Source organism: Mobula birostris, chromosome 1 (assembly GCF_030028105.1).
Source record: "Mobula birostris isolate sMobBir1 chromosome 1, sMobBir1.hap1, whole genome shotgun sequence".
In the NCBI taxonomy this organism is placed as follows: domain Eukaryota; kingdom Metazoa; phylum Chordata; class Chondrichthyes; order Myliobatiformes; family Myliobatidae; genus Mobula; species Mobula birostris.
This window is the reverse complement of record NC_092370.1, coordinates 105,018,792-105,154,297: the sequence shown is the minus strand read 5'-3', so window position 1 is coordinate 105,154,297 and position 135,506 is coordinate 105,018,792. Positions and strand designations below refer to the sequence as shown.

The following is a 135,506-nucleotide window of genomic DNA, read 5'->3' as shown; positions in this document are numbered from 1 at the left end:
AGTCATTGAGGCAGATCACCACGCTCTTCTTGGGCACCAGTAAAATTGAAACCTGCTTGTGTAACTCAGACTGCTGCAGCAAGAGGTTAAAGATCTCAGTGAACGCTCCAGCCAGTTGATCAGCACGTCTTTAGTACTTGGCCAGCTATCCCGACTCAGCCGGATGCTTTTCATGGGATCACCCTGGTGAAAGCTGCTCACACATTGGCCTCAGAGACTGAAGTGACAGGATCATCAGGGACTGTGTGAGCTTGTGATGGTTCCTCCATGCTTTGACAGTCAAAGCAAGCATAGAAAGCATCGAGCTCATCTGGAAGCAAAGCCCGGTTGTTGCCTATGTTGCTTGATTTAACCTTATAAGAGGAGATAGCATTTAAGCCCCGCCACAACTGTCGAGCATCTTTTGTAGATTCTAATGTAGTCCAGAATTGCCCCTTTGCCCATGCGATGGCTTTCCAGAGATCGTGCCTGGAACTCTTGTAACTTTCCTGGTTACCAGACTTGATTGCCTCTGATCTGGGTCTCAGCAGATTGCAGATCTCATGGTTCATTCATTGCTTCTGGTTGGGGAAAACTCTGAATGATTTTGTGGGGACTCACTGATACAAGTGCCAGTGAAGTCACACCTGGATGTTGACAGCATAGGTTTGAGAGAAATGGGTTATTAGAACTTAATTGTTCTTTGAATACATATGGTCTGTTTTGCAGATCAGAATTATTCTGCATTCTGTTATTGTTTTTCCTTTTGTTCTACATTACAGTATTTATATTTGGAATGATGTCAGGATGGAATGCAAAATAAAGCTTATCATTGTCACCAGGTTTGGATATGGCCCAAGTGCGGAGTGAGAGATACTGAAGCAGGTCGATAGATCACAGACTTTAATGCGAATAGTGTTAAAGGGAAAAGAAAACAATAAATGCTAGGTCAAACAGGGCCGTTAACTAAAACACTCAAATGGAAAATGAAGCCTACACTGCGGCTGAAAAGAACAACTAAGAATTAAACGAATACCGCCAGTCTCCAGAGTCAGTTGACTCAACAGTCCAATTTCTCAGGCAAGGCGGAATGCAGGCAGCAAAGTGTTGCTGTGTCCAAGTCTCGACAAGCACCACGACAGAATGAATGGAGTTAATACTATCACAACGAAGTAGTAATTGCTGACATGTGCACTTGCTGAATCTGATGCGCTGCCGAATCCGTGGTTGTGACAATCGCTGTCCATGTGAATCAGAAGCCACTCACCAATTTCACATAAAGTACTGTTGCTGATGTCATACTCGGCAGTTTTACGACAGAATGAAAATGCTAAACTGAAAGAAAATCCTGTGAAAAAGTTGGGAGTTGGATTTCTTAAGACACCTGGAAATGCTTGCAAAGTTGCTCCGCTTTGCGGTAAATGAATTCCCAAATGCAAAGGACTTTTTCTGGACATTTCTAGGCCCAGCTCTGCACCAACTGTTACCCAACTCCATTCTCTTTTCCTATGATTCTCTGCTAGAAGCTTTCTTTCCTTACTTTTGTCTGGCCCACAAGAAGCACCATTGATCAAAATCACCGCTCATATTGTTGTTACTTTGGAATTGATCTGCACCAACCAGGAAATCCACAGCTCAGTGTCTGGTTTGCTCTGAGTTACTTCATACAGCTGGATTCCTTATCCCAGTAAGTGTAAGTGCTACACCGGTCCCTACACCTCCTCTCTTGCCACCATTCAGGGCCCCAAACAGTCCTTCCAAGTAAGGCAACACTTCACTTGTGAGTCTGTTGGGGTCATCTATTGCATCCGGTGCTCCCAGTGCAGCCTCCTCTGCATCGGTGAGACCCGACGCAGATTGGGGGACTGCTTCGTCGAGCACCTCCACTCCATCCGCCAAAACAGACAGGATCTCCTAGTAGCCACCCACTTCAACTCTGCTTCCCACTCCCATTCAGATGTGTCCATACACGGCCTCCTCTACTGCCATGATGAGGCTAAACTCAGGTTGGAGGAGCAACACCTCATATACCGTCTAGGTAGTCTCCAGCCCCTTGGTGTGAACATAGAGTTCTCCAATTTCCGGTAATTCTCTTCCCCTCCCTTCCCCTATCCTCATGTCACTCTGCCCCCTCCCCCAGCTGCCTATCACCTCTCTCATGGTTCCACCTCCTTCTACTACCCATTGTGTTCTCCCCGATTCCTGCTTCACCTTTCCTGCCTATCACCTCCCTGCTTCCTCTCTCCCACCCCTTTATCTTTCCCCTTACTGGTTTTTCACCTGGAACCTACCAGCCTTCTCCTTCCCGCCCTCCCCCCACCTTCTTTATAGGGCCTCTGGCCCTTCCCTCTACAGTCCTGACGAAGGGTTCCGGCCCGAAACGTCGACCAATCTTTTCCACGGATGCTGCCCGACCTGCTGAGTTCCTCCAGCATGTTGTGAGTGTTGCTTTGACCCCAGCATCTGCAGATTATTTTGTGTTTTGGATTTCTTCTTCTTTTCCTCAGTCAGTCCCATGGGACAGTGGAGGACTTCCTTCCAGTCATTTCTATGGGTTGTGAAGCAACGGAAGAGGCCAGTGTGGGATCTGTACATTCTGCCACAGAAGATGTCTGCTAGGGGGACTGAATGGTTCGTGAGGTAATAAACTCTTCGATTGTTTTCACTGGCCTGCTGTATGGTCTTGATGTAGAGATTCGACATTACCTGCTGCATTGCAGCTGCTTGAACACACAAACATATCAGCTATATCATGAAGGATCCCAACCACCCTGTTCATGGACTGTTTGTCCCACCCTGATCAGGGAAGAGACTGTGCAGCATTCACACCAGGACCATGGGACTCCAAAACAGTTACTTCCCCTAAACCATCAGGCTGATCAACACCGCCCCCCCAACTAATCATCCCACTGCTACATATACATCATCTAGCATCACTTTATGTGCATACAATCAGTCTATGTATATAACAGTAATGTGTATATTTTATAGGATTTTTTAAAATATTTATGTGTTATTTTTTGTTTTTTAATTGTGTTCTTTATGCTTGTTGTTTTTTTTTTGTTATGCTGCATTGGACCCAGAGTAACATCCTTTTGTTCCCCCTTTACACTCACGTACAGAAGAATGACAATAAATAAACTTGTATCTGGAATCTAGGATCAAGAGTAGGCCTCATGTTAGCTCCTCAATTCAATAGGATCATGGCTAATCTCAGCCTCTGTATCCCCATCACCTTTGATCAGTTTTAATGTTCTTCTTTTTAAAAATCTATCCACCACTGGTGGTGGCATCCATTAGTCTTGCGAGACCATGGATCTACGCCTGGAAAGTCTTGCTTCAGTCTGTGTTAGAGCAGCGTCTGTTGTGGCTGTAGAGACCCACACGGGAGTGACAGTCTCGGCTGCAGTGACTACACTTGAAGGCACTGTCCTCCAGTGTTGTCTTGGTGCTGTTTTTCCGACGAGTGCGCTTTTCGTCAGCAGCAAGCCTCAGCTTCTCTTCTCCTCTTTTTAGACCTCTGCGTAGTTCCAGCCTCCAGTGAGAGCGATCACTTGCGATGTCCTCCCACCTCTCGACGTTCATTTTCAGTGACTTCATGTCTCTCTTGCAAACATCTTTGAAACGAAAATGGGGCTGCCCTTGTGCTCTCTTGCCAGAGGCCAGTTCCCTGTACAGCAGGTCTTTCGGGATCCTCCCGTCTGACATGCGGTGTACGTGGCCCAGCCAGTGGAGATGGCGTTGTTGGAACAGGGTGAAGAGGCTGGGTATCTGGACGTGGGCCAGGACCTCATTGTTGGTGACTCGGTCAGTCAACGTGATGTCCAGGATGTGTCTCAGGCTGCAAAGGTGGAAGGCGTTGAGACGCCGCTCTTGACTGTAGTAGAGGCTCCAGGTCTCACTGCCATAAAGCAGTGTGCTGAGGACGCAGGCCCTGTAGACTGCAACTTTGGTGTGCGTCGTCAGCTTTCTGTTCTCCCAGACTCTCTTTGTCAACCTGGCGAATGTTGAGGCTGCTCGTCCAATCCATCTGTTAATCTCGGGGTCTAGGGAGAGGCTGTCCGTGATGGTGGAGCCAAGGTACCTCCAGCTTGTAGTTGTTGATGGTATTGGCAGGGAGGTGCTCAACGCCTTGGCCCAACATATTGGTTTTCTTCAGGCTGATGGTCAAGCTGACATCCTGGCAGGCTCTTGAGAAGCTGTCCATGAGGCGTTGCAGTTGCTCTTCAGAGTGTGTTGCCAGTGCCGCATCGTCTGCGAAAACGTGTCCCTAATGAGTACTTCACGAACCTTGGTTTTTGCCCTCAGCCGGGACAGACTGAACAGCCTCCCGTCCGATCTGGTGTGGAGGTAGACACCATCAGTTGATGTTCCAAAGGCGTGCTTCAGCATGACTGCGAAGAAGATGCCAAACAGGATGGGGGCAAGCACACAGCCCTGCTTCACACTGCTGCGGATGTTGAAGGCCTCTGAAGAAGAGCCGTCTCAACTGAACGACGCCCTTCATGTCTGTGTGGAATGACTGAACTATCCTGAGGAGCCTCGGGGGACAACCATTTCTGGCGAGGATTTTGAACAGGCCGTCTCTGCTCACAAGGTCGAAGGCCTTCGTAAGGTCAATGAAAGCGACGTAGAGTGGTTGTCTTTGCTCTCTGCATTTTTCTTGTAGCTGTCGAAGGGAGAAGATCATGTTGATTGTGGAGCGTTCTGACGTGAAACCGCACTGAGACTCGGTATATACCCTTTTGGCTATTTTCTGCAGTCTGTTCAGGACCACGTGGGTGAAGACCTTCCCAACGATGCTCAGCAAGGAGATTCCCCTGTAGGTGTTACAGTCCCTTCTGTCCCCTTTGTTCTTATATATGGTGATAATGTTGCAGTCTTTCATGTCTTGCGGCACTGCTCCCTCTGTCCAGTACTGGCACAGTAGTTCGTGCAGGTGGTTTAGCAGGACGGCTTTTGCGCATTTGATGGCCTCTAGCAGAATGCCATCCAATCCTGGTGCCTTCCCAGTGGGCAGGCTGTCGATGGCTTTACTCAGCTCTTCAGCAGTTGACAATGCATCAAGTTCCTCCATGACAGGCAGGCATTCCACAGCGTCTAGCGCGCTGTCCAAGATGCTGTTTTCTCTGGAGAAGCGTTCAGAGTAATACTCCACCCATCTCTCCATCTGCTTGCCTTTGTCATTGATGGTCTCGCCTGTTATGGTTTTCAATGGTGCTGTCTTGCTCTGGGTTGGCCTGTGCCTTTCTTGATCCCCTTGTACACTCCACGGATGTTGCCTGTGTCAAATGGTGACTGAATGCTTTCGCATAGTTGTAGCCAGTAGTCAATTGCACAGTGTCTGGCTGTTTCCTGGGCCTTGCTTCTTGCTGTCCTTAGCGCTTGCTGTGTTGCCTGGGTGGGGTCTCATTTGTGCTCTAGTAGTGCAACACGCTTCACCTCGATGACAGCAGTGAGCTTACTTGAGCTCGCTTCAAACCAGTCCTGTGTCTTGCCCCGTTTCTTCCCGAAGGCCTTAAGTGCAGTGCTGTGGATAGTGTCCCTGAGAGAGTCCCATCTCTGCTGAGCATCTCCTTCTGGTGGCTCTGCAAGGAGAGCATCCTCCAGTGACTTGGTGAACTCTGCAGCTTTGTCTGGGTGTTGTGTCTTACTGGCACCGATGCGCTGCTTGCCTGGAGGCTTGTCGCAGCGCATCTTCTTCGGCCGAGGTCTGATCTTGCAGCAAACCAGAGAGTGATCCGTGTCGCAGTCAGCACTCTGAAAGGAGCGAGTCATGAGCACGTTTCTCAGGTGACGTGCTCACCACTGGCTTAAAATTATTCAAAGAATTGTTTTTACTTACTTTGATGAAGAATGTTTCAAAGACAGACAACCCCGTGAAAGGAAAAGATTCACTTTATCTCTGCCTCCACTTAACCCAGTCAAAGCCTCTCAGGATCTTAGGTCTCAGTCAGGCTACCTTTCACTCTTCTAAACTCACCTAGAAACAAGCCTAGCCTGTTCATTCTTATCTCCTGAGTCAACCTGCCCATTCCAGATACAAGTCAAGTAATTCTCTGCAATTTTTCCAGTCCATTTATACCTTTCCTTAAATAAGTGCTCCAGCTGTAGTCTCATCAATGCCATATACAACTGAAGTATAAACTTCCTGCTCCTGTATTTAATTCCCTCTCAATAAATTATGAATAAAAATTAATATTTTCTTTTTACTTGCTGGACCTGTGATCTACCCTTTTTAAGACATGAAGATCATCACCTAGATCAGGGGTTCCCAACTTTTTTATGCCAAGGGCCCCTATCATTAACTGAGGGCTCTCTGGACCCCAAGCTGGGAACCCCGGATAGATTCCTCTCCATCTCAAATCTCTATTTCCTACCATCTAAATAATAGGTTCCCTTTTTATCATTTCTATCAAAATAGACAACTGCACTTCACGCTCCATTTGCCAGATCTTTGCTTTCTCATTTAACCCATCTCTATCCCACATTACAAGTATTTTTCCACCTACCTTTATCATCAATAAATTCAAATACTCTGGTTTCAGACTCTTCATCCAAGTTATTTACATAGATAGTAAAATGTTGAGGTACCTATCTGATTGTGCTGACCTTCACTTGTTCTATCTTGCCAACAAGAAAAAGTCCAGCTTTTGCTTCCAGCAAAACCTGCTAACCTTCTATTCATGCCAATATGTTTCTTCCTAAGCATAATCTTTTATGTTCTGCGATAGCCTTTGATGTTGCAAATTATCATATACCTTCTGGAAATCTAAGTATATATTTATCTTACAGCACATGTTAATTCTTCAAAGAACTACATTAGATTGTTCAAACATGATCTCCTTTCACAGAAACATATTGACTTTTCTTGGTTACCTTGAATTTTTCTAAGTACTCTGGCTTAACATCTCTAGTAATAATTTCTAACAATTTTACTATGACAGATATTAAATTAACTGGTTTATTGCTTTCTGTTTTATGTCATCATCTCTTTTTGAATAAAGGAGTTACATTTGATATTTTTCAATCAAATTAAATTTTCCCCATTTCTAGGGAATTTTAGAAAATTGAAACTAATGCAACAACTATCTCACCAGCCACCGCTTATAAGACACTTGGATGAAGTACGTCAGAGACTGAGGATTCGTCAACCTGCCGCTCCAGCAATTTTCTCCGTTTCACCTCCCTGCTGTTTGTAATTTTCCTGAGCTCTCTCCATCTTCCAGTTCCAGATAAACAACTACTGTTTGGGAATTTGCTTGCATCCCTGATAGTGAAGATGTAGGCACTAATCTACTTATCATTCTCTTGTTTTTTTCCATTATGAAATATCCCCATTCCACTTTATATAGGACCACTGGGGGCACAAGAGACTGCAGATGCTGGAATGTGGAGCAGAAGATAAACTGCTGAGGGAGCAGTGTCTGGGGATGGATAACATTTCAAGATGAGACTCTGCATCAGTACTGAGTGTAGAGGGAGATATTCACCTGGTAGAAGTGAGACAGAGTGTGATAGGTGGAAACATAAGGAAAAAAATTGGAAAGTTGTGGCAGGCTTGGGGGGGAAAGGGGCAAGGAATAGAAAGTGGCCGGTAGGTTATAGCCAAAACCAAATAAAAGAAGGGTGATGGGCAGAAGGAACCAAATTTGGAGGGGAAGGAGTTTTAGTAACAACCATATGCTGTCATCTGCAGAAATTATATGCTGGTTCTTTTTAGGTGTTACTACTTTTAACATTTTTAGTTAAGCTGTTATAATGGGACCTCTTTTGGGATTTCCCTATTGGAATGTAGCTCTTCTATGTATTTTGAAGTATCCCCATGAATATCAGCCACTGCATTTCAGCTCTTCATCTTGTTCTTAGTTAATACGTAATCTTTAATTTCAATTGCTGGTCTTCGAACCATTCTTCTCTCCCTTCAACTGAATATAAAAATTCAGTCATATTATGTGTCCAATCACAAACAAAGAAAATCTGCAGATGCTGTAAATCCAAGCAAAACACACAAAATGCTGGAGGAACTCAGCAGGCCAGGCAGCATCTATAGAAAAGAGTAAACAGTTGGCGTTTCGGGTCCAAGACCCTTCGATAGATGTCGCCTGGCCTACAGAGTTCCTCCAGCATTTTGTGCGTGCTGTCATGTTATGCGTGTTGCTTTTTGATTTCCAGCATCTGCAGAATTTCGCGTGTTTTTATTATGATCGCTGTTGCTTAACATGGTTAATACCAGACTGCTTGCTGTTGCCTTCAGAACATGCCACTCTAAAAAAAATTCCCAAAACTGACATAAAGTCAGATTATACATAGTAGAAGGTGCTGCAGTCCAACATCGCCGTGGCAACCAGTTTGCCAAACTGAGCCAGTCTATTTGCCTGCATATGTCATAACCCTTCAAATCATTCCCATCCGATGTAGAGTCCAGTGCAAAAGTCTTAGGCACCCTAGATTTTTTATATGGTTTCAGATGGCATAGCCTTCAGAGAGCCTGATCTCAACATCATCGAGGCTCTCTGGGATTACCCGGAGAGACAGAAGCAAGTGAGGTGCCCAAAGTCTGCAGAAGAGCTGTGGCAAGATGCCCAAGATGCTTGGAACAACTTACCAGCTATTTTTCTTATAAAACTGCACAACAGTGTATCTAAGAGAACTGATGCAGTGTTAAGTGCAAAGGGTGGTCACACCAAATATTGATTTATTTACCTTGTACTGTTTACTGTTCATTATAGTAATCTTTTTATCCTTAGAAACTTTTTGTTACTTTTGAATGCATCTTTGCTTTACAGAATTATTTTACATGTGCACAGTACTGTATCTGTCGAAATGCCTTTTATATTTCATAATTATACCCACCTCTCCTGCTTCCACTGTCACCTCATTCCATAAACCCACCACCCTCTGTGTGAAAAACTTACCCCTCAGTTCCCCTTTCAGTCCTTCCCCTCTCACCTTAAACCTACCATCTATATGAGTGGTTTTTCATACATTTGTGGATTCACTCCAACCTGATGGGAATTTTTTTATTTGTAAGGTGGAATATTGCAGTGGTAAAACTTGAGAAGGGAGTTCAGGCAACAACATGGTCCTGTTTGATCCTTGTTTGACCTAGGGTTATATCTGAGGTGAACCCATTGTTTAGAATCACACTCTGCATGCTTTCATGCAATTGTGTGGCTGCGGGTGTAGACTTTAATGGCTGTGGTTTAAGAAGACATAAAATCAATATGTAAGTTTAATGATTAACTTGCGAACACGAAAAATACAGGACCATTAAAAGTGCAGAGTTTTCTATTTAATGAAGGGTCAAAGACACACTGATCTTTGCCACAGATAACACACACAAAATGCTGACGGAACTGAACCAGCATCTATGGAAAAAAGTACCGTTGATGTTTTAGGCAGAGACCCTTCAGCAGGACTGGAGAAAAAAAAGATGAGAAGTAGATTTAAAAGGTGGGGGCATGGGAGAGTGAAACACAAGGTGATAGGTGAAAACTGGAGGGGGGGAGTAAAGGATTGGGAAGTTGATTAGTGGAAGAGATACAGGGCTGGAGAAGGGGGAATCTGATAGGAGAGGACAGAAGGCCTTGGAAGAAAGAAAATGGGGAGGAGCACCAGAGGGCGACGATGGGCAGGCAAGGAGAAAAGGTGAGAGAGGGAAAAGGGGAAGGGGAATGGTGAAGGGGAAGGGGGTTTTACTGGAAGTTTGAGAAATCGGTGTTAATGCCATCAGGTTGGAGGCTACCCAGGTGGAATTTTAAGGTGTTGCTCCTCCAACCTGAGCGTGGCCTCATCGCGACAGTAGAGGAGGACATGGATCGACATATCGGAATGGGAATGGGAAGTGGAATTAAAATGCGTGGCCACTGGGAAATCCAGCTTCTTCTGGTAGACAGAGCGTAGGTGCTGCCCGACTGAAGAGTTTTTTCCAGCATTTTATGTTTCTGTTTTAGATGTCTACCATCAGAAGGTTTTTTTGATCCTCTATCGTTGAATATATAGATTGTAACAAGATATTTTTAGATTGTTAAGCTTTAAAGAAGAGTATATATAACTTTTGCAATCTCTATTTCTGCCTTTTTCATTATTTCTCTTATTGTGCCTGTTAGCAATTTAATTCACTCACTCTTCTGTGAGTCGTCCCCCTCTTTATTTCTTAGTCCGCCTTATTCAATGCTGAGGGAGTTAACTCTCAGATCTTTTTTAAATCTCTTCCTGCATGCCTTGTACCTGTGCCCTCTGCAGCCTGGAAAAAAGACCAACCACTATACCCCTCATGATTTCATGATTTTAGTAATTTCTAAGCAGTCACCCCTCATTCTCCTGCCCTCCAGGGAGTAAAGAACTAGTGTCCCACTATAACTCAGGCCAGGTAGTCCAGGCAGTATCTCAATAAATGTCTTCTGCACCCTGGCTACCTTGACAATGCCTTTCCAATAACAGTGTGATCAAACCTGTGTACAATACTCCCATGCAGCCTTGTCAGTGACTTATATATCTGAAACATAATGTCTCTACCCTGAAGCTCCATGTCCTAACTGGTGAAGGCCAACATGCTAAACGCCTTCTTCATCACTCTCTCCATTGACTCAGCTTCTTTCAGTGAACTATGCACTTATACTCCCAGGTCCCTCTGTTTCACATCACATGTCAGTGCCCTGCCATTCATAAATCCCACCCTGGTTTGACTGTCCAAAGTGCATCATATCACACTTATCTAGAATGAAATTTGTTTGCCATTTCTCAGTGCATCTCCCTAACTGATCCAAATCTATGGAGGGGAATAAACAATCAATATTTTGGGTGAGACCCTTCATCAGGACAGGAAAGGAATGGGGAAGAAGCCAGAATAAGAAAGGGATTAAACAGAACGATAAGAGATAGATGGTGGTTAGGGGACCCGGAATGAAGTAAGAAGCTAGGATTTGACACCCTCCGCCCCACCCACCTACCTTTCACCTCATCTGGTTTCACCTATCCCCTGTCAGCTTGTACTCCTCCCCCTCCCCCCACCTTCTTATCAGGCATAGCACTGCAGAGTGCAGTAGAGTAGAGAAGTCTGGGAATACAGGCCCACAGTCCCTTGAAAATGGCCTCACAGGTAAATAGAATCATAAAGACAGCTTCAGGCCCATTGCCAAAATGTCAAAGTATTGAATACAGGGGTTGGAATGTTATGCTAAAGTTGTGTAAGATGTTGATGAGGCCTAATTCGGAGTACTGTGTGCAGTTTTGGTCACCTGCCTATAGGAAAGATATGAATAAGATTGAGAGAGCGGGGAAAATTTCCAAGGATGTTGCCAGGACTTGAGGACCTGGGTTGCAGGGAAAGGCTGAATAGGTTAGGATGCTATTCACTAGAGTGTAGGAGAACGAGCGGAGATCTGATAGATCAAGAGGCATAGAAAGGGAAAGTGCAAGCAGGCGTTTTCCAGTCGCGCTTAACTAGAGGTTGAGGGTTAAGGGCGAAAAGTGAAATGATTAAGGGGAACAAGAGGGGAAACTCCTTCATTCAGAGGGTGTGGAAGTGGTGGATGTGGGTTTGATTTCAACATTTAAGGGAAGTTTGGATAGGTACATGGATGGGGGGGTATGGAGGGGTATGGTCTGGGTGATGGTCGATGGGACTAGGCAGAATAATAGTTCCACATGGACTAGTTGTGATGAAGAACCTGTACCTGTGCTGTAGTATTCTATGACTCTATGACTCTATTTCTGGTATCTGCAGAATCTCCTGTATATGATCAAAATCCATTTTCAATTTATTATAAAAACTGCTTCACTATCAACAAGACACCTTAATTTATTATCTTCAGCAAACCTACTGATCGTGCTATGTATCCTATCCAGTAACTGACATAATTAATGAAAAGCAGAAGGCCCAACCCTGACCCTGGATCATGTCATTAGTCACAGGCCTCCAGAGAATCAATCCTTGCCCTCTGCTTCCTAGCATCAAACCAATTGTGAATTGACATTGCTATCTCCCACAGAATCTACAGCAGGGTAAACTTCCAGATGTGGCTGCCATGCAGGACCTTATCAAAGACCTTACTAAAGTCCAAACAGACAACATCCACTGTCCTAAACTCCAAAAGATTTATCAGACATGACTCCCAGCACAAGTCATGCTGACTATTGCTGTTCAGGCCTTGATTATCTCAGTGATGGTAGTTTTCTACCTCAGATATCATATTTCCCTACAATACAAGTCATCATCTCACATTTTCAGTTACTAAGTATCCAGAAGTTAAATTGGTCCCCATCTTCCAGTCAAGGTGGCACCAGTGAACGATTCCTCGGGCGACGCCTTTTAGATAGTCCATGAAACTGTTTATTTAACTTCTTGCACATATTCTTCTTATTTTGAACTATGTTTCTGGAACTTCTAGAGCCTGCGATGTACAATTTGGAGATCGACTGAGTGACCTAGCGCTCTGCTCTCTCCGAGAACATACCAGGAGACAAGCACGAGTGCCCTGGAGGCACAGCTTGGAGATGGGGTGTGAGCCCATGATTCACTCCATTTCACCGATTAAAACGTCCATTAATTGGTGACTAAAGCGTCGGGGAAGATTGAAAGATCGAGGCGAATACAAGAGGTGAAGAAGTGTTCAGTGCCGCTTGTTGCTGCTCGATAAGGCGTCTGTGAGTGACAACCGATTGCTCGATGTTGCCGGATAAGATGTCTGTGTGTGTCGACCTATCTCCCTCACTGTTCTGCTTCTGTGTTTGACCGGTCGCCCTCTGCCTCGTGACTGTCAGAGGATGCTACTGAAGTTCTGCAACTTGTGGATTGGACTGGACGCTCTTCAGTTTTATGTCTTATATTCTGTGTTTTCGCTGTTCTTTCTTGTTGTCGTTTGCATGATTTCATTTGGCACGATTTTGTGCAGGGGGGCTGGGGTTTGGTGTTCTCACAGTTCACCTGATTTGCTTGTCTGCATGGTGGTGGTGGTGGTGGGGGTGGGGGGGTGTGATTTGAAGCTGTCGTTGCTGTTGCAGGATTTAATTTGCTGCATCTAGCCAGCAATGTGGAAAATTACCCAGGTATGTCCTGTGCACAAGAAACAGGACAAATCCAACCCAGCCAATTACCGCCTTATCAGCCTACTCTTAATCACCAGCAAAGTGATGGAAGGGGTCAGCAACAGTGCTATCTTGCAGCACCTACTCGGCAATTACCTGCTTACGGATGCCCAGTTCGGGTTCCATCAAGGCCACTCAGCTCCTGAGCTCATCACCTCCTTGGTCCAAACATGGACCAAAGAGTTAAATTCCAGAGATGAGGTGAGAGTGATAGCCCTCGACATCAAGGAAGAATTTGTCTGAGTATGGCATCAAGGAGCCCCAGATAAAATGAAGTCAATGGGAATTAGGGGAAAACCCTCTGTTGGTTGGAATCATACCTGGCACAAAGGAAGATGTTTGTGGTGGTTGGAGGTTCATCATCTCATCCTCAGGACATTACAGCAGGAGTTCCTCAGGGAAGTGTCCTAGGACCAACCATCTTCAACTGCTTCATCAATGATCTTCCTTCTATCCCAAGGTCAGAAGTGGGGATGTCCGCAGATGACTGCACAATGTTCTGCACCATTCGTGACTCCTCAGATAGTGAAGCAGATCATACCTAAATGCAGCTGGACCTGGACAATATCCAGGCTTGCGCTGACGAGTGGCAAGTAACATTTGAGCCATGCAAGTGCCAGGCAATGACTATCTCCAACGAGAGAGGCTCTAACTATTGTCCCTTGACATTTAGTGGGATCACCATCATTGAATGCCCTACTATCAACATCATGGGAGTTACCATTGACAGGAAATTGAACTGGTCTAGCCATATAAACACCATAGCTACCAGAGAAGGTCAAAGGCTAGGAGTCCTGTGGCATTTAACTCACCTCCTGACTCTCCAAAACCTGTCCACCATCTACAAGGCACAAGTCAGGAGTGTAATGGAATACTCGCCACTCGCCTGAATGAGTACAGCTCCATCAACACTCAAGAAGCTTAACTCTGTCGAGTGCAAGGCAGCTCACTCGATTGGTACCCCTTCCACAAGCGTCCAATCCCTCCACCATCGACGAATAATTGAGGCAGTGTGTACTATCTACAAGATACACTACATCAACACAGCAAAGGTCCTAAGGCAGCACCTTCCAGACCCACAACCACTACCATCTAGGTGGACAAGAACAGCAGATACCTGGGAACACCACCACTTGGAAATCCCTCTCCAAGTCAATCATCATCCTGACTTGGAAACATATCACCATTCCTTCATTGTCGCTGGGTCAGAGTCATGGAATTCCCTCCCTATCAGCACTGTGGGTGTACCTACACCTCAGGGACTGCAGTAGTTCATCACCACCTTCTCAAGGGCAACTAGGGATGGGCAATAAATGCTGGCTTAGCTGGGGACGCCCACATCCCCTAAATGAATAAACACAAAAAAATGTAAGTTTGTTTGGTCTGGGGGATTGGAGGGGTTTGATGTTTCTCTTTGAATTACTTTCATGGTTTGCTTTGTTTCATGGCTATCCACAGAAGACAAATCTTAGAGCTGTACACTGCATACATACCTTTATAATAAAAGAACCTTTGAACCTGTGAACTTTTTGAACCTTTGAACAAAATGCAAAAGATCTCTGATGTTCCGGTTGCCTACAGATTTTGACACAATGGAAGGAGCCTTACCCCCTCTTGTGGCCCTTTGCTGCAAGTGGAACAAATGAATTAAATTGGCAGTGAGGCCAAAAAAACTAACTCTGCAAATAACTAACTAAAGGAAATGCAAACAGAAAACACTGGGGGAAATCTCAGCAAACCAGACAGCATCTGTGAGGAGAAAATGCCAAACTTTTGGGTTTCCGATCCTTCATCACAATCGAAAGAGTTGATGAGTTGTCTTTCCCCAGATGTCACCTGACCTGTTTTTTTTTGTGTTATTTCAGATTTACAACAGATATAGTTTATTTTTATTTCCTTGTGACTAAAGCAAAAGCTTCTTCAAAGAGTCAGCACCAACCTGGCATCTCTCTGTGGTTTAATGTTATCAAAAGGTACCCTTTACTTCTCAGTACAGATGATATGGATGCATTAAGAATTCAAAAAATGGAAATCAACAGAACCTGCAAAATATGTCAGCACTGATGTTGCTGCCTGCAGAAGTATAGAGCCCAGAAGTAGCATTTACCCAGTTTTCATTTTCTACTGACTCACCTCAGTCCTCTTTTTCCCTCCTTGCTCAACTCTATGAAACTCTGGTTAGGCCACACTTGGAGAACTGTGTCCAGTTCTGGTCACCTCACTATAGGAAAGATGTGGAAACATTGGAAAGGGTACAGAGGAGATTTACCAGGACGCTGCCTGGTTTAGAAAGTATGCTTTATGATCAGAGATTAAGGGAGCTAGGGCTTTACTCTTTGGAGAGAAGGAGGATGAGAGGAGACATGATAGACGTGTACAGGATAATAAGAGGAATAGATAAAGTGGATAGTCGGCGCCTCTTCCCCAGGGCATCACAGCTCAGTACAAGAGGACATGGCTTTAAGGTAAGGGGTGGGAAGTTCAAGGGGGATATTAGAGGAAGGTTTTTTACTCAGAGAGTGGTTGGTGCATGGAATGCACTGCCTGAGTCAGTGGTGGAGGCAGATACACTAGTGAAATTTAAGAGACTACTAGACAGGTATATGGAGGAATTTAAGGTGGGGGTTATATGGGAGGCAGGGTTTGAGGGTCGGCACAACATTGTGGGCCGAAGGGCCTGTACTGTGCTGTACTATTTTATGTTCTATGTTCAATGTTCTTCTGCCTCTATCTTAGGGGACAGGTGAGTGGCCATTATCATAGTTCAACGTTCAAAGTAAATTTACTATCAACATAAGCATATGTTACCATATCCTACCTTGAGATTCATTTTTGTACGGGAAAATGAATACAGTAGAATTTATGAAAAACTATACGTAACAAAGATTGACAAACATCCAATGTGCAAAAGACAAAGTGTGCAAATAATAAATACATAAATGGGGGGGTGTCACGTGATGACGTGGGATTGAGACGTGTAAATCCAGCTCTCCCATAAAAAATCAGCAAAGTACCGTTTAAACAAAGTAAAGTTAATAAATACTTTCCGAAAACTACTTATAAACTTCGTAAGACTACTCGACGATATGCCTCGTAAACCGTAACAGAAGAAGTCTGTTGTTGTGAAGTCGCCACGAGATGGGAAGAAAAATGGGCCTACTGCAGCGATGGAGCCTCGGATTCAGGTTGGATCTCCTTCAGAGGAGACGCATTTTATCTCTGGCGTAGAAGAACAGGGAGCAATGGCGGCGGTAGCGGTCTCTCAGAAGAAGATGCTGGAATTGCGCATGCGCAAGTCGACACAATTTAAACTACAAGAACCAACGGCCACTGCAACTGAAAGTGACTCAGAGTCAGAATTGGATATCGCAGAGAATACAGATGAAGAAGAGGAGGAAGAACTGGAAGAGACTGGAAGTAAAGGAGACGACGGAGACATAAAAGAGGCTTTATTGCAATCAACGGCTGAACTAAGAAAATTAAGAACAGAGTTTAGAGACATGAAGATGTGCTATGATAACGCTATGAAAAGACAGGATAAAATGGATAAGAAACTTCAGAAGATGGATAGAAAAATGGAGCATATTAATGATAGAGTGGAAAAAACAGAAAATGATGTGCTTTTCTGGAACACGGAAAGAAATCAACTCTTGGAGAAAGTGGATGTGTTGGAAAATTTTAGTAGACATAATAACATTAAAAGTGTTGGTCTTAAAGAAGGCATAGAGGGAGATAATTCAATAGAATTTTTACAAAGATGGATCCCGAAAACCTTGCAAATGAAAGAGGAAGACCGATCAATTGAAATTGAGCAGGTACATAGAGCTCTAAGACCAAAACCACAAGATGACCAATATCCACGATCAATTTTAATAAAATTCTTAAGATTTCAAGACAAAGAAAGGATTCTACAGGCGGCTGCCCAAGCTGCCAAGAAGAGAAAAGGGCCACTGATGATAGAAGGGAAGAAAATTTTTTTCTACCCTGACATAAATTATGAACTTTTGAAAAGAAGGAAGAAGTTTAATCCAGTGAAAAAAGCCCTATGGCATCACGGTTATCAATTTATATTGCGTTATCCCGCAACCTTGAAGATTTTTTTGCCTGGTGGAGAAAAAAGATTTTTTGACGATTACCGGAAAGCAGAGCAGTTTGTGCGAGATTCTTTGAATATTCACCAGATACAAGAACAAACTTAGGGGAGCGAGATGGATTGAAGATGAAGACTGGATCAAGGATTAGGCCTGTTGAACTTTTAGGTGGATGAATATATAAATATATTATTAATTATATGAGGGAGGGGAAGAAAGGTTAAAATTTGAGGAATATTAGCTGGGAATAATAACATTAATTTTTTTCTATATATATATAATTTTTTGTTACGTGGGAGCTGGAAGAAACACTGACCAATCGCTACGTTATTCATGTGTGCAAGCGTGGCAATAGCCACGACCCGCGCAATGGAGGGGGGTAGTGTTGTGTATCTTTTCATGCACAACATTAGTGGGGGGATATTTTGTTTTTTTCTTTTTTTGTATCTTATCTATCTTTTTTTTCTTTTTGCCCGGATGATTGGGAGGGAAACACATAGCAACATGGTGAATTTCAAAGAGATTCCCCAGGGAACTATGAGAGTTGAGAAGTTAAGTAATGTTTTAGATTTTAAGAGATAAATATGTAACAGTTTTGAATATTTGGAGCCCTTATTTATAGCTCCGATGATGAAGATCTTGGTTCCTTGGGGGAAAGTAACAAATATATATTAAATTTATTTTTATCCTATGGAGCATGTGCAAATCTTCCAATATTCAGGCGGTTCTTTTTTTTTCTTTTTTTCCTTTCTTTTTAGGTAGGAGTATGTATCGGGAGGGGGAGGGTTAAGGGGAAGGGGGAGGGTAGATAATATTTTCTCATGTATCACTTTGAAAACTCAATAAAAATTATATTTAAAAAAAAACATAAATAAATAAACGAAACAAATATTAAGAACATGAGCTGTAGAGTTCTTGAAAGTGAGTCTTACAGGCCCAGGGATTCCCACAGCTGTCGTGACTACTGCCTCACATCCAGATTGCTGTTTAAAACCTACTCCACTCTTCTATTTTCTCTATCTCCGTTGAAACTTTTCTGATGATGACACCTTCCACCACTGTTCACAAGGCTCTCAGCTATGTCTGTTCAATTTCCTGCACCAGTTCTAAGCCTGAAAAGGGATTGGATTCCATTTTGAATTTTCTATCCACCTATCACCATATTTAATGTTATTCTTCACTACTCCCGGTAGATACAGTCACCATTCAGATCAACCCTTGCTTTCACTTTTTCAGCATTTCAAAGACACTTTTTTTCTTTGTGGTGACCTGGTCCCATCTCCCATTTATCCTTCTCACCACCACGCAGCTTGGTGAGATGAAATAGATGCCCTTTAACCATCTCTCTTCCCACCTGTCAGATGAAGCAGTAATGTAATAATTTTATTTCCTTTCAATTGACAGTTCAGAATGGAGTCTCTTCAACATAGAGGAAAATGGACACAGAGTTGGCATCAATTTTGCAGGATAGCATCATTTAGTTCACAAGGTTAGCTACCTAACTCTTTAATTCTCCAAACTGCCTTTTCTGTCATGTCCTGCAAGATTCCAAGAAATTCAACATGAGCTTAATGTCTCTTCTTCCAAATTTGCACCTGACAGCCTTTGGGATACAATATTGAACTTGATACCTTCTGTTAATTACTCTGAACCTCCCCTTTCCTCCAGTCAGTTATTTTTGTCTCTCGCTCATGTTTCATTTAAACTTCTCCACGTAGATCTTTATCCTTTCTTCTGGCTGATATCACCACTTGTGTCATTTACTCTCTTCTCTCCTAGGAGTGAAGGAGGATGAGGGGGTGACTTGATGGACATGTACAAGAAGATAGAGTGGATAGCCAGGGGAGTTGTTAGACACATACATTTGGAGCTTTAAACAAACTCTTAGATAGGAACATGAATGATAGAAAAATGGAGGATTATATAAAAGGGAAGGGATACCTTGATCTTAGAATAGGTCAAAAGTTGGCTGAGCATCATGGGTAAAAGGGCCTGTACTGTGCTCTTATAATCTAGTCTCCACTCTATAAAAGCCCTTCCCTTTGTTTCTCCCTGCTTCCCCACGTTTTTCCTTTGCAACTTGTTTGATTAACTTTTCTCAGACCTAGCGAAAAGTTCATCAACCAGGAACTTTTAACTCGTATTTCTCATTCTATAGCTGCTGCCTGCCTTGAGGACATACAGATTTCCATTTCTTGAAAGTGAGAAGAATTAAAGGAAATGCAAGAACAAGATCACTCAGACGAAGCAGGGTTGTGATGGAGGGTTAATGATTGGGCCTCTGTTCAGGCCCGAGCCTTTCCTAGTCAACTATGGATGAAGTTATAGCTGTATTGTACGTCCAAGGTGAAAATTAGTCAGATGGACCAGCAAACTGGAACTGTTAAAGGAGCAGAGAGTGTCAAAGCTGTTGTAGCTGTAGATGGGATGAGTAAAAAAGGAATAAATTCTAGGTAAGAAGTAATGCATCCTACAGGCCTAAATGAATGGGTTCCCTAGGAGAGGGTAAACTTTCCCTGTGAGTGAATCATTCAATAAATAATTCCTTCCCCTCACCTTTCTTAAACGGTTTCCAAAATCAGGCCTAATGGCCAATAGATCCACTTAGACAATTATTTGATAATAATTTTGATGCTTTGACAATAGATCCACTCTTATTAATTGACCATAACTCCATCTTCAAGACCATAAATTCCAAAAAAAACTCATCTCCAGACTCCGACCTGGGACTCAGTACTTCTTTGAACAACTGGATGCTGGACTTCCTGACCAACAGACTGGAATCAGTAATGTTAGGCAGCAACACTTCTGCCACAATTATTCTCAACACCCCACAAGATTGTATCCTCAATGTTCCTCCAAAACAAAAGAGCCCATTGAGTCATTGACTTAGAAAGCTGGGTGGAGCATAGTCCCCAGTTTATATCAATGAAGCTGAGATAGAGATGGTTGAGAGCTTCAAGTTCCTATATGTAAACATCACCCCCAGCCTGACCTGCACACCAGCACCTCTGCTTTCTCAAACAGCTAAGGAGATTCAGTACATCCTTGTTGATCCTCGCCAATATTTATTGATGCACCACTTAGATGTGCCACAGCCTGTTATGGCAACTACTTTGCCCAAGTTCGCAAGAAATTGCAGGGTTATCATCCCATCACAAAAACATCCTCCCCTACCCTTCATGGACTTTGTCCACACTTCTCGCTGCCTCAGTAAAGGCAGCCTCCTCCTATTGGCCAAAAGATACAAAGCCTGAAAACATGTACCTCCAGGCTTCAGGACAGCTTCTATCCCACTGTTATAAGGCTCTTGAACAGATCTATTGTATGATAAAGATGAAATCTTGACTTCTCAATCTACCTCATTGTGTCCCTTGCACCCTATTATCTACTTGCGATGCACTCTCTGTAACTGTAACACTATATTCTCTATAGTTACTGATTTCCCCTTTGTACAACACTGAAGTACTTAATTTTCTGAATGTCAGGAGATGTCACAATAATAAACCAGTTACTACTTTCCTCCAGAAGGTAACGGGAAACAATGGACCCTCTCCTGCAAATGCACCATGAAATGGCCGTCTTCCTGTGCTGGGATCTTATGGTCACCTGAACCTCCTCCTCATGATAGAGCTACATACCTTGCACAAAATATTCTGATTACTTATACCATAAACCATAAGAACATAAGCCATTGGAGCAGAATTAGACCAATCGGCCCATTGAGTCTGCTCCGCCATTCCATCATGACTGATTTATTATTCCTCTCTACTCCATTCTCCTACCTTCTCCCCGTAATCTTTGTCCCCCCTTACTAATTAAGAACCTATCAACCTCCACTTTAAATATACCCAATGACTTGGCCTCCACAGCCACCAGTGACAATGAATTCCACATTTTCACTACCATCTGGCTAAAGAAATTCCTCTTCATCTCAGATCTAAAGGTACATGCTTCTATTCTGAGGCTGTGCCCTCTGGTCCTAGACTCCCCCACTATAGGAAACATCCTCACCATATCCACAATATATAGGCCTTTCAATATTCAATAGCTTTCAATGAGATCTCCCACATTCTTCTAAACCCCTGTGAGTATAATCCCAGAGCCATCAAATGCTCTTCTTGCACCAATCCTTTCATTCCCAAGGTAATTCTTGTAAGCCTCCTCTGGATATTCTCTCATGGCAGCTGATGCTATCTTAGTCCATGTTCCAAACCTACACTGGTATCCGTCCCCCACTCTTCCTATGTTATATCAATGACCGCATTGGTGCTGCTTCCTGCATCCATGCCGAGCTTGATGACTTCATCAAATTTCTGACACCTCCCTCCCCTTTCTCGACCTCACCTTTTATTGTCTCTGGAGACAACTTGTCTACTCGTGTCTATTATAAACTCATGGACTCTCGTAGCTACCTGGACCATACCTCTTCTCACCCTGTTACTTGTTAAAAATGCCATCCCCTTCTCTCAGTTCCTCCGTCTCCACCGCATCTGCTCTCAGGACGAGGCTTTTCATTCTAGAATGAAGGAGATGTCCTCCTTTTTCAAAGAAAGGAGCTTCCCTTCCTCCACCATCAACACTGTTCTCAACCGCATCTCTTCCATTTCACACACGTATGCTCTTACCCCAACTTCCTGCCACTCTACCCTCTTGTGCACACCTACCACCCCGCCAGCCTCCGTGTCCAGCACGTAATTCTCCACAAAATCCACCATCTCCAATAGGATCCCACCACCATACACACCTTTCCCTCTCCCCGCCCACTTTCTGCTTTCCGCAGGGATTGCTCCCTATGCGACTCCGTTGTCCGTTCGTCCCTCCCCACTGATCTCCCTCCTGTCACTTATCTTTGCAAGTGGAACAAGTGCTACACCTGCCCCTACACCTCCTCCTCACTACCATACAGAGCCCCAAACAATGCTTCCAGGTGAGGTGACACTTCACTTGTGAGTCATTTGGGGTCATATACTCTATCTAGTGCTCTCAGTGTAGCCTCCTGTATATTGCTGAGACCCGTCGTAGATTGAGAGACTGTTTTGCTGAGTACCTACACTCTGTCCACCAGAAGAAGTGGGATTTCCCAGTGGCCACCCATTTTAATTCTACTTCCCATTCCCATTCTGATATGTCAATTCATGGCCTCCTTTACTGTCGCAATGAGGTCACACTCAGGTTGGAGGAACAACACCTTATATTCCATCTGGGTAGCCTCTAAGCTGATGGCATGAACATTGATTTCCTGAACTTCCGGTAATGGCCCCCACCCCACCCTCATACCTTCACCATTCCCCCATCCCCTTTTCCCTCTCTCACCTTATCTCCTTGCCTGCTCATCACCTCCCTCTGGTGCTCTTACCACCCGCCCCCCCGTTCTTTCTTCCATGGCCTTCTGTCCTCTCCTATCAGACTCCCCCTTCTCCAGCCCTGTATCTCTTTCACCAATCAACTTCCCAGCTATTTACTTCATCCCTCCCACTCCTGGTTTCACCCATCACTTTGTGTTTCTCTCTCCCCCTCCCTCACATTTTTAAATCTACAGCTCATTTTTTTTCTCCAATCCTGCCGAACGGTCCCAGCCTGAAATGTCAACTGTACTCTTTTCCATAGATGCTGCCTGTCCTGCTGAGTTCCTCCAGCATTTTGTGTGTGTTGCTCAAGTTTATTGTCATCTGACTGTGTATATATACTACCAAATAAAACAAAGTTTCTCCGGACTACAGTGCACCCACAAAATATATATCACACATAGCAGATAAAACAAAATATAACCACAAATATGTTAATAAATATAATTCAAAAATGCATCCAGCATGCAGCACAGGCAGTCAATAAATACTCAACAGTACAGTAAATAGTAAACTGCTTGACGGCCGTATAAATACACCTTGGTCTCACAGCCTGAGGGAAGAAGCTCTTACCCAGTCTGACAGTCCTAGTCCTGATGCTATTGTACCTCCTTCCTGATGGTAGTGGGTCAAAGAGATTGTGGGATGGGTGGTAGGGATACTCAACAATGCCTTGGACCCTTCCTCAACACTACCTGCCCCTCCACATATCTTCAAAACATCTGCAAACTTGGCCGCAAAGCCATCAATTGTGTTATCAAATTGATGGACATACAGTATAACATGCAAGGCAGTGGTCCCAACACCGATCCCTATGGAACACCACTAGTCACAGCAGCCAACCAGAGAAGGATCCCACTTCTTACCATTAAATTAAATATGACTTCTGGTATCTATGCACAACATTTATTCTTGCATCAAACCTACAGAAACAGACTGTATATCATTATTGAGAGTTTGCTATTCATAAAATGGCTTCTGTGCTTCCAACCTTACATAGAACATAGAAATCTACAGTACATATTGCCATATAAATCCCGTCTGTGACAGATGTAATTCTGAGGTAGCTTCCTTGACACATATGTTCTGGTCTTGCCCTCTTTTGGAAAAATATTGGAAAGACATTTTTGATATTAGAACATAGAACCTAGAATAGTACAGCACAGTACAGGCCCTTCGGCCCACAATGTTGTGCCGACCCTCGAACCCTGCCTCCCATATAACCCCCCACCTTAAATTCCTCCATATACCTGTCTAGTAGTCTCTTAAATTTCACGAGTGTATCTGCCTCCACTACTGACTCAGACAGTGCATTCCACACACCAACCACTCTCTGAGTAAAAAACCTTCCTCTAATATCCCCCTTGAACTTCCCACCCCTTACCTTAAAGCTATGTCTTCTTGTACTGAGCTGTGCTGCCCTGGGGAAGAGGTGCTGGCTATCCACTTTATCTATTCCTCTTAATATCTTGTACACCTCTATCATGTCCCCTCTCATTCTCCTTCTCTCCAAAGACTAAAGCCCTAGCTCCCTTAATCTCTGATCATAATGCATACTTTCTAAACCAGGCAGCATCCTGGTAAATCTCCTCTGTACCCTTTCCAATGCTTCCACATCCTTCCTATAGTGAGGTGACCAGAACTGGACACAGTACTCCAAGTGTGGCCTAACCAGAGTGTTATAAAGTTGCATCATTACCCCGCGACTCTTAAACTCTGTCCCTTGACTTATGAAAGCTAACACCCCATAAGCTTTCTTAACTACCCTATCTAGCTGTGAGGCAACTTTCAGGGATCTGTGGACATGTACCCCCAGATCCCTCTGCTCCTCCACACTACCAAGTATCCTGCCATTTACTTTGTACTCTACCTTGAAGTTTGTCCTTCCAAAGTGTACCATCTCACACTTCTCCGGGTTGAACTCCATCTGCCACTTCTCAGCCCACTTCTGCATCCTATCAATGTCTCTCTGCAATCTTCGACAATTCTCTACACTATCTACAACACCACCAACCTTTGTGTCGTCTGCAAACTTGCCAACCCACCCTTCTACCCCCACATCCAGGTCGCTAATAAAGATCATGAAAAGCTAAGGTCCCAGAACCGATCCTTGTGGGACACCACTAGTCAAAACCCTCCAATCCGAATGTACTCCCTCCACCACGACCCTCTGCTTTCTGCAAGCAAGCCATTCTGAATCCACCTGGCCAAACTCCCCTGGATCCCATGCCTTCTGACTTTCTGAATAAGCCTACTGTGTGGAACCTTGTCAAATGCCTTACTAAAATCCATGTAGATCACATCCACTGCACTGCCCTCATCTATATGCCTGGTCACCTCCTCAAAGAACTCTATCAGGCTTGTTAGACACGATCTGCCCTTCACAAAGCCATGCTGACTGTCCCTGATCAGACCATGATTCTCTAAATGCCCATAGATCCTATCTCTAAGAATCTTTTCCAACAGCTTTCCCACCACAGACGTAAGGCTCACTGGTTTATAATTACCCGGACTATCCCTACTACCTTTTTTGAACAAGGGGACAACATTCGCCTCCCTCCAATCCTCCGGAACCATTCCCGTGGACAACGAGGACATAAAGCTCCTAGCCAGAGGATCAGCAATCTCTTCCCTCACCTCATGGAGCAGCCTGGGGAATATTCCATCAGGTCCCAGGGACTTATCCATCCTAATGTATTTTAGCAACTCCAACACCTCCTCTGCCTTGATATCAACATGCTCCAGAACATCAACCTCTCTCATATTGTCCTCACCTTCATCAAGTTCCCTCTCATTGGTGAATACCGAAGAGAGGTATTCATTGAGGAACTCGCTCACTTCCACAGCCTTCAGGCTCATCTTCCCACCTTTATCTCTAATTGGTTCTACCTTCACTCCTGTCATCCTTTTTTCTTCACATAATTGAAGAATGCCTTGGGGTTTTCCTTTATCCTACTCGCCAAGGCCTTCTCATGCGCCTCCTTGCTCTCCTCAGCCCCTTCTTAAGCTCCTTTCTTGCTACCCTATATTTCTCAATAGACCCATCTGATCCTTGCTTCTTAAACCTCATGTATGCTGCCTTCTTCCATCTGACTAGATTTTCCACCTCACTAGCCACCCATGGTTCCTTCACCCTACCATTCTTTATATTCCTCACAGGGACAAATTTATCCCTAACATCCAGCAAGAGATCGCTAAACATCGACCACATGTCCATAGTACATTTCCCTGCAAAAACATCATCCCTGTTCACACCCACAAGTTCTACCCATATAGCCTCATAATTTGCCCTTCCCCAATTAAAAATTTTCCTGTCCTCTCTGATTCTATCCTTTTCCATGATAATGCTAAATGCCAGGGAGCAGTGGTCACTGTCCCCCAGATGCTCACCCACTGAGAGATCTGTGACCTGACCCGGTTCATTACCTAGTACTAGATCTAGTATGGCATTCCCCCAGTCGGCCTGTTAACATACTGTGACAGGAATCCGTCCTGGACAAATTTAACAATCTCTGCCCCATCTAAACCATTGGAACTAATCAGGTGCCAATCAGTATTAGGGAAGTTAAAGTCACCCATGATGACAACCCTGTTATTTTTACACCTTTCCCAATCTGTTCCTCAGTATCTCTGCTTCTACCAGTAGTTTTGCGTATTGATTTACAACCTCATCCTATTACTGCAATTTTTGGACTATCAGTGATGGACTCTAGTCATCTATCCCCTTTAGCTTGCCATTTGATTGCTTTTGTTACAGTAATAACCAGAAGATCCATTTTACTTAAATGGAAAGATTCAAATCCCCTTACTACATTTCAATGGTTTTACCAAACCATAACATGTTTAAACTAGGAAAAAATTAGGAGTGGTACTATCGATCCTTCGGTTAAGTTTGAAGAAACTTGGAGGCCATTTATTCAACATTTTCATATGATGTAAGCTGACCTTTTCCGAATCCTTTTCAATCACTTTTTGTTTGTGTATAGAGGAGCGGAGTTCATGATAAATAAAGATTTTAACCGTTGAAACATGGCAGCCCAGCCTTTGTTTTGTTTTGTTTTTTTTTGTTTTTTCTAGTGTAGGGGGACTTTTTCTTTGTATAAAATTTTTGAATCTTTTTCATGTTCAGTTATTAAGAGATTGGGAGCCTTAAATTACATGTTACTGGGAGTCTGTGTCTGTATATGTTAACCATTATTAATGTAATCCCGATTTCTTTGTATCATTATCATTGTCATGTTTATCAATTCGAAACTTGATAAAAAAAGATTGAGACAGAAATCTACAACACATTACAGGCCCTTCAGCCCACAATGTTGTGCCGACCATGTAACCTACTCTAGAAATTGCCTAGAGTTTCCCTACCGCATAGCCCCCTATTTTTCTAAGCTTCATGTACCTATCTAAGAGTCTCTTAAAAGACATTATGTAGCGGTGTGCTACACACAGCGCTAAAATAACCACACCTAGTCGGTGATTTGGAGTTGTGATGTAAGAGATTTATTCAAACTTTGCGGCCTGCTTTAAAGCCTTCCCGTTCCCGCCCTTTCTGGGGTGGGACTACCGTGGGGAATGCATATTCCCAGACCCTTTTCGCGCACAGGATTTTCCCCCTGCTGGTGAAGATGGCCTGGCGCCCTTTTTGGGGCCAGCCCTCTGCCTGCGCGCTGTTGTGAGCCGGTTCGTGGGTGCCAGAAAATGGGTCGCCACAATTACACCACCTGAAAAATAACCAGTGTTCCAAAATGGCTAAAATCTCTGCTGAAGTGCTTTAAAATAACCTCTGGAATTACATTTTAAGATTTGAGAGTTTCTTTTGCAGTGATTGAAGAGAAAGTCACTGCAATTTACCTCCTACTTGTGGCCAACGAGTGCCCCCTAGTGTCAGGATTCCACTCATCGGGAAGCACAAAGTGAAACTGCACAAAGAATCCAAGAAAGACTATGCTGGGACAGGTTAGTGTTGGTTATGTTAAAAGAATGGAAGTTTTATTCAGTACATAAAATTATGAGAGGCCTAAAGAGGAAAGACCTATTTCCAGAAGCAGAAACATGGAGAGGATATTGATGGGCTCACAGAGTGCATCACTGGTTACATCACCTCCTGTGTGGACTGCAATGTTCTGACAAGAACTGTCCTTTGTTATTCAAATAACAATCCATGGGTGACAAAGGACATTAAGGACATCCTGAACGCTAAAAAGAGGGTGTTTAGAGATGGAAATAGGGAGGAGCCGAGGGCAATACAGAGGGACCTGAAAGCCAGGATCAGGGAGGCTAAAGACAGGTACAGGAGGAAGCTTGAGTGGAAACTCCAGCAGAACAACATGAGAGAGGTCTGGAGGGGGATGAGGACCATCACTGGGTTCCGGCAAACTTGCAACAGAGGAGCTGAAGGCAGTGTGGACAGGGCCAACGAATTTAACCTGTTCTTTAACAGATTTGACATTGTGGCCCCTGCCCATCCCCCACATGATTCATCGGTTGTCGGCCGCCAACCAACACATATTTCACTCTCCCCTCCTTCCCCTCCTCACAGTCCCCCACCCTGCTCTCATGACTATACCCCTTCCCCACACGAAACCACCACGGTGAGCTTCACAGCTTAACAGGTGTGGCTAATGTAACTCCACTTTTTAAAAAAGGAGGGAGAGAGAAACCGGGGAATTATAGACCGGTTAGCCTAACGTCGGTGGTGGGGAAACTGCTGGAGTCAGTTATCAAGGATGTGATAACAGCACATTTGGAAAGCGGTGAAATGATCGGACAAAGTCAGCATGGATTTGTGAAAGGAAAATCATGTCTGACGAATCTCATAGAATTTTTTGAGGATGTAACTAGTATAGTGGATAGGGGAGAACCAGTGGATGTGGTATATTTGGATTTTCAAAATGCTTTTGACAAGGTCCCACACAGGAGATTAGTGTGCAAACTTAAAGCACATGGTATTGGGGGTAAGGTATTGGTGTGGGTGGAGAATTGGTTAGCAGACAGGAAGCAAAGAGTGGGAATAAACGGGACCTTTTCAGAATGGCAGGCGGTGACTAGTGGGGTACCGCAAGGCTCAGTGCTGGGACCCCAGTTGTTTACAATATATATTAATGACTTGGATGAGGGAATTAAATGCAGCATCTCCAAGTTTGCGGATGACACGAAGCTGGGTGGCAGTGTTAGCTGTGAGGAGGATGCTAAGAGGATGCAGGGTGACTTGGATAGGTTGGGTGAGTGGGCAAATTCATGGCAGATGCAATTTAATGTGGATAAATGTGAAGTTGTCCACTTTGGTGGCAAAAATAGGAAAACAGATTATTATCTGAATGGTGGCCGATTAGGAAAAGGGGAGGTGCAACGAGACCTGGGTGTCATTATACACCAGTCATTGAAAGTGGGCATGCAGGTACAGCAGGCGGTGAAAAAGGCGAATGGTATGCTGACATTTATAGCGAGAGGATTCGAGTACAGGAGCAGGGAGGTACTACTGCAGTTGTACAAGGCCTTGGTGAGACCACACCTGGAGTATTGTGTGCAGTTTTGGTCCCCTAATCTGAGGAAAGACATCCTTGCCATAGAGGGAGTACAAAGAAGGTTCACCAGATTGATTCCTGGGATGGCAGGACTTTCATATGAAGAAAGACTGGATGAACTGGGCTTGTACTCGTTGGAATTTAGAAGATTGAGGGGGGATCTGATTGAAACGTATAAGATCCTAAAGGGATTGGACAGGCTAGATGCAGGAAGATTGTTCCCGATGTTGGGGAAGTCCAGAACGAGGGGCCACAGTTTGAGGATAGAGGGGAAGGCTTTTAGGACCAAGATAAGGAAAAACTTCTTCACACAGAGAGTGGTGAATCTGTGGAATTCTCTGCCACAGGAAACAGTTGAGGCCAGTTCATTGGCTATATTTAAGAGGGAGTTAGATATGGCCCTTGTGGCTACGGGGGTCAGGGGGTATGGAGGGAAGGCTGGGGCGGGGTTCTGAGTTGGATGATCAGCCATGATCATAATAAATGGCGGTGCAGGCTCGAAGGGCCGAATGGCCTACTCCTGCACCTATTTTCTATGTTTCTATGTTTCTAAGACCGCTGAGATGTCTCAACCCAAGCAAGGCTGCAGGCCCGGATGGTGTCAGCACCAGGGTGTTCAAAGCCTGTGCCCCTCAGCTATGTGGAGTACTTCGCCATGTCTTCAACCTGAGCCTGAGTCTCCAGAGGGTTCCTGTGCTGTGGAAGACGTCCTGCCTCGTCCCTGTGCTGAAGACGCCGCGCCCCAGTGGCCTGAATGACTACAGACCGGTGGCATTGACCTCCCACATCGTGAAGACCCTGGAGAGACTTGTTCTGGAGCTGCTCCGGCCTATGGTCAGGCCACATTTAGATCCCCTCCAGTTCGCCTGCCAGCCCCGACTAGGAGTTGAGGATGCCATCGTCTACCTGCTGAACCGTGTCTATGCCCACCTGGACAAGCCAGCCAGCACTGTGAGGGTCATGTTTTTTGACTTCTCCAGTGCGTTCAGCACCATCTGCCCTGCTCTGCTGGGGGAGAAGCTGACAGCAATGCAGGTGGATGCTTTCCTGGTGTCATGGATTCTTGATTACCTGACTGCAGACCACAGTACGTGTGCTTGCAACACTGTGTGTCCGACAGAGTGATCAGCAGCACTGGGGCTCCACAGGGGACTGGCTTGTCTCCCTTTCTCTTCACCATTTACACCTTGGACTTCCACTACTGCACAGTCTTGTCATCTTCAGAAGTTTTCTGATGACTCTGCCATAGTTGGATGCATCAGCAAGGGAGATGAGGCTGAGTACAGGGCTACAGTAGGAAACTTTGTCACATGGTGTGAGCAGAATTATCTGCAGCTTAACGTGAAAAAGTCTAAGGAGCTGGTGGTAGACCTGAGGAGAGCTAAGGTACCAGTGACCCCTGTTTCCATCCAGGGGGTCAGTGTGGACGTGGTGGAGGATTACAAATACCTGGGGATACAAATTGACAATAAACTGGACTGATCAAAGAACACTGAGGCTGTCTACAAGAAGGGTCAGAGCCGTCTCTATTTCCTGAGGAGACTGAGGTCCTTTAGCATCTACTGGACGATGCTGAGGATGTTCTACGAGTCTGTGGTGGCCAGTGCTATCATGTTTGCTTTTGTGTAGCAGACACTAACAGAATCAACAAACTCATTCGTAAGGCCAGTGATGTTGTGGGGATGGAACTGCACTCTCTGACGGTGGTGTCTGAAAAGAGGATGCTGTCCAAGTTGCATGCCATCTTGGACAATGTCTCCCATCCACTACATAATGTATTGGTTGGGCACAGGAGTACGTTCAGCCAGGGACTAATTCCACCCAGAGGCAACACTGAGCGTCATAGGAAGTCATTCCTGCCTGTGGCCATCAAACTTTACAACTCCTCCCTTGGATGGTCAGACACCCTGAGCCAATAGGCTGGTCCTGGTCTTATTTTATGGCATAATTTACATATTATTATTTAATTATTTATGGTTTTATATTGCTATATTTATACTCTATTCTTGGTTGGTGCAACTGTAATGAAACTCAATTTCCCTCGGGATCAATAAAGTATGACTGTGACTATACAAAGGACATAGAATTATTGGATTTGGAATTGGTTTATTATAGTTACATGTACCAAAGTACAGTGAAAAGATTGCTTATAAGGATCAATTCATACAGACTGCATTGAGTTAGTACAAGGTCTAACAATAACAGGATGCAGAATAAAGTTTACCAGCTACAGAGAAAGTGCAGTGCAGCTGTAAGGTGTAAGATAAATAAGGGAAATTGAGAGGTCACAAGCCCACCTTACCATACGAGGCAACCATTCAATAGTCTAAATCAGTGGTATCAGGATCAGGTTTACTTGTTTGTTTGTTTATTTATTTAATGAGATACAGTGTGGAATAAGCCCTTCCAGCCAGCCACGTCGCCCAGCAATCTCCTGATTTAACCCTATCCTAATCATGGGACAATTTACAATGATCAATTAACCTTCCAAACGATATGTTTTTAAACTGTGGGAGGAAACTATAGCACCTGGGAGAAACCCACGCAGTAACGGGGAGAACCTACTGTACAAGCTCCTTACAGACAATGGCTTGTCAGAAGGCAGTGTTATGATAATTGTGGGGGATTTTAACATGTGAGTAGATTGGGAAAATCAGGTCAGCACTGGATCTCAAGAGAGAGAATTTGTAGAATGTCTGCGAGATGGCTTTTTAGAACAGCTTGTTGTTGAGCCTACTAGGGGATCGGCTGTACTGGATTGGGTATTGTGTAATGAACCGGAGGTGATTAGAGAGATTGAGGTGAAGGAACCCTTAGGAGACAGTCATAATAACATGACTGAGTTCACTGTGTAATTAGAAAAAGAGAAGCCGAAATCTGATGTGTCGGTATTTCAGTGGAGTAAAGGAAATGACAGTGGCATGAGAGAGGAACTGGCCAAAGTTGACTGGAAAGAGACACTGGCGGGAAAGACAGCAGAGCAGCAGTGGTTGGAGTTTATGTGAGAAATGAGGAATGTGCAAGACAGGTATATTCCAAAAAAGAAGAAATTTTCGAGTGGAAAAAGGATGCAACCGTGGTTGACAAGAGAAGTCAAAGCCAAAGTTAAAGCAAAAGACAGGGCATACAAGGAAGCAAAAATTAGTGGGAAGAGAGAGGATTGGGAAGTTTTTAAAACCTTACAAAAGGAAACCAAGAAGGTCATTAAGAGAGAAAAGATTAACTATGAAAGGAAGCTAGCAAATAATATCGAAGAGGATACTAAAAGCTTTTTCAAGTATATAAAGAGTAAAAGACAGGTGAGAGTAGATATACGACCGATAGAAAATGATGCTGGAGAAATTGTAATGGGAGATGAGGAGATGGCAGAGGAACTGAACAAATATTTTGCATCAGTCTTCACTGAGGAAGACAGCAGTATACCGGACACTCAAGGGTGGCAGGGAAGAGAAGTGTGCGCAGTCACAATTACGACAGAGAAAGTACTCAGGAAGCTAAAGGTAGGCTAAAGGTAGATAAATCTCCTGGACCAGAAGGAATACACCCTCGTGTTCTGAAGGAAGTAGCTGTGGAGATTGCGGAGGCATTAGCGATGATCTTTCAAAAGTCGATAGATTCTGGCATGGTTCCGGAGGACTGGAAGATTGCAACTGTCACTCCGCTATTTAAGAAGGGGGCAAGGAAGCAAAAAGGAAATTATAGACCTGTTAGCTTGACATCGGTGGTTGGGAAGTTGTTGGAGTCGATTGTCAAGGATGAGGTTACAGAGTACCTGGAGGCATATGACAAGATAGGCAGAACTCAGCATGGATTCCTTAAAGGAAAATCTTGCCTGACAAACCTATTACAATTTTTTGAGGAAATTACCAGTAGGCTAGACAAGGGAGATGCAGTGGATGTTGTATATTTGGATTTTCAGAAGGCCTTTGACAAGGTGCCACACATGAGGCTACTTAACAAAATAAGAGCCCATAGAATTACAGGAAAGTTACATACGTGGATAGAGCATTGGCTGATTGGCAGGAAACAGAGAGTGGGAATAAAGGGATCCTATTCTGGTTGGCTGCTGGTTACCAGCGGTGTTCCACAGGGATCAGTGTTGGGGCCGCTTCTTTTTACATTGTACATCAACGATTTGGATTATGGAATAGATGGTTTTGTGGCTAAGTTTGCTGACGATACGAAGATAGGTGGAGAGGCCGGTAGTGCTGAGGAAACGGAGAGTCTGCAGAGAGACTTGGATAGATTGGAAGAATGGGTAGAGAAGTGGCAAATGAAGTACAATTTTGGAAAGTGTATGGTTATGCACTTGGCAGAAAAAATAAACAGGCAGACTATTATTTAAATGGGGAAAGAATTCAAAGTTCTGAGATGCAACGGGACTTGGGAGTCCTCGTACAGGATACCCTTAAAGTTAACCTCCAGGTTGAGTCAGTAGTGAAGAAGGCGAATGCAATGTTGGCTTTCATTTCTAGAGGAATAGAGTATAGGAGCAGGGATGTGATGTTGAGGCTCTATAAGGCGCTGGTGAGACCTCACTTGGAGTACTGTGGGCAGTTTTGGTCTCCTTATTTAAGAAAGGATGTGCTGACGTTGGAGAGGGTACAGAGAAGATTCACTAGAATGATTCCGGGAATGAGAGGGTTAACATATGAGGAACGTTTGTCTGCTCTTGGACTGTATTCCTTGGAGTTCAGAAGAATGAGGGGAGACCTCATAGAAACATTTCGAATGTTGAAAGGCATGGACAGAGCGGATGTGGCAAAGTTGTTTCCCATGATGGGGGAGTCTAGTACGAGAGGGCATGACTTAAGGATTGAAGGGCGCCCTTTCAGAACAGAAATGCGAAGAAATTTTTTTAGTCAGAGGCTGGTGAATCTATGGAATTTGTTGCCACGGGCAGCAGTGGAGGCCAAGTCATTGGATGTATTTAAGGCAGAGATTGATAGGTATCTGAGTAGCCAGGGCATCAAAGGTTATGGTGAGAAGGCAGGGGAGTGGAACTAAATAGGAGAAAATGGATCAGCTCAAGAGAAAATGGCGGAGTAGACTCGATGGGCCGAATGGCCTACTTCTGCTCCTTGGTCTTATGGTCTTATGCCAGGAATTGAACCCAAGTCACTGGTACTGTAAAGCGTTGTGCTAACCACTATGCTACCATGCCAACCCAAACCCTGACCCCTCCCCCACCAAACATACGTCAATGACATGAAATTTGTTGTTTTGTGGCTGAAGCACAGTGCAATAAAAATATTAAAAAAATAAACAAGTCGTGCAGAGAGAACAAAGTGTAAGGTAGTATTCATGAGTTCCTGGCTCATTCAGAAATCTGAGGTTGGAGGGAATAGAAGGGAGTGGGATAGAAGCTGTCTTTGAGCCTGGTAGTGACAGCTTTCTGTTTCTTCTGTACGTTGAGAGAGGAGAGGGGGGTGTGGAGGGGAAAAAGGGAGGGGAAAAGGGAGGGTGGAAGGATGGGAAGAGAGAGGGAGGGAGGAGCAAGGGGGTAGTGGAAAGTAAACACGAGGAATTCTGCAGATGCTAGAAATTCAAGCAACACACATCAAAGTTGCTGGTGAATGCAGCAGGCCAGGCAGCATCTCTAGGAAGAGGTACAGTCGACATTTCGGGCCGAGACCCTTCGTCAGGACTAACTGAAGGAAGAGCTAGTAAGAGATCCAAAATGATAGGAGAAGACAGGAGGGGGAGGGATGGAGCCAAGAGCTGGACAGGTGATTGGCAAAAGGGATATGAGAGGATCATGGGACAGGAGGCCCAAGGAGAAGGAAAAGGGGGAGGGGCGGAAAAACCCAGAGGATGAGCAAGGGGTATAGTGAGAGGGACAGAGGGAGAAAAAGGAGAGAGAGAGAAAGAATGTGTGTATATAAATAAATAATAGATGGGGTACACTCCAACCTGAGTGTGGCTTCATCTTTACAGTAGAGGAGGCCGTGGATAAAAATGCCATTCCCTTCTTGCAATTCCTCCGTCTCGGCCGCATCTGCTCTCAGGATGAGGCTTTTCATTCCAGGACGAGGGAGATATCCTCCTTTTTTAAAGAAAGGGGCTTCCCTTCCTCCACCATCAACTCTGCTCTCAAACGCATCTCCCCCATTTCACGCACATCTGCTCTCACTCCATCCTCCCATCACCCCACGAGGAATAGTGTTCCCCTGGTCCTCACCTACCATCCCACCAGCCTCCGGGTCCAACATATTATTCTCCGTAACTTCCGCCACCTCCAACGGGATCCCACCACTAAGCACATCTTTCCCTCCCCCCCTCCCGCTTTCCGCAGGGATCGCTCCCTACGCGACTCCCTTGTCCATTCGTCCTCTCCATCCCTCCCCACTGATCTCCCTCCTGGCACTTATCCTTGTAAGCGGAACAAGTGCTACACATGCCCTTACACTTCCTCCCTTACCACCATTCAGGGCCCCAGACAGTCCTTCCAGGTGAGGCGACACTTCACCTGTGAGTCAGCTGGGGTGATATACTGCGTCCGGTGCTCCTGATGTGGCCTTCAATATACTGGCGAGACCCGACGCAGACTGGGAGATCGTTTCACTGAACACCTACACTCTGTCCGCCAGAGAAAGCAGGATCTCCCGGTGGCCACACATTTTAATTCCACATCCCATTCCCATTCGGATATGTTTATCCACGGCCTCCTCTACTGTAAAGATGAAGCCACACTCAGGTTGGAGGAACAACACCTTATATTCTGTCTGGGTAGCCTCCAACGTGATAGCATGAACATTGACTTCTCTAACTTCCGCTGGTGCCCCACCTCCCCCTCGTACCCCATCCGTTATTTATTTATATACACACATTCTTTCTCTCTCTCTCCTTTTTCTCCCTCTGTCCCTCTGACTCTACGCCTTGCCCATCCTCTGGGTTTTCTCCCCTCCTCTCCCTTTTCCTTCTCCCTGGGCCTCCTGTCCCATGATCCTCTCATATCCCTTTTGCCAATCACCTGTCCAGCTCTTGGCTCCATCCCTCCCCCTCCTGTCTTCTCCTATCATTTTGGATCTCTTACTAGCTCTTCCTTCAGTTAGTCCTGATGAAGGGTCTCGGCCCAAAACGTGGACTGTACCTCTTCCTAGAGATGCTACCTGGCCTGCTGCGTTCACCAGCAACTTTGGTGTGTGTTGCTTGGGTAGTAGAAAGTAGTAGGGGAGGAGGGGGGAAGGCTGGATTCCATGATATGCTGAGCTATACAATACATTAGTTAAAGCAACTGATAAAAGGATTGGAGGAGAGGTGAAGAAAATCAAATTAATGTGGAGAGTGCCAGTAGGAGCCTAAACGTTCATCAGAGTTGGGTAGGGAGATGAAGTGGGGCAAAAAAAGTCTAATCAAGTCAGAAGAAAATAGTTCTCATTAAAAATAGTTCTGATTAAGGCAGTGTAATTAGTTGAGATCATGGAGGTAGCCTTTGATGGAGTTTATAGTCAAAATTATTAACAAGTAAACTGAAGCCAAATTCTGGGAGTGGAGGTTGCATTTGAACAGATTATGAAGAAGTAATGACAAGGAAAATGAAGAAAAAAATTGAGAGTAAGTAGATCAACTCTGTACCAACAAATAAGGGACTTTAACTCATGCGGGAAAGGAAGATGCTGAAGAACATGGTGGAAGAAAGATAAAACAGTGATCAGTGAAATTAATTATCAGCAGTTTCAAAGGAAGAGCTCAGTGGAGTGAAATCACCTCCAAATACCCACTAAACAAAGACAAGATTTAAAGGGATAGTCTCCTGGAGGGAGGAAAGTCAAAGAAGAAACAGTTGGGCAAAACTTTTACTTTTTTTCATTGGAAGAACAGAAAATTTCATCATTTTAGTTACTGCTGGTGAAGCATGATACCTTTGTGTTTTTAAGAAAAAAAAGCAAATGACAAGAAACTTACTTTCCTTGATTTCTTTGCCCTTCTAAAATGTGGGAAACAAGATTCAGGTGAAAATCGTAAAGGATTCTGAAGCGGACTAATTCAAAGCCACAATTAAGTTTGCATCAGTTGGTACAAAAAGATTGAAGAGGGCAAAATTATGTGAAGCTCATTAACTCTATTAGTTACTCAAACTTTCTGCAACCCTTTAAGATCCCACCCCTATATTCATTGACTAATCCCCTTGTGTTAAGACTGATAACATTTAATCATCATGCAAATGTTGATTGTCTTCTGAGAAAACAACTCTGGCAGCAGTCTGTTGGTGTGGCTCCAGTACTATGCTCATTGATTAGCATGAGAATGAGCTGGGAAGTTGAAGGATATGGGATGTTTCCAGCACCGTCTCCAGGAATAGACGAGGGTAATGTTCACCTACCGGTGCAAGACTGGGATAATGCAGCAGGTCCTTCTCTGCAACTGTGCTCTCCTGTTCAGAGTAATTCTTCAGCTCAAGTTCTGCACTTGCAAACTCTGATGGATGCTTCTAGGATGGAACAGATCTCTGATGTTGCAACTGTTGATGTCAATGACAAGTTCCAGATATCAAATCGGACACAGGATAAAATGGACCCTAACTCTGCAGAAGACTGTGATGAAGAAAATACAGGAAGTGGGTCTAAACAACGAGTGAAGAAAAAGAATTACCAAAGATACCCTAAACCACCTTATACTTATCTTGCTCTTATAACCATTGCAATCCTTAACTCTCCAGAAAAGAGACTGAAGTTATCCCAGGTACTGCTTTATATAACCATATTTCAGTCATTTTAAATGTTGAGGCAATCTGACTGGTTTCCAAATATAACAAACTGGTTAAGTGTACTTTATGTTTTACAGATTCTCCATGAGATCAGTGTCATGTTTCCATTTTTCAAAGGGAATTACAAAGGCTGGAAAGATTCTGTCAGGCACAACTTGTCTCAAAATGACTGCTTTATCAAAGTAAGTCTGCTTCTATCTGTTGGTGGTAATTCCAACCATACTGTAAAACACACTGGAGGCCAGTGAGTAGTTGAAAGGAATTTGTTTGTGTTTGTTCTTTGAGCACAGGGAACAGATTGGGAAGAACTGGGCTTCATGTTGGTTGGAATTTTGTTTTTACTAGGAAAGATTTAACAGTGCCTATATGTGGCCTTTTGATTCTGAGACCACTGGAGGTGTGATTCTTTAAAAATCAGTGGAAAAGTCATGGAAAAATAATTACTGTACATTTTTTTTAAGTGTTTGGTTGATGATTCTGGGACTGAATCGTTGGCAGTGAATGAACAGGGGGAGAATTTTGTGATGCAGAGATGTGTAGAAGAAAGGGGTATATCTTGCTTACGAACCTCTAGCTGTTTAGAAAAATTACAATTGACTAGAGGAGAAACCTATACAAAAAATTTAGAAACTTAAATAACAAGAGGAATCTTCCACTCAGTGAATACAACATTCCTGCAGAATTTTTTTGTTGTGGGAGGTAGAAGTTTCTGTGTTGTTTCATGAATTTCTTGGGTCTTGTTAATTTTTAAGTTGTCTGAAGCTTATTCAATAGATTTCATTGCATCGTGTAACATGTTATATGACTGAATCTATATATATATATATATATATATGTGTTTTTAATTAAGAAAAGTTAGGAATTTACTGTTTAAATCATCAGCATCAGATTTATTATCACTAGCATTGTTCTGTGGCAGCAGTATATTGCAAAGACAAAAATTACAGAAGTAAATAATGCAAAATGAAAGAAACAATGAGGTGGTATTCATGGACTAATAGTGGAGGGAAAGGTAATATTCCTAAGTTGTCTTCGGCCTCCTGTACTTCCTACCTGATGGCAGTAATAAGAAGTGGGCTTGTACCAGATGGTGTACCTTTTTAGGGATGGATGCTGTCCTCCTTTCTGACCGTGTGAATGTGTTGGGCCCACGATAGATCTTCAGAAGTGTTGATACCCACAAACTTGAAGCTGATCCCCCTTTCCACCACTGACCTCTTAAGGACTTGTGTCTCAGTTTTCCTTCTGGGACTGCCATCTGTTTATTACACGAATACAGAGGTGCTCAGTCAGTAGTGCGGGTCAGTGGCATGCAATGCATGCTGGGATACTGAGTTTTGAGCACAAATGTTGCGGAACAATCATGTAGAAATGTAACATCTCAAACTAGTTTCAATGTGACAGTGAGGAGAGCTGTCTTGGAGAAAGATACCAGCTTAATTAAATTGTCAAACCTTGATCTTATGACAAATCTCCTTCAGGACCTGCTGTCCTACCAATGTTAATCATTACCCTGGCCCTTTTCCTTCACCTAACTAATAAGTTCTGCAAACTCTGATGCTCTTAACACCTCCCCACCACCTCACTTCCCTTTCCACAGTCAACCTAGTTTTCTTCACACATTCCATATAGAACAATGTTGTCTTTTGAGCTGCTGAATTTTGTGGAGGTGAGAAGGGGTCTGGTGGCCGAGGACTGGTAGCTGAACATACACGGGCAATTTGATGCTCCAATTGGAGCATAAACCGCTTATCAAGAAAATGGATGACATGGGAGGTACTGCGGATGCTGGAAATCTGGAGCAGCACACATAATGAGCTGGAGGAGCTCAGCAGGACAAGCAGCATGGGAATAAACAGTCAACATTTCAAGCTGAGACCCCCCCCCATCATACGCAGGCATCTTTTTTTCTCTTTTTATTCCCCCCTTCACTCTGTACTGAGCAGGAGGTGTGCTTGAATATACGCCGGAGAGGTGCTGGAGGCAAGAACAGTTGCAACTTACTAACTTGTATGTCTTTGGAATGTGAAAGATAACCAGAGGACCTGGAGGAAACATATAGGAATGTGCAAACTCTGTACACATCGTGGCTGCAATCAATCCCTGGCCGCTGCAATCATAAAGTTGTATCTCTGTACTGTTCTGATTTCAACAATGCTGAATTTTCCAGTGCTGTTTGGGCAACAAAAAGCAAAAAACAAAATTGTTTGTATAAAAACTGGGAAGAGAAGCAGAAATGTCAGCTGGCTGTCTCATTACTACAATCAAGGAGGAGGTACAAAATGAGAAGCATTGATCGTGTGGATAACCAGAGGCCTTTTCCCAGGGCTGAAATAGCTAACATGAGGGGACCTAGTTTTAAGGTGCTTGGAAGTAGGTACCGAGGGGCTGTCAGGGGTAAGATTTTCACACAGAGTGGTGGGTGTGTGGAATGAACTGCTGGCGGCTGACGGTAGTAGAATTGGATTCAGTAGGGTCTTTCAGGAGCTTCTTGGATAGGTACATGGAGCTCAGGAAAATAGAGGCCTATGCACTAGGGAAATTCTGATCTGTTTCTCGAGTAGTTTGCATGGTTGACACAACATTGTGGGCCAAAGGGCCTGTAATGTGCTGTAAATTTCTATGTTCTATGTACAGGAGTTTTAAAAACCCACTCAATATCATCCCCTTCTCTCAATTCCTCCGTCTCCGCTGCATCTGTTCTCAGGATGAGGCTCTTCATTCCAGGACGAGGGAGGTGTCCTCCTTTTTTAAAGAAACGGGCTTCCCTTCCTCCGCCATCAACCCTGCTCTCAAACGCATCTCCCTCATTTCACGTACATCTGCTCTCACTCCATCCTCCTGCCACCCCACCAGGAATAGGGTTCCCCTGGTCCTCACCTACCACCCCACCAGCCTCCGGGTCCAACATATTATTCTCCGTAACTTCCGCCACCTCCAACGTGATCCCACAACGAAGCATATCTTTCCCTCTCCCCCTCTCTCTGCTTTCCACAGGGATCGCTCCCTACGTGACTCCCTTGTCTATTCGTCCTCCCCACTGATCTCCCTCCTGGCACTTATCCTTGTAGGCGGAACAGGTGCTACACATGCCCCTACACTTCCTCCCTTACCACCATTCAGGGCCCCAGACAGTCCTTCCAGGTGAGGTGACACTTCACCTGTGAGTCGGCTGGGGTGATATACTGCGTCCGGTGCTCCCGATGTGGCCTTCTATATATTGGCGAGACCCGACGCAGACTGGGAGACCGCTTTGCTGAACACCTACGCTTTGTCCGCCAGAGAAAGCAGGATCTCCCAGTGGCCACACATTTTAATTCCACATCCCATTCCCATTCTGACATGTCCATCCACGGCCTCCTCTACTGTAAAGATGAAGCCACACTCAGGTTGGAGGAACAACACCTTGTATTCTGTCTGGGTAGCCTCCAACCTGATGGCATGAACATTGACTTCTCAAACTTCCACTAATGCCCCACCTCCCCCTCATACCCCACCCATTATTTATTTATATACACACATTCTTTCTCTCTCTCTCTCTCTCTCCTTTTTCTCCCTCTGTCCCCCTCACTATACTCCTTGCCCATCCTTTGGATATCCCCCCTCCTCCCCCTTGTCTTTCTCCCTGGGCCTCCTGTCCCATGATCCTCTCATATCCCCTTTGCCAATCACCTGTCCAGCTCTTGGCTCCATCCCTCCCCCTCCTGTCTTGTCCTATCATTTTGGATCTCCCCCTCCCCCTCCCACTTTCAAATCTCTTACTAACTCTTCCTTCAGTTAGTCCTGACGAAGGGCCTCGGCCTGAAACGTCAACTGTACCTCTTCCTAGAGATGCTGCCTGGCCTGCTGCGTTCACCGGCAACTTTGAGTTGTGTTGCTTCAATGTTTTAGGAACGGATTCTTCCCCTCTGCCATCAGATTTCTTCAACTGGAGTACTGCGCAGGGAGAACAGAAGTGTTCCCACGTAGGTCTGGTGAAGAATTTTAAAAAGCAGGAAGGTTTCGGCAGGAGTCTTTGATTGGACTACTGCATAGATGCAACAGAAGCGTTCCTGTGCAGGTCCAGTTAAGAGCTTTTAAAAACCCAGTCTCTGTAAAAGAGAGGCACCACCTAGCGGTGCGTCTGTCATCAGTATAGTCTGAGTCATAGTAGTAAGGGTTTGTCTCAATAAGGCTTCAGTGAGAATAGGCAGAGGCAACATAATTAGGTAAGTTCATTCCTTATTTCTTATTTTTTTCCTGAGTTAACTTGAGAGAATAGTGGGTATGTCTGAAGAGCCAGTGTTCTGTTCTGGGTGTCAGATGTCAGATTTCCAGACTTCCAGACTTTCAGCCCTGATTGCCACATCTGCACCAAGTGCATCAAAATGCAGCTCCTTGGAGACCGTGTTGCAGGTGTTGAAGCTACAGCTCGATGACCTTCGGCTTGTTAGGGAAAGTGAAGTGGTGATAGACACACCAGGGCTACAGGAGGCAGATTAATGGGTGACTCAAACACAAGGAAATCTGCAGATGCTGGAAATTTAAGCAACACCCACACAAAATGTTGGTGGAATGCAACAGGCCAGACTTCTTCTCTTTTTTTCTCTCTGTCCCTCTCACAATTACTCCTTGCCTGCGCTCCATCTTCCTCTGGTGCTCCCCTCCCCCTTTCTTCCTCCCTAGGCTTCCCGTCCCATGATCCTCTCCCTTCTCCAGCCTCGTACCCCTTTTGCCAATGAACTTTCCAGCTCTTGGCTCTATCCCTCCCCCTCCTGTCTTCTCCTATCATTTCAGATCTCTCCCTCCCCCTTTCAAATCTCTTACTATCTCTTCTTTCAGTTAGTCCTGACGAAAGGTCTTGGCCCGAAACGTCGACTGTGCTTCTTCCTATGGATGCTGTCTGGCCTGCTGCGTTCCACCAGCATTTTGTGTGTGTTGCTTTGATGGGTGACTGTCAGGAGAGCGAAGGGAGAATGTCAGATAGTGGAAAGCCCTGTGTGACCATCCCCCTCAATAAGTTCTCCATTTTGAGTACTGTTTTGGGGGGGGGGGGGTGGAAGGGGGCAGAATCCTATCTGGAGGAGCCAACAGTGGCCATGCCTCTGGACTGAGTCTGGCCCTGTGGTTCAGAACGGCAGATAACTGAAGGGAATGGCAGCAGTAATGGAGGACTCTATAGTTAGGAGGAAAGACAGGTGATTCTGTGGATGCAAAAAGGAAACACGGATGGTAGTTTTCTTCCCAGGTGCCAGGGTCTGCGGTGTTTCTGAATGCGGCCGCGATAACTTGAAAAGGGAGGGTGAGCGGCCAGATGCTGCGGTACATATCGGTATCAATGACATGGGTAGAAAAAGGGAAGAGGTCCTGAAAACAGAATACTGGGATTTGGGAGGGAAGCTGAGAAGCAGGACCTCAAGGTTGGTAATCTGCCTGTGTCATACAACGTTGAGGATGGGGATAGACAGAGGTGGTAGATAGATGTGTGCCTGAAGAATAGGAGTGGGGTCAGGGATTCAGATTTATAGAACATAGAACAGTACAGGCCCTTCAGCCCACAATGTTGTGCTGACTCTTAATCCTTGCCTCCCATATAAACCCCCACCTTAAATTCCTCCGTAAACCTGTCTAGTAGTCTCTTAAATTTCTGGATCATTGGGACCACTTATGGGGCAAATGTGACCTATACAAAAGGGATGGGTTGCATTTGAATCCAAGAGGGACCAATATTCTTGCAGGCAGGTTTACTAGAGCTGTGGGGAATGGTTTAAACTAATATGGCAGGGGGATGGGAACCAGTATGATGGAGCTGAAAATGAACCAATAGGTTTACAAGTAGATGATGGATGTAATATGAATGTAAGGAAGGACAAGCCAATGATTGGGTACAAATGCAGACAGACCAAAGAGTTAAATTTGAGCATAGAGGCAAAATTCCAAAAGAGCGAAGAATGCAGGACTGAAGGTGCTATATTTAAATGCGCATAGCATTTGGAATAAGGTGGGTAAGCTTAGTAGCACAGTTAGAGAATGGTCCATATGTCGTTGTGGGCATCACAGTCGTGGCTGAAAGAAAGCCATAGTCAGGAGTGTTAACATCAAAGGATGTACTTTGTATAGAAAGGACAAGCAGGAAGGCATTGGCAGTGGTGTGGCTCTGTTGGTAAGAGATAGAATTACATCATTAGAAAGAGGTGACAGGGTCAGAGAATGTTGAATCTCTGTGGGTGGATTTAAGAAACTGCAAGGGGTTTAAAAAAAAAATACGATTATAGGATTCATATGGGCTTCCAAATAGAAACCAAGATGTGGGTGAGGTTGAGATTGTAAAGGGAGCAGGAAAGGGCATGTAGTAAAGGTGATGTCATAATAGTAATGGGGGACTTCAATATGCAAAGAGGTTGGGAAAATCAGGTTGGTGTCAGGTTGCAAGAGGGAATTTGTTGAATGCATATGAGCTGGCTTTTTAAGAGGAGCCTGTGCTCGTGCCTACAATGGGAAAGGCTATATTAGTTTTGGTGTGGTGTAGTAACACAGATCTTATTAGCTTAATGTAAAGAAACCATTGGGAGGCAGTGATTCATACTGCAATTTGAGAGGGAGAAGCATCACACATGTATTAGTATTGCAATGCAAGACAGAGCAGAGATTGAAGTTTTTGGGAAGATGTGGGTGGGGTTGAGATTGCAAAGGGAGCAGGATAGATATGTCCCACAGAGGAAGACGTTTTCAAAGGGCAGGGATAGGCAACCATAGGCTGACAAGGACTGCATAAAAGCCAAGGAAAGGGCATATAAGGAAGCAAAAGTGAGTGGGAAGTTGGATGATTAGGAAGCTTTTAAAATCCAACAAAAGGCAACTAAAAAAAGCTATAAGAAGGGAAAAGATGAAATGAGGGAAAACTAACTGATGATATAACACAGGATACTTAGACTTCAGTTATATAAAGAATAAAAGTGAGGTGAGAGTTGATATTGGACCACTGGAAAATGATGCTGGTGAGGTAGTAATGGGGGACAAAGAAATGGCAGTTAAACTTAATGGGTACTTTGCATCTGTCTTCACTGTGGAAGACACTAGCAGTGTTTCAGAGGTCGTGAGTGTCAGGTAGCAGGAGAGAGTGCTATTGCTATTACAAAGGAAAAAGTGCTAGGCAAACTGAAAGGTCTTAAGGTGGATAAATCACCTGGATCAGATGGACTACATCCCAGAGTACTGAAAAAGATTGCTGAAAAGATGATGGGTGCATTGGTCATGTTTTTTTTAAGAGTCACTTGATTCTGGTATAGTCCTGGGGTACTGGAAAATTGCAAATGTCACTCCATTCTAAGAAGGGAGGAAGACAAAAGAGGTACTTGTAGGCCTTGTATTCCGTCTGGACAGCCTCCAACCTGATGGCATGAACATTGACTTCTCTAACTTCCACTATGCCCCACCTCACCCTCGTACCCCACCCATTATTTATTTATATACACACATTCTTTCTCTCTCTCTCTCTCTCTCCTTTTTCTCCCTCTGTGCCTCTGCCTATACCCCTTGTCCATCCTCTGGGCTTCCCCCCTCCTCCCCCTTTTCTTTCTCCCTGGGCCTCTTATCCCATGATCCTCTCATATCCCCTTTGCCAATCAACTGTCCAGCTCTTGGCTCAATCCCTCCCACTCCTGTCTCCTATCATTTTGGATCTCCCCCTCCCCTTCCCCCTCCCACTTTCAAATCTCTTACTAGCTCTTCTTTCAGTTAGTCCTGATGAAAGGTCTCGGCCCAAAACGTCGACTGTACCTCTTCCTAGAGATGCTGCCTGGCTTGCTGCGTTCACCAGCAACTTTGATGTGTGATGCTTGAAATTCCAGCATCTGCAGATTTCCTGGTGTTTGCACTTGTAGGCCATGAGCCTAACCTCAGTGGTTGGGAAAGTGTTGGAATCCATTAGTAAAGATGAGATTTCAGGGTACTTGGAGACTGATAAAACCAGTCAAAGTCAGCATAGTTTCTGTAAAGGGAAATTTTGCCTGGAAAAATCTGTTAGAATTCTCCGAGGAAATAACAAGCTGGGAGGACAATAGATGTCATTTACTTAAATTTTCAGAAGGCATTTGATAAGGTGCCTCACAGGCTGCTTAACACCATAGGATTTTATTTTGTTACAGGAAAGATATTGGCCGGAATAGAGGAATGGCTGGCAGTGAGTAAAGGAGGCCTTTCCTGGTTGGCTGCTAGTAACTAGTGATGTTCCTCGGGAGTCAGTATTAGGACTGCTACTTTACATATTGTTTGTCAATGAATTAGATGGTTGAATTGATGGCTTTGTGGCAAAATTTGCAGATGATATGAAGATAGGTGGAGGGGTAGTGCTGAGGAAACAATGTGATTGCAACAGGACTTGGTCAAATTGGGGAAAATGAGCAAAAAATGACAGATGGAATACAGTGGGAAACGTATGATGCATTTTGGTAAAAGGACTATCTAAATGGGAGAAGATTCAAGCATCAGAGGTGCAAAGGGACTTGTGCAAGGTTGAGTCTGTGGTAAAGAAGGTAATTGAAATAAATCAACACACATCAAAGTTGCTGGTGAATGCAGCAGGCCAGGCAGCATCTCTAGGAAGAGGTACAGTCTAGTACTAGCTCTTCCTTCAGTTAGTCCTGACGAAGGGTCTCGGCCTGAAACGTCAACTGTACCTCTTCCTAGAGATGCTGCCTGGCCTGCTGCGTTCACCAGCAACTTTGATGTGCGTTGCTTGAATTCCAGCATCTGCAGAATTCCTCGTGTTTGCGAATTGAAATAAATGCCAACATTGCAAGGGGAATAGAATATATAAAAGATAAGATAATGCTGAAGCTTTAAGACACCAGTCAGGCAGTGCTTGGATTATTGTCGACAGTTTTAGGTCGCCTATCTCAGAAAGGATGTATTGTCATTGGAGAGAGTCCAGAGGAGGGTCTCAGGGCTAATTCTGGAAATGAAGTGGTTAACCCCTGAGGAGCATTTGGCAGCTTTGGGCCCGTACTCATTGGAATTTAGAAGAATGATTGGGGATCTCATTGAAAACTACCAAATGCTGAAAGGACTAGATAAGATGGATGTGGAGATGCTGTTTCCTATGGTGGGGCTGTCCAGAACTAGAGGGTACAGCCTCAAAATTGAGGGGTGATCTTTTAGAACAGAAGGAGGAACTTTTTTTGCCAAAGAGTGGTGAATCTGTGGAATGCTCTGCCACAGACGCAACGGAGGCCAAGTCCGTGGGTATATTCAAAGCAGAAGTTTTATGGATTCCAGATTAGTCAGGACATCAAGGGATCTGGTGAGAGGGCAGGTGTAAATCCAGATCTTGGATCAGCTATGATGAAATGCTGGAGAGCACTCAATGGGCTGAATGGCCTAATTCTGCTCCTATGTCTTATTGTCTTCTGAATGGCCTATGAACACCACCTTACTATTGTGCTGTTTTTGTACTGGTTATTTCTGTATAATTTTGTAATTTGTTTATTATGCTGCTGCAAAACAACAAACGTCATGGTCTCTGTCGGTGATAGTCAGACATCCCACCCTGCAAAAACTCATTTCAGGGAGGTAGCACCATCAATTTGCCAGAGACTTCCGGGAGAGGTGGGATGTCTGCAATAGAGTAGCTCCTTTGCAGCTGGCCAGCTAGTTTAAATAACGTTAGCTATGCTAATGAATGAATGACACCTGTTAAACTCACCTCAACATGTCTTTTACAGTCTTAACCCGCCATGGGCAACAGAAAAGTCACTGTTGCAAACAGTGCAGCGAGTAACACTCATTATTTTGACCCCTGTTAGGCAGGGGTACACTTTAGTGTAGTCTGGGGTGACGTACGTTTCATATATTTTTTGGAATACTCTGTCATGGCGCGCTCTCTTTCTTGTGGTTGCTTGCGCGCTCTCAAGCGCTCCTGCTTGCTTTCGCTCCTGCTTTCTCTCTGTCTTGGCACGCGCCCTCTCGCTCGCGCGCGCCCTCTCTTGCTTTCTCTCGCTCCTCAAAAAAAATTGATTTCTGTGATATTGTATATAATTTGCGGGCATCAGGGAGCCACTATTAATATGCGGGAGACTCCCGGAACTTCCGGGAGAGGTGGGATATCTGGATAGTAAACCTGATTCTGAATGTTGCCTTAGCTGAACGATTTCAGCATTGCTGCAAGGAGAAGTGTTAGATCTGCCCATTCACCACCTCCTTACCCTTATTCAGGGCTCCAAAAGTCCTTTCCATTGAGGCAACACTTCATCTGTAAATCTGTTGGAGTTGTCTACTATATCCATGTTCCTGATGTAGATTGGGGGGCTGCCTTGTTGAGTGCCTTTGCTTCATCCACAAAAAGCAAAATTTCCCAGTGGCCAGCCATTTTATTTCCAGTCCCCATTCCCATTCTGACGTTGGTCTTGGCCACCTCAATGGCCACGATAAGGCCACTCTCAGGTGAGAGGAGAAACATATGAGATATATGTAATTATTATTGATGTGGACTTTAGTTTATATTGGTCTCCTTCAGTTTTCTTGTTGCTGATTAGCGAATGAGCAGTCTGTTTTTTGGGTGAGAGAGGGGTTCTCTGTTTGATGTTACTGTTGTTATTTTTGTTTGAGGAGCTTGGGGGTTAGAGCTTTGATGTTTTGGCTGCTGTGTCCGGGTGGGCAATCTGTTAGTTTTTGTGTGCAACTGAGTTTGGGGTTTGTGAATCTTGTTTCTTTTTACTTTTTTGTGTGGGAGAGGGACCTCACAACTTCCATGGTTTTTCTGTATTTCATGGCGATCTGAAGAGGACATCTCAGTTGTATTCTGTGTGCATACTTTGATAATAAAATAAACCTTTGAAACACCTCATACTCTGGGTAGCCTCCAACCTGTTGGCATGAGCATTGATTTCTCGAACATCCTTCCCTTCCCTCATCAATTCTGCACTCTTACTACTTGCCATTTCTCTTCTCACATTTCTATCTTCACTCCTGATGCTCCCCTCTCTCCCATGGTTCACTCTCCTATTAGATTCCTTCTTCTCTAGCCCTTAACTTTTCCACCTATCACCTCCCAGCTTCTTACTACTTCTCCCCCTTTCCCCACCCACCTGGCTTCACCTATCACCTTGTATTCCTTCCTCTCCCATCCTAAACTGGTTTCTCCCCTGCCCCCCCCCACCCCGCTTCGCCCCCAGCTTCCTTTTCAGTCATGCAGGAGGGTCTCAACCCAAAATCTCGACTGTTTATTCCTCTTCCTAGATGATGCCTGAGATTTTGGGTGTTGCTTTGGATTTTCAGCATATACAGAATCTCTCGTGTTTATATTTCATAATTTTCTGTTTTTTTTGTTTGCTGTGGATGGTTCCTTTAGCATGTTTGTGTGTGTCATACTAAACTGAAAAACAGAATTTATCAAAAATCTTTTCTCCCAAAATAAAACTAAGATTACAAAGTGAAGTGTTTTTTGGACTTAATTGATTGGTGCTGCCATTTATCCTTCATTCTTTAAATGTTCAAATCTTCAAACTGCATTAATCCTCTCATTTCCCTATGCAGGATGTTCCTGCAGGGTTGAGTAGTAAGAAGTTTGATAGGCTGAGGCTTGCCATCTTGGGGCAAGAGGTAGGGGAGCGTGACATTGTAGATATCTACAAGTCATGAGGTGCCGGTATGGTAGACATACTTACTCTTTTATACTCTTTTGTCGCCAAACAATTGATACTAGAGGGTACAATCATCACAGCGATATTTGATTCTGCGCTTCGCGCTCCCTGGAGTACAAATCGATAGTAAATAATAAAAAGTTAAATTATAAATCAGAAAAGGGAAAGTAAGGTAGTGCAAAAAAACCGAGAGGCAGGTCCGGATATTTGGAGGTTACGGCCCAGATCCAGGTTAGGATCCGTTCAGCAGTCTAAACACAGTTGGAAAGAAGCTGTTCCCAAATCTGGCCGTAATTTTGAGGTGTGAAGAGAAGTAGTTAATACAAGTTGCATTAAACATTGACTAGTTGGAGTTTATTTTAAAAGTCGCCTGCACTAATGCTTGCATAACAACTTCCAATGTTCCCTCTGTAAAAGGAAGCCACAGCTTAATCCCTTTCAGACCATGCCCATGAGGAAAAGAGAATTCATAATTCTGTGAATTTTTTTTCTGTCCTTGGTCCATACACACATTTACCATACTCTCTAACTTTTGTATATGATCATTTGCTACTTAAGTCATGGAATGATTTTTAAAAAAGTTAATGGGTAACCAGTAATGTGCAAATCATGATTAGTGTGAAATAATACTTTTCACTCTTACCACACAAATGAAAAATTAGTTTTCTGAAGAATTTTAATCCGCTCGTGAGTGTGCTGGACTTGGGTTAGCTAAATTTTAAGGGGTCCCATTCCCGTGTTGCAGTCCCAGGAATTACCTATTTATAATCACCTAGTTTGGTGCAGGGTCCACTGGTTTGCTCCAGGAAAATTCATGGGGATTGACAATGTCCTTTCTGTAACTGAGATACAAGGGGATTTTTCAGAGCGACAGTGTTTCTCTGTGGAGTAGAGGGAGGTGGTGGTGGGTGGGAGACTGTGTCAGTTAAAGCAAAGGTTCTGAGAAAAAACCCGCATCAATACTGAGTGTTGCATTAACAATACTTGAGATGTTTGAGGTCCATCTGCCTCTGGATGCAAGTGAGGCAACTAGTTCAGAGCCTCAGTAAATCATCTCTACCTACACTGTCTATGTTATGCGTCAATTGACTGTTACATTTCCTATGGCACATAAAGAATGGTTGCACTTCAAAAAGATGTAATTGGCTGTAAAGAGCTTTGGGATGACCTGGGGCTATGAGAGGTGTTCTATAAATTCAAGTCTTTCATTCTTTTTCACACAGATTACCAGAATTCTGAAACCTCTTCTCACTTCAACCCCCTGCTCTCACGGAAAGCATTCTTTGTTTTCAAGGCAATTTAATTTTGATTTTTTTTAAAGAATGGTATCTTGTGTAGTTTCAAACAAGAGAAAATCTTCAATTGCTGGAAATCCAAGATGCACACACAAAATGCTGAGTTCCTCCAGCATTTTGTGTGTGCCTTGTGTAGTTTTGTTTGCAACATGTACTACATGTTTTGATAATTTACTTAGAATTGACTATATTTCTAAATAGTAAAGAATTAATTACTAAACGTGCCAGGCTCCTCTGTGTATATATAATAGTCAGAATTGTGTTTCATATCCCTGACACGTTGTGAAACTTGTAGTTTTGCTGCAGCAGTACAGTGCAATATATTAAAAAATGCTAAATTACAATAAGAAATATTTTAAAATTAATTAGTGGTCATAGAATCATTGAGCATGTTTAGTGATTAGCACAGTAACCAGTCTTTCAGTCTTCATTAACAATGCTACCTGTTATACCTACCTATAACAATCTTACTGACTCGCATTGGATCCGTAGCCTTCCTTGCTGATTCAGATATTTGCTTAAACTTGTTAAATGCTGTGAGACAATTTGCAGCTCAAATTTCTCCTCGGATTCCTTCTAAACCAGGGGTTCCCAACTTGCTTTACGCCTTGGACCCCTGCCATTACTGAGGGGCCCGTTCACCCCTGGTTGGGCACCCCTGCTCTAAATGTGACCTCTCACATTAAGCCCATGCCACCCCATGCATGTGATGGTAGGCAGGGATATACTGCAGACTTTGACTCTCTGTGCCATATGCCTTCCTCGTAATTTTTGATACCTCTATTAGACCATCCCTTGGCCTCTGCATTCCAGGAAAGCAAAACAAAACCTCTTCTATCCAGTCTCCTTCTAACTGAAGTGCTACATTCCAGGCAAAGTCTCAATGACTGAAGCCTCGGGTAAGTCTGTTTTGAGTTGGAGCACTGAACTACCGAGTTCCTCCAGCATTTTGTGTGTTGCTGTGTGTTTCCAGCATCTGCAGATGTTCTCATGTTTGTTGCCCTAACCAGGTCTCTTACCAAATGTCAGGGTATCCATCTTGTAGGCTCGGAGATGCAAGAGACGACAAATGTCAGAACCTGGAACAAAAACAAGCTGTTGGAGGAACTCAACATATTCAGCAGAATCTTTGTGGGTGGCGGGTAAGAATTGTCAGTGTTTTGGGTCAAGACCCAACACCCAACACCCTGACTGAAAGTGCACATTTGTGAAACAATTAATCCACCACACCCACCCCTCTTAACCCCAACAGATGGTGCTTGATTTACTGAGTTCCTTCTGCAGTTGTAGTCTTGTTCTTTAATCTGCCTCATCCCTATTGGGGTCATTGTGCTTTCCTTTCTCTGCCACTGATCACCTTGTCCTTCCGTCCCCAATTTGCAATACTTGGCCATTTTCCATTCTTTCTGAAATTGTTGGTAGAACATGGAAAATATATTCACCAAGTGGCAACTTTATTTGGCATGCCTGTACAGCTGCTTGTTTATGCAAATATCTAATCGTCCCCTCATGTGGTAGCAAGTCAATGGATGCAGATGTGGTCAAGAGGCTCAGTTCTTGTTCAGACCGAACATCTGAATGGATTTAAAATGCGATATATGGGACTTTGAGCATAGGTTGATTGACTGTTGGTGTCAGTCGGGGTAGTTTCAGTGTCTCAAACTGCTGACCACCTGGGAATTTCATGCACAATAAGAGTTTACAGAGGATGGTACAAAAAAAACACAGTCGGAGACTGGTTCAAGCCTATAAGAAGGCAACAGTAATTCAAATAACTAAGCATTGCAACAGTGGTGTGCAGAAGAGCATCTCTGAATGCACAGCATGTTAAGCCTTGAGGGGATAGACTACAGCAACGAAGACCATGAAAATATATTGTCTACCTTATTAGGTACAGGACATAACTAATAAAGGGGCCACCAAGTGTACATGTATGCAATTCTGCACATATATGCACTGTTGAATGTTATGTCCTGCAAGTGCTGCGGGCACACACTACCTCCTAAACAGAACTGCTTAATTGATGTTTCTTGGGTTTATTAGTATTCCAAGTTTGTGTCAAATGTCTGGGTTCCCATGTCTGATTTTAACAGTGTGCTGAAAATGCTGTTAGGCAGGAAATGTAGATTTTCATCTGGCAATAATTGTAATATCAAACTGCTTTGCTAATTTTTTTTCCTGAGCCAAGAACTGGGTGTTGACTGTCAACATGAAATCCATCTTTGTTTGGAAACGAAATAGTACACCCTAAGTGGTGTACGTACTTTTTCTGAAGTTGGTATGACTTAATCCACTGAAGTAATCAATAAAGTCCTTTAGAAGCTTGAATGTTGTATAGTGAAATGAACAAAAATAACACAACAGCATTATTCAGCACAGTTGTCTGTAGGTGGAGCCAAAGTAAATGGGTGACATTTTTAATGAGAATTTTTCTTCAATTTTTACTGTGGGGGAGGGAATAATGGAAGCTAATGAAAAAAGGAAATGAATGTTTTCTTGGATCACACAAATTAGCAGAGTGGATGTATTGGAGACTTGTGCAACCAGGTGACTGTTGAATATCATATTTTTCTTGTTCACTTGTGTATTCACCTTGGTAATGCTAAAATAGCTGTCTGTGCCTTTAAGAGAAAATGGTGATGTCATTTTGCATGGGTGGAGTAGAATGAAGAGCTGCCATGTTCTAGAAAGGATGACATTCGAATGCTTTTCCCAGGTTTGGTGAGGACAGATTTTCGGGAGTAAAATTGATCGACACTGGAATAGCGTGATTGTGAAGCTCCTTAATCAGCCTACTAGTGTGAGCGAGGAGAACTCCTTTCAATGTCTAGCCTGCGTGTGTTTGGAAGTTAAGCACGTGTGCCAAATAATTGCCACTACCATATTGGATTTGTACGTATATTTTGTTTTAGTTGCATACATAATAAGGGTGTGGTCCAAAGTTAAACTGTGATCGTAATAGCGGGAACTGTTTTTTTAACTTGCCCTTTTTATCTTGACACCCTCTTCCTGCAATAAACAGACAAAGGAATTTAAGACCTGAAAAAATATTTGTTGTCTTGCATGTGTACTTTTCCCAAGGCTACACATATGAAGATGGATCAAACAACGTGGCCTGACCTGGTGCATCAGTCATAGACAAGTACAGTGCAGGAACAGGCCCTTTGTCACAGCTAGTCTGTACCAAACCATTTAGATTGTCTACTCCCTTCGACCTGCACCAGAACCATAGCTCTCTATACCCTACCACCCATGCACTTATCCAAACTTCTCTCAAACGTGGAAATCGAGCTTGCTTGCAGTACTTGTGCTGGCAGCTGATTCCACACTCTCGTGACCCTCTGAGTGAAGAAGCTTCTGCCACTTAAACTTTTCACCTTCCACCCTCAACCCATGACCTCTGGTTTCAAATATTCAAACTACATTTATCATCACAAAGTATGTATAAATTATACAGCATTGATTTGTCTGCTTACGGGCAGCCATCCTGCAAGAAACCTGAAAGAATCCAATTTAAAAAAAACACCCAATGCACAGAGAAAGGAAAAAAAACACAAATCGTGCAAATAATAGAAGCCAGCAATAGCATTCCAAACCAAATTGAGTCCTTGGATCCAAATCCCCAAGTAGGCCCAAAGCCTCGGACTCAATTCATCATATTAGTGGGGCAGTACTCTGCAAAGCTCACAGACATGAAGCACAGCAGCCAGGGCAGTCTCGCAGCCTCAGTGCGAAATCAGCCTGACCCTTGCCTCAGTGTGTCTTGCCTGATATTGCTGAGACCAAATTTGGAGTATTGTGTGCAGGCAATGACACATTGCAACAGCAGGTTGTGCCCTGCATTAGGACTGGGTCCCTGCCTCAGCCTTAAGCTCTGGGCCTCGGCCTTGCCACCTGACCCGAAGCAGTTCCCAAGCTCTCCTAATCGAGTTGGTGCTTAGAACGATCCAACCTCACACCCGGTTAGTTGGAGGGGCATGGAAACTCATCTGCCTTGACACTTCTCCAAATCGCTCACTCTAACTCCCTCTGCAAACCCATCTTGAACACGTTGCACTTCAGTTTTGTAACACCACCACCACAGCTCATCCCTCCAATCAGACCCAGCAACCTCCTGTAAATTTTCTCTGCAATCTTCCAACCTTATTCACAACTTTCCTGTAGGCAGATGACCAAACTGCACACAATACTCCAAATTTGGCCTCAGCAATGTCTTAAACTTCAACATAACATCCCATCTTGTATGCTCACAGTTTGATTTATGCAGGCAAATGTGCCAAACGCTTTCTTTACAACCCTATCTACCTGTGATACTACTTTCAATGAATTATGGATCTGTATTCCTATATCACTTTGTCCTTCCACATCCTCAGTGCCCTATCATTTACTATGTAAGATCTACCCTGGTTGGTCCTTCCAAAGTGCAAAGTCTCGCACTTGTCTGCATTAAATTCCATCTGCCGTTCTCCAGCCTATTTACCCATCTGCTCCGGATCCTGCTACAAGCCTTGATAACGTTCCTCAGTGTCCACTACAATACCAATTGTGGTGTCATCTGCAAATTTGCTGATCCAGTCAACCAGATTATCATCCAGGTCGTTGATATAGTTGACAAGCAACAACAGACACGGCACTGATCCCCACTGTGCTCCACTAGTCGCAGGCCTCTACTGCCACTCTCTTGCTTCTCCCACAAAGCCAATGTCTAATCCAATTTACTACCTCATCTTGAATGCTGAGTGACTGAACCTTCTTGACAAACCTCCATGTGGGACCTTGCTAAAGTCCATGTAGACAATGACGCCTTCATCAACTTTCCTGGTAACTTCCTCAAAAAACATTCAGATTGGATGGACATGACCTGGTTAGCTATGAAAATTTGCAGGGACTCAGCTAGCTATGTAGATTGACTGTACTTTTTTTCCATAGATGCTGCCTGGCTTGCTGAGTTCCTCCAGCATTTTGTATGTATTGCTCAGATTTCCAGCATCTGCAGATTTTCTCTTGTATGTGGGTTGAGGACTGGCAAATGGTTTTTTTATTCGAATAAATGCATTGTATTTTGTATGCCAAAGTATTGCATTGTGGGTACAGCTTGTTTAGCAAGTGATGGGGCCCCTGAGGAGTGTTGTGGAACAGAGGGACCTATGAGAGCAAGAGCATGGCTCAGTGACAGTGGTGTCACAGGTAGATAGGGTGGTGAATAAGGGTTTTGGCATGCTGGCTTTCATCAGTCATAAGGCTAAGTATATGAGCTAGAAAAAATGTAGTAATGACTTACCAAGATGTTGACTGAACTTGACAGCCTGAGTTGCACAGGTTTGATAAATTTAAGACTTTATTTCCTGGAGGTAGAGAATAAAGGGTGACATGATAAAAGGCCACAGACAAGGCAACATTACATACAGTGGTCTTCCTCCTGGGAGGGGGGGGGTGAGGGTAATTAAAAATGAGGGCATGGATTTAAGAGCAGAGACAAGAGATTCATTTAAAAAAAAGAACATTAGGAGCTGCTGCTTCATGCAATAGATGATTCTTTTTTTCATTTGAGCTGCCAGGAATAGTGGTTGAGACAAATAGCAACATTTAAAAGCAATAACCCTATGTATCCTCTTGCAGTCCTATGCATTGTTAGTGAATGACGAATATTCTTCAGTACAAAAGAACGAGTAGCATATGAAAAAAATTTTGTACCATTGTACCTGTTGCACTGTTGAATCATTAGGTTCCACATGAAAGGTTTGACTAGGTCACTTTGGTGATTAAACTATAAGTATTCCATACCTTTTATGGTAAACAAACATCTGGGTCAATATGTGGCTTCAAAGCCAAATATTTATCTTCATTTTAAAAACACAAACACAAGGAAATCTGCAGGTGCTGGAAATTCAAGCAACACACAAAATGCTGGTGAATGCAGCAGGCGAGGCAGCACCTATTGGAAGAGGTACAGTCAACGCTTCGGGCTGAGACCCTTCATCAGGACTAACAAAGAAGAGATGGTAAGAGATTTGAAAGTGGGAGGGGAGGGATGGAGCTAAGAACTGGAAAGTTGATTGGCAAAAGGGATATAAGGCTGGAGAAGGGAGAGGATCATGGGATGGGAGGAGAGGAACACCAGAGGAAGATGGAGAGCAGGCAAGGAGTTGTAGTGAGAGGGACAGAGGGAGAAAAATAAGAAAGAAATAGGAAAAAAAGAAGGAATGGGGTAAGAAGGGGAGGAGGGGCATTAACAGAAGTCAATGTTCATGCCATCAGGTTGGAAGCTACCCAGACAGAATATAAGGTGTTGTTCCTCCAACCTGGGTGTGGCTTCATCTTGACTGTAGAGGAGACCATGGATAGACGTATCAGAAAGGGAATGGGACGTGTGACTACTGGGAGATCCTGCTTTCTCTGGTGGACAGAGCGTAGGTGTTCAGCAAAACGGTCTCCCAGTCTGCGTCGGGTCTCGCCAATATACTGAAGGCCGCACCGAGAGCACCGGACGCAGTATATCACCTCAGCCGACTCCCGACTCACAGGTGAAGTGTCGCCTCACTTGGAAGGACTGTCTGGGGCCCTGAATGGTGGTGAGGGAGGAAGTGTAAGGGCATGTGTAGCACTTGTTCTGCTTACAAGGATAAGTGCTGGGAGGGAGATCGGTGGGAAGGGATGTGGGGGGGGGGAATTCGCTGAACACCTACGCTCTGTCCACCAGACTTTCATCTCTCTCCCCCCCCCCATCCCTTCCCACCGATCTCCCTCCCAGCACTTATCCTTGTAAGCAGAACAAGTGCTACACATGCCCTTACACTTCCTCCCTCACCACCATTCAGGGCCCCAGACAGTTCTTCCAGGTGAGGCGACACTTCACCTGTGAGTCGGCTGGCATGATGTACTGCGTCTGGTGCTCCCGGTGCGACCTTCGATATATTGGCAAGACCTGACGCAGAGTGGGAGACTGTTTCGCTGAACACCTACCTTCTGTTCACCAGAGAAAGCAGGATCTCCCAGCGGCCACACATTTTCATTTCACGTCCCATTCCCATTCTGACATGTCTATCCATGGCCTCTTCTACTGTCAAGATGAAGCCACACTCAGGTTGGAGGAACAACACCTTATATTCTGTCTGGGTAGCCTCCAATCTGATGGCATGAACATTGACTTCTCTAACTTCCGCTAATGCCCTTCCTCCCCTTCTTACCCTATCCCTTATTTATTTTCCCTTTTTCTCTTTTTTCTCCTTCTGTCCCCCTCTCACTGTAACTCCTTGCCTGCTCTCCATCTTCCTCTGGTGTTCCTCTCCTCCTATCCCATGATCCTCTCCCTTCTCCAGCCTTGTATCCCTTTTGCCAACCAACTTTCCAGCTCTTAGCTTCATCCCTCCCCCTCCTGTCTTCTCCTATCATTTCGGATCTCCCTCTCCCCCTCCCCCTTTCAAATCTCTTACTATCTCTTCTTTCAGTTAGTCCTGACGAAGGGTCTCGCCCCAAAACGTCGACTGTGCCTCTTCCTATAGATGCTGCCTGACCTCCTGCGTTCCACCAGCATTTTGTGTGTGTTGCTTTATTTATCTTTACTTTGTCATTGTTACCATCTTCAGTTGCTTTCTTAACAGATTTTCCAAATTTAGCATAGGGTTTGCAACTGTAATTTTGTAGCTCATTAAAATGTATGAACAGTAGATAGAAGCTTTTACTGGATAGTGAAGCTTCCTTCACTGTGCTATCAGAAATTGGAACAGCCTTCCAGATGTTGTGATTGGAAGCATCTGTGACGATGGGGTCCAAGCCTTCAAGAGTCAAGTGCACAAACACCTATCATCTCTGGGAGGGAAGTCGCATGCTTCTTCATAAGCTATCGTGAAGGGGACCAGGATGGCAATGCTTGGTTGTTGGTAGGTAAGGTTAATACCTGACGTTCAAGAGCACTTGTGAGTTATGTTCTGGCTGGACTTGGTCCTTAAACTGCTGGAGAACAGTGCGGAAAGAACAGGTGCTGTTTTCTCCTGGAAGGGATTAATTTTTTGTTCCAAGTGATCCAGCCACATTTTGTCACCCTGCAACCTTGTCCTTCAATCTCTTTGAATTATAGAGGACAGCATATGTATGAATGTGTCTCTCCAGCAGACTTCATGATCATCATGACTCCAGTATTTCTATTATTTTTTAATGCTGCTTAATTGTACCTATCATTTTTTTTGTGTTCTATCTCTGAGCAGCAGTGACCCATCTGATTGGCCTATCAGTTCTGTTTGGGAACTAGTTGACTTGATCAGTATTTCTGATCTGGCTATTGTTCATGATTGCACTGAATAAAACAGTAATAAAGTAGACAGCTCCATCTTATTCTTCAATCTGATTATCTAGTGGCTTATCTGCATCTTAACCTCTAACTCTTGGTATTCATCTCCAAGCTAAAACAAAAATCTGAAGGGTCTCAGCCTGAAACATTAACTGTTTATTCATTTCCACAGATGCTGCCTGACTTGCTGAGATCCCCTAGCTCTGTGTGTGTGTGTACATGTGCGCACGTACTGGTTTGGGTTTCCAGCATCTGCAGACCGTCTTGTGTTTTTAAATATCTGCCTTGGTTTTGACATAATCAATTGAGCTAGTTCATAGTTTTTGGTGTGTTCTTTGGGGGGTGGGGTGGGGTAGAGCTGAAAATGGTGGGACTTGGTATGAATATGCATGCTTAATTGTAAGAACTTAAATACAGGCTGCAAAGTTCACATGGGGGAAAATCTTACCATACATAAGAACTTGAACAGCACAGCTCCTCTTTATTCTTAACTTCTGTCTGATTTAAATCATTTATCTCCATTCATCTACTTAAAAACCAACTGCGTGGGAATCCTAAAAGCACATTCTGCAGAAATTTCCATCTCATTGACAGATATTTATGGTCTCTAATTTGAAGGAAGTGTAAATTACTTGTCACAAGTCAAAAGCTGTCAACAATTCATCTATTCTGGAGATGGCAACCTAGTGTAAAATACCTCGCCTGAGTTGTACAGTGATACTAATCATCAAGACAAAGGGAATGATTTTGTCGTTAACCATTGCCACATTCCACTTGATATATGAATTCCAAATAAATTCACTGATGCAAAAAAAAACAAATTTCATAAGACCATAAGACAAAGGAGCAGAAGTAGGCCATTCGGCCCATCAAGTCTGCTCCGCCATTTTAATCATGAGCTGATCCATTCTCCCATTTAGTCCCACTCCCCCGCCTTCTCACCATAACCTTTGATGCCCTGGCTACAGATACCTATCAATCTCTGCCTTAAATACACCCAATGACTTGGCCTCCACTGCTGCCCGTGGCAACAAATTCCATAGATTCACTACCCTCTGACTAAAAAAATTTCTTCGCATTTCTGTTCTGAATGGGCGCCCTTCAATCCTTAAGTCATGCCCTCTCATACTAGACTCCCCCATCATGGGAAACAACTTTGCCACATCCACTCTGTCCATGCCTTTCAACATTCGAAATGTTTCTATGAGGTCTCCCCTCATTCTTCTAAACTCCAAGGAATACAGTCCAAGAGCAGACAAACGTTCCTCATATGTTAACCCTCTCATTCCTGGAATCATTCTAGTGAATCTTCTCTGTACCCTCTCCAACGTCAGCACATCCTTTCTTAAATAAGGAGACCAAAACTGCCCACAGTACTCCAAGTGAGGTCTCACCAGCGCCTTATAGAGCCTCAACATCACATCCCTGCTCCTATACTCTATTCCTCTAGAAATGAATGCCAACATTGCATTCGCCTTCTTCACTACTGACTCAACCTGGAGGTTAACTTTAAGGGTATCCTGTACAAGGACTCCCAAGTCCCGTTGCATCTCAGAACTTTGAATTATTTCGCCATTTAAATAATAGTCTGCCCGTTTATTTTTTCTGCCGAAGTGCATAACCATACACTTTCCAACATCGTACTTCATTTGCCACTTCTCTGCCCATTCTTCCAATCTATCCAAGTCTCTCTGCAGACTCTCCGTTTCCTCAGCACTACCGGCCCCTCCACCTATCTTCATATCGTCTGCAAACTTAGACACAAAGCCATCTATTCCATAATCCAAATCGTTGATGTACAATGTAAAAAGAAGCGGCCCCAACACTGATCCCTGTGGAACACCACTGGTAACCGGCAGCCAACCAGAATAGGATCCCTTTATTCCCACTCTCTGTTTTCTGCCAATCAGCCAACGCTCTATCCACATATGTAACTTTCCTGTAATTCCATGGGCTCTTATTTTGTTAAGTAGCCTCATGTGTGGCACCTTGTCAAAGGCCTTCTGAAATTCCAAATATACAACATCCACTACATCTCCCTTGTCTAGCCTACTGGTAATTTCCTCAAAAAATTGTAATAGGTTTGTCAGGCAGGATTTTCCTTTAAGAAATCCATGCTGAGTTCTGCCTATCTTGTCATATGCCTCCAGGTACTCTGTAACCTCATCCTTGACAATCGACTCCAACAACTTCCCAACCACCGATGTCAAGCTAACAGGTCTATAATTTCCTTTTTGCTTCCTTGCCCCCTTCTTAAATAGCGGAGTGACATTTGCAATCTTCCAGTCTTCCGGAACCATGCCAGAATCTATCGACTTTTGAAAGATCATCGCTCCTGACCTCTGTGGGTGTTGATAAATAAATGCAATCTTGTCGTAGGGTTTGGAGGCTTTCATGCTTCAGGCTACGTCCACACTAGATCAGATAAATCTGTAACCCAAGCTTTCTCTCTTCGTTTTGACCCTCCATCCACACTGGAACGGTGTTTTCCTCCCCCAAAAACGGAGCTTTTCTAAAACATTCTCCAGAGTGTGTAAATCTGAAAACGCTGGTAGGCCGTTGTACTGTGTACGGGGTATCCGGCTAATTTTAAAAACGCTGTCATGACATGCCGGAACAGATGGTGATGGCAGCGTGGCATTTCATTGTTTTCTTGAACACAACCTCCAACACCACAACATCAATATCTGACAATAGATGTGCAACAGCCTAATGTAACATTGCAAACACGAGGAATTCTGCAGATGCTGGAGATTCAAGCAACACACATCAAAGTTGCTGGTGAACGCAGCAGGCCAGGCAGCATCTCCAGGAAGAGGTACAGTCAACATTTCAGGCCAAGACCCTTCATCAGGACTAACTGAAGGAAGAGCTAGTAAGATTTAAAAGTGTGAGGCAGATGGGGAGACCCAAAATGATAGGAGAAGACAGGAGGGGGAGGGATGGAGCCAAGAGCTGGACAGGTGATTGGCAAAAGGGATATGAGAGGATCATGGGACAGGAGGCCCAGGGAGAAGGAAAAGGGGGAGGGGGGAAAACCCAGAGGATGTGCAAGGGGTATAGTCAGAGAGACAGAGGGACAAAAAGAGAGAGAAAGAATGTGTGTGTATATAAATAACAGATGGGGTACGAGGGGGAGGTGGGGCATTAGTGGAAGTTAGAGAAGTCAATGTTCATGCCATCAGGTTGGAGGCTACCCAGATGGAATATAAGAGGTTGTTCCTCCAATATAAGATGTTGTTCCTCCAACCTGAGTGTGGCTTCATCTTTACAGTAGAGGAGGCCGTGGATAGACATGTCAGAATGGGATGTGGAGTTGAAATGTGTGGCCACTGGGAGATCCTGCTTTCTCTGGCGGGCAGAGCGTAGGTGTTCAGCGAAGCGGTCTCCCAGTCTGCGTCGGGTCTCGCCAATATATAGAAGACCACATCAGGAGCACCAGATGCAGTATATCACCCCAGCCGACTCACAGGTGAAGTTTCGCCTCACCCGGAAGGACTGTCTGGGGCCCTGAATGGTGGTAAGGGAGGAAGTGTAAGGGCATGTGTAGTACTTGTTCTACTTACAAGGATAAGTGCCAGGAGGGAGATCAGTGGGGAGGGATGGAGGGGCGGACGAATGGACAAGGGAGTTGCGTAGGGAGCGATCCTTGCAGAAAGTGGGGGGGGAGAGTGAAGATTTGTGCTTAGTGGTGGGATCCTGTTGGAGGTGGCGGAAGTTACGGAGAATAATATGTTGGACCCGGAGGCTGGTGGGGTGGTAGGTGAGGACCAGGGGAACCCTATTCCAGTGGGGTGACAGGAGGAGGGAGTGAGAGCAGAAGTGTGTGAAATGGGGGAGATGCATTTGAGAGCACAGTTGATGGTGGAGGAAGGGAAGCCCCTTTCTTTAAAAAAAAAAGGAGGACATCTCCCTCGTCCTGGAATGAAAAGCCTCATCCTGAGAGCAGATGCGGTGGAGACGGAGGAATTGTGAGAAGGGGATGGCATTTTTGCAAAAAACAGGGTGAGAAGAGGAATAGTCCAGATAGCTGTGAGAGTCAGTAGGCTTATAGTAGACATCAGTAGATAAGCTGTCTCCAGAGATAGAGAGAGAAAGATCTAGAAAGGGGAGGGAGGTGTCGGAAATGGACCAGGTAAACTTGAGGGCAGGGTGAAAGTTGGAGGCAAAGTTAATGAAGTCAACGAGCTCTGCATGCATGCAGGAAGCAACGCCAATGCTGCCGTCAATGTAGCAAAGGAAAAGTGGGGGACAGATACCAGAATACGTGTGGAACATAAGATTGTTCCACAAAGCCAACAAAAAGGCAGGCATAGCTTGGACCCATACGGGTGTCCATAGCTACACCTTTAGTTTGGAGGAAGTGGGAAGAGCCAAAGGGGAAATAATTATTGGTGCTGCTTCCTGCACGCATGCTGAGCTTGCTGACTTTATTAACTTTGCCTCCAACTATCACCCTGCCCTCAAGTTTACCTGGTCCATTTCCGACACCTCCCTTCCCTTTCTACATCTTTCTGTCTATCTCTGGAGACAGCTTATCTACTGATGTCTACTATAAGCCTACTGACACTCACAGCTATCTGGACTATTCCCCTTCTAACCCTGTTCTTGCAAGAACGCCATCCCCTTCTCGCAATTCCTCCGTCTCTGCCGCATCTGCTCTCAGGATGAGGCTTTTCATTCCAGGACGAGGGAGATGTCCTCCTTTTTTAAAGAAAGGGGCTTCCCTTCCTCCACCATCAACCCTGCTCTCAAACGCATCTCCCCCATTTCACGCACATCTGCTCTCGCTCCATCCTCCTGTCACCCCACTGGAATAGGGTTCCCCTGGTCCTCACCTACCACCCAATCAGCCTCCGGGTCCAACATATTATTCTTGGTAACTTCCGCCACCTCCAACGGGATCACACCACTAAGCACATCTTTCCCTCCCGCCCCCCCCCCCCCCCGGCTTTCCACAAGGATTGCTCCCTACGCGACTCCCTTGTCCATTCGTTTCCCCATCCCTCCCCACTGATCTCCCTCCTGGCACTTATCCGTGTAAGCGGAACAAATGCTACACATGCCCTTACACTTCCTCCCTTACCACCATTCAGGGCCCCAGACAGTCCTTCCAGGTGAGGCGACACTTCCTGTGAGTCGGCTGGGGTGATGTACTGCGTCCAGTGCTCCCGATGTGGCCTTCTATATACTGGCGAGACCTGATGCAGACTGGGAGATCATTTTGCTGAATCCCTATGCTCTGTCTGCCAGAGAAAGCAGGATCTCCCAGTGGCACACATTTTAATTCCACATCCCATTCCCATTCTGATATGTCTATCCACGGCCTCCTCTACTGTAAAGATGAAACCACACTTGGGTTGGAGGAACAACACCTTTATATTCCACCTCGGCAGCCTCCAACCTGATGGCATGAACATTGACTTCTCTAACTTCCGCTAATGCCCCACCTCCCCCTCGCACCCCATCTGTTATTTATTTTTATACACACATTCTTTCTCTCACTCTCCTTTTTCTCCCTCTGTCCCTCTGACTATACCTTGCCCATCCTCTGGGTTCCTCCCCCCCCCCTTTCCTTCTCCCTGGGCCTCCTGTCCCATGATCCTCTCATATCCCTTTTGCCAATCATCTGTCCAGCTCTTGGCTCCATCCCTCCCCCTCCTGTCTTCTCCTATCATTTTGGATCTCCCCCTCCCCCTCCCACTTTCAAATCCCTTACTAACTCTTCCTTCAGTTAGTCCTGATGAAGGGTCTTGGCCTGAAACGTTGACTGTACCTCTTCCTAGAAATGCTGCCTGGTCTGCTGTGTTCACTGGCAACTTTGATGTGTGTTCCTTAATGTAACATTGTATGGAAATACAAGATAACACTGATGCAGACATGTTTTATACATTTAACAAGGTGCTTTATTTATGTATTGCTTGTGCAAACATTCAATAGATGCAATTGTCACTTTTACCCAGTAACTTGTTTTATTGCACATGTTAAATACAGCAAAATAATACACAAAGACATGGCAAAAGTAAAGACAAACAAATGAAGTAACAGCAAACAACAGGAATTCTGCAGATGCTGGAAATTCAAGCAACACACATCAAAGTTGCTGGTGAACGCAGCAGGCCAGGCAGCATCTGTAGGAAGAGGTGCAGTCGACGTTTCAGGCCGAGACCCTTCGTCAGGACTAACTGAAGGAAGAGTGAGTAAGGGATTTGAAAGTGGGAGGGGGAGATCCAAAATGATAGGAGAAGACAGGAGGGGGAGGGATAGAGCCAAGAGCTGGACAGGCGATAGGCAAAAGGGGATACAAGAGGATCGTGGGACAGGAGGTCCGGGAAGAAAGACAAGGGGGGGGAATCCAGAGGATGGGCAAGAGGTATATTCAGAGGGAGAAAAAGGAGAGTGAGAGAAAGAATGTGTGCATAAAAATAAGTAACAGATGGGGTACGAGGGGGAGGTGGGGCCTTAGCGGAAGTTAGAGAAGTCGATGTTCATGCCATCAGGTTGGAGGCTACCCAGACGGAATATAAGGTGTTATTCCAACCTGAATGTGGCTTCATCTCTGTCCGCCAGAGAAAGCAAGATCTCCCAGTGGCCACACATTTTAATTCCACATCCCATTCCCATTCTGACATGTCTATCCATGGCCTCCTCTACTGTAAAGATGAAGCCACACTCAGGTTGGAGGAACAACACCTTGTATTCCATCTGGGTAGCCTCCAACCTGATGGCATGAACATCGACTTCTCTAACTTCTGCTAAGGCCCCACCTCCCCCTCATACCCCATCTGTTACTTATTTTTATGCACACATTCTTTCTCTCACTCTCCTTTTTCTCCCTCTGTCCCTCTGAATATACCCCTTGCCCATCCTCTAGGTCACCCCTCCTTTCTTCCTGCTCCTCCTGTCCCATGATCCTCTTGTATCCCCTTTTGCCTATCGCCTGTCCAGCTCTTGGCTCTATCCCTCCCCGTCCTGTCTTCTCCTATCATTTTGGATCTTCCCCTCCCCCTTCAACTTTCAAATCTCTTACTAACTCTTCCTTCAGTTAGTCCTGACGAAGGGTCTCTGCCTGAAACGTCGACTGCACCTCTTCCTACGGATGCTGCCTGGCCTGCTGCATTCACCAGCAACTTTGATGAGTGTTGCTTGAAGTAACAGCAAATTTCACTTTTGCCCAGTACTAAGCCTTATTGCATTTAGTTGTAGCTGTCGTCCCTTTCATCGGTGAAGAGACTATGGCTGTAGGAGATGTTTCTGGACAAACACGCACCAAGTATATAGTTTCCTCTTTACTTGTTTTCTGTGTGTCCTGCACATGCCCAGTAGGAGGAGATTAGCAAACTTGCTGATGACACAAAGCTGGGTGGCAGTGTGAAATGTGAGGAGGATGTTATGAGAATGCAGGGTGACTTGGACAGGCTGGGTGAGTGGGCAGATGCAGTTTAATGTGGATAAATGTGAGGGAAGGCAGATTATTACCTAAATGGAGTCAAGTTAGGAAAAGGGGAAGCACAATGAGATCTAGGTGTTCTTGTACATCAGTCACTGAAAGCAAGCATACAAGTACAGCAGACAGTGAAAAAAGCTAATGGCATGCTGGCCTTCATGACAAGGGGAATTGAGTATAAGAGCAAAGAGGTCCTTCTGCAGCTGTACAGGGCCCTGGTGAGACCACACCTGGAGTACTGTGTGCAGTTTTGGTCTCCAAATTTGAGGAAGGAATTCTTGTTATTGAGGGAGTGCAGTGTAGGTTCATAAGGTTAATTCCAGGGATGGCGGGACTGTCATATGTCAAAAGATTGGAGTGACTGGGCTTGTATACTCTGGAATTTAGAAGGCTGAGAGGGGATCTTGTTGAAACATACAAGATTATTAAGGGATTGGACGCGCTGGAGGCAGGAAGCATGTTCCCGCTGATGGGTGAGTCCAGAACCAGAGGCCACAGTTTAAGAATTAGGGGTAGGCCATTTAGAATGGAGTTGAGGAAAAACTTTTTCACCCAGAGAGTGGTGGATATACGGAATGCTCTGCCCCAGAAGGCTGTGGAGGGCAAGTCTCTGGATGCTTTCAAAAAAGAGATGGATAGAGCTCTTAAAGATAGCGGAATCAAAGGGTATGGGGATAACCTTTAAAATACAGGTTGTATCCAGCCGGTCGTGCATGCAGCCTGTTACAGCCGTTCCAGACTAGTATTCTTACTTTTTTCTTCTTACCTTGTAACTTGCGTTATGTTTTATATTTTCTCTTTGCACGGTAACACGTCGAAGCTGCACCCTCAGGTTTTTAGTGCTGGGAATAGTTACATTCCGACACGTCTCATTAGCGGGACAGAAGCATGGTAGCATTGTGTATTCCAGGGACCAGCTGATTGAGCTTATGCTGGTCGGTTTAGCGAGCAGAGCGGCAGACATCCCTGCTGAAATTTGGAGGAAAACACACAGAGGATGCAGAGGGGGATCACAAGAGGAAAGTGGACCGGGTCGAGACAACAGAGACTTATGGAGAAGAGGAGTTCGGTGGGTAATAAAATGGATGAGTTCACGGAGCTAGCCAGGAGTCAGAACATTTCGGGAGTGCAGTGTTATGTGTTTCACTGGAACGGGGCTGCACGAGGACATACCCGATCAAAACTTCTCCATGGATGGCTTCCAGACCGTTCAGGCTGACCAGAAGTGCACTGAGAGCGGTAAGTGTAAAGGAGTTGGGTGCTTACTGTTCTGGTTAACAACAGATGGTGCAATCCGGGTCATATTACGATCGAGGAACGTGTTTGTAGACCAGATATTGAACTTTTTGCTGTTGGACTTCGGCCATATTCCACCGAGATACAACACTGGGCAGCCCAGGAGGTTGTTCCTGCCTGTGGCCATTCAACTTGCAGCTCCTCCCGTGGAGGGTCAGACACCGAGCCAATAGGCTGGTCCTGGACTTATTTTCCATCTGGCATAGTTTGCATTTTGTTTGATTGTTTGTGGTTTTTGTATTGCAATATTTATGCTCTATTCTTGGTTGGTGCGGCTATAACGAAACCCAATTTCCCTCTGGATCAATAAAGTATATCCATCTATCTATAAGGCAGGAACTGGATACTGCTTGTGGATGATCAGCCATGATCACAGTGAATGGCGGTGCTGGCTCGAAGGGCTGAATGGCCTACTCCACCTATTGTCTATTGAGATTCGCCCAAATACCTGTTTTAATGTGGACAGAGGTATTTTCAAAAACTTCAGGTGTGGACGCCTATCGTTTTTACGCGAAACTGGTGTTTTCAAAATTATCTGGTCTAGTATGGGCATAGCCCCAGTTATCTGGAGAGCTATGTTGGCTGGAGTCGGCCTCGTGCTCTGGCTCTTGGTAAGGTCATCCATACCAAACAGGCCAATGGTGGATTCTAGACCAGGAGTGGTCCACCAGTGCTGCAGGTTTAGGGATTCAGCTCAGAAGGACCAATCCTGACTGGTCAAAATCCAATTGTTAGGGAAATGGCAACAAAGAATCCCTCTATACAGACAGGGATGGAGGATGTGCATTGCTGCCCTAAACAGCAGTGGCGTAAGTAAGCACTGTGAATTCCTAAGTGAGATTTAAGATTATATGGGAATAGCTATACCTTCCGATGTGTACTGTCAACTTTATACCCTTTTCCAGTGACTGGGGGAAATCCAGCTTTTCTTCTCATTGGCAATTTAACTGTAAATTTGTTTTTAATTTGTATTTTCAATCTGAAGATGCAGTGTGGAATAAGCCCTTCTGGCCCTTTGACCTGTGCTGCCCAATAATTTAACCCTTACCTAATCACAGGACAAACTGCAACGACCAATTAACCTACCAATTGGTACATCTTTAGACTGGGGGAGGAAGCCAGAGCTTTCTTGCAGGGGATGCTGGAACTGAACTCTGAACTTCACCCTGAGCTGTAATAGTGTCGCACGAGCTGCAACACTACCACGACGCTCACCATTTGGTCACCTGCCTACAGGAAAGAATAGATTATGAGGACACTCAGTCCTCGTTTATTGTCATTTAGAAATGCAAGCATCAAGAAATGATACAACGTTCATTCAGGATGTAAATAAGATTGAGAGGGTGTGGAGAAATTTTAAATAATGTTGCTGGGACTTGAGGACTAGAGTTATAGGTAAAGATTGAATAGGTTAGGATCTTATTCCCTAGAACGCAGGGAGTTTTGATAAAGGTATGGAAAATTGAGGGGTATAGAGGGCACATGCCTACAGACTTGAGATTGGATGAGACTACAATTGGAGATCATTGGTTAAGGATGAAAGGTGAAATGTTTAAGGGGAACATGAGAGGGAACTTCTTCACTAAGGGTGGCGAGAGTGCCAGTGAATATGGGGTTGATTTCAATAGAGTATATATTTAGATAGCTAGGGTGCCTAAGATTTTACACAGTACCATAGTAATTTTATTTATTCCACTTCATTGCTTTTGCAAAAAAAAACACCATTTTTTGACCTATGTGGGGGGGGATGATATACTTAATTCTGATGTGGGGCTACATGGACTGAGTTGGAAGGAGATGGGGAGAAGGGAATCAAAGTTGGGGGGGAAAAGGGAAAGGAGAAGCGAGGGACATTTGGTTATGGTTACGGATCCCGCAACCCTCCAGGGTCGAAGGGGCGCTGCACCAGCTGCCTCCATCTCATGGTTGTGGGTGAGTGCCTGGATTGCAGCAAAGTTCTCTCCAGCCCACTCTGCAATGTTGTCACCCTCTTCCTCTGCCTCTTTTTCTTTTCCCCTGCACCGTTCCCTGAGGAATGGTCTTTGAGAATCCATTTCACCTTGTAATGTGGCCATACCATCTCAGTTTCCTATTCTTTACTGTGGACAGTAGATCTCTGTAGTGTCTCATGTGCTGGGTGATGGTTCTTTGTACTTTGTTTGAGGCATGGTCTGTATAGGAGGTGCCAAGGAGCCTTCTGAAGCACCTCATCTCTGCTGCCTGGATCTTTTGCAGTTCTGCTGCCAAACGTCCATGATTGGGATGTGTACAAGAAGATGGAGAGCGCAAGTGCATGCAGGAGTTTCAACTTGGATCTGGGCATGTGATTGTCTCTCCAGATTAGTTTTAGTTTAGCCAGTGTTGCTGTTTGCGCTGTCCTCAAGTCTTTAATCCTTCTTAGTTGATGATGGTGCCAAGATACTGATTGACAGTCTCTAGTTCTTGCCCACTAGCAGTGATTTTTAGAACCATAGAACATTACAGCACAGAAACAGGCCTTTTGGCCCTTCTTGGCTGTGCCGAACCATTTTTCTGCCTAGCCCCATTGACCTGCACCTGGACCATACCCCTCCATACACCTCTCATCCATGTACCTGTCCAAGTTTTTAAATGTTAAAAGTGAGCCCACATTGACCACTTCATCTGGCAGCTCATTCCACACTCCCATCACTCTGTGTGAAGAAGCACCCCGCCCATGTTCCCTTTAAACTTTCCCCTTCACCCTTAACCTATGTCCTCTTTTTTTTTCCTCCCCTAGCCTCAGTGGAAAAAGCCTGCTTGCATTCACTCTATCTATACCCATCATAATTTTATATACCTCTATCAAATCTCTGCTCATTCTTCTATGCTCCAGGGAATAAAGTCCTAACCTATTCAACCTTTCTCTGTAACTGAGTTTCTCAAGTCCCGGCAACATCCTTGTAAACCTTCTCTTCTCTCTTTCAACCTTATTAATATCCTTCCTGTAATTTGGTGACCAAAATTTGGCCTCACCAATACCTTATACAACCTCACCATAACATTCCAACTCTTATACTCAGTACTTTGATTTATAAAGGCCAATGTACCAAAAGCTCTTTTTATGACCCTATCTACCTGTGACGCCACCTTTAGGGAATTTTGTATCTGTATTCCCAGATCCCTCTGTTCTACTGCACTCCTCAGTGCCCTACCATTTACCTTGTATGTTCTACCTTGGTTTGTCTTTCCAAAGTGCAATACCTCACACTTGTCTGTGTTAAACTCCATCTGCCTTTTTTCAGCCCATTTTTCCAGCTGGTCCAAATCCCTCTGCAAGCTTTGACAACCTTCCTCACTGTCCACTACACCTCCAATCTTTGCATCATCAGCAAATTTGCTGATCCAATTTACCACATTTTTGTGGTGATTGGCTCCTCATTGTTTCTCATTAGCTTGGTTTTCTCTGCGCTGGTCTCCATGCCATTATCTGGTAGATGTATCATCCAGGCAGTTCACAAGGCAGGCCAATTCATCATCACTTCCTGCTATTCCATCAATGTCATCAGTGAACCAGAGGTTGGAAGAGGTGGTATCTCCCAGTAGCCACCCAGTTTAATTCCACTTCCTATTCCCATTCTGATATGTCAATCCATGGCCTCCACTGCTGTCGTGAGGAGACCACACTTGGGGTTGGAGAATCAACACCTTGTATTCTGTCTGAATAGCCTCCAGCCTGATGGCATGAACATAGATTTCTTGAACTTCCAGTAATGTACCCCCCCCCCACCATTCCCTTTTATCTCCTTGCCTGTCCATCACCTCCCTCTGGTGCCCCCCCCCCCTCCACTTTTCTTTCTTCTGTGGCCTTCAGTGTTCCCTGTTCTCCAGCTCTGTATCTCTTTCACCTATCAACTTCCTAGATCTTTACTTCATCCCTCCCCCTTCAGGTTTCACCTACACTTCGTGTCTCTCTGTGCTTCCCACTCCTCCCACCCCCCCACCACCTTTTAAATCTACTCCATTTTTTTTTCTCCTGGCCTACTGATTTCCTCCAGCATTTTGTCCGTGTCCTTTTTGGACTCCAGCTGATGTGTGGAACCACTCTCCAACTGTACAAGTACTGCATTGCTAGCTTTTGTGTAGAGCGGCTTGATAGTTTTGAATCTCTTCATTATGGCCTGGAGGCCACACACTATCGAATGCTGCATTGAAGTCTATGAACACCTGGAAGATGTCCTGTTGTTGGTTGTATCTCTTGCACAGTACTTGGAGGCTGAATATCTGTTCTGTTGTACATCTTCCACTTCTGAATCCAGCCTGCTCTTCAGCAAATATTTCTTCTGCTTGTGGTTTTGGTCTATTCAAGATGGCCTTTAACGTCACTTTGCTTACATGGCTGATAAAGCTTGTGGTTCTATAATTCTGGCACTGCTGTAAGTCGCCTTTCTTGGGGGGAGTGATGAGTGGTTTTTATCCAGGGTGTTGGCCATTCCCCAGTCTGCAAGATTTTGTTGCAGATTTTGGTGAGGATGTCTCTCACTACCTCCATGTTTTATTAGCTCAGCCAGAATGTTGTCTATTCCTGCAGCTTTCCCATTCTTCAGGAATCTTGTGGTTACTTCTACTTTTTCATGCAGAATTGGACGAGTCCTGGCTTGCGAGTACACTGTGGTCTCCTTGATGGTTGTAAAGTTCTGAACAACACTCAGTCCAGCTGTTGAGAATGTCTTCATCTTCTGTGAGGCAGTTTCCTCCTTTGCCTTGAATGGTCTCTGCTTAGTGAGATCCTTCACAATTCGAAAAGCTCTACAATCTGAAGGACTCCTCCATTGCCAAATCCTTCGAAGCTCTAGTTGCTGGAAAATTTGCACCACTACTGATGCTTGTCAAAGATGCTGAAATGTTGACAGCTAGGTTCAATTAAGTGATGGCAGAAACAGCCAATGAGATTCTTGGGGAAGCACCACGGGAAAACTCAATCCTGGGTAACAGGAGATCCTGGAAATGTGTGACATTAGAGACCTGAAGAAAACAGCAGGTGAGACATTCTGTAATGATTGATAAACCAATTGTTCGGAATCAGTCGACCTTGACCTCCCCCCCCCCCCCCCCCCACCCGATCCCTGGCACTCTTCTGCCTCCTGCCCCACACCCCTCCTGCGGCGCACAACGTTGATAAATACAGTTCTGTGCAAAAGTTTTGAGCACCCTAGCTCTGATTTATACTTGTGCATACTAGCTTTTGCCACAGCCTACGCCAGTGACCTATGCCGTTGTGAGCATTTATACTTGTGCGTTGGTGTGTCTGCGTCCCTCTGCAATTCACCGCCAAAACATTAGTTGGTGGTGGGGTTTCTATGCCACTGAGTTTCGACACCAAGAAACTCAAACTTCAAGCAATGGTGACTGAAACTGAAGGAGGGTGAATTTTCTGTGTTTGTTTGGCCACTGAGAGACATGGACGAGGAAATGCATCTCAAATATTTTCAGATGTCTGCAGGTAGATTTGACGATTTGGTTCATTGTCTCCAACGATTTATTTCACATCAGTGTACACACAGTATACTCAGAGACTGGCAATCACCATTCGAGTTTTAGCTTCAGGTGGAAGTCAACAGGCTGTAGCAACTAGCTACAAACTGGCGTCAAGCACAGGGTTCTCCATAATTTCGGAGGTCTGTAAAGCTTTATGGAAAGCATTGCAGCCAGAGTTCCTTCCCTGCCCTTCAGTCGCCCAATGAGAAGCTATTGCAGCGCAGGAGGAAATGCGATGTTACCAAGCGGACCAATCACAGTTGTTGCGGTCTGCGTCGCCACAATGTGCAGTTACATTTTTGGGGAGGTGCGTGTCAGGCTACGGTGTAAGGTACGCAGCTATGCCGTACCTACGGCATCGATTTGACAAGTATAAATTGGCCTTAAGACTTGCACAGTCCTGTACAGTTTGTGAAAAGAAATATATACCCTCGTTATACCCACCCTACCTCAGTCATGTGCATAAATGACTTAACTCTCCCCTCCTACCCCTCCTCAGTCCCCCACCTTGCTCTCATGACTATATGCCTTCCATAGCGATAGCCATAGCCATACTTTATTTATCCCAGGGAAACTGGTTTTCGTTACAGTTTCACCATAAATAATAAATAGTAATAGAACCATAGATGGTTAAATAGTAGTACGTAAATTATGCCAGTAAATTATGAAATAAGTCCAGGACCAGCCTATTGGCTCAGGGTGTCTGACCCTCCAAGGGAGGAGTTGTAAAGTTTGATGGCCACAGGCAGGAATGACTTCCTATGACGCTCTGTGTGTGCTACATCTTGGTGGAATGAGTCTCTGGCTGAATGTACTCCTGTGCCCACCCAATACATTATGTAGTGGGTGGGAGACATTGTCCAAGATGGCATGCAACTTAGACAGCATTCTCTTTTCAGACACCACCATGAGAGAGTCCAATTCCATCCCCACAACATCACTGGCCTTACAAATGAGTTTGTTGATTCTGTTGGTGTCTGCTACCCTCAGCCTGCTGCCCCAGCACACAACAGCAAATATGATCGCACTGGCCACTACAGACTCGTAGAACATCCTCAGCATCATCCAGCAGATGTTAAAGGACTGCAGTCTCCTCAGGAAATAGAGATGGCTCTGACCCTTGTAGACAGCCTCAGTGTTCTTTGACCAGTCCAGTTTATTGTCAATTCGTATCCCCAGGTATTTGTAATCCTCCACCATGTCCACACTGACACCCAGGGGTCACCGGTACCTTAGCTCTCCTCAGGTCTACCACCAGCTCCTTAGTCTTTTTCACATTAAGCTGCAGATAATTCTGCTCACACCATGTGACAAAGTTTCCTACCGTAGCCCTGTACTCAGCCTCATCTCCCTTGCTGATGCATCCAACTATGGCAGAGTCATCAGAAAACTTCTGAAGATGGTAAGACTCTGTGCAGTAGTTGAAGTCCGAGGTGTAAATGGTGAAGAGAAAGGGAGACAAGACAGTCCCCTGTGGAGCCCCAGTGCTGCTGATCACTCTGTCGGGGACACAGTGTTGCAAGCACACGTACTGTGGTCCGCCAGTAAGGTAATCAAGAATCCATGTCACCTGGGAAGCACCCACCTGCATTGCTGTCAGCTTCTCCCCCAGCAGAGCAGGGCAGATGGTGTTGAACGCACTGGAGAAGTCAAAAAAACATGACCCTCACAGTGCTCGCTGGCTTGTCCAGGTGGGCGTAGACACGGTTTAGCAGGTAGATGATGGCATTCTCAACTCCTAGTCGGGGCTGGTAGGCGAACTGGAGGGGATCTAAGTGTGGCCTGACCATAGGCCGGAGCAGCTCCAGAACAAGTCTCTCACACACGAAACCACCACGGTGGGCTTCACAGCTGAACAAGTGAGAAGACAGTTGAAACATCTCAACCCAAGCAAGGCTGCAGGCCCGGATGGTGTCAGTACCAGGGTGCTCAAAGCCTGTGCCCCTCAGCTATGTGGAGTACTCCGACATGTCTTCAACCTGAGCCTGTGTCTCCAGAGGGTTTCTGTGCTGTGAAAGACGTCCTGCCTCGTCCCTGTGCCGAAGACGCCACGCCCCAGTGACTTCAATGACTACAGACCAGTGGCATTGACCTCCCACATCATGAAGACCCTGGAGAGACTCGTTCTGGAGCTACTCCAGCCTATGGTTAGGCCACACTTAGATCCCCTCCGGTAGGCCTACCAGCCCCGACTAGGAGTTGAGGATGCCATTGTCTACCTGCTGAACCGTGTCTACGCCCACCTGGACAAGCCAGCAAGAACTGTGAGGGTCATGTTTTTTGACTTCTCCAGTGCGTTCAACACCATCCACCCTGCTCTGCTGGGGGAGAAGCTGACAGCGATGCAGGTGGATGCTTTCCTGGTGTCATGCATTCTTGATTACTTGACTGGCAGACCACAGTATGTGTGCTGGCAACACTGTGTGTCCGACAGAGTGATCAGCAGCACTGGGGCTCCACGGGGGACTGTCTTGTCTCCCATTCTCTTCACCATTTACACCTCGGACTTCAACTACTGCACAGTCTTGTCATCTTCAGAAGTTTTCTGATGACTCTGCCATAGTTGGATGCATCAGCAAGGGAGATGAGGCTGAGTACAGGGCTACGGTAGGAAACTTTGTCACATGGTGTGAGCAGAATTATCTGCAGCTTAATGTGAAAAAGAATAAGGAGCTAGTGGTGGACCTGAGGAGGGCTAAGGCACTGGTGACCCCTGTTTCCATTCAGGGAGTCAGTGTGGACATGGTGGAGGATTACAAATACCTGGGGATACGTATTGACAATAAACTGGACTGGTCAAAGAACACAGGCTGTCTACAAGAAGAGTCAGAGCCGTCTCTATTTCCTGAGGAGACTGAGGTCCTTTAACATCTGTCGGATGATGCTGAGGATGTTCCACGAGTCTGTAGTGGCCAGTGCGATCATGTTTGCTGTTGTGTGCTGGGGCAGCATGCTGAGGGTAGCAGACACCAGCAGAATCAACAAACTCATTTGTTAAGCCAGTGATGTTGTGGGGATGGAACTGGACTCTCTGACAGTGGTGTCTAAAAAGAGGATGCTGTCCAAGTTGCATGCCATCTTGGACAATGTCTCCCATCCACTATATAATAGATACAGGAGTACATTCAGCCAGAGACTCAATCCACCGAGATGCAACACTGAGTGACATAGAAAGTCATTCCTGCCTGTTGCCATCAAACTTTACAACTCCTCCCTTGGAGGGTCAGACACCCTGAGCCAATAGGCTGGTCCTGGCATAATTTACATATTATTTATGGTTTTATTACTATTTAATTATTTATGGTGCAACTGTAACGAAAACCAATTTCCCTCGGGATCAATAAAGTATGACTATGAAATAAGATTTTATAAAGGAATTTATTATTGCTGTAGAAATAGTGATGGCAGGTGACTATTGTACAGATGAAGAACATATAACTTGCCTTTCCGTTGCACTACATGTGACTCTTAAAAACCACATAATTTAAAACTTAAGAGGAATTATTTGCCTCTCAGTGCCGATATTAACTTTAGAAATAGTCATTATTAAAACCCGACCACTTTACTCTGTTAATGCATAAACTGTGGAACTCAGCAAGTTAGGCAGTATCTATAGAGGGGAATAAATAGTTAAGCATTTTGTGTGTATTGTTCAAGTGTTCTGCAGAATTGATTGTGTTTACACCTTACTCTGGCAAAGTGCCCTGATGAATTCCAAACCTGGAGGCAAGAGTTCAACTGGCTGGCAGCTGAAAGACCATGTTAAGATTGCCTCTGGTGAAATTTACTAATGGGATATGTGTAGAAGAATTTCTTGAAGAGGTTTTATGGAGAGATTAGTCAAAGTTCATGGGGAAGATGTAGAAGACAACCCGAATGTATTGTAGATGCTTTTTTTTGATAAAGATTGAGTTGCTTGTTGATCATAAATATCTACAAAAGGCTATAGATTTGCTCCCTTCTGTTATATGGTCTCTGGAGCTTTTGAGCTTTATTCGGATCCCAGTCATGGTAAACACAAGATAGAGATGGAAAACTGAGATGCCTGGTGTTCTTCCTAGTAGTACTAAACCTTTGCCTACAGTGAATATACTGCTTTATTTTATTTGGGGTTTTGAGGAGATTTAGTTTACCAAAGAAGCTTGTAAACTTCTACAGGTGTACTGTGGAGAGCATTCTAACAGGTTACATCACCATCTGGTATGGTGGGGCTACTGCACAGGATCGAAATAGGTTGAAGAGAGTTGTGCATTTAGTCAGCTTCATCATGAGCTCTATCCTTCGTGGTATCCAGGGCATCTTCCAGGAATGGATGCTTCAAAAATGTGGTGCCCTTCATTAAAGAGCCCAATACCCAGGTTATGCATTGTTCTCATTCCTACTATCAGGATGGAAGTACAGAAGCCTGAAGGCACCCACTCAACAATCTGGCAATGGCTTCTTCCCTTCTGCCATCTGATTTCTGAATGGACATTGAACCCATGAACACTACCTCATACTTATTTATTTTTGCACTAATTTGATACTTCACTTTTATTTATACAGACAGATGATATGAGCTTGATATAATGACTTGCTTTAGCCAGATAAGTGGTATGGCATAGGTTGCTTCTTGCTTACCTTTGTGAAATTTTTCCCAAATGAGATGCTTCAAAAGTCATGTGCACACCAGAAAACTCTTTTTTGTGATAGGAGATTACAAGTTCCTGTGGCGTGATGAATGATTTGGAATAAATGGCCTCACTTGTTTGTACTTTGAAGATGTAAAGGAATTTTTGCTAGGAGAGGAGCTTTGAATATCCCTCAGTATTCACTCCAGGAGGGAATAATATTATTCATTAGGAACTAGCTGAGACTAATTAAGAGTGATGGATTACCATCTTGGTGACAGTTCTCTGACAACAGCAGCAACTGTTAAGGGATGAAAAGGAAAGCAACAGTTGGCATTTTATCAAACTGTCAGTCATACTGATTTCCTTTCTGTTGTGCAGTTTCATCACTGAAATTTCCAATCCAATGGAAGAAGGATCTAAAACATGAAACCAAGTGAAAATGCAGGAAAAATTCAATTCAGACAGTATCTCTAAAAGGAAATGGGAATAACATTTCAGAACTGATTATGTGCTAAGAATTAGTGGAACTCGTTTCCATCGCAGCTATTCAACCTGGTTCACCAATTGATTATAATGTCTGATATTAACCTGGGTTTTATATTCTTGTCCAACAGTGAAATTTCAACTGTTCAAGTTAATCAATCTATGTTGGTCTTGATATATTTAAAAAATCTATCGAAAGACTTGCTAGAGAGAATTTAACCTCTTGAGTGTATGAATCTGAGCATTTTAATTAGTGATCCCCTATGTTTAAATTCACTAAAAGGAGACATCTCTACTTTGAAATCCTTCAAAAGGAGATCCACTTGATGGAGACTCCTGAGGATCTTGTCATCAACCTAACTTTTTAGCCTGTCACAAATGTTTCCTCATTCTTTGTATTTCTTGCTCTTATCTTGTTTTTCAACAGTGCACATTGTACATGTACTAACTGGTAGTCTGGGGTCATAAAAGGCATCTGTTAGTCAGTCTTGCGAGACCATGGATCTGCGCCTGGAAAGTCTTCACTCTCCAGGGCACAGGCCTGGGCAAGGTTGTATGGAAGTCCAGCAGTTGCCCATACTGCAAGTCTCCCTTCTCCACGACACCAATGTTGTCCAAGGGAAGGGCATTAAGACCCATTCAGCTTGGCACCAGTGCCGTCGCAGAGCAATGTGTGATTAAGTACCTTGCTCAAGGACACAACATGTTGCCTCGGCTGGGGCTCGAACTCACGACCTTCAGGTCGCTAGTCCAATGCCTTAACCATTTGGCCACATGCTCTCAATGTCTGGGGTCAAATAATCCATAAATCACTCTGGCATGTTAACTGATTTTGTATTATAGAAATACCTTGATTCTAGCAAAGGATGTAAGGGTCTGAAATATTGTTTCTCTCTCCACATTTGCTACTTGGGCTGCTGTATTTCTGGCATCTTCCATTTTCATTTTAGATTTCTTGTATCTACAGTTTTGAGTTTTATTCACTGGTTTTCTGGATGGTGTAGAGGCATCGCAACAGGCTTCAATATCTGGGTTAAAAAATGGGGGCCGTCAGCTGATGGCAATTTAGTCAAGATTCTTCGATAAGCTAATCATTCTTTAATGATTAGCCCTGATGAAGGGTCTTGGCCTGAAACTTCAACTGTTTACTCTTTTCCATAGATGCTGCCTGGTTGCTGCATTCCTCCAGCATTGTGTGTTGCTTGGATTTCCAGTATCTGCTAATTTTCTTGTTTGTGATTTCTTAATGCTGTTTAAGTGTGCATAGATAAATATTGCATAAAATTTGAATGAAGCTTTTCTGTGGAGCCTTAACTGTAAGCCTATATACATTTTCCTGACAGAATGAATGACCGGCTATTAAGAAAGAAAAGCTGGAGGTTATGGGCTGTGCAGGAGGGTTGGGTGAGATTGATCATGGAGTAATTTTATAAAGGTCAGCAGAGTGTTGTGGGCTGAAGGACCTGTATTGTGTTGTACTCTATGAATTATTTGATTGCTGATGCTATACTTGGAATTTGTGCTCTTGGTCAGTGATTTTTTAGAATATTATTTTGTTTTTTGTTTTAGGTTTTGAATGATCCTAAAAGGCCACAAGGAAAAGGAAACTACTGGACAGTTGATGTTACTCGCATCCCACCTGAAGCATTAAAAAGGCAAAACACCTCTGTCTCGAGGCAGGATGGGAAGAGCTTTGCAGCTAATTCTACTGCATATATCCAGGGTGGGATTTTGGGTCTTGCATCTTCTGAAGAAAGCAGCAAATTGGAACAAGTGTTGGAAGCTGCTGGCCCTTCAACTGCATTTCCACGGCATGGTGACAGCAGGCTAGAGAATTCCTTCTCCATTGAAACATTGTGGAACAGTTTGGAAGCTTCTGCGTCTGAAAAGGACAAGAGCTACTCTGGGCCCTCTGGATACTGCACAGAAAAGTCCTCAAATGAAGATCCTACCCAACAGAGATTGGAATTGAACTCCTGGCATCGTCAACCAGTCATGTCTGAGAATGCTCAGTGCTCCTCATCACTCTCTTCCTCACCAAGGGCTAATCACGGTGTTCAGTTTCGCTCACCCTTAAGCACTTCGACTTCCAGTCCCTCCTCCATTGAGGATGACTTCAATATTTCCCAACAAGAATCCCCAAGTAGACCAGAGTCAAAGCGCCCGAGATTATCTGTGGAGTATGGCACATCTGCTCCTGTTTCCATCTGGGACAATCATTGCTCCAGCTATCCAGAGCCAGCGCTTTCAGTAAGGCCCTACATGCACTGGGAGTTACCAACTTCCTACACTAAATATACCCCTCCAAATGTAACACTGCCACCCAGCATGAGCTTGCCGTATTCCACATTCTTCCCGTACAATAATCCATCAGGCTTGTTGCTCTATCCATACAGGCCAACCCAATTCTTAAGCAGGCCGAACTGGCCTTTTCACCCTGATCCATGTTCTGTGCCATCGTTGCGACCATCACCTGTGTTGGATTTGGACAGAATGTTTCAAGTTGTCCCACCAAATAAAAGTGTCTTTGATGTCATGTTCTGCTCTGCTGGTGCTATTGGCTCTGCAGTGCCATCTGGTGCCACCAGTCTAATGAGAGCTCGATACATGCCATTTGATTACTGAGAACCTTGTCTGTATTGCGGGCAAGTTGTATGGAAACTTTTATATTTAAAAAAAAAAAATAAATCATCAAGTTTTAAGTGTTTTTATGAAATTCTTGCACATATGGAGCATCGACTCTAATGTTGCTGTTAAAACTTTTAAAATAAAATTATGTGAATTCTTGGAAAATTACTGGAAATCTTTTGGAATTGGAGATTAGGAATGCAAGTTGTAAGATTTTTATGTCCTCCAACTCTGTCAGAAAGCTGCCATTGTATAGGCACGTTGAATAAAATGTTAGCATTTACTTGTACCCTACCTGGTATTACTCTTGCCCTTGGGAAGATCTGCTGATCAGATGATGCACCCTGGGCAATGACATGCTACATTCATCCCCTGAACTCTGCTTGTGGCTGAGGCTGGAGGAAACCTTAAAGGGTGGAACATGCCTGTAACTAAATGGCATCCCATAGTCATTATTAGTGTTTGTGTGTGAATGATCACACTGGGACTGGAGGGCATCTGTTGACTAATGATCCACACGTAACTGAAGCCTAGCAATGCTATAGCATACAGATCAATATTGGAAGGATAATTCATTTGACTGGATTAAAGTGCTGATGCTACCCTTGGAAAATGAGTGTCAATTCTTATTGGCATCAGTAGATGAGAGGGTCAAATTACTCCGTGACAGATGGGCACAGAACTTAAGTTTTTGCTTGTGGGAAAACTTGCTTAAAAATACATCAGCACTATACTATGCTGGTTTCCTGTTCACTCAGCTGTGATTTGAAGGCAATTTTCATTCAAGAGCCAACACCCAAAATCCCATGATTTCCTTGAATATGCTTGTTCTCCCATTAGTACAAAAATAACCTCAATCTCTTTCAATTTAAGATCAAATCAACACAAAACTAAAGAGATTATCTCCCTCTCACTTTAAGGGAATACAAGCCAAGTTTCTGCAACTTTTTGCATTTCTATTTGCAACTTCTATGCATGACATTTAGTATTCTGGTAAATTCACTTAGACTCTTTAAGGTGTTGTTTACAACTAATACAATGCTACTCAAGGATTGTCCTTGAATCTGAAGCAATGGGGGCAGGAACACTATGGAACTTGCACATTTCTCTGTCTGGGTAGGTTTCTTCTGAGTATGCTCTAATTTTTTTTCCCCCAACCCTCACTCAGCCCCATGTATCAAGTACCTACCTACTAGTTGGTAGGATAATGACAGTATGTAAAGGGGAGAGGAGATTGGATTGGTGCTGGATATATGAAAGGAAAAGTAGAATTGGTTTGGAATTGGAAGAACGGGATTACTCAAAGTTGGCATTGACTTATCCAAATAATTGTCTGTCATAAGAAATACGAATATAAACTTTATAGCAGGAATACTGCATGTTTGACATCCAAATCAAAAGCAGGGTACAGGAATCATGAAGGGAGGTGTGCAAAGATTGCATTAAGATCACAGGTGTTTTAAGTTGCAAATGTAGGGGGAGGAGGGAAAAGGGAAATGTATATATGTGGTAAACAAAATTTATCAAGAGAACATTTAATTTTGTTTAAATGGCTGTTAAGAGAATAGAGATAGAAGAGGAAAAATTGAAATCAAAAGGAGCTATGTCTGTGGAGAGGCACAAAAGGGTAGTTACTTGAGATGTTGAGTGTTGTAATAATCACAGATAAGAGATGGAAGCTGTTCCTTGAAGTTTTGTGAAGTAAAGATGGAGAGATCAAAGTGGGAATAGATTTAGAAAATTAAAGTAAGTGGCTGGAAGCTTAGTCACTAGTCACCAATGCAAACTGAACTGAAGATGTTTAGCAAAGCAGTTGGCCAATCTGTTTGGTCCTTCCATGTAAAGGGAACCACATTGAACATCAGCCTCAAAGCATTATACTGAAAGTGCAAATGAATGTTTGCTTCATTCTAGAAGGGCTGTTTCTGCCTCTGTGTGGTGTCTGATTTCCAATTTGGATTTCTCACTCTATTACTACTTTTGTGTGAAACTGAAAGGTTGCTCATGAGAAATTCTCAATAACAGTGTAATATATTTAATAATTCATGTTTACACTTGGGTTTTTATGAATAAATGCTGTTGGTTTGGATGCTACAACCCAATAAAGGTAAATGCATTAAAATTGATATAATTTGTATTTATTTCAATCTGACCAACCAAGTTACTGATCTGTGTAGTCTGTTCCCAGTTCTTCATGGATGTATGTATCAGTGGCCTCAATATGATATAACAGACGAATTCAGTCCATTGGAATTGGCATATAGTTTAGATGTAAATCCAACTTTAAATGCAGCAACTTTTTGAGAAAGTAGAGAAGATTTGTCTGAGCTGTAATATTGGGTGTCAAAGCGATCGATGTAGCACAAAAACAGACAATTTGGTAAATAAAGAATTGAAATGGGATTAGTGAAAATGAGTATACTGTTTATATGATTATCTGCCTTTTGATTCTTGTTACCAAAGTGCATGAGTTCACATTTGCCCACATTTGACTTCATTTGCCATGATTTTTGCCCAGTCGTTTAATCTATCTATATCCTGTTGCAGATCCACCAAGTCCTTCCATATATTTTCATATCACCGAAAAACTTTAAAACCTTTCATTTTGTTTCCTCTTTCTAGTTTTTAGTGTAAATAGGAAAGAGTTGGGCAAGAACCAACCCCTGGGGTAGGGTACCCCACTAGTTAGAAACCTTCCAGCCTGAAAATTACCCATTATTCCAACTCCTATTTTCTATGAGAGAGCTAATTTCCACTTCAATACATTTAGGCATTAATTCAAGAGGCAACATCTGTCACATCCTGTCAAATGTCTTTTGGAAATCCAACTACATTATGTCTCCCCACTCTCAAATCTTCCTAACAAACATATGTGAAACATGATTTATCTTTCACAAAACCATGTTGACTAGGTTTATATGCAGCTCTCCTAAATGATTAATTATTCCCTCTTGGATCAATGTGACTGACACATTGCCAACAATTAACATTAAATTTAGCTGACCTTGGCTTCCTTTTGAAGTAGAGTCTCACTCTGGCTGTTTCCCAATCTTTTGGCGTCCACCTGGAATCTCATCCATAGTTTGCAACCACTCTTTAAACTCCTTGTGTATAGGCTATCATCCTAATGATTTATCTGCCTTTAGCCCCAATGAGTTTCTCTAATACTGTATACCTTGCAATTATGATTTTTACAAGTGCGCCACTGTTATTTTAAATTCGCCCATCTGTTATCTTAAGGAAATCTGCGGTCTCCAACATGGTGAAAACTTAATTTAATGATTGACTTATCAAATCTGCCTTTTTTTTTCTCAGTTAATAATTCTCAAGCCTTGACATCATCAGAGAACATTATAGTGGGTGGTGCTCCAAAACAAGTTTGAGGAATTTGGAAGAGAGCCATTTTAGGAAACTCTTTTCACTCAAAGCGATAGTGGAGATGAGGAACGTTCACCTCCTAGAAGCTGTTAAATCAACTGAAACTTTCTAAACCGAGACTTTGGGCAGTGACTTCCAATAGCAAATTCATTATATGCAGATGACAATTCAGACAAGTCTACAGAATCAGGAAATATTGAATACTGAACTGAAGCCCAGGAACAGCATTCTAACATCAGACCACACTTGGAGTACTGTCAACAATTTTAGGCCCCATATCTCAGAATGAATGTGTTGTCATTGGAGAGAGTCCAGAAGAGGTTCACGAGGATGATTCTGGGAATGAAGGGGTTAATGTGTGAGGAGTGTTTGGCAGCTTTAGGGCGGTACTCACTGGAATTTAGAAGAATGCGTGGGGATCTCATTGAAACCTACTGAATGCTGAAAGAACTAGATAAGGTGGATGTGGGGAGAATGTTACCTATGGACAGGGTAGCTAGAACTAGAGGGCACAGCCTCAAAACTGAGGAGCAAACATTTAGAAGGGAGGTAATGAGGAATTTTTTTAGCCAGAGAGTGAATTTGTGTGTAAGGGGTTTCTTCTTTTATGTTACTACGTAGGCTAATCAAAATGGCTTCTTTGTTATGTTAACTGCTGAGAAAGTTCTCTCTCTAGCAGCTTGTTTGGGTTATAAAGAGAATTGTATTCATTTGCTAACCAATTGGGATAGATGTTATTCTTTCTTGTGTGTCTGTAAGCTATTGTGTTGAGCGGGCTTTGGCGGAGAAGGTGTGATGGGGACAGAGGGAGAAGACGCGATGCTGTAAGCTGGCCAACGGGACGGACCCCAAGCGGGAGTCTGAGGCCCAGGGTCTTCAGCGAGGAGAGGAGACGAAGACAGATTTGTGTGGAGCATCTGGTCAACCACCGTGGTTGTTCCCAGGTGGCGGGTTGAGGTGGTCGGAGGGGATCGAATGGTGGGGAGAGGACCCTGTTACTTGAGCTCCAACTGCTCGCATATGGTGTATTGTCTTATTTGGCGGGGTGGGGTACATCACACAGCATCCACACAAACTTGATTACCCAGTTTGGCGGGGCCGAAGCCTGCTTCCCCTAGACGAAAGCAAGTTGAGTGAGCCTGAGGCTTACCAGGGGGCTACATGTGGAATACTCTGCCACAGACTGCGGTGGAGGCCAAGTCCGTGGGTATACTTAAGGCAGAAGTTGATCGTTTCCTGATTGGTCAGGGCATCAAAGGATATAGCGAGATGGTAGGTATATGGGATTGAGGTGGGATCTGGGATCAGCCATGATGGAATGGCGGAGCAGACTTGATGGGCTGAATGACCTAATTCTGGTCCTATGTCTTATGGTTTTAAGGTCCTCACCTTGTCACTTGTAAGGATGTAATTCCCTTTCCTCAATCATCTGTCTCCACTGTATCTGATCTCATGATGAGGTTGTTCACTCCAGGACATCTAAAATGTCCTTTTCATTTCAGAAAGTAGGATTTCTCCCTCACTGATATCAACAGAACTCTCACCTGCAGCTCTTCTACTTCCTGCAGGACAGGGATAGGTTTTGCCTTACCTAGTCCTTGCCTACCAGCTCACATGTCTATGTATGCATCAAATTATGTATGTGGATTATCGGCACCCATTGAGAACATCTACCGTAAACGCTGCCTGGGCAGGGTGAAAACCGTTATCAGGGATGCATCTCACCCTAACCATGGACTTTTTACCCTCCTCACATCCGGTAGGCGCTACAGGAGCCTCCGCTCCTGCATCAGCAGGCACAGGAAGAGCTTCTTCCCTGAGGCTGTGACCCTGCTGTACCTCACATCACAGCGATAAGCAGTATTACATCCATATTGTACTGTCTCAGTACTTTTATATTTGTGTGCTGTAGCACTTTTTTTTCTTTGCATTTCTGGTCAGATGCTAAATGCATTTCATTGGCTTTGTATCTGTACTTGGCACAATGATAATAAAGTTGAATCTAATCTCAACTGATCTAATCTAAATTATTCTTTACAACCTCCGCTCTCTCCAACAGCATTTCATCATCAGGCACAACAGGATCATTGTTTCCACAACTCCCTTGTCCATTCCTCCCTTGCCACCGATCCCACTCCGGGTACTCATTCCTGCAACCATGCTAAGTGTTACACATGCCTCCACCACCACCTCCCTCTTTAGCATTCAGAGTCCTAAACAGCCCTTGACATTGGTGTCATTTGTTGCCTCCAGTGATTCTGGTGTGGCCTCCTTCATCGGTGAGATCTGACGCAGAATAGGGTAGTGCTTTGTTGAGCACCTTTGCTCTACCTGCTGTACTAGCCTGGATCTCTCAATGGTCAGCCATGTTAATTCCATTCCCACACCTACACGTGTGTCAATGCCTTTTTCTGCTGCTAAATTGAGGCAGGATACAGATTAAAAGAACAGCACTTCATATTCTATCTTGCTGTGCTCTTACGCCATGAACAACACTTTCTCCAGTAACCACTCTCCTTTCTCTCTTTCTTCTTTTACTTATTCCAATTATCCCTGTATCTTTTGCCCATTCTCAATCTGCCCATTCTTCCCACTGGATCCCTTCACCACCTCCTCCCTTTATTCCATTGTCCAACTTCCTCTCCTGTCAGATTCCATCTTCGGTCCTTTGTCACTTCCACATATCTCTGCCCCAGCTTCTTACGTTATTCCCACTTCTCCTCCCCCCCAACTATCACCCCCTCACCTGAATCCACCGATTACCTCCCCTCACCATTTTATACTGACTATATCCCCTCTCTATTCATTTCCCACCATAAATGCTGCCTGACCCCCCTGGTTTATATGATGTGTTATTTTGCGATATAAAGGGGAAAAAAGTGGATTGTTATTTAAATCTATCGGTGACAGAACTCAAAGTAAATTTTTTAAATACATATATGTCACCATATACAACCCTGTGATTCATTTTCTTGTGGGCATACTCAATAAATTCAATAACCATAATACAAGCAATGAAAGACCGCACCAACTAGGTAGATGACCAGTGTGCAAAAGACAATGTGTTGTGCAAATACAAAAAGAAAGAAAAAATAATAACAATAATAAATAAGCAATAACTATCAAGAGGTTTCTGTTGTGGCACCACTCAGCCAGATTTTCAATCTCCCTCCTATATGCTGATTCGTCACCACCTTTGATTCTGCCAATGTCGGTGGTGTTGTCAGCAAACTTGAATATAGCATTAGAGTTGTGCTTAGCCACACAGCCATAAGTGTAAAGTGAGTAGAGCAGAGGGCAGAGCACATAGCTTTGTGGTGCATCTGTGCTGATGAGAGATTGTGGAGGAGATATTGTTGCCAATCAGAACTGACTGGGGCCTGTAAGAAAGGAAATCGAGGATCCAATTACGTAAGGAGGTGTTGAATCTAGATCATGAAGTTTATTGATCAGTCTTGAGGGGGGGGCTGAGCTGAAGTTGATAAACAGCATCCTGATGTTTGCGCCTTTGCTGTCCAGATGTTCCAGGGTTGAGTGAAGAGCTGGTGAGTGGCATCTGTCGTGGTCCTGTTGTGCCATGTAGGCAAATAGGAGCAGGTCCAAGTCACATCTCAGGCAGCAGTTGATCTGTTTCATCAACAGCCATGAGAAAATAGTGTGGCCTGATAATAGATGTTGCCTTCTTTAGACAATAAATACCTACTCACGGTTTGCAGCTGACACAGACAAAACATGGTCCCTGCCCTACTTTGTGACTGTGTAATCCCCTAACAAGCCGAGTCTGCTGTACTCCCAGTGTTCAGCTTTAAATCAGTATGTCATTGTTGAACTAAACTCTTAGTAACTGTTCTTTTATCTAGAGATTTACTCTCTAATCCCATCAAAAGATTCTATAAATCACATTGCTGCCTCAGTTTTCTGGTCCAAAGGGCATTCATCAGCTAAAGATACTCAAACAAAAATACTGAGATTCCTTTTTTTGGAGTTGCGTGTCTTTGCTGGTTTAGAATGGCTGCCACAGTTAGTCATATGAGAACTTCCGGTAATTATCTCCCCTCGATCCCCCTCCTTCACCATTCCCCATTCCTGTTTCCCTATCTCCTTACCTGCCCATCACCTCCCTCGAGTGTTCCCCTTCCTTCCCTTTCTTCCATGGTCTCCAGACCATAAGACAGGAACAGAATTAGGCCATTCAGCCCATTGAATATGGGGTATTTGACAAGGATAATGTCCTACTAGAGGGAGAACAGGCAGCATGTAATGGTGGAAGTATCAATGGAGATTGAGCAGATATTATGTAGCAACACCTCATATACTGTCTGGGTACCCTCCAGCCCCTTGGTATGAACATAGAATTCTCCAACTTCCAGTAATTCCCTCCCCCTCCCTTCCTCTATCCCTATGTCACTCTGCCCCCTCCCCCAGCTGCCTATCACCTCCCTCATGGTTCCACCTCCTTCTACTACCCATTGTGTTTTCCCCTATTCCTTCTTCACCTTTCCTGCCTATCACCTCCCTGCTTCCCCTCCCCCACCCCTTTATCTTTCCCCTTACTGGTTTTTCACCTGGAACCTACCAGCCTTCTCCTTCCCACCCTCCCCCCACCTTCTTTATAGGGCCTCTGCTCCTTCCCTCTTCAGTTAAAGGGTTCCAGCCCAAAACGTTGACTGATCATTTCCACGGATGCTGCCCGACCTGCTGAGTTCCTCCAGCATGTTGTGAGTGTTATTATGGTGCATAGTCGTTAGCACAATGCTTTACAGCACAGGTGACCTGGGTTCGATTCTTGCCACTGTAAGGAGTTTGTACGTTCTCCCCCTTGACCGTGTAGGTCTCCCGCAGTCCAAAGACATACCAGTCAGTAGGTTAATTGGTCATTATAAATTGTCTCATGATTAGGCTAGGACTAATTTGGGGGATTGCTGGGCAGTGTGGCTCGAAGTGCCAGAAAGACCTACTCTACACTGTGTCTCAATAAAATAAAATACCCATAGTCTGTAGTATCCACTGTCAATAGATTGTGAATATATTGCCTTTTTCTGGGGAATGTGAGAATTTGACTGTGCAGATATTATTTGTATATGAAGCTGTGTAGGATTCTCCTATCATACGGAAGCAGAGATAAAAAATAAAATTTTCTAGAGAGAAAGTAAGAATGGACTAGGGGTTGGACATTATGTCAACATCATGTAGGAATTGCCAGTTGGTGGTGTAGTGGCATCCACGTCGGACTTCAAAGCAAATGGTCCAGCGTTCAAATCCTCACACGCTTCACATCCATGCTGTGTTGAGCATTAAGCTAGCAACTCAACCTCGTAAAAACAAAACAGAAAAATGCTAAAGAAGTGGCAAAGGTTGCTGCTTGATGTGCCATAAGGTGCGGAAAGGAACAACAACAATGTAGGACATTATGTAAACATTAGAATTTTGCCCAAATTAACAACTGGGCCTTGTTTGTTTTTCCTCCCTTTTTCCATTACAAAGGCAGAATCCCCAAAAGTCAGCCTACAGGCTGTGTAGTTCGTTCAGTGCTGAGGCAAGTGGAACCATACATGCCAGTTCAGGAACTTAATGTTCCTGAATCTAGTGGCACAACTCCTAGCCTCCTGCACCTTCCCTCGGGATCAATAAAATATATCTATCTATCTATCTATCTTCCACCCGATGTAGAACTCATAACTGATATTCCTAATAATGATTTTTGACCATTTGATTCCTCATACCAACAAAAAGCTCTTAAACTGTTTAACTCAGCTGCAATGAATTAAACAAACTCTTGCTTAGCTGAAAAAAGGAATTGAACTGCTGCTGGGTGGATGGAGCCAGTGGCCAAAGCTCGATTAACATGTCTGAGCGCTCTCCATCCTCTTCTTTCCCTGATGATCTCTGCAAACAAAAGGGCCTACCTACTGAGTGTGAACACAGACTGAGCAGCTGCTGATGTTCATACATTTTTACTATATGGGAGCTAAACCGATGCAGAATTAGTGGGGTGGGGAAAAATACATTTTACACATAGTGTTGCAACATCCTTCTCCCAGAATTTCTCAGTTTTGTTAACCAACATTAATAATTTATTATTTGTTTAAAAATAAATTCTAGCTTCAAAAATACTGTATATCAGTTAGAGGGAAGTTGATTTATAATTAAGTAGTTGCTAAAATGTTCAACCACCTTTGTTAATCTGAGGGAGACACTGGCATCCTTGCAGTTTTTATTTAAATAAGGCAGGCCCATGGGATTCACTCAGGTCAAGCTGGTCAACTTGCAGAGAATAGCTGAATGAACTTCCGTTGTGTTACCTCAAACCTCTAAAGTGAAGGAGTGACCTCACTAAGAAGTTTAAAATGTTTTAAATTGATAGAGTAGAGAAAGACAAACTGTTTCCCGGTACATGGAAATTAAGATTACAAGTCTCAGTCACCTACAGTACATCAGACTATTGTTTACTGACCACAGCTCTGCCTTCATCATTTATTACTTAAAGAAAGCTCATCACCAAACTCTGGACCTCAGAGTCAAGGCCTCCCTCTGCAACTGAATCACAGATTTCATGACCTACTGTCCACAATCAGAAAGGATAGGCAGCAACGACTGTGCCATGATTATTGTAAGCACTGGTGCTCCACACTGTAGTTCCTCATCTCCCTACTCTAATTCCTATAGCTCTCTAGGGTCGCTGGTGTGCCTTCTACATGATTGTATTACTATGTTGAGCCCAGATAGATTATGAAATGTTGACACCCAGGATCTTGGAAGCTGCTCACCCTTTCCAATGTTGACCCTTGATAAGTGGTGTGTGTTCCTTCAATGTTACCTTTCTGAAGCCCACAATCAGTTCCTTGGTCTCACTGATGTTAAGTGCAAGTTTGTTGTTGTGACACGACACAACCAGGTGATCTATCAGATGAATTTCATAAGAACTTTGCATCAGTCTTCACTGTGGAAGACATTAGCAGTGTGCCAGAGGTCCGTGAGTGTCAGGGAGCAGGAGTAAGTGCCATTGGAAAAGGAAAGTGCCAAAGGAAAAATGCTAGGCAAACTCAACGGTCTTAAGGTGGATAAGTCACTTGGACCAGATGGATTACATCCCAGGGATCTGAAAGTGGTGGCTGAAGAGATAGTAGATGCAATGGTCATGATCATTCATGAATCTCTTGATTCTGACATGGTCCTGGAGGACTGTAAGATTATGTCACTCCACTCTTTAAGAAGAGAAGAAGGTGAAAGAAAGGAAATTATAGGCCAGTTAGCCTAATCTCAGTGGACTGGAAAGTGTTGGAGTCCATTATTGACAAAGTTTCAGGGTACTTGGAGACTAATGATAATAAGTCAAAGTCAGCATGGTTTCTGTAAAGGGAAATCTTGCCTGACAAATCTGTTATTGTTCTTCGAGGAAGGAACAAGCGGGTGGACAAAGGAGAGGCAGTGGATGTCATTTACTTGGATTTTTAGAAGGCATTTGATAAGGTGCCACACATGCGGCTGCTTAACAAGATAAAATCCCCTGGTATTACAGGAAAGATACTGGCATGGCTGACAGGCAGTCGCAGCAAGTGGGAAAAGATGTAGCCTTTTCTGGTTGGCTGCCAGTGACTAGTGGTGTTGTTCAGGGGTCAGTATTGGGACCGCTACTTTTCACATTGTTTGTCAATGATTTAGATAATGGAATTGTTGGCTTTGTGGACAAAATTAGCAAATGAGATGAAGCTAGATGGAGGGGTAGGTAGTGCTGAGGAAGCAATACGATTGCAGAAGGACTTAGACAAATTGGGAGAATGGGCAAAAAAGTAGCAAATGGAATACAGTATTGGAAAATGTATGATAATGCATTTGGGTAAAAGGAACAAAACTGCAGAGTATTATCTAAATGGGGATAAAGTTCAAACATCTGAGGTGGCGAGGGACGTAGAAGTACTTGTGCAAGGCTCCCAGTAGGTTAATTTACAGGTTGAGTCTGTGGTATAGAAGCAAATGCAACGTTGGCATTGAGTTCAAGGAGAGTAGAATATAAAACCAAGGAGATAATGCTGAGGCTTTATAAGACACTAGTTAGGCTGCACTTGGAGAATTGTCAACAGATTTGGGCCCTATATTTCAGAAAGGATGTGCTGTCATTGGAGAGAGTCCAGGGGAGGTTCACGAGGATGATTCTCGGAATGAAGGGGTTAACATATGAGTAGCGTTTGACAGCTTTGTGCCTGTACTCACTGGAATTTAGAAGAATGCGTGGGGATCTCATTGAAACCTACTGAATGCTGAAAGAACTAGATAAGATGGATGTGGAGAGGATGTTTCCTATGGTGGGGCTATCCAGAACTAGAGGGAACAGCCTCAAAATTGAGGGACGACCCTTTAGAACAGAGATAAGGAGGATTGTTTTAGCCAGTGCTTAGTGAATCTGTGGAATGATCTGCCGTAGACAACGGTGTAGGCCATGACGGTTGGTATATTCAAAGTGAAAACTGATAGTTTCCTGATTGGTCAGGGCATCAAAGGTTATGGTGAGAAGGCAGGTGTATGGGGTTGAGTGGGATACAGGATCAGCCATGATGGAATGGCAGAGCAGACTTCATGGGCTGATGGGCTTATTCTGCTCCTATGTCTTATGTCTAAATCTCACTCCTGTAAGCCTCTTGATCACCCTCTGATATTTTGCCAACAATAATTGTGTCATTGGTCAATTAATAGATAGCATTGAGCAGTGCCTAGCCACATATTCATGAGTGTAGAGAGAGAGGACAGCAATGGGTTAAGCATGCATCCTTCAGGTGCTCCTGTGTTGATTCTCAGTGAGGTGGAGATACTAACTCCATCCTGACGAGGAGGTCAAAGAATTTAGTTGCAGGGGGAGACACAGAGGCTTATGTTTTGAAGCTTGTTGATTAGTACTAAGGGATGCTGAGTTGAACATTGAGCTGTAATCAACAAACAGCTGCCTGAGATAGGTAAACAACAGCAGTGTTTACAACAATCATGGCACAGTCATTGCTACCTATCCTTTCTGATTGTGGACTGTTGGTTATGAAATCAAAGATTCAACTGCAGAAGATGGAGCGCCTAGTAACATGATGTCATGACAACAACCTTTCTCTCAATGTCAACAAAACAAAAGAGCTGGTTATTGACTACATGAAGGATGGGTCATGAACATGCTTTTGTCCACATCAATGATGTTGAGATTGAGAAGGTTGAAAGCTTTAGGTTCCTACAGTGATCATCACCAATAGCCTGTCTTTGTCTGATCACATTGATGCCATTATCAAAAATGCTCACCAACACATCTCTTTCCTCTGGAGGCTAAAAAATTATGCATGTCTCCACTAAAAATTACCAGTTTTGATTGACACACCATAGAAAGCAACTTATCTAGACACATAATAGCTTGGTATGGCAACTTGTAACACCTGTGTAGTGCTTGTCATATTTCGTGTGGCTGGTCACTGCACTCTTTATGAGAAAATCAGATTACGTAGTACTACACTAGGTGCTGGTGGGCCATCAGAAGCTCTTGGTATTGGGGGGAGGCAGTGAATAGAAAACACATTACTTCTAGAGGTAAGTTTGTTGATAAAAATAGCAATATATATAAAATATTTACATGAGTAAGAACAATTCAAAATTTCAACATTCTGTCTTAGGTTCAAGACTCAGGTATCAACAAAAAACAAATTCTTTTTTAGTTAGAATCAGTGAGATTCATTAGAATAACCTTTGTTCCAGGTCAGCATGTCTACAAATTCAAATTCAATGCCAAATATATATATATATAGACATAGACATAGAATCGTACAGCACAGTTCAGGCCCTTCGGCCCACAATGTTGTGCCGACCCTCAAACCCCTGCCTCCCATATAACGCCCACCTTAAATTCCTCCATATACTTGTCTAGCAGTCTCTTAAATTTCACTAGTGTATCTGCCTCCACCACTGATGCAGGCAGGGTATTCCATGCACCAACCACCCTCTGAGTAAAAAACCTTCCTCTAATATCCCTCTAGAACTTCCCACCCCTTACCTTAAAGCCATATCCTCTTGTAATGAGCAGTGGTGCCCTGGGGAAGAGGCACTGGCTGTCCACTCTATCTATTCCTCTTAATATCTTGTATACCTCTATCATGTCTTCTCTCATCCTCCTTCTCTCCAAAGAGTAAAGCCCTAGCTCCCTTAATCTCTGATCATAATGCATACTCTCTAAACTAGACAGCATCCTGGTAAATCTCCTCTGTACCCTTTCCAATGGAAGCTTCCGCTTCCTTACCATAGTGAGGTGACCAGAAATGGACACAGTACTCCAAGTGTGGCCTAACCAGAGTTTTATAGAGATGCATCATTATCTCATGACTCTTAAACTCTATCCCTCGACTTATGAAAGCTAACACCCTATAAGCTATCTTAACTACCCTATCCACCTGTGAGGCAACTTTCAGGGATCTGTGGACATGTACCCCCAGATCCCTCTGCTCCTCCACACTACCAAGTATCCTGCCATTTACTTTGTACTCTGCCTTGGAGTTTGTCCTTCCAAAGTGTACCAGCTCACACTTCTCCAGGTTGAACTCCATCTGCCACTTCTCAGCCCACTTCTGCATCCTATCAATGTCCCTCTGCAATCTTCGACAATCCTCCACACTATCTACAACACCACTAGCCTTAGTGTTGTCTGCAAACTTGCCAACCCACCCTTCTACCCCCACATCCAGGTCGTTAATAAAAATATATATATAGCTTAACTTTTTTCACCACAATTCTCCAACATCACAACTTTTAAACAAAGAAAATCTCATTCAGTCACTTATCAAAGTCTTTGCAAAAATAATCAGTTATTCCAGAAAATCAAATTCAGATCCTTTCAATGAGAAATGAACTTATACATCTAACCGTATTAAATCCTCTTTATCTTGAACATTCTGTTCCCGTGCTGGTTCTTTGATATTGGGTGGCTCACCATCTTATTTTGTTCTTCATTGGATGAAATGGTGGATCATCTATGGGAAGTCGATTCACAAAACTTACACAAAAAAACCTGACCTGTATACAACAGGATTACAATCCATAAATTCTTATAAGCATTCTATTTTCTCTTTCAAAATAACTTGCACAAATTATACACTTGGAACAGTAAAAGTGATTTAACTCACCAAATCCCTTGGTATGATTTAACAGAACTAATTCCTAGTTACATGGTAGGGATCTTGGACACTACTCTCTGCAGCTGGTGCTCGTTATAGTCGTAGCTTCAATAAATCTTTTATCGATATCATTTCTCCTCCAGGGGTTTCATCCTGAGGATTTCTGATAAGTAGGGTAGAGATACTAACTACTAGTTCCATTTTTAAGAGTTTATATTTTTAGTTAGATTCTATAGTTTGCTGTTTCTGTTGCTTGTCCATGCCATTCATCCGCCACGTCTTGTTCTCTCACAGCTCTTTTTTCAAGTGCTTACTGGTAAAGCTTTCAAACATAGATTTCTTGACTCTTAGAAGGTTCATCTACAATGTCAAATCTTGGTCGCAGGTAATAAACCTCATCCTTGTCCTCTTCAGAATCAATTGGATTTTCTTCCTCTTCAACCGACTGTTTATTAACATAAGAACATAAGAAATTGGAGCAGGAGTAGACCACCTGGCCCATTGAGCCTGCTCTGCCATTCAATGAGATCATGGCTGATCTGGCCATGGACTCATCTCCACCTATTTGCCTTTTCCCCATAACTCTTAATTCCCCTACTATGCAAACATCTATACAACTTTCTCTTAAGTATGTGTACTGAGGTAGCCTTCACTGCTTCATTGGGCAGAGGATTCCACAGATTCACCACTGTCTGGGAAAGGCAGTTCCTCCTCATCTCCATCCTAAAATTACTCCCCCAAGTCTTGAGGCTATGTCTCCTAGTTCTAGCCCCCACCTACCAGTGGAAACAATTTTCTTCCCTCTATCTTATCTATCCATTTTGTAATTTTATATGTTTCTATAAGATTTCCTCCTCTTTTGAATTCCAGCAAGTACATTCCCAGATGACTCAATCTCTCCTTATAGTCTACCCCTCATCTCTGGAATCAAACTAGTATATCCCTCCTCAGTAAGGAGACCAGAGCTGAATGCAGTACTCCAGATATCGTCCCACCAGTACCCTGTGCAGTTGCAGCATATCTCTGCTCTTAAATTCAATCCCTTTAATGATGGCCAACATTCCATTTGCTTCCTTGATGGCCTGCTGCACCTGCAAGCCAACCTTTTGTGATTCAAGCACAAGCACTCCCAAGTCCAGCTGCACAGTAGCATGCTGTAGACTCTCCGTATCTTCTGCACAATTTCCTTTTCCACTCAATTTAGTATCATCAGCAAACTTAGATACTCTACACTTGGCCCCCTCTTCCAGATTGTTAATGTATGTCGTGAACATTTGCAGACCCATCCCCGACCCCTGCAGCACACCGCTCACCACTGATTGTCAACCAGAGTAACATCCATGTCTTCCAACTCTCTGCTTTCTATTGGTTAACCAATTCTCTATCTGTGCTAATACGTCACCCCCAACTCTATGCATCCTTATCTTATGGACAAATCTTTTATGCAGAACCTTATCAAACGCCTTCTGGAAATCCAAGTAAGTTACATCTATCTGTTCCCCTCTATTCACTGCACTCATTATATCCTCAAAGAACTCCAGTAAGTTTGTCAAACAGGACCTGCCTTTGTTAAATCTATGCTGCGTCTGCCTGGTGGATCCATTTCTTTCCCGATGCCACACTATTTCTTCTTTAATGATAGCTTCAAGCATTTTCTGAACTACAGATGTTAAACTACTGACTTATAATTACCTGCCTTTTGCCTACATACTTTTTTGAATAGTGACGTGACATTAACCGTCTTCTAATCCACCAGGACCTGTCCAGAGTCTAGAGGATTTTGGTAAATCATCACCAAAGCCTCTACTATAATTTCTGCCATTTCTTTCAGTATCCTGGGGTGCATTCCATCAGGACCAGGGGATATATCTATCTTCAGGGCCACAGGTTTGCTCAGCACTACCTTAATAGTAGTCATGAGGAAATCTGCAGATCCTGGATGAAGGGTCTCGGCCCGAAACGTCGACTGTACCTCTTCCTAGAGATGCTGCCTGGCCTGCTGCATTCACCAGCAAATTTGATGTGTGTTACCATAATAGTAGTGATAGCTATTATATCGAGGTCCTCGATATAATAATTCATGCGGACTAATGCCAGTCATCTCATTCCTCATACAATTATAAGCATGGTCTAGGGGTTTCACAAATACTTGCCAGCAACCTTTACTTTTCGCCTCCAGGGTTCCTAGCATATTTAAGAAGGTTCTGATAACCTTCTCGTCAGGGTTTCCTTTAGGATGATATAGTGTAGTTCTGGCTTTTTGAATTCCAGCTAGCTCACACAGTTCTTTAATCAAGTGGGAGTCAAAGTCAGGCCCTCTGTCACTGTGTGGACACTCAGCATAACCATAAGGTGAGATGAAATGCCTCCGTAGGCACTTTGCAACCGTTTTGGCCTTCTGGTTAGGTGTAGGAATAGCCAAAGCATATTTAGTAAAATGATCAGTCATTAATCACACACTTATTATGTTACTTTGATTGGGTTCTAATGTAAGAAAGCCCATGCAGACCAGCTGCAAGGATCTAGTAGTAATAGTGTTCACTAATGGAGCAGCTTTGCCAGGCAAGGTCTTTCTTCTTAAGCATCAACCACTTGTTTTAATCTTGTGTTCCACATCAGCAGCCTTCTTGGGCCAATAGAATTGCCTTCTGACTAAATCCAGAGTACGATCAATACCCACGTGACCAAAGTCATCGTGAAGACTCTTTAAGTACCTCAGTTTGAAACTTTTCAGGTAAAACAAGCTGCTTCGTTGTTTTATCTCCAGTTAATCCTCTCCTGTAGAGAATTCCATCTTTTAGCTCCAGATGATCTCATTCTCTGAGAAGGTAGGGTAGTCTAGCAATTGTGATTCTCACTGAAGGGGATGGTTTTTCTCCAGTTTCTATCTGCATGACAACTTCCCTAATACAAGCTGCAGCTAAATGGGAGTTTGTAATCTCAGCATCAGAGAGATGAGAAATGACTGGTTTTCTTATGCATAACTGTCAGGTAGAGCACTTGAACGCATGCCATTAGGTTGGAGGCTACCCAGACGGAATATAAGGTGTCGTTCCTCCAACCTGAGTGTGGTGTCATTTCCCTCTGTAGTCTGAAATTGTCACATTTGTAAAACTTCCAGGACTAGCTTACAGCGAAACTTAGAAGGGAATTTCTGGCTACTTTGCAGTTTGGAGTATTCATGCCAACTAACAGAACAGGCTGTGAACATAAGGAGATATCTGGAACAACCAATGCTAGGGTAGGCACTTCCACATCCACTCCTATAAAGTCTTTTGGGAACGTAACATTGACCTCTACATATCCCAGGAATGGGACACCTTGTCCATTAGCACACTAAACTTCCATCAAGTTGGTGAGAGAATGAACTGGTAGGTCTGACAAGTCATGATCATAGTGGATTTAGAGATGGTAGTAACCTGCGATCCTCTATGTAATAAACAAATGGATTTTCTACCAGCTAGGCCTATTTGAGCAGTGCACGTTGTGCCAGCTAATCCCTTAGGTAGGTTAACAGTCTGTTTTCTGGACTTTGTTTCACCAAGCAAGGTCTCGGAACTTTTGGAACATGCTTTGCCCACATCAGTCCTCATTTGTCCTGCCACAGGATCTGCTCCTAGTTTAAAAGAGGCTTTTGAGTACCATAACGTGACTCCCACTCACTCCGTCTCTTTTCGAGGTGTCTTCTCTTTTCTGCTACTAATGCCGGATTAGGTTCATAGCAGCAAAATCTGGCTATGTGCCTATCTTCACCACATTTAAAATAGTACCAAGGTTTTAACATTTGGCTGTTTGTCAGTGGTTGTGGTCTCTTGCTTATCTTTTGTGTCAGCCTTTTCTTTTAGTGGCTTATCATTTGCTGTCTCGGAGCTCGCTTTTTCCTTCTGCTGTTTTGTAGCTTGTAGAGTAGCTAGTGGACTTTGATGCTCAGCAGTTTGTTTAGTCAGTTGAGAAGTAACTGAAGTTAGCTGTGTTAGTTCAGGCACCTGTGGTCTGTGGTCTGTGGCTGTTTACTGGCACATTGTTTGACTGTTCCTAAACGCTGTTTCATACGTGTGGTTCTGGAAGCATGCTTATTTTGCTCAGTGCATAGAAATGGCAATTGTTCAGTAAACAATGGTAGGTTTTGTTTTCTCTGTTCCAGTTAGCTTCAGTTTCAGCAACTTTGCCTCACTTTACGGTCAGAGTCAATGCTACCTGTAGCCGCTGTAGGTAGGCAGATGGCTTTTCACCCTTGTTCTGTACTGTGTTCATGAATTTGGTGAATAATTCATCACCATCTTCCATAGTGGCAAAAGCTGAATCTAGGAGTTGCATGGATTTAGCAGGTGAAGTTCCAGGTCTTATTGACTTGATGATGTCAGAAGCTGGTGGAAGAATACTTCCACCTATTTTCCATGCTCTATGAAGACCAGACACACTTGGGTCGTGCAAGAACAGTTCAACATGGGCACACCAAGTCTCTTAATCCATCTCATCAAGTGGACAAGGAATTCTGCCAGAAAAAGTTCGGAGCCTTACTGGTGGATTGCCATGAGCCATCAAGGCATTACTGCGCACAATGTACTCCACTACAACTTTTGAATACCTGGAGGGTTAAGGTCACTGGGAGAGAGGGATGGGTTCACTGCAACTCCATTAGTTTGTGTTACAGGGACTGAGTTACTCTGCAGAGCAGCTAGAGCTGTGTCTGACTGGTTAGTATCAGAGGAGCCTGCTCTGGTATGAGCAGATGTGGTTTTGTGATGTACATCCTCATCAATTTCAACAGTGACTGTTTCCCTACCCTCGATAGTAAGGGTTTCATTGATCTGTGTTGCCATCTCAGAATCAGGTTTATTATCACTGGCATGTGACATGGAATTTGTTACGTCTCTCAGGATTTTGTCGTAATCTTTCCCACTGCGGTAAGCTTGAGTGGTGTCAGAGTGTAAACACTGGCTAAAGTAATAACAAGGTTGGAATCTTCTTGGTCACCGTTTGCTTGTTGCGTGTACGGTAACAAGGGATGGAGATCTTGCATTGCAGAGCCAACATTGTATTCTACTGTGAGGTACTAGGGAGATTCTGCTCCGGAGTCAGTTAGAGGAATAACTGTGGCAACCGAAACATACTCTTTTAGAAAGTCTAGTATTTCCTCATCTTTTCCTGTCCCTGTTATACCGCTGACTAAAACAGCGTTTGGGATTTTGACACCCTTTTCTTTCACTGTAGATTTTAACTGAATGAAAGTGAGTTTGAACAATAAGAATTGGTGCTGTGTATACTAAACAGTGTGTTTAGTGTTTATCTAATAAACTGCCTCCTGTAACGCCTGTGTAGTGCTGGCCTTTTAGTGTGATTGGTCGCTTCACTCCTTATGGGAAAATCAAATTACATAGGACTACACTAGGTACTGAAAGATCATCAGAAGCTCTAGGTATCGAAAGGAGGCAGTGAATAGAAAATACACTCCTCTAGTGGTAAGTTTGTTTATAAAAATAGCAATATATACAAAATAAGACCATAAGACATTGGAGCAGGGTTAGGACATCGGCCCATTGAGTCAGTTCTTCCATTCGATCATGGCTGATCGTGTTTCCCCTCCTCAGCCCCACTCCCCGGCCTTCTCCCGGTAACCTTTGATGTTGTGGCCAATCAATCTATCAGCCTGTGCATTAAATACACCCAATGACCTGACCTCCACAGCTGCGTGTGGTACAAATTTACCACCTCTGACTAAAGAAATTTCTCCACATTAAATGGATGCCCCTCTCCATCTTGAGGCTGTGCCCTCTTGTCCTAGACTACCCCACCATGGGAAACATCATCATAAGTTCCCTAATCACCCCCAGTTCATTACATAACACCCAATACAGTATAGCTGATCCCTTAGTAGGCTCAATGACAAGCTGCTCTAAAAAGACATCTTGTAGTCAGTCAATAAATTCACTCTCCTGAGATCCATTACAAACCTGATTTACCTGCATGTTAAAATCTCTCATGACTATCATAACATTGCTCTTTTGGCACGCCTTTTCTATTTCCTATTGTAATTTGTAGTCCGCATCCCAGCTACTGTTTGGAGGCTTGTATATAACAGCCATCAGGGATCTTTTACCCCTGCAGTTTCTTAACTCAGCCCACAAGGATTCAACATCTTCTGACCCTATGTCACATCTTTCTAATCATTGAATGCCATTCTTTACCAGCAGAGCCATATCTACATGAGTAAGAACATTTCAAAATTCCATCATTCTGTTTCAGATATCAATAAAAAACAAATTCCTTTTAAGAACATAAGAAATAGGAGCAGGAGTAGGCTATCTGGCTCATTGAGCCTGCTCTACTGTTCAATAAGATCATGGCTGATCCAGCCATAGACTCATCTCCACCGACCCGCATTTCCACATAAGCCTTAATTACCCTACAATGCAAAAATCTCTTCAACCTTATCTTAAACATACTTACTGAGGAAGCCTCCACTGCTTCATTGGGCAGAGAATTCCACAGATTCACCACTCTCTGGAAAAAGCAGTTCCTCCTCACCTCTGTCCTAAATCTTCTCCCTTGAATCTTAAGGCTATGTCCCCTAGTTCTAGTCCCACCTACCAGTGAAAACAACATTCCTGCCTCTATCTTATCTATTCCTTTCATAATTTTATATGTTTCTGTAAGATCTCCTCTACTCTTTTTAGTTAGAATCAGTGAGATTCATCAAAATAAACTTTATTATTTCAATTTCTCTTACTAATGGCAAGATGAAGTTTTGCTGCTCAAAGACAGTTAGAAAACATGAATTTGAGAATAAGTATTGAACAAACTTACAATGAACAGCAGACATTCCAAGAACAAGTTCTTCAGCAAGTGCAGCTTTTGACAAGGACGTAAGGTTCAAGTAAAAAGAGAAGGCTTCAGTCGTGAGAAATGACTCACAGTGGTCTTGGGCAATCTTTACACGGTTTGCTTTTAGGTTCAGCTAACTCCAAGAAGAAATAATTGTCATTTGTTATGCACATATTGTATCTCACTGAAAGGATGTTCTAATCGGACAATGATTGCTTATTGCTAGTAAATGCACTATTCCAGAAACTGGGCTATTGATTCTTTTCTGTTATCAGCATTGTTTTGGCCTTTGTTTTACTACTTTGTCTAATTGTCTTATTACTAATAAATACAAGGTCTACTCAAAAAAGAAAGTAGACAGGTATATGGAGGAATTTAAGGTGGGGAGTTATATGGAAGGCAGGGTTGAAAGGTCGGCACAACATTGTGGGCCGAAGGGCCTGTACTGTGCTGTACTTTTCTATGTTCTATGTTCTATAATGTTATTCTCTATTTAAAGGTTTACAGAATAACGTTTGCCTTTCGATTTATCCTTAGTTAGTTAGGAAACTAATTGTATTCCTATTTTTATGCAATATGGTTTGTGTCAGTTTCAGTTCCCGGTCAGTATGTCTACAAATTCACATTCAACACCAAAAAAAAGAATATATATATATATACAACTAAATTCTTTTCATGACTGTTCTCCAACATTACAACTTTTAAATAAAGAAAATCACATTCAGTCACTTATCAAATTCTTTGCAAAAATAATCAGTTCCTCTGGAAAATCAAATGAAATGGTCAACACGAGGGGGCATAGTTTTAAGCTACTTACGATATAGAAGGCACATCAGGGGTAAGTTTTTCACAGAGAGAGTGGTGGGTGCGTGGAATGTCACTGCTGGCGGCGGTGGTGGAAGTGGATTCAATAGGGTCTTTTAAGAGCCTCTTAGATAGGTACACGGAGCTTAGAAAAATAGAGGGCTATGCGCTAGGAAAATTCTAAGGTTACATGGTCGGTGTTACATTGTGGGCCGAAGGGCCCGTAATGTGCTGTAGGTTTCTATGTCTATATTATTTCACCCTTCACTCTTAACCCATTTGTAGTGTCACCCAACTTCTGTAATAAAGGCCTGCTTGCATTTCCCCTATCGTACACCTCTATCAAATCTCCTCGCAGTCTTCTAGGGAATGAAGTCCTAACCTCTTCAACCTTTCCATATAACTCAGGTCCTCAAGTCCCAGCAACATACTTGTAAACTTTCTCTGCACTCTTTCAATCTTATTTACATCTTTTCTGCAGGTAGGTCACTAAAGCTGCACACAGTACTGCAAATTAGGCCCCACCAGTGTCTTATACAATTTCAACTTAACATCCCAACTCCTGTAAGCGATATATTGATTTATAAAGGCCAATGCGCCCAAAGTTTATTTTACAACTCTATCAATCTGTGATGCCACTTTCAAGGAATTAGCGATCTGCATTCCCAGAACCTCTGTTCCACTGCATTCCGCAGTGCCTTACCTCTCATCATATAAGACCTATCCTAGTTGGTGCCCTAAATTGCAACACCTCATATTTGTCTGCATTATTTCATTTTCCCAGCTGGTCCAGATCCAACTGCAAGTTTGAAAGTCTTCCTAGATATCCACTGTATCCCCAATCTTGATGTCGTCGATAAGTTTACTGATCCAGTTATCATCCACCTCATCGATATAGATGACAAACAACAATGGACCCAGCACCAATCCCTGCAGTACACCACTAGTCACAGGTCTCCAGTTAGAAAGGCAACCATCTACAACTACTCTCTGACTTCTATGAAGCCAATATCTAATCCAATTTACTACCTCATCTTGAATGCCAAGCAACTGAACCTTCTTGACCAACCTCCATTGTGGGACCCTGTCAATGTCTTGCTCAAGTCCATGTGGAGAACATCTATTGACTTGCCTTCATCAACTTTCCTGGTAAATTCCTTAAAGAACTCATGACCTACCACACACAAAGCCATGTTGACTCTCTTGAGTCAGTCCCTGTCTATTCAAATAATTTTATGTCCAATCACAAACAAGAGAAAATCTGCAGATGCTGGAAATCCAAGCAACACATACAAAATGCTACCTGGCCTGCAGACTTTCTCCAGCATTTTGTGTGTGATACTTTTATGTCCAGTCCCTTAGAATACCTTCCAATAACTTTCCCACTACTGATATCAGGCTCACTGACCTATAATTTCCTAGTTTATTCTTCAAACCTTTCTTAAACAGCAGAATAACATTAGCAATCCTCCAGTCCTCTGGCTCCTCATGTGTAGTTAAGAATGTTTTATTTATCTCTGCTAGAGCACCTGCAATTTCTGCATTAACCTCCCACAGGGTCCAAGGGAACACTTTGTCAGTCCCCGGGGATCTACCCATTCTAATTTTCCTCAAAACAGCAAACACCTCCTCCCCCAGTCCTTTGGAATTCATTGTGTCTAATTTTAGGAAGCATCTACATTAGATCCAGATATCTGGAGCTGATACTTAATACTTGTGTTAGGATATCATTTAGGATTACAGGTTGACACTAATAGCCAATTGTAACCTGTCTTCTCCCTGTCACAACCATTGCTGGCAGAATTTCATATGGTGATGAGAAGGCATACGGGAGAGAAATTGATCAACTGATTGAGCAGTGTCATCTGAACAACGTCAGTAAAACCAAATAATCGATCATGAACTTCAGAAAGGATAGTACAAGGGAGCATACACCAGTCTCATCGAGGGATTGGAAGTGGGAAGGGTGAGTAATTTCAAGTTCCTGGATGTCAACATCTCTGAGGATCTATCCTGGGCCCAATATATTGATGTAGTTACAAAGAAGACACAACAGTGGCTATATTTCATTAGGAATTTGAGGAGATTTGGTATGTCACCAAAGACACTCACAAATTTCTACAGATGTACCATAGAGAGCCTTCTAACTGGTTGCATCACTATCTGGAATGAGGGAGGCCTCTGCACAGGTTCAAAATAAGCTGCAGAAAGTTGTAAATTCAGCTAGCTCCATCATGGGCACTATATATATACTTCTTACTGTAATTTAGTTTTTATTATGATGTATTACAATGTCTGCTGCTGCATAAAAACAAATTTCATGACAGATGCCAGTGTTACTTAACCTGATTCTGGCAAGCTGCATACATTTCTTACAAGGAATTATTATTCCCTAGAAATAAGATTGATTTCATTTTTGACATGCTAAAATATGGCTCTGTTTAACTCTGATGCCCAGCTGTGTGTCAACACAGGAGACAGCTGAAATTGGTTGAAGTCCAACTTGGAAATGGATTCTTACAGAAGCGACTGATAAAATAGGACTTGGCCCTCAACCAGTTTCATTGCATCATTACTTTCACAGAAGAGTATCTCTCAAAGGTACTATTTCCACAACAGCCATCAATAATGAAACACACCTGGAAGAGAGGTTGATCTGAAAAGAAATCTCCCATTCACTCAAAAGGATAGTTTGAGAAATCTACACAAGTGAGCAATTCTGAATTACATTTTAATATCTCACTCAGTGATCTGTACACCTTACATCTGAGGGAGACCTGGATTACCTATGGCAAACATCTCAAGGAACTGAAAAAATACCACCACTGTTGTCTTCACTACAGTTTCCAAACTCACTGGAGGATAAGTGATAAATGTTTCAAGCTTCAAGTGGAATTGTCATTCAGCCATACACACAAATGCAGTCAAATGTATCAGCATTCCTCTGGGGCCAAGGTACAAGATATAGTATCAACAGTCACACACAGCACAAAGCACATATAGTTATGAGAGCAGAAAAACATGCAGTCACAAGGAAAAAATAATCTAGCCCCAGCTCCTCAGTAGCATGGCCTGTAGATTGATGGTGCATGGGATGATGTACTGAAGCCATATTTCTGCAAGGACAAGCATGCAGCAGTTCCTCATCACACACTTGTGCTTCCACATATGAACACAATCCAGTTTGTCTTCCATTGAGCGAACACTGGAGAGCAGCACCAATGGGAGGGATCAGCCCCTAAATCAGCACGGACTCCGGCACGTCTGCTATGCCTCTGCTATCACATCCGGTGTCTCCTCCCCTGGGCAGCTGCAACAGGCAATGCCACGGTATGAGGGCCTGGTCCGTGCAACAACTGAGGCAACATAGCTCCCCGCTGTTAGTCTAGCTAATTAGCTAGTGAACCAGACTTGCACTATTCTACATTGACAATGTTCTACAGGGTCTTGCAATCAGAAAGGAAAATGTCCAAAATAATCACTTGCACTATTTGTTGGACCACACCTCTGCACACCACCTCTGACACCTTTTTCCCTGGGTGGTTGTAGCAGGCAACAAGTCCAATTACATTACTATCCAGCAACTTGCTAGTGGGGTAGACTGGCAGTACTTGATGTTCTTCGTAACCAGCAGCGTCTTGTGATTGTAAAAAAGACATAAAGGATTATACCATTGGTTGGACCAGAGAGGCCAACACCATGATATCGGTGGAACAAACCTATGATCATTTAAAATGGAGAAGGAAACATTAAGTGGGCTTTGAGAGCCTCCAATCCAGAAATCAGCTGGATACGCAAGCAGTGAAAGAAATGTACCAACTTGAAAACAACGCATCCTGACTGTCCTGTCTACAACCATTGCCCCACTTATGGAAGAGTCTTTGATTCCCTTATTGGCTTCATTTTAGTCACTGGAAAACCTATGAAATGGGAATTGAAGCAAAATATCCTCAATCCCAAAAACACATCCAGACTGGATATCCTCCAGGGAAATGTGGAAGTGAAAGTCCTGAGTTCTGCAAGGCAGGTACCACACATCAGACATCCAGATATTGTAGAAGGATAGTAAAGAAATGAGATCAGAGTTTTGTGCTCAGTGCATGCATGTCTGGACTACCATCTCTGCTAGAGACATCTTCTCCTGCCTCATGGCAATACCTCAACCAAGAGCATTCAGGAACAAAGCAGAAAATCAGGTTCAGGAACAGCTACTTTCCAATAACTTCTAGGCTCTTGAACTGACCTGTTAACCCTAACCCTAACTTAGCAATGGAACTTGTCCCAGATTGTGTCCATACTTTTTGCAGTAAGATCTTGTTTTTCTCTCTCTCCATTCTCTGGTCTAAGTTATATTCTGTGTATTGTTTGCATCCGCTCCCTTGTCGTGCTGCTGACATTGTGCCTCACGCGGCCCTGTCTACCGGCACAGATGGACTGAGTCTATGCTGGTGCAGTTGAAGCATTGCGGGAGAAAAACGAATATTGGATCAGCTGTCGGAGGTGCCGTACTCAGCAAATTGCGTGCTCTCTCTCTCGTTGGTAGGGGAGAGTTTGTTGCGGATTCTCGGGTCAGAGAACTCAGAATAAAAAAGCTACACGTCAGATTTTATCATTGAAAAGCAGTGCATTGTTTTGTTGTGAAAGGGGACACCTTGTTTCCCTTCATTAGGGAGAGAGAGAGCCTGTGGCATGTTGAATTGTGGGGTGAACGATTAGTTTTTGTTGCACTGCAGATCACGGTCTTTATTGTGGGCTTTGCTATTGCATGCTCAGTGGGTGGAGGGTGCTGATGCTTTTTTGCTAAGCGGATATGGGTGGGGAGGGTTGTTGCTTTCCCACTGTTTGCGCATGGGAGGAGTAGGGGGGCTTTGGAGTTCTAACATTTTTGCTTTCATCCATTCTTTGAGGCACTCTTCTGTTTTTGTGGAGGTCTGCGAAGAACAAGAATTGCAGGATGCATATTGTGTACATTTCTCTGATATTAAATGGAACTATTGAGCTATACTTGCGCATGTTGCAATAAACTCCAGAACAATACATTTATCACTTTGCTCTCTCTCTGCTGGGAATACATGAAGCCCAAGTGTAAGCACCTAGAATCTGACCAATCTCTGCCTAGCATTTATATCTGGATCTTACATCAGTCACTTCACGATCCACAAAACTCTAGAAGCAAATAAAAGCAGAAAAATGGTAGAAACACTTGGTATATCAGGCAGCATTTATGGAAAGAAATAAAAGGAACTTCTTTTGACACTACTGTACTACTATGACGTTGACTGTACCTCTTCCTAGAGATGCTGCCTGGCCTGCTGCATTCACCAGCAACTTTGATGTGTGTTGCTTCTTTTGACATTTTCAGGTCAAAGACCCTTCATCAGACACGAATTTCAATCAGCTCTCTTTTTGTGTTACCAATACCAAAAAAAATCTGCTGATTGTTTTCAGCATTTTCTGCTTTCTTTCTCTCTTTATTTTGAGTGTAAAGAAATCATCCTCCACTCCAAGAACCTGAGAGAACAAATCTGTTTCTGTCTTGAGTTTGCATTTGAATGCCATAAACATAGGAGACCCCTGAGGTGATGGGTTTGCAGAGACAGGTAAGCCTTTCTTTACTAGACATGTGGAGCCAGCCTGTTAAGATCTTCTCCTCCTTGTTTATTGCTTATTTATCAGTGTATCAGGTGCAAAATCTCGCTGTCATACATTTTAAAATACAATGGCTGCTTCCCTGTTAAATACTTGGCAGAACTGATTCAATTGTTTAATACTTTAAAGATAAAGAGGAAAAAATAAAGAAAGCTAAAGTGGATCTGTAGAAGTTAACAATGAGAATTACAAAAGGTTGTTATTCACTAAGGAACATGTTACATTATCAGTGGGGGAGAAAATACAAACAGACCCTAATTCATTGTCCTTTTTGTGATTGTGCCCAAAATGTTCTAATATGATATCAGTAGGATGTTTCTTGCCTAAAACAAGTGATAAGCGAATTAAATTTCACACTTGTAACACTAGACTGCCGGCACTTTGAAAACCCCATTTGCTTTGAACTTCACACTGTAATCAGCACAGGTTTCTAATATGCGCACATATCTTTTCAAAGGAAAGATAAGATGCGTTAGCTGAGTTTCATAAGACAAGCCCCTAACTTTCTCTTATCACTGCTCAGTTTAGGTGTCACTTGTGCTTCTTTGACAAATGTGAAAGTACTGGCTGCAGGAACTATGTTGCAGGTCAAAACAATACAATTTTTCCTAAAATAACAAAAAATGGTAAATTCAAAAGATCAAATTTATTTACAGATTCAGTGCACTTTTTTGCACTATTCAGTGCATTTTTTGCCCTTTGAACTGCACCGCAGGCATTGCACCGAGTTAACTCCAGTTTAATCACGGGACAATTTAACATGACCAATTAGCCTACTAACCAGTACATCTTTGGACCCTGGGAGAAAAGCCAAGCATCCAGAGGAAACCTACACATTCGTGGGGAGGACGTACAAACTCCTTACATAGAACATAGAAATTTACAGCACCTTACAGGCCCTTCAGCCCACAATGTTCTGCCGACCATGTAACCTACTCTAGAGACTGCCTAGAATTTCCCTACCACATAGCCCTCTATTTTTCTAAGCTCCATGTACCTATCTAAGAGTCTCTTAAAAGACCCTATTGTATCCACCGCTACTACCATTCCACACACCCACCACTCTGCGCGAAGAGCTTACCTATGACATCCCCTTGTACCTACTTCCAAGCACCTTAAAACTGTGCCCTCTCATGTTAGCCATTTCAGCCCTTGGAAAAAGCCTCTAGCTATCCACGTGATCAATGCCTCTCATTATCTTATACACCTTCATATCCCTTCTGCCAACCAACTTTCCAGCTCTTAGCTCCATCCATCCCCCTCCTGTCTTCTCCTATCATTTTGGATCTCCCCCTCCTCCTCCCACTTTCAAATCTCTTACTATCTCTTCTTTTAGTTAGTCCTGAAGAAGGATCTTGGCCCGAAACGTTGACTGTACCTCTTCCCATAGATGCTGCCTGGCCTGCTGCGAACACCAGCATTTTTTGCGTGTGTTGCCTGGAAAAAGCCTCTAGCTACCCACATGATCAATGCCTCTCATCATCTTATACACCTCTATCAGGTCAACTCTCATCCTCCGTCACTCCAAGGAGAAAAGACCAAGTTCATTCTACCTCTTCTCATAAGGCATGGTCTCCAATCCAGGTAACATCCTTGTAGATCTCTTCTGCACTATATAGTATCCACATCCTTTCTGTAGTGAAGTGACCAGAACTGAACACATTACTCAAAGTGGGGTCTAACTAAGGTCTAAAATATCTTTAACATTACCTCACGGCTCTTGAGCTCATTTCCACAGTTGGTGAAGGTCCTCACACCATACACCTTCTTAACAACATCAAAATTGATGTGGAATTGAACTCCGAACTCCAACTGTAACAGTGTTGTGCGAGCATTTATGCTACCGTGGCATCCCAGATGTACTTTAAAACTCTTGAAAATGACATCTAGAACAAATATTTTTCTACTGGCATGCATAATGGAATGAAAAAGTAAAGAAAAGTTGTTTTGAATACTGAATCTCTTTCAGAACTATGAGAAAATATTTTCATTATTTCAATAGTTATTTGGGAAGAGAAGATCTCATCAAAGTACTGCAAAGAATCGATGGGACACTTAACATCCTGCGTCCCAGCCAAAACTTATTTTTTAAATGAGACTATGAAGTAGTGCAAACCTGCATATAGTAAGACCTAGACAACATATAAATGACAATAGACAATAGACAATAGGTGCAGGAGTAGGCCATTTGGCCCCCTGAGCCAGCACCGCCATTCACTGTGATCATGGCTGCAATATCAGTGTCCAGTTCCTGCCTTATCCCCATAACCTTTGATTCCGCTATCTTTAAGAGCTCTATCCATCTCTTTCTTGAAAGCATCCAGAGGTTTGGCCTCCACAGCCTTCTGGGGCAGAGCATTCCATATATCCACCACTTTCTGGGTGAAAAAGTTTTTCCTCAACTCCATTCTAAATGGCCTACCCCTAATTCATAAACTGTGGCCTCTGGTTCTGGACTCACCCATCAGCAGGAACATGCTTCCTGCCTGCAGCGTGTCCAATCCCTTAATAATCTTACATGTTTCAATAAGATCCCCTCTCAGCCTTCTAAATTCCAGAGTATACAAGCCCAGTCGCTCCAATCTTTCGACATATGACAGTCCCGCCATCCTAGGAATTAACCTTGTAAACCTACACTGCACTCCCTCCATAGCAAGAATGTCCTTCCTCAAATTTGGAGACCAAAACTGCACACAGTACTCCAGGTGTGGTCTCACCAGAGCCCTGTACAGCTGCAGAAGGACCTCTTTGCTCTTATACTCAATTTCCCTTGTTATGAAGGCCAGCGTGCCATTAGCTTTCTTCACTGCCTGCTGTACTTGCATACTTGCTTTCAGTGACTGATGTACAAGAACACCCAGATCTCGTTGTGCTTCCCCTTTTCCTAACTTGACTCTATTTAGATAATAATCTGCCTTCCTGTTCTTACACCACAGTGGATAACCTCACATTTATCCACATTAAACTGCATCTGCCATGCATCTGCTAGCCTGTTCAAGTCACCCTGCATTCTCATAACATCCTCCTCACGTTTCACACTGCCACCCAGCTTTGTGTCATCGGTAAATTTGTTAATGTTACTTTTAATTTCCTCATCTAAATCATTAATATATATTGTAAACAGCTGCGGTCCCAGCACTGAACCCTGCGGTACCCCACTGGTTACCGCCTGCCATTCCAAAAGGGACCCGTTAATCGCTAATCCTTGTTTTCCTGCCAGCCAGCCAATTTTCAATCCATGTCAGTACCCTGCCCCCAATACCATGTGCCCTAATTTTGCCCACTAATCTCCTATGTGGGGCTTCATCAAATGCTTTCTGAAAGTCCAGGTACACTACATCCACTGGCTCTCCCTTGTCCATTTTCATAGTTACATCCTCAAAAAATTCCAGAAGAATTCCAAGCACAATTTCCCCTTCGTAAATCCATGCTGACTCAGAACAATCCTGTTACTACTATCCAGATGTGTCGTAATTTCACCTTTTATAATTGACTCCAGCATCTTTCCCACCACCGACATCAGGCTAGCCGGTCTGTAATTCCCTGTTTTCTCTCTTCCTCCCTTGTTGAAGAGAGGGACAACATTAGCCACCCTCCAATCCACAGGAACTGATCTTGAATCTATAGAACATTGGAAAATGATTACCAATGCGTCCACGATTTCTAACGCCACCTCCCTAAGTACCCTGGGATGCAGACCATCAGGTCCCAGGGACTTATCAGCCTTCAGACCCAACAGTCTATCCAACACCATTTCCTGCCTAATATAAATTTCCTTCAATTCATCCATTACCCTAGGTCCTTTGGCCATTATTACATCTGGGGGATTGTTTGTGTCTTCCCTAGTGAAGACAGATCCAAAGCACCTGTTCAACTCGTCTGCCATTTCCTTGTTCCCCATAATAAATTCACTCGCTTCTGTCTTCAAGGGCCCAATTTTGGTCTTAACTATTTTTTTCTTTTTCACATACCTAAAGAAGCTTTTACTATCCTCCTTTATATTCTTGGGTAGTTTACCTTCGTACCTCATTTTTTCTCCGTGTATTGCCTTTTTAGTTACCTTCTGTTGCTCTTTAAAAGTCTCCAAATCCTCTGGCTTCCCACTCGTCTTTGCTATGTTATACTTCTTCTCTTTTATTTTTATACTGTCCATTACTTCCCTTGTCAGCCACTGCCTCCCCTTACTCCCCTTAGGATCTTTCTTCCTCTTTGGAATGAACTGATCCTGCACCTTCTGCATTATTCCCAGAAACTGTTGCCATTGCTGTCCCACTGTCATCCCTGCTAGGGTATTGTTCCATTGAACTTTGGCCAGCTCCTCCCTCATAGCACCATAGTTCCCTTTGTTCAACTGTAATACTGACACTTCCGAGTTTCCCTTCTCACTCTCAAATTGTAGATTAAATCTTACCATATTATGGTCACTACCTCCTAATGGCTCCTTTACTTCGAGGTCCCTGATCAAATCCAGTTCATTGCACAACGCTAAATCTAGAATTGCATTCTTTCTGGTAGGCTCCAGTACAAGCTGTTCTAAGAATCCATCTCGGAGGGACTCCACAAACTCCCTTTCTTGGGGTCCAGTATCAACCTGGTTCCTCCAGTCTACCTGCATGTTGAAGTCCCTCATAACAACTGTAGCATTACCTTTGTGGCACGTCAATTTTAACTCTTGATTCAACTACACCCTACATCCAGACTACTGCTTGGGGGCCTATAGGTAACTCCCATTAGGGTCTTTCTACTCTTAGAATTTCTCAGTTTAATCCATACTGACTCTACGTCTCCTGATCCTATGTCCCCCCTCGCAAGGGACTGAATATTATTCCTCACCAACAGAGCCACCCCACCCCCTCTGCCCATCAGTCTGTCCTTTCGATAGGACGTATCACCTTGAATATTCATTTCCCAGGCCCTGTCCATTTGAAGCCATGTCTCTGTTATTCCCACAACATCATATTTACCAATTTCCAACTTTGCCTCAAGCTCATCCGCTTTATTTCTTATACTCCGTGCATTCATATACAATACTTTTAATTCATTACTCCCCTCACCTCCCACGTCAATTCCTATTTCACTTGGCCATACTGTACGATCCCTTCTTGAGCTTTCTGCTCTGTTGATTCTGCTGTCATTCTTAACTTTTCTTATTCTCACTTTCCCTTTATCTCCATCCTTATGTTTCCAGTTCGTCCCCTCCCCCACACACCTGCGTTGCAGAGGCAAACCTGCCTGCCAGAATGCTGGTGCCCCACTTATTAAGGTGCAACCCGTCCCTTTTGTACAATTCATCCTTACCCCGAAACATACCCCAGTGGTCCAAGAATGTAAACCCTTGCTTCCTGCACCAGTTCCTCAACCACACATTCAGATCCATTATCTCCCTGTTCTTGACCACTCTAGCACGAGGAACTGGAAGCAAACTGGAGATAACCACCCTGGAAGTCCTGCTTTTCAGCCTTCTTCCGAGTTCTCTGAAGTTGCGTTGTAGAATGTCTTTCCTCTTCTTCCCCACGTCATTTGTGCTGACATGCACCACCACTTCCGGATGTTCACCTTCACTCTTGAGGATTCCCTGCAATGGGTCCGTGACATCCTGGATCCCGGCACCAGGGAGGCAACACACCATCCTTAAATCTCCCCTGTTGCTACAGAAATCCCTTTCTGTACCTCTCACTATGGAGTCCCCTACTACCATGGCTCTGCCTGACGTCTGTCTCCTCGGCTTACGAATAGCAAAGGACAGACTTGCAACAGCCATCTTCAACAGTAAACAGTCTATTGCTTATATGGTTTTGTGAAAGTTCAATGTAAATATTATCAAATACATATTTGTGACCATGTACAGCCATGAGATTCATTTTCTTGCAGGCAATCACAATAAATAGAAGAAAGACAATAGAATCAATGAAAGATCACACCCAGCAACACACACAAAGTGCTGGAGGAACTTAGCAGGCCAGGCAGCATCTATGGAAAAGAGTACAGTCGACATTTCAGGCTGACTGTACTCTTTTCCGAGATGATGCCTGGCCCGCTGAGTTCCTCCAGCACTTTGAATTGAATTGAATTGACTTTACTACTTACATCCTTCACATATTTTATATTTGTATGCTGTAGTACTTACTTTTTATTCGCAGTTGTTTTGTAAATAATACTATTCTTTTGCACTTCTAGTCAGATGCTCGTTGCATTTCATTGGCTTTGTATCTGTACTCAGCACAATGACAATAAAGTTGAATCTAATCATCTCTACGGATCAAACAGGCTTTATTAAAGGCCGTTACTCTTTCTCCAATGTTCGGAGATTGATGAATGTTATATACTTATCCCTATCCAAGATACCCAATGTGTTATTTCTCTTGACGCAGAAAAGGCATTTGATAGAGTTGAATGGATAGATCTGTTTAATATATTAGACAAATTTGGCTTTGGTAATAATTTTAATAAGTGGATTCAAATGATCTATAAGAATCTTATTGCTACTTATTTTTTATAAAATTAAATTTTTATAATTTCAGGTTTTTTTTTGATGATTAACAGACACTTATTGGTAGGTCTTTTTTTTTTCACTCTCATGAGGTACTGGACAGGGATGTCCATTAAGTCCTTTATTACTTAATCTTGTACTGGAGCCTTTGGCTATAATACTCCGTGAAGCTAAAAATGTTCATGGTATCTCTATAAATGGGACCACACATAAGCTATCTCTTCATTCAGATGACCTTTTAGTTTATATTTCGAACCCTGAAGAATCTATTCCTAAACTTTTGGAAATATTAAATGATTTTGGAAAATTTTCTGGATATAAACTTAAATAAAAGTGAATTGTTCCCGTTAAATGCTCCTGTTTTTATATATAAGACCATAAGACAAAGGAGCAGAAGTAGGCCATTCGACCCATGGAGTCTGCTCCGCCATTTTATCATGAGCTGATCCATTTTCTCCTATTTAGTCCCACTCCCCTGCCTTCTCACCATAACCTTTGATGCCCTGACTACTCAGATACCTATCAATCTCTGCCTTAAATACACCTAATGACTTGGCCTCCACTGCTGCCTGTGGCAACAAATCCCATAGATTCACCGCATAGGTTGATACAGTTTAAAGTCGTGCACAGGGCTCATATGTCCAAAGATAAACTATCTCGTTATTACTCTTATATTAATCCAATATGTGACAGATGTCATTCCGAGATTGCTTCTTTAACCCACATGTTTTGGTCATGTCCCTTGTTGGAGAAATATTGGAAAGATATTTTTGATATTATTTCAACGGTCCTAAATATAGACTTACAACCTCATCCAATTACTGCTACCTTTGGACTACCAATGATAGACTTAAATAATTTAACCTCTTCATCACGAAGGATGGTTGCATTTCTTACTTTAATGGCTAGAAGGTCCATTTTGTTGAATTGGAAAGAGATTAACCCTCCTACTGTATTTCATTGGTTTTCACAAACTATGGTGTGTTTGAATTTGGAGAAAATTAGAAGTGCAATTTATGATCCTTCCATTAAGTTTGAAAAAACTTGGAGGCCATTCATTCAGCATTTTCATTTGATGTAATTTGATCATTTCCAAACTTGTTTTATCTCTCTGTACTGTTGTTGGAGGGGAATGGAGTTGTCGACACTAAGGTTTTCTTCTTTTCCATTTTTAAGTTGTTAGTTTTACCCAAGTCTTTTAGTTTAGTTGATTAATTTTGTTTTTCTTTGGGGATGAGGTTTGCTTTTTTTTGTTTTGTTTATTTTTCTTTTTCATGATTTTTTTCCAGTTTTTTTTTGCTTTGTATTATCCGTGGTTAGTTCTACATGTTTGGGAGCTTTGTCAATTTACACTACTTGGTTTTGCAATTACTTTTTTTAAGAGTAACAATATATCTCCTACTATTTGTATTATTGCTATGTTTTGTTTCTATATCTTGAAATTAATAAAAAGATTGGAAAAGAAAGATTCACCACCCTCTGACTAAAAAAATTTCTTCGCATTTCTGTTCTGAAAGGGCGCCCCTCAATCCTTAAGTCATGCCCTCTCGTACTAGACTCCCCCATCATGGGAAACAACTTTGCCACATCCACTCTGTCCATGCCTTTTAACATTCGAAATGTTTCTATGAGGTCTCCTCTCATTCTTCTAAACTCCAAGGAATACAGTGCAAGAGCGGACAAACGTTCCTCATATGTTAACCCTCTCATTCCCGGAATCATTCTAGTGAATCTTCTCTGTACCCTCTCCAACGTCAGCACATCCTTTCTTAAATAAGGAGACCAAAACTGCCCACAGTACTCCAAGTGAGGTCTGACCAGCATCTTATAGAGCCTCAACATCACATCCCTGCTCCTATACTCTATTCCTCTAGAAATGAATGCCAACATTGCATTCGCCTTCTTCACTACTGACTCAACCTGGAGGTTAACTTTAAGGGTATCCTGTACGAGGACTCCCAAGTCCCGTTGCATCTCAGAACTTTGAATTCTTTCGCCATTTAAATAATAGTCTGCCCGTTTATTTTTTCTGCCAAAGTGTATAAGCATACGCTTTCCAACATTGTACTTCATTTGCCACTTCTCTGCCCATTCTTCCAATCTATCCAAGTCTCTCTGCAGACTCTCCGTTTCCTCAGCACTACCGGCCCCTCCACCTATCTTCGTATCATTAGCAAACTTAGTCACAAAGCCATCTATTCCATAATCTAAATCGTTGATGTACAATGTAAAAAGAAGCGGCCCCAACACTGATCCCTGCGGAACATCGCTGGTAACCGGCAGCCAACCAGAATAGGATCCCTTTATTCCCACTCTCTGTTTCCTGCCAATCAGCCAACGCTGTATCCACGTATGTAATTTTCCCATAATTCCATTGGCTCTTATCTTGTTAAGTAGCCTCATGTGTGGCACCTTGTCAAAGGCCTTCTGAAAATCCAAATATACAACATCCACTGCATCTCCCTTGTCTAGCCTACTGGTAATTTCCTCAAAAAATTGTAATAGCTTTGTCAGGCAGGATTTTCCTTTAAGGAATCCATGCTGAGTTCTGCCTATCTTGTCATATGCCTCCAGGTACTCTGTAACCTCATCCTTGACAATCGACTCCAACAACTTCCCAACCACCGATGTCAAGCTAACAGGTCTATAATTTCCTTTTTGCTTCCTTGCCCCCTTCTTAAATAGCGGAGTGACAGTTGCAATCTTCCAGTCCTCCGGAACCATGCCAGAATCTATCGACTTTTGAAAGATCATCGCTAATGCCTCCGCAATCTCCACAGCTACTTCCTTTCGAACACGAGGGTGCATTCCATCTGGTCCAGGAGATTTATCTACCTTTAGCCTATTCAGCTTCCTGAGTACTTTCTCTGTCGTAATTGTGACTGCGCACACTTCTCTTCCCTGACACCCTTGAGTGTCCGGTATCCTGCTGTCTTCCTCAGTGAAGACTGATGAAAAATACTTGTTCAGTTCCTCTGCCATCTCCTCATCTCCCATTACAATTTCTCCAGCATCATTTTCTATCGGTCCTATATCTACTCTCACCTGTCTTTTACTCTTTATATACTTGAAAAAGCTTTTAGTATCCTCTTCGATATTATTTGCTATCTTCCTTTCATAGTTAATCTTTTCTCTCTTAATGACCTTCTTAGTTTCCTTTTGTAAGGTTTTAAAAACTTCCCAATCCTCTCTCTTCCCACTAATTTTTGCTTCCTTGTATGCCCTGTCTTTTGCTTTAACTTTGGCTTTGACTTCTCTTGTCAACCACGGTTGACAAGGTCAACCAAGGACGGCTGCATCCTTTTTCCATTCCAAAATTTCTTCTTTTTTGGAATATACCTGTCTTGCACATTCCTCATTTCTCGCATAAACTCCAGCCACTGCTGCTCTGCCGTCTTTCCCGCCAGTGTCTCCTTCCAGTCAACTTTGGCCAGTTCCTCTCTCATGCCACTGTCATTTCCTTTACTCCACTGAAATACCGACACATCAGATTTCGGCTTCTCTTTTTCTAATTTCACAGTGAACTCAATCATGTTATGATCACTGTCTCCTAAGGGTTCCTTCACCTCAATCTCTCTAATCACCTCCGGTTCATTACACAATACCCAATCCAGTACAGCCGATCCCCTCGTGGGCTCAACAACAAGCTGTTCTAAAAAGTCATCTCACAGACATTCTACAAATTCTCTCTCTTGAGATCCAGTGCTGACCTGATTTTCCCAATCTACTCGCATGTTAAAATCCCCCACAATTATCATAACACTGCCCTTCTGACAAGCCTTTTCTATTTCCAGTTGTAATTTGTAGTCCACATCACTGCAGCTGTTTGGAGGCCTATAAATAACTGCCATCAGGGTGCTTTTACCCTGCTATTTCTTAGCTCAACCCATAAAGATTCTGCACCTTCCGATCCTATATCACCTCTTTCTAATGATTTAATATCATTTCTTACCAATAAAGCCACGCCTCCCCCTCTGCCTACCTTCCTATCCTTCCGATGCACCATGTATCTTTGGATGTTCAGGTCCCAGAGACATGCATCCTTTAGCATGTCTCTAAATGGAATATCATATAATGATATTCCATTTAGAATTGTGAATTCTTTTAAATATTTAGGTATTATCATTACTAAAAAATATAAAGATCTTTATAAAGCTAATGTAGTTCCTTTAATGGACTCTATGAAACAATTATTTTCTAGGTGGAACCCACTTAGGTCATATTCATGCCGTGAAAATGATGATTTTACCTAGATTTTCATATATTTTTCAAAATATACCTATCTTTTTAACTAAAAAACTTCTCGATCAGATTGATTCTATTATTTTGTCCTCTATTTGGAATAATAAAAAACCAAGAATTAATAAGTATCGTTTACAAAAATCTAAAAAAGATGGTGGACTTGCACTACCTAATTTAAGATTGTATTATTGGGCTGTTAATATTCAACAATTATGTTTTTGGCTATATTGGCTCAATAAGAGCCAAAATCCAGCTTGGATTGATTTGGAATTAAAAGCTATCAAACAATTTCATTTAACCTTATTATTAGGAGCTCCATTACCTTTACAACTTGCTAAAATTCCAAATTTAAATCTTTACTCTGTTATTCAACAGTCCTTATGGATTTGGTTTCAGTTTCACAACTCTTTTAATTTTAAACAATTTAAACTGTCTAGCTCTTTATATCGAAATTTTCTATTTAAACCTTCAATAACTGATCCCATTTTTCTCTTATGGAGAAATAAGGGGATCTGTTTTTTTGCAGATTTATTTTGTGATGGTCGATTGATGACTTTTGAAGAGTTAATTAGCAAATATTCTCTCTCTCAGGCACACATCCTGCAATATCTTCAGGTTAGACACTTTTTACAAAAATACTTATCTAAGTTCCCATATATGCAAGAATCTGATTTTTTGCATACTATTTTGAATATGAATCCTTTCGTGAGAAGTTCCATTGGTAGAATTTACAATTTATTTTTACTACAAAATGATAAACTCTCACTAAAGATTAAACAAGATTGGGAGAGAGAACTTAATACGTATGACCTTTGTTAATGAAGATTGGTTGCGAGTTCTGAAAATGGTCAATTCTTCTTCGATATGTGTCAATCACTGTTTAATTCAATTTAAAATTGTTCATCGTTATTATTTAACAAAGGAAAGACTATCCAAAATATTTCCTAACATAGACAACTATTGTGATAGATGTAAAACTGAAGTAGCCACTTTGTCACATATGTTCTGGTCATGTTCTTCATTAAAATCTTTTTGGAAATCTTTATTTTCTACAATTTCTAAAGCTCTGAAAATTAATTTACAACCTAATACATTGACTGTCCTATTTGGAATAGTTCCGCATCACATTCAGGGTATTTCATCTTCAGACTAACATGTAATTGCATCTGTCACATTCTTGGCAAGAAGGGCTATTTTATTGAAATGGAAAGATTCCTCTGTCCCTACATTAATTCAATGGTTTTCTCAAGCAATGTTATGTCTTAGCTTGGGAAAAATTAGAAGTAGTATTTTTGATCCTCGATTCGATTTTGAGAGAAGATAGGGCTCTTTTGCCAAATATTATCATTTAGTTTGAATTAATTTATATGATTTCCTTCCAATCTTATTTTATATAAATGTGAATTGGCAGTTGATGATTTTTCTTCTTCATATATATAGATGATTGTAAGACGTATTGCTCTGGGAGTTGGTGCCTAATGTGTTTTTTCTCTTTTTTCTTTTTCTTTCTCTTGTAGTTAGAGGGTTTTTTCCTTTTAGTTAGATGGGGTTCTCTTTTTCCCTTCTTTATAAAAAACATATATTTTTTCATTATACATTATTCTTTTTTGATAAGTTTTTTTCGGCTTTATTAACTGTATATATATCAATTTGTTGAAGTCTTGTATCATTTTATAGCTGTAGAAGATTATGTATCAATAAAAAGAAATGAAACATTATGTCTCTGTCTAAATGTGCAATATGCAATTTATAAGCATTTATAATAAATAGTATGTATTTATTATACTATTATAATAAATAATAGTATATTAAATATAACAGTCAATATAACATAGAAATACAATTGTATCAGCGTGAATTAATCAGTCTGATGGCCTGGTGGAAGAAGCTTTCCCAGAGCTTGTTGGTTCTGGCTTTCATGCTGTGGTATCGTTTCCTGGATGGTAGCAGCTGGAATAGATCATGTTTGCAGTGACTCGGGTCCCCAGTGATCCTTCGGGCCTCTTTTACACACCTATCTTTGTAAACATCCAGAATAGTGGGAAGTTCACATCTACAGATGCGCTGGGCTGTCCGCACCACTCTCTGTCGAGTCCTGTGATTAAGGATGTACAGTTCCCATACCAGACAGTGATGTAGCCAGTCAGGATACTCTCAATTGTGTCCCTGTTTGAAAGTTCTTGGGATTTGGGGGCCCATACCAAACTTCTTCAATCACCCAAGGTTGAAGAGGAACTGTTGTGGTTTTTTTAACACACAGTTTGTATGTACAGACCACGTGAGATCCTTGGTGATGTGTATGCCGAGGAACTTAAAGCCATTCACTCTCTCAACCCCAGATCCATTGTTGTCAATAAGTTTTAGCCTGTCTCCATTCCTCCTGTAGTCCACAACCAACTCCTTTGTTTTTGTGACATTGAAGGGGAGGTTATTTTCTTGACACCACTGTGTCAAGGTGATGACTTCTTCTCTGTAGGCTGTCTCATTATTATTTGAGGAGATTAGGCCAATCAGTGTAGTGTCGTTAGCAAACTTAATTAGCAGATTAGAGCTATTGGTGGTGACACAGTCATGGATATACAGGGAGTAATGGAGGGGGCTTAGTACACTGCCCTGAGGGGCACCTGTGTTGAGGGTCAGAGGGGCAGAGGTGAGGGAGCCCACTCTTGCCACCTGCCGGTGATCTGACAGGAAGTCCAGGATCCAGCTGCAGAAGGCAGGATGAAGTCCAAGGTCTCTGAACTTCTTATTGAGCCTGGAGGGAATTATGGCGTTGGATGCTGAACTGTAGTCCAAAAACAGCATTCTCACATAAGCATCCCTCTTCTCCAGATGTGTAAGGACGGTGTGTGGAGCTGTGGTGATTGCGTTGTCTGTTGATCGGTTGTGTCGGTAGGCGAACTGTAGGGGGTCCAGTGTAAGTGGCAGCATACTGCAGATGTAGTCCTTGACTAGCCTCTCAAAGCATTTGCTTATTATTGAGGTGAGTATGACAGGATTCCAGTCGTTCAGACATGTTACCTTGGTCTTTTTAGGTACAGGGTCAATGGTGGATGTTTTGAAGCAGGAGGGCACTCTACATTGGGAGAGGGAGAGATTAAACGTTTTTGTGTGTATTGCTTGGATTTCTGGCATCTGCAGATTTCTTCTTGTTTGTGAAAGTTCACGCCCAACAGGTGAACTTCAACCAATGTGCAAAAATAACAAATAGAAAGAGAAGAAAAAATAATAATAGATAAATATCGAGAACCTGAGATGAAGTGTCTTTGAAAGTGAGTCCAGTTCAGTGATGGGGTGGAGTGACACTAAGTGAGGTCATCCTCTCTGGTTCAAGAGCATGATGGTTGAGGAATAATAACTGTTTCTGAATCTGGTGGTGCAGGTCCTGAGGCTCCTGTACCTTTTTCATGATGGCTGCAGTGAGAAGAGAGCATGACCTGGATGGTGGGGGTCCCTGACGATGGATGCTGCTTTCCTGGGACAGCACTCCGCGTGGATATACTCAATGGTGGTGAGGGCTTCACCCGTGATGAACTGGTCCATATCTTCTTTTTTTTGATAGGCTATTCCGTACAAGGGCACTGGTGATTCCATACCAGGCTGTCATGCAACCAGTCAATATGCTCTCCACGCACACATCTATAGAAGTTCATCAAAGTTTTAGATGACATGCCGAATCTTTGCAGGCTTCTATAACAGAGACGCACCATCGTGCTTCCTTTGTAACAGCATTACATGCTGGACCCAGGACAGATCCCCCAAAATGACAAAAAGGAGTTTATAGTTGTTGACCTTCTCCACCTCTGATCCCTCAATGAAGACTGGCTCATGGACCTCTGGCTTCCTTACAGTTGTCCAACTTATTGGAGTTACTTGACAAAAAGGGGAAGTAATGGATGCAATGGACTTGGATTTTTCATTTGGTATTTAAATAAAGTGACACCTCAGAATTTATTGTTGAAAATACAAGGTTATGATTAGGGGCCAATTCAGTGGTGTGGACTGAAGAATCATCACTATTAGGACACAGGAATTCCGTGACACATGAAGGCAGAAGCAGGCCATTTGGCCCTCGCGTCTGCTCAGCCATTCAATCATCTCAACCCCATTCTCCTGCCTTCTCCCTGCAATCTTTGACATTCTAACTAATCAATAACCTGTCAACCTCCACTTTAAATATACCCAGTGACTTGGCCTCCATTTTGTGGCAATGTATTCCACAGATTCACCACCCTAAAGACATTATTCCTCATCTCCATTCTAAAAGAACATGGGAGCTCAACGTTCAGGGATATTCAATATTCAGGAGGGATAGACATGAAGGAAGGGGAGGTGGGGTGGCGTTGCTGGTTAAAGAAGAGATTAACACAATAGAAAGGAAGGACATAAGCCGGGAAGATGTGGAATCGATATGGGTAGAGCTGCGTAACACTAAGGGGCAGAAGATGCTGGTGGGAGTTGTGTACAGGCCACCTAACAGTAGTAGTAAGGTCGGAGATGGTATTAAACAGGAAATTAGAAATGTGTGCAATAAAGGAACAGCAGTTATAATGGGTGACTTCAATCTACATGTAGATTGGGTGAACCAAATTGGTAAAGGTGCTGAGGAAGAGGATTTCTTGGAATGTATGCGGGATGGTTTTTTGAACCAACATGTCGAGGAACCGACTAGAGAGCAGGCAATTCTGGACTGGGTTTTGAGCAATGAGGAAGGGTTAATTAGCAATCTTGTCGTGAGAGGCCCCTTGGATAAGAGTGACCATAATATGGTGGAATTCTTCATTAAGATGGAGAGTGACATAGTTAATTCAGAAACAAAGGTTCTGAACTTAAAGAGGGGTAACTTTGAAGGTATGAGACGTGAATTAGCTAAGATAGACTGGCAAATGACACTTAAAGGATTGACGGTGGATATGCAATGGCAAGCATTTAAAGATTGCATGGATGAACTGCAACAAATGTTCATCCCAGTTTGGCAAAAGAATAAATCAAGGAAGGTAGTGCACCCGTGGCTGACAAGAGAAATTAGGGATAGTATCAATTCCAAAGAAGAAGCATACAAATTAGCCAGAGAAAGTGGCTCACCTGAGGACTGGGAGAAATTCAGAGTTCAGCAGAGGAGGACAAAGGGCTTAATTAGGAAGGGGAAAAAAGATTATGAGAGAAAACTGGCAGGCAACATAAAAACGGACTGTAAAAGCTTTTATAGATATGTAAAAAGGAAAAGACTGGTAAAGACAAATGTAGGTCCCCTGCAGACAGAAACAGGTGAATTGATTATGGGGAGCAAGGACATGGCAGACCAATTGAATAATTACTTTGGTTCTGTCTTCACTAAGGAGGACATAAATAATCTTCCAGAAATAGTAGGGGACAGAGGGTCCAGTGAGATGGAGGAACTGAGCGAAATACATGTTAGTAGGGAAGTGGTGTTAGGTAAATTGAAGGGATTGAAGGCAGATAAATCCCCAGGGCCAGATGGTCTGCATCCCAGGGTGCTTAAGGAAGTAGCCCAAGAAATAGTGGATGCATTAGTGATAATTTTTCAAAACTCGTTAGATTCTGGACTAGTTCCTGAGGATTGGAGGGTGGTTAATGTAACTCCACTTTTTAAAAAAGGAGGGAGAGAGAAACCGGGGAATTATAGACCGGTTAGCCTAACGTCGGTGGTGGGGAAACTGCTGGAGTCAGTTATCAAGGATGTGATAACAGCACATTTGGAAAGCGGTGAAATGATCGGACAAAGTCAGCATGGATTTGTGAAAGGAAAATCATGTCTGACGAATCTCATAGAATTTTTTGAGGATGTAACTAGTAGAGTGGATAGGGGAGAACCAGTGGATGTGGTATATTTGGATTTTCAGAAGGCTTTTGACAAGGTCCCACACAAGAGATTAGTGTGCAAACTTAAAGCACACGGTATTGGGGGTAAGGTATTGGTGTGGGTGGAGAGTTGGTTAGCAGACAGGAAGCAAAGAGTGGGAATAAACGGGACCTTTTCAGAATGGCAGGCGGTGACTAGTGGGGTACCGCAAGGCTCAGTGCTGGGACCCCAGTTGTTTACAATATATATTAATGACTTGGATGAGGGAATTAAATGCAACATCTCCAAGTTTGCGGATGACACGAAGCTGGGTGGCAGTGTTAGCTGTGAGTAGGATGCTAAGAGGATGCAGGGTGACTTGGATAGGTTGGGTGAGTGGGCAACTTCATGGCAGATGCAATTTAATGTGGATAAATGTGAAGTTATCCACTTTGGTGGCAAAATTAGGAAAACAGATTATTATCTGAATGGTGGCCGATTAGGAAAAGGGGAGGTGCAACGAGACCTGGGTGTCATTATACACCAGTCATTGAAAGTGGGCATGCAGGTACAGCAGGCGGTGAAAAAGGCGAATGGTATGCTGGCATTTATAGCAAGAGGATTTGAGTACAGGAGCAGGGAGGTACTACTGCAGTTGTACAAGGCCTTGGTGAGACCACACCTGGAGTATTGTGTGCAGTTTTGGTCCCCTAATCTGAGGAAAGACATCCTTGCCATAGAGGGAGTACAGAGAAGGTTCACCAGATTGATTCCTGGGATCGCAGGACTTTCATATGAAGAAAGACTGGATGAACTGGGCTTGTACTCGTTGGAATTTAGAAATTGAGGGGGGATCTGATTGAAACGTATAAGATCCTAAAGGGATTGGACAGGCTAGATGCAGGAAGATTGTTCCCGATGTTGGGGAAGTCTAGAACGAGGGGTCACAGTTTGAGGATAGAGGGGAAGCCTTTTAGGACCGAGATTAGGAAAAACTTCTTCACACAAAGAGTGGTGAATCTGTGGAATTCTCTGCCACAGGAAACAGTTGAGGCCAGTTCATTGGCTGTATTTAAGAGGGAGTTAGATGTGGCCCTTGTGGCTACGGGGGTCAGGGGGTATGGAGGGAAGGCTGGGGCGGGGTTCTGAGTTGGATGATCAGCCATGATCATAATAAATGGCCGTGCAGGCTCGAAGGGCCGAATGGCCTACTCCTGCACCTATTTCCTATGTTTCTATGTTTCTTTTCTGATGCTGTGCTCTGTGTTATACGCCCACTATAGGAAATACCCTCTCCACATCCACTAGACCTTTCATTTTCCAATGGGTTTCAATGAGATCCCCCTAATTCTTCTAAACTCAGATTGATATTTTACTAGTTGGTAAGATCCAATGAATTAAATTCCACAGGGGTTGATACTGGGCCTTCATCTTTTTTTAACAATTAGTATACATGTTTTGGAAGAAGTTTCCTTAAGGCTGTTACAGCCAGGAGTTTTAGTGGGGATAAGCTCACAATGACATACATCTCAAATAGCCTCTGACAACCAAGTCTAACTCTTGCTTTCACCTGCAGCTACTAAACCTAGCAGAACCATTTCTACTGACAGGAGACGGGGCAAAGGTGGATTACTGGCCCCTTAAGACCAGTTGCTTTGGGCAGATGGGGCTTACCTGCCATGGTTGGCAGCTCATCTAGGAGAAGAAAATCTGATCTCAAGCTTCCGTTGCCTTGCGGTTATACCCACTCATGGGCAAGGCTTTGGGAGGAAACCTCAAGGAAAATTCCGGAGCTGGAGTTCGTAAAGCAGTCCTGCGTTGAGTTCAATGCTGACTGGCAACTCCTGCAGCACAGCTGGTGCCAAGCTGTATTGGTCTCTGTTGTTCCTTTGGATTCATCAGCTGCATGGAGAGGAGGAGCTATTGCATGGGCAACTGCTTGCTCTCCATATCACACTCACCTGGCTTGTGCACTGATTTGTGTATCACATAGACAGCTAAGATACAATGTCCATGGTCAACCCCGGCCTCAGTGTTTGGAAGAAGTGACCCAAAGGTATAACATCTAAATTCGCCAATGACACAAAGCTAGCTAGATAGCAAGCTTTGAAATCAAAAAGCACCTTTGGTTGGCCCAGTCGAAGTTGCTGCATTCGAATGCTGCTACCTTTCTGGAATTAGGAAAGGAAGAAAATTGGATGAAAAACTAGAAAAGTTATGGTTCAGCAAATATAGGGGATTAGGGAGATCATGTATGGATTGTTGTGGGCAGGCCCTCTGACACAATCCAGGCTGCAGGAGTGCATGCTGAGACACACTCGGAATCTCGATGCTGCCACTGTAGAGGCTCTGTGGGGAATGGGCCTACTGCCTGGAGTCCTGCCTTCACCGGACATTGAGGGGCAGGTTGCTGTGTAAGCCTTTTAAACACTTGGCCTCTCAGATGCTTTTTGGTTTAAAGAGTCACTCATGCATTTTAAATAGAATTGGTAGTGTGGTTTATTAATGTTGCATGTACCATGACACAGTGAAAACTTCTGTCTGCGTGCCATCCAGACAGCTCATTCCACAGTGTCGGTGCTCATTCCATACCTGACCACCTCAAGAAGTACAAAGGGAAAAGCAATAACAGAATGTAAAATATGGTGTCATAGTTATAGGGAAAAGTGTAGTACAAGTTGGCAATTAAGGTATAAAGGATATATTGATTTAATGGAAAAGTGAAAGTAATGAGTTACACTACAATTGTATTGTGTTTCTTGCATATATTAGATTAGATTAGATTCAATTTTAATGTCATTGTGCCGAGTACAGACACAAAACCAATGAAATGCATTTAGCATCTGACCAGAAATGCAAAAAATAGTGTTATTTACAAAATAACTGCAAATAAAAAAGTGCTACAGCACACAAATATAAAAGTACTGCGACAGTACAATATGGATGCAATACTGCTTATCGCTGTGATGTGAGGTTCAGCAGGGTCACAGCCTCAGGGAAGAAGATCTTCCTGTGCCTGCTGGTGTGCGAGCGGAGGCTCCTGTAGTGCCTACCGGATGGGAGGAGAGTGAAAAGTCCATGGTTAGGGTAAGATGCATCCCTGATAATACTTTTCGCCCTGCCCAGGCAGTGTTTATGGTAGATGTTCTCAGTGGTGGGCAATTGGGTGCTGATAATCCGCTGGGCAATTTTCACCACATGCTGGAGTGCTTTGCGGTCTGATACGGGTCAATTGCCATACCACACTGAGATGCAGTTGAGAATGCTCTCAATGGTACAGCGGTAAAAGTCTGTCAGTATCCTGGGACAGAGGTGAGCTTTCTTGATGATCCACAGGAAATAAAGGCGCTGTTGCGCCTTTTTGATCAGGATGGAGGAGTTCAGGGACCAGGTGAGATCCTCGGAAATGTGGACACCAAGGAATTTGAAGCTTGATACATGCTCCACTACAGTTCCGTAGATGTAGTTGGGGACATGAGTGTGACTCCTAGCATGCCTGAAGTCCACAATGATCTCCTTGGTCTTCTGGGTGTTAAGGGCCAGGTTGTTGTCAGCACACCACGTGGCCAGGTGCTGGACCTCGTCCCTGTAGGCCGTCTCGACATCCCCTCTGATCAGACTAATCACCGTGGTGTCGTCTATGAACTTGATTTTGGAGTTAGAACCTTGTACAGGAACTCTGTGATAGGTGAAAAGGGAGTACAGAAGAGGGCTCAGCACACAGCTTTGAGGCATGCCAGTGTTCAGGGTGAGAGTGGAGGAGAAGAGGTTGTCTAACTTAACTGATTGGGGTCTGTTAGTCTGAAGGTCCAATTGCAGAGGGATGAGTTGATACCAAGCTGGTGAAGTTTGGCGATCAGCTTGGAGGGGATCACAGTAATGAATGCCGAACTAAAGTCAATGAACAGCATTCTGATGTAAGAGTTGGGGCTGTCCAGGTGGGTCAGGACAGAGTGAAGTGCCATGGAGATGGCGTCCCCTGTTGACCTGTTGGTGTGATAGGAAAATTGATGGGGGTCCAGGGCAGTGGGCAGACAGGATTTCAGACGTGATAGAACCAGTCTCTCAAAGCACTTTGCAATGATGGGGGTGAGTGCAACTGGACGGAAGTCATTCACGTCCGTGGCAGTGGAATGCCTCGGCACCGGCATGATGGTGGCGATTTTGAAGCTTGTGGGGACAATTGCCTGGGCCAGGGACAGATTAAAAATGTCCGTGAAGACCCCGGCCAACTGCCCTGCACAGACTCTGAGCACACGGCCAGGTATTCCATCCGGACCAGCTGCCTTCCGTACGTTCCCCCTGCTCAGGGTGGCATAAACATCGGAGGTGGAAAGTGAGAGAGGCAGTTCACCAGGTGGGAGATCTGCTTTGTGGGTAGCCTCCCTGTTCTCTCGGTCAAAGCGAGCGTAGAAGTAATTGAGCTCATCAGGGAGGGAAGCAGAGCTGGCAGGGGGCACAGTACTAGGTGGTTTGAAGTCTGTAATGACCTGTATGTCATGCCACATGCGCCGGGGGTCCGAGGAGTTGAAGTGTTCCTCGATTCTCTGTTTATATATGTGTTTAGCCTGAAAATCAAGCTCTTAGTTATTAAAATACGGGCGAATTTGACTGTTGCTCTCTGCTTAAGGAAGATCAATGGAGATATTATATTTCTGAAGAAAGATTTGAGCACAGGTTTGAATCTTTTCCTCTCTCTTCCCCTGACAAAGCTTGGAATAAAGCTTTTAATTTTTATTCTACTTCCTTTATCTCTTCTGATATGTTGGTCCATGGCATCTTCTACTACTGCAATGAGTCTACTTTCATGTTGCAGGAGCAATACCTCGTATTCCACCTGGGTAACCTCCAATTTGATGGCATTGACGTCAATTTTTCTAACTCCCCCTTCTCTCTTTCATTCCCTATTCTGTCTCCCCCCCTTAACCTTTCTCTTCTCCTCACCTGCCCATCACCTTCCTTTAGTGCCCTCCTCCTTCCCTTTCTCCCATAGTTCACTCTTCTACCCTATGGGATTTTTTCTTCTTCAGCCCTTTACCTTTTCCACATATCATCTCCCAGCTTCTCACTTCATCCCCCTCCCCCACCCACCTACCTACCCCCTCATTTGGTTTCAGCTATCACTTACCAGCTTGTTCTGTTTTTGTTTCCCTACCTTTTTAATCTGGCTTCTCCCAGCTTCCTTTCCATTCCTGATGAAGGGTCTTGGCCCAAAACTTTGACTGTTTATTTCCCTCAGCTTGACCTGCTGAGTTCCTCCAGCATTTTGCATGTGTTACTCTGAATTTCCAGCACTTCATCTCATTCAGTGGGTTTGGTTCTCAACTGGAGATCTCTGTATGCAGACTGAATCCAGAAAATTGGCCCCTCATTATAGGTGACACATCAACCCAGTTATCTATCATCTCCAACTCCTGAGCATGATACGGATCCATGTATCCTGCCTCAAAGCCTTGAATGCCAGCCTACCTGAAACCTCCTCCATCTCTCAGAATTGTTGAGGGACAACCCACCTACATAGTCTGGCAACTTTTGGACACCTGCAATGTTTCAGTTGAAAGGCAGCACCTTGTGGAATAGGAGGGATATGTCCCAGAAGAAAGCAGCTGGATTCCTTCTTGGGACACTTTGGACCCTACCCTGATAGAGGACATTCACAAACACCACCCTGATTACCCCAGGCTGTCTGGAGCCTGCCGTTAGGAGGGTGGGTTTTGTCATGGTCCTAGCTGAACAGCGGCAGGCATCCATGATTTGGCGCTCCAATTCCCCATAGTATGGTTACCTGCCACTGTCCCTTTAACATTCAGACTACCAATTATTGTCTGCTACATTCCTTCATGGAAAGTCTGTACAAGGCCTTGTGCTTAATTGTAGGCTTCAATCATACCGGTACCCAAAAAGAGTTGTGGTATCCTGCCTCAATGATTTCCCCCAGTGACGCTTACATCCACGGTGATGAAGTGATTTGAGAGGCTGGTGTTGAGGCATATCAGCTCCTGTCTGAATGGTGACTTGGGATCTGCTTGAATTTGCCAACTGAAGCAACAGGTCTACAGCAGATATCATCTCACTGGCTCTTCACATAACCCTGGAGCATTTGGACAGCAAAGATTATACTGTACATCAGGATAGTCTATATTGATTACAGCTCAGCATTATCAGCTCAATTGATTTGATGACAGCGCCTCTACTTCCTCAGGAGTCTGTGGAGATTTGGCATGACATCAGAAACCTTGGCAGACTTCTATAGATATGTGCTGGGAAGTCTGCATTACAGCCTGGTGTGGGGAAACCAATATCTTTGAGTGGAAAATCCAACAAAAGGTAGTGGATTTGGCCCAGTACATCATGGGTAAAACCCTCTCAACCATTGAGCAGAACTACATGAACTGCTGCTGTAGAAAAGCAGTATCCATCATCAAAGTTCCTCACCACCCAGACCATGCTCTTTTCTCCCTGCTGCCATCAGGTGGAAGGTACAAGTGCCTCAGGACTTGCACCACTAGGTTCAAGAGTAGTTACTACCCCTCAACAATCAGGCTCTTGAATAAAAGAGAATAGCTACACTCATCCTATTTCTGGTGTTCCCACAACCAATGGTCTCTCTTTAAGGACTTTTTATCTTGTTATTTCATGCTTGTTATTTATTGCTATATATTTATATTAGTGTTTGCACAGTTTGTTCTTTGATCCTGTTTACAGTTACTGTTCTATAGATTTACTAAGTATGCCCGCAGGAAAAAGAATTTCCGGGTTGTATATGGTGAAATGTATGCACTCTGATAATAAATTTTACTTTGAACTTTGAGGAATTCCATTCATAGTGCTACTGTTTGTTGTTTTTGCCTTTGGATTTTGTTTGTGTCATTTTGTTAATTTCAGGTCTGTGTTAATTCCAGACCATACACTGCACTTGGGTTGTCTGTTATCTATAGCACTCATGACACAGTTTGAGTGATTTAGGTTCTAGACTAGTTGTCATTGGTTAAACAGTTCCGCATTACTGTTGAAAATTAGCTCCTTTGCCATTGGAGGTGAGGTGCAATATTGCAGTGATAAAGACTGAAATCTTTAAAGACATTCACAGGCCTTGCTTGACACTAATCTTCACTGAGATTGGAAATCAAACCACTGCAAATGCTGGAAATCTGAGATAAAACGGAAAATGCTGGAAACATTTAGCACAACAGGCAGCAGATAAGGGAAAAAAAAATAGTTAAGATCTCAGGTTGAAGATCTTTCATTCCACAGATGCCACTTGAGCTTTGCCACACTTGCAGCATTATCTGTTTTTATTTCAGAATTCTAGCAGCTGCAACTTTAAAAATAATTTACTGTGGAATTTGCTGCTGCTTCCATGAATACCCACCTAGGAGTTGTCGCTCTTTGTTTCTTTTATTGAATTGTCTTGACTTTATTACTTACATCCTTCATATACATGAGGAGTAAAAATCTTTACGTCGCATCTCCATCTAAATGTGTAATGTGCAATTATATTAATTTATAGTAAATATGTATTATGTACAACAGGATAGTCAATATAACATAGAAATACAGTTGCATCAGCATGAATTAAGCAGGTCGATGGCCTGGTGGAAGAAGCTGTTCCGGAGCCTGTTGGTCCTGGCTTTTATGCTACAGCACCGTTTCCCAGATGATAGCAGCTGGAACAGTTTGTGGTTGGGGTGACTCGGGTCCCCAATGATCTTTCGGGCCCTTCTTACACACCTGTCTTTGTAAATGTCCTGAATAGTGGGAAGTTCACATCCACAGATGCGCTGGGCTGTCTGCTTCACCCTCTGCAGAGTCCTGCGATTGAGGGAGGTACAGTTCCCATACCAAGCAGTGATGCAGCCAGTCAGGATGTTCTCAATCATGCCCCTATAGAAAGTTCTTAGAATTTAGGGGCCCATACTAAACTTCTTCAACTGTCTGAGGTGAAAGAGGTGCTGTTGTACCTTTTCAACCACATTGCTGGTATGTACAGACCACGTGAGATCTTCAGTGATGTTTATGCTGAGGAAGTTAAAGCTGTTCACCCTGTGAACCTCAGATCCATTGATGTCTGTGAGGGTTAGCCTTCTCCATTCCTCCTGTAGTCCACAACCAGATCCTTTGTTTTTGTGACATTGAGGGAGAGATTATTTTCTTGACACCACTGTGTCAGGGTGATGACTTCTTCTCTGTAGGCTGCCTCATTATTATTTGAGGAGATTGGGCCAATCCGTGTAGTGTCATTAGCAAACTTAATTAGCAGATTAGAGCTGTGGCTGGCGACATAGTCAAGGGTATACAGAGAGTAAAGGCTGATTTATACTTGTGCGTCAAATGTACGCCATAGGTATGGCATAGCCGCAAACCCTACGCTGTATTTATGCTGAACCCTATGCCGTAGCCTAATGCGCACCTCTCCCAAAATGTAACTACGTGTCGCAGCGTCGCAGACTGCAACAACTGTGATTGGTCCGCTTGGTAGCATTGCATTTCCTCCTACACTGCAATAGCTTCCCATTGGGTGACTGAAGGGCAGGGAAGGAACTCTGGCTGCAATGCTTTCCATAAAGCTTTACAGACTGCCGAAATTGTGGAGGACCCTGTGCTTGACGCCAGTTTGTAGCTAGCTGCTACAGCCTGTTGACTTCCTCCTGAAGCTAAAACTCGAATGGTGATTGCCAGTCTCTGAGTATACTGTGCGAACACTGATGTAAAATAAATGGTTGGAGACGATGAACCAAATCATCAAATCTACCTGCCGACATCCAAAAATATTTGAAATGCATTTCCTCGTCCATGTCTCCCAGTGGTGTTACATACCTCAAGGAGATCTTTTGACTTTCTTGTGAGAATGATGTAATATTCTTTTGGAGGTAACCTAATGTAATTTTCCCGCCGATGTGAGGTCACGTGATGACATGTTCACCACGGGTATAAAAGGGAAGACCCCTGGTGACGCAGTTAGTTTTCCAGTTAGAACGTTAGTCAGAGACTCCGCTCCGTTGCGTGTTTTTTTATGGCGCAACTTCGATTTAAAACGGAGTTCTACATTCTATTGTAAAGTACAACAGTGCTGGACTGGCAATTTCTGCCAGGTTTGTTGATGTACCTTTTTCCAGTAGTATTGGAGAGTGAAGTACAGGATATGAAGGATTAAGAGAAGTCGGTAATGTTCGGCAATTTAATAAAGGATTGACCTTATTGAGTCTTCGTCGAAGAAGTAGTGACCTGCATTGAAGATAACTCCTGCCAAAAGAACAAGAAGTTCATGCAAGGTTTGCTTTCTAGAAATAAAGGTCAGTTGTTTTTAAGCCGTTTATTTCCTTCACCATGAATCCTTCGGACAGAACCAGCAGGAAAGTCGTGTCTATGAAGAAATCCTTCTCCAGAGAAGTCTCTGCCCATTTGAATGTATAAATCTGTTGGACTTTTGAATTCACCATCTTAAGAATTGTATTTGACTTTACTACTTTAAGAACTGTTTTCGCATTTATCGCTTTAAGAACCAGTACCGAGTGGCGATTTGTTGAATGGCCGCATAGTGGTTAACTTCCAGTTAAGATTGTCATTTGTTTTTTTATTGTTTATCCGTGTTTAGAAAATGTTTGGTTGTTTTTATATAACCTGACTCGATTGATATTCATTGTGGCCAGTTATGTAACAGTGGCCGGACAAGCACAGAAAATTCACCCTCCTTCCATTTCAGTTGCCAATGTTTGAAGTTGAGTTTCTTGATGTTGAAACTCAACACAGTGGCATAGAAACCCCACCGCCAACTAGCGTTTTGGCGGTGAATTGCAGAGCGACGCAGACACACCAACGCACAAGTATAAATGCTCACAACGGCACAGTCCACTTGCGTAGGACAGTGTGTAGAACTGTGGCTATTGCGTTGTTTTCATTTTACTTTTTTTAACCTGAAACATTAACCCAGTTTTTCTTTCTACGGCTGCCTTGTTGATTAGTTTCTGGAATTTTCTGTTCACTAAGATTAGCTCAATTGTATATTCTTTTGGTCAGCAGCTTGGTTTGCATGACCTGACCATGTACTTCCAAGTTGACGGCACCTAACACTAACCCTGACCCAAAGCTAAGTGTCCTCAGCTGTATTTGGGAGGTTTTCCCTCTGGAGTCAATCCTGAGTAAGTTTGCAGCTGAACACAAATAATTGATGAGGTAGTGTGTATATTATAGCAGTAATCTCCTGTGGCAGATGGACTTCAGCCCTGAGCAATCAGAAAGATTTGTGGAAAAGCAGTGTGAAGTTTGCTTTAGGAAA

The 135,506-nt window shown here is 43.4% G+C and overlaps 1 protein-coding gene across 1 annotated transcript; it reads left to right on the top strand.

Annotated features, from left to right (window-relative positions):
* The first annotated feature begins 37,473 nt into the window (after window positions 1-37,473).
* Window positions 37,474-80,946, top strand: foxh1 (forkhead box H1). The gene is made up of 3 exons (XM_072246451.1): window positions 37,474-37,719; window positions 37,822-37,926; window positions 79,849-80,946. Exons 1-3 carry the CDS (start codon window positions 37,474-37,476, stop codon window positions 80,902-80,904), a joined length of 1,407 nt encoding a protein of 468 aa, XP_072102552.1. The 3' UTR covers window positions 80,905-80,946.
* The last annotated feature ends 54,560 nt before the right edge of the window (window positions 80,947-135,506 follow it).

Coding starts and splice junctions, on each gene's coding strand:
- foxh1 (XM_072246451.1), top strand. CDS start 37,474: ATGGAACAGATCTCTGATGTTGCAACTGTTGATGTCAATGACAAGTTC. Junction 37,720..37,821: donor AGAGACTGAAGTTATCCCAG/GTACTGCTTTAT, acceptor TATGTTTTACAG/ATTCTCCATGAGATCAGTGT. Junction 37,927..79,848: donor AAAATGACTGCTTTATCAAA/GTAAGTCTGCTT, acceptor TTTTTGTTTTAG/GTTTTGAATGATCCTAAAAG.